General features: G+C 54.3%; 2 protein-coding genes across 4 annotated transcripts; one reads left to right on the top strand and one right to left on the bottom strand.

Annotated features, from left to right (window-relative positions):
* Positions 1–27,141: 27,141 nt before the first annotated feature.
* Positions 27,142–93,040, top strand: PSD (pleckstrin and Sec7 domain containing). The gene is made up of 16 exons (XM_077821719.1): positions 27,142–28,110; positions 28,252–28,354; positions 29,098–29,590; positions 36,489–36,932; positions 61,728–61,928; positions 63,533–63,613; positions 64,253–64,365; positions 65,129–65,187; positions 65,766–65,855; positions 85,258–85,301; positions 87,777–87,955; positions 89,312–89,382; positions 90,093–90,250; positions 90,879–91,023; positions 91,981–92,124; positions 92,801–93,040. Exons 1-16 carry the CDS (start codon positions 27,142–27,144, stop codon positions 93,038–93,040), a joined length of 3,534 nt encoding a protein of 1,177 aa, XP_077677845.1.
* A 2,224-nt stretch (positions 93,041–95,264) lies between these two features.
* On the bottom strand, positions 95,265–121,423 carry NFKB2 (nuclear factor kappa B subunit 2). Of its 3 annotated transcripts, none has more exons than XM_077821721.1 (23): positions 121,362–121,423; positions 107,701–107,764; positions 107,205–107,283; positions 106,572–106,612; positions 106,175–106,273; positions 105,641–105,792; positions 104,398–104,504; positions 103,802–103,960; positions 103,029–103,133; positions 102,181–102,266; positions 101,792–101,930; positions 101,495–101,614; positions 101,099–101,317; positions 100,736–100,877; positions 99,971–100,085; positions 99,316–99,523; positions 98,701–98,870; positions 98,126–98,228; positions 97,281–97,513; positions 96,319–96,388; positions 96,010–96,182; positions 95,819–95,930; positions 95,265–95,695 (listed from the first exon to the last, which is right to left on the bottom strand). In XM_077821721.1, exons 2-23 carry the CDS (start codon positions 107,719–107,721, stop codon positions 95,556–95,558), a joined length of 2,793 nt encoding a protein of 930 aa, XP_077677847.1. In that variant the 5' UTR covers positions 107,722–107,764; positions 121,362–121,423; the 3' UTR covers positions 95,265–95,555. The 3 variants fall into 3 exon arrangements, with proteins under 3 accessions (XP_077677847.1, XP_077677848.1, XP_077677846.1); XM_077821722.1 differs by lacking the exon at positions 121,362–121,423 and adding an exon at positions 109,762–109,811; XM_077821720.1 differs by lacking the exon at positions 121,362–121,423 and adding an exon at positions 109,515–109,555.
* Positions 121,424–122,179: the final 756 nt, after the last annotated feature.

Raw genomic sequence — 122,179 nt, forward strand, 5'->3', positions numbered from 1 at the left:
CCTTCTGCACTGGCCTGGTCGTTATCAAGAGGGAGCAGCCTGGTCCCAGGCTCCCCTGCAGGGGGAGAAGTGCCCCACTCAGCCCGCTGTTATTAGCTTCCTCCCTTCTGCAGAGCAGATGGAATACCTGTGAGGAGTGATGGCTGTGTCCTGAACAGCGCCCCAGGGAGGTGAGGAGGGAAGAGTGCTGCTTTCACCCCACAGGGACCCACATTCGGGCTTCTCCTGGGTGGGGTTAGTGTCAGGCTGAGCTTCCATTTCCATCACACCATTCACCCCAAGGGTTCCCACAGTGTTTCACTGCTGACCAAATCCCACTGGCTTACACTGCGCAGCTGTGGGCCAGAAACCCTGCAGGGAGAGCTGGGGCTGGGCTGGGAATCTCCCGCTATCCTGGCTCCACTCCAGATCCTTGGAGGGTTTGCTCCACAGTCCCTTGGACACAAGGGCTGCAGATGGAGGTTGCAGAGCAGAACTTGGGGGTGGCTCTCGGGTCCATGCAGAATTCTGCAATGACAACTGGGCAGGGTCACCCTGTGCAGATTATTCCTGCTGCTAACAACCAGCAGACTGTGGACTGAGATTAATATTGCCTCTGCAGCATGGACCTGTGCCAGCTTTGGAGGGGAGCTGGTCCTTGGCCAAGTACATACAGAAATCACTTCTTACATGTGCCCACTTCTGGGGTAGAACATGGTGACTTTTTAACAGCACATAGCAACACTGAACAAGAGTCCAGGGCAGGAAGTGACATGTGAAAATGACTAGGTTTGTTTGGGGACTTGGAAGAGGAAGAGTGTGGTTGTGGGATGATGACCCTATTCCGCCTCTCCGTTAATGTCTGTTTGCCTAGAGTATAGAGTACAGCAGGATCTGTGGAAGAGTCCACCAAAAGAGTGTATCTTCCCCATTTATCCCTAGCCACGGGCTGGGGGAGGTAACAGATAAGTGCCCATAAAAGAATTAGTTCACACAGCAGCAGCTTTTAAAATCTACAGCTCAGGTGTTTGGTGGGTTAGCTTGGTCCTGAGAGCAGCAGGGGTTACTCAGAGGCTGTGGCCAAGCTGTGCAGTCAGCTCTCTGCAGTATGGCAGCCCACTTGATGCCCTGGCTCTGGCAAGATGCTGGAGCTGCCAGGGTCTCTCGACTCCCATTGACTTCAGTAGGAGCTAGGGGCACTTGGCTTGTTGCATGTTCGGCCAGCAGCCTAAGCTAGACAGGCTACAAACTATCGCTAACGTAGGGGCTGCCAATAGACACAGAGTTAAGCTGTTCTCGGCTGTGGGAGCACAGCTCCAGAAGACTTCACTAGGGGTCATGCAGGTGTACCAGAGGCAGAATCTGGGCCACAGGGCCCTCCCCGTGCATTGAAAGCCCCCCGCCCCCAGAAAGAATAGTCCCATTTGGACCCCATTACAAATGGTCCCCTAGGGCATGAATAGCAGCTATGGCCTCCAGCACTGGGCTGCATCCTGGCGTGAATGTTTCATGACAAACTGGAGGGTGAAAGTAGCCTGGCCGTGGGAGAAGGTGGCTGCACTGGCAGCTGGATTAGGCCTGTTCAAGGGGGTGGGGCAGGCAGTTGTGTCCATGTTAGTGACAGGCTGTGCGAGGCGGGGAAGGGGTGCAGGGTGGAGCAGGAAAAGTGGGAGCGGGGGTTCATCCAAGGAGCGTGCTGCATTGGCAGGGCTGTGCGGAGCCTGGGAAATGGAGCAGAAGGGCGGCCCTGAGTTGTCTGAGGAGCCCACACCTGGAAGAGCACAGTGCTACAGGTGAGCAGAACAGCCTGAGAAGCCTCACATCTTATACATATGCATGAGGGTTTCAACCCTCCTTTCCTTATCTGAACTTCCACACCCCCGGGAACGTTGGCATGCCCTGTTTTTCAGAGGTTGTTCTCTTAGTTCCCCTCATTCTCATTAGCATCTACTCACAGCATTCAGAGTAGCAGCCGTGTTAGTCTGTATCCGCAAAAAGAAAAGGAGGACTTGCACCTTAGCGACTAACAAATTTATTTGAGCATAAGCTTTCGTGAGCTACAGCTCACTTCATCGGATGCATTCAGTGGAAAATACAGTGGGGAGATCTATATACATAGAGAACATGAAACAATGGGTGTTACCATACACACTGTAACCAGAGTGATCAGGTAAGGTGAGTTATTACCAGCAGGAGAGCAAGGGTGGGAGGGAATCTTTTGTAGTGATAATCAAGGTGGGCCATTTCCAGCAGTTGACAAGAACGTCTGAGGAACAGCATTGGGGGGCGAGGGGGGAAGAGGGGAATAAACATGGGGAAATAGTTTTACTTTGTGTAACGACCCATCCACTCCCAGTCTTTATTCAAGCCTAAGTTAATTGTATCCGGTTTGCAAATTAATTCCAATTCAGCAGTCTCTCGGAGTCTGTTTTTGAAGTTTTTTTGTTAAAGAATTGCCACTTTTAGGTCTGTAATCAAGTGACCTAAGAGATTGACGCGTTCTCCGACTGGTTTTTGAATGTTATAATTCTTGACATCTGATTTGTGTCCATTTATTCTTTTACGTAGAGACTGTCCAGTTTGACCAATGTACATGGCAGAGGGGCATTGCTGGCACATGAAGGCATATATCACATTGGTGGATGTGCAGGTGAACAAGCCTCTGATAGTGTGGCTGATGTGATTAGGCCCTGTGATGGTGTCCCCTGAATAGATATGTAGACACAGTTGGCAACGGGCTTTGTTGCAAGGATATGTTCCTGGGTTAGTGGTTCTGTTGTGTGGTGTGTGGTTGCTGGTGAGTACTTGCTTCAGGTTGGGGGGCTGTCTGTAAGCAAGGACTGGACTGTCTCCCAAGATCTGTGAGAGTGATGGGTCGTCCTTCAGGATAGGTTGTAGATCCTTGATGATGCGTTGGAGAGGTTTTAGTTGGGGGCTGAAGGTGATGGCTAGTGGCGTTCTGTTATTTTCTTTGTTGGGCCTGTCCTGTAATAGGTGACTTCTGGGTACTCTTCTGGCTCTGTCAATCTGTTTCATCACTTCAGCAGGTGAGTACTGTAGTTGTAAGAACGCTTGATAGAGATCTTGTAAGTGTTTGTCTCTGTCTGAGGGGTTGGAGCAAATGCGGTTGTATCGCAGAGCTTGGCTATAGACAGTGGATCGTGTGGTGTGGTCTGGATGAAAGCTGGAGGCATGTAGGTAGGCATAGCGGTCAGTAGGTTTCCGGTATAGGGTGGTGTTTATGTGACCATCACTTATTAGCACCGTAGTGTCCAGGAAGTGGATCTCTTGTGTGGACGAGTCTAGGCTGAGGATGATGGTGGGATGGAAATTGTTGAAATCATGGTGGAATTCCTCAAGGGCTTCTTTTCCATGGGTCCAGATGATGAAGATGTCATCAATGTAGCGCAAGTAGAGTAGGGGCATTAGGGGACTAGAGCTGAGGAAGCGTTGTTCTAAGTCAGCCATAAAAATGTTGGCATACTGTGGGGCCATGCAGGTACCCATAGCAGTGCCGCTGATTTGAAGGTATACATTGTCCCCAAATGTGAAATAGTTATGGGTGAGGACAAAGTCACAAAGTTCAGCCGTGACATTATCAGGGATACTGTTCCTGACGGCTTGTAGTCCATCTTTGTGTGGAATGTTGGTGTAGAGGGCTTCTACATCCATAGTGGCTAGGGTGGTGTTTTCAGGAAGATCACCAATGGATTGTAGTTACCTCAGGAAGTCAGTGGTGTCTCAAAGATAGCTGGGAGTGCTGGTAGCATAGGGCCTGAGGAGGGAGTCTGCATAGCCAGACAATCCTGCTGTCTGGGTGCCAATGCCTGAGATAACGGGGCATCTAGGATTTCCAGGTTTATGGATCTTGGGTAGTAGATAAAATATCCCAGGTCAGGGTTCCAGGGGAGTGTCTGTTCAGATTTGTTCTTGTGCTTTTTCAGGGAGTTTCTTGAGCAAATGCTGTAGTTTCTTTTGGTAACCCTCAGTGGGATCAGAGGGTAATGACTTGTAGAAAGTGGTGTTGGAGAGCTGCCGAGCAGCCTCTTGTTCATATTCCAACCTATTCATGATGACAACAGCACCTCCTTTGTCAGCCTTTTTGATTATGATGTCAGAGTTGTTTCTGAGGCTGTGGATGGCATTGTGTTCTGCACGGCTGAGGTTATGGGGCAAGTGATGCTGCTCTTCCACAATTTCAGCCCGTGCACGTCGGCGGAAGCACTCTATGTTGAAGTCCAGTCTGTTGTTTTGACCTTCAGGAGGAGTCCACCCAGAATCCTTCTTTTTGTAGTCTTGGTAAGAAGATCTCTGTGGGTTAGTATGTTGTTCAGAGGTGTGTTGGAAATATTCCTTGAGTCAGAGACATCAAAAATAGGATTCTAGGTCACCACAGAACTGTATCATGTTCGTGGGGGTGGAGGGGCAGAAGGAGAGGCCCCGAGATAGGACAGATTCTTCTGCTGGGCTAAGAGTATAGTTGGATAGATTAACAATATTGCTGGTTGGGTTAAGGGAACCTCTGGTGTGGCCCCTTGTGGCATGTAGTAGTTTAGATAGTTTAGTGTCCTTTTTCTTTTGTAGAGAAGCAAAGTGTGTGTTGTAAAAGGCTTGTCTAGTTTTTGTAAAGTCCAGCCATGAGGAAGTTTGTGTGGAAGGTTGTTTTTTTATGAGAGTATCCATTTTTGAGAGCTCATTCTTAATCTTTCCCTGTTTGCTGTAGAGGATGTTGATCAGGTGGTTCCACAGTTTCTTTGAGAGCATGTGGCACAAGCTGTCAGCATAGTCTGTGTGGTATGTAGATTGTAATGGATTTTTTACCTTCAGTCCTTTTGGTATGATGTCCATCTGTTTGCATTTGGAAAGGCAGATGATGTCTGTTTGTATCTGTACGAGTTTTTTCATGAAGTTGATAGATTTCCACTCCATACGGCTAAATTCAGTGCCTTGCATAATGACAGGTTTCAGAATAGCAGCCATGTTAGTCTGTATCCGCAAAAAGAAAAGGAGTACTTGTGGCACTTTAGAGACTAACAAATTTATTTGAGCATAAGCTTTCGTGAGCTACAGCTTACTTCATCGGATGCATTCAGTGGAAAACACAGTGGGGAGTTCAGCCACCAGGTTTGCCAAGACATTATCGGGGATGATGTTCCTGACAGCTTGTAGTCCATCTTTCTGTGGAATGTTGGTGTAGAGGGCTTCTACATCCATAGTGGCCAGGATGGTGTTTTCAGGAAGATCACCGATGGATTGTAGTTACCTCAGGAAGTCAGTGGTGTCTCAAAGATAGCTGGGAGTGCTGGTAGCATAGGGCCTGAGGAGGGAGTCTGCATAGCCAGACAATCCTGCTGTCTGGGTGCCAATGCCTGAGATAACGGGGCATCTAGGATTTCCAGGTTTATGGATCTTGGGTAGTAGATAAAATATCCCAGGTCAGGGTTCCAGGGGAGTGTCTGTGCAGATTTGTTCTTGTGCTTTTTCAGGGAGTTTCTTGAGCAAATGCTGTAGTTTCTTTTGGTAACCCTCAGTGGGATCAGTATACTATTTCCCTGTGTTTATCCCCCCCACCAGGACCAGCTCTGGGGAAGCAAAAAAAAAAAAAAAGCTGCCGAAGACGGAGCGGGGAGAGTCAAGCTGCAGCTGGCATGCCGCCGAAGAATCAAAGGTCCAGGAGCACTGTTGCTGCTCTGCCGGCAGCGCTCCTTCGGCAGCGCTCCTCCTGCCGCGCACACCCACGGGTGGTCTTGCGCACCCCACTTTGGAGACCACTGCCTTATATTTCCAGAACATCACCTATTGGCACATTCTTTGCAGTAATCTTGTAACCTTACTGGCACTGGGTTATTCTTAGGTCACCCACTCATGTCAATCATCCGTAAGCCTGAGGCCTAGTGTGGCTAAGGTAAAATCTTACAGCCTCAGCCAGTAGGCCTTCCATTACAGCCATGCTTTACTTACATACCTAATACACATTAATTTCTCCTAAATACTTGTTAATCTTATACTTCTGTAATCCTGTCTTGCTTCTACCTGTGCCTACAACTTAAAACTATTTATCACACATTGATTATATATGAAATAACATTAACAGAGGCATAGCATGCAAGTCACGGGAGGTGACAGTACCGCTCTACTCAGTGCTGGTTAGGCCTCCACTGGAGTACTGCTTCCAATTTTGGTCACCACCCGTATAGAAAGGATTTAGAGAAACTGGAAAGGATCCAGAGGCGAGCAACAAGGATAATCAAAGGGATGGAGTGCAAGCCATGTGAGCAAAGGCTGAAGGAACTGGGTATGGTTAGTTTGGAAAAGAGGAGATTAAGGGGAATGTGATAGGGGTCTTCAAATACTTTAAATGCTACCATAAAAAAGATGGAGAAAAGTTGTTCTCTCTTGCCACAGACGGCAGGACAAAAGGCAATGGATTCAAACTACAGCATAGTTGATTTAGACTGAATCTCAGGAAAACCTTCCTAACCATAACAACAGTAGGCCAGTGGAACAGACTGCCTAGGGAAGACATGGAAGCTCCTTCACTGGAGGTTTTCGAAAGCAGGCTGGGTAGCCATCTGTCTTGGATGGTTTAGACCAGGGGTCTCAAACACATGGCCTGTGGGGTTCTTTCATGTGGCCCGCGAAGCTCCCGCCCACACCCCCCTCCTCTGCCTACCCCGTGGCACCGTGAGCCCTGCACCGCTCCCTGAAATGGCCGGAACCACGTCCCTGCAGCCCCGGGGAGTGGGTCATGGGGGAGAAGGGTTGCTTCCTGGAGCGGAGCAGAGCGGCGCGGGGCCTGCCCTGGCCCTGGCGCGCGCTGCTGCCACTCTAGGTAAATGGCCCTGGGCCAGAGCCCACACCCCGAACCCTTCCTGCACCCCACACCCCAACTCTCTGCCTGCCCCCGGCTGCATCTCACACCCCTCCTGCACCCCAACCCCCTGCCCGGAGCCCCCTGCCACACCCTGCACCCCAAGCCCCTGCTGCACCCCTCGCCCCTCCTGCACCCCACACCCCAACTCCCTGCCCTGAGCCCCCTGCCGTACCCTGCACACCTCCTGCACTCCTGCCCTGAGCCCCCTGCCACACCCCTCACCCCTCCTGCACCCCACACCCCAACTCCCTGCCCTGAGCCCCCTGCCGTACCCTGCACACCTCCTGCACTCCTGCCCTGAGCCCCCTGCCACACCCCTCACCCCTCCTGCACCCCACACCCCAACTCCCTGCCCTGAGCCCCCTGCCGTACCCTGCACACCTCCTGCACCTCAACTCCCTGCCCTGAGCCCCCGCCACACCCCGCACCCTTCCTGCACCCCCGGGGTTGGAATGGGGGCAGGGAAGGGATGGGAAGAGGCGGGGGAGGGACAGGGCCTCATGGAAGGGGTGGAGTGGGGGCGGTGCCGGGGGCAGCAGCAGGGGGTGTCAGTGATGCGGCCCCTGGGCCAATGCACTAGTCCTCATGTGGCCCTCGTGGTCATTTGAGTTTGAGACCCTTGGTTTAGACCCAACAAATCCTGCATCTTAGCAATGGATTGGACTAGATGACCCTTGTGGTCCCTTCTAACCCTACGGTTCTAAGAGTTGACCACAACACTAGACAACACAACGATAAATGAATGATAAAATAAACTAATTGCTACAGAAGCTTCATCATCGAGGCATCGAATGTGCATGGTTAACTCTTCGTGAGTTCCCAGCTTTGTGGCCTGCCTTTCTTCATACCACCAGCCTGATACAAACAACCCACATATTGTAATATATACAGAGAACCCCCCAGCAAAGACTGGCCTTGCCTGCAACTGCAGTTGTCCCTGGAGTTTGTTCAAGTGGAGAAGGTTCCTTGCTCGCTCCCCTACCCAAGCTAGGGCTGAGGCCAGTCTGGCCTGTATGGTTCTGCTGAGACCACACATGAGCTACTGCTTTCATACCTGGGCAACTCAGTGTCAGAGTCACCACACTGCGGAGCAGAGAGTGGATAGTTATCCCTAGGGCTGGCCTTACCATGAGGCAAACTGAGGCAGCAGCCTCCGGTGTCAGACTGTGGGGGGGCGCCACTAGGACCCAGAGTGTAGAAAATTGTGTCTGATGCTGGTGCATATGTATTGTCTCTGCTCTAGACGCAAAGAGAGGGTGGAGTGCTGTGCTGGAGGAAGGAGGGCACAAGAGACATAACAGGCAGGCAGGAGAAAAGGTGAGAGGGAATAACGGAAAGCAGCAGGAACTGCAGGGAGAGAGAGGAGGAGGAGCCTCTTATGTACCTCTCTAGCACCCCCAGGGGCCTGGACTGATTAACACCGGCTTCTCTGGGAGCTTCCTGTTTCCTGCTGCTTCCCGGAACCCACTTGAGGAGAACAGGCAGTCAACTGAAATAGTAGGAGCCAGTTAGGCCCTTAAGATGCTGATATTTTCCCTCACTCAGGCCCTGCTAACAGCCAGCTCATTTGTCCCCTTCAACTGAGTGTTGAGAGCCCCTATAGCTGGCACAGAACAGCAGTCATGAGTGAAAGAAGAAAACACCCCTCTGAGGCAGCATTCAGAAAAAGAAAGCAAGCAAAGGAAGCTTTTCTATCTAAGCAGGAGGGAGCTCTCCTGAGATACACAGACACAAGTATTCACAGTGAGCCTTCCGGCCCCAGTGAGGATGTGAGTGGTGAGGAGATGCCTGATCTTCCAGTTAGTCAGAGTGCAGGTGACCTGGCAGCTACTGCAGCATCCATATCTCCATATCAAATGGATGTAACCATGCACATTCCTGAAGAAAAGTGTAGATCAGAGAAGCGTGTGGCAAAGGCGCAAGAAACAGCTGCTGCTGAGTTTAGTTCCTTAAGTCTAGATGATCCAGGACCGTGGACCCACTTGAGCAGTAGCCTGAGGGACTTCGTTGTACTGCATGGGCCACAGCAAGTGAAAAACTTCATGTTCCCCAAAGACAATGAAAATAGAAGTTTCCATCCAACACATTACTGGCGTGAAATCCCCAATGGTGACAAAGTGGAGAGGCCATGGCTTATGTACTCAAAACCCCAGAATGCTGCATACAGTTTTTGTTGCAGACTCTTCCAGTCTAATGTTCCAGCCACATTGGGTTCTACAGGAACAAAGGACTGGAAAAATCTGGCTAGAAATCTGGAATACCATGAGAAGGCAACAAATCACCAGAGAGCATTCCATAGCTGGAAAGAGCTTGAGATGAGACTAAGGTTAAAGGCCACCATAGATGATCAGCATCAAGAGAAGATTGCATCAGCGTCTCTTTACTGGCAAAATGTTCTGAAAAGGCTTATTGCCATTGTGAGAATGCTTGCTACCCAAAACCTAGCACTGTGTGACACTTCAAATCAGCTGTATGTGCCAAACAATGGAAACTTCCTTAAAATTGTGGAGCTGATGGCTGAGTTGGATGCTGTACTCCAGGAGCATCTAAACAGAGTCACCACCCAAGAAATGTACACACACCACTACCTTGGAAAAACAATTCAAAATGGGATCATACAGTTACTGACAACAAAAGTCAGACGGAAGATTGTGACAGATCTGAAGTCAGCAAGATATTACTCTGTTATTCTGGACTGCACACCTAACATCAGCCATATGGAACAAATGACTTTAATGGTGCGTTTTGTAACAACAACAGAACCTAGTGAAAATGTCCCTGCAATTGTGACTGTCAGAGAGCATTTTCTAGAATTTATTGACATTGATGATACTACAGGAGCTGGTATGACAAACGTGCTTCTTAAAAAGCTGGAAGATACGGGAACTGCGATAGCTGACATGAGAGGTCAGGGCTACGATAATGGTGCCAGCATGAGAGAAAAGAACAGAGGAGTGCAGACACGGATCCGAAAGTTAAACCCTCGAGCTTTTTTTGTCCCATGCAGTTCTCATTCATTGAACTTGGTGGTCAGTGATGCAGCATCAGCTTCTAGTGAGGCTGCTGAATTTTTAATGCAATTCAAAGCATCTATGTATTTTTCTCTGCATCAACTCATCAATGGCAAATTTTGAAGCAATATCTGGGAACGTCCTCTCTGACACTGAAACCACTGAGTGCCACATGATGGGAAAGTTGAGTGGAGGCAGTAAAGCCTATCAAACACCAAATTGGGAAAATAGATTATGCCATAGTTGCCATTATGGAGGATAATGCTATGACAGGAACTGTTCATGGGAGAACAGTGGCAGAGGGAAATGGAATCACCAGAAACCTACATAACTTCAAATTTCTGTGTGGCTTAGTGTTGTGGCATGACATACTGTTTGAAATAAATGTTGTAAGCAAGAGACTCCAAGGGGTTGACCTTGATATAGCTGGATCAATGGAACAACTGGACAAAGCAAAGTCATACCTACAGTCTTACCAGTCAGCTGAGGGATTTCAAAACGTTCTGAAGAGTGCACAGAAGTTGGCAGAAGAACTTCACACTGAAGCTATTTTCCCACCCATTCAAGAATACAAGAGTCACCGAAGAAGAAGGCATTTTGATTATGAGGCACGGGATAATCCCATAAGAGACCCCAAGCAACAATTCATAGTTGAAGTCTTTAACCAGGTGCTAGATTGTGCAATACAGTCATCTGAAGAACGTTTCATGAAGCTCAAGAAACACAGCAGTATATTTGGGATGTTGTATGATATTCCAAAACTCCTCGCTATACCTGAAGAAGACCTACACCAGCAATGCAGGTCACTAGAGACAGTGTTGACACATGATGACATGCATGATATTGATGCGAGTGATTTAGGTGATGAACTGATACATTTCAGCAGGATCAACTCCAAAGGCAGTTCTGGAATATATGTGCACAAATAAGATGACCACCCTCTTTCCAAATGCTTTTGTTGCTCTGCGCATACTTCTAACACTTCCTGTAACAGTTGCCAGTGAAGAACGCAGCTTCTCCAAGCTGAAGTTAATAAAAACACATCTACGCTCCACAATGACACACGAGATGCTGGTCAGCCTTGCAACCGTCTCAATAGAGCATGAGCTAGCCCAGACTGTGGACCTTCAGGAAGCAGTTCAAATCTTGCGACCAAGAAGGCACGGAAAGCACCACTTTGGTTATTCAAACAGATAAAAATGCCAGTCTTTCCTATGCAGACAAGAAAAGTTACATTTGCTGTTCAGGCGTTTGAAAGTTAAGTGTTACTTAAAATTTTTGAACAAGGCATTTTAAGTTGTTAGTTCTCCTTTATTGGGGTAGGTAGCAGAGCAGTACCATGAGAAGAATAGAACAGGAAGAAGGCAGAAATGACACCTTTCAATGTTTTGGCCCAAGCGAGGGGGCATGGGGGCATCATTTGAGCTCCCCACCTCAGATGCCAACATGTTGTGGGCCAGCCCTGGTTATCCCCTATATGACTCAGGTGAGACTGCACTTGGGATATTCTAGGCTCCTCAGTACTGGAAAGATATAGATAAATTGCGGAGAGTTCTGAAAAGAACAAACGTGCAACGGGGCTTAAGGGACTGGCTGAGAAAGAGAGAGAAGGGATTGCATGTGGTTTGGCAGAGCTATGAGTAAGAAGGACATGATAACCGTGTGTAAGGCCTGAAAGGGGCTGAATAACAAGGAGGAAGAGGATTCAGTTAGTGGAGGTGATTAGGGGAAACAGGACCGGCTCCAGGCACCAGCGTTCCAAGCAGGTGTTTGGGGCGGCAATCTGCAAGGGGCGGGAGTCCGTGTGCCATTAGGGCGTTTCCGCAGTGGCGGCAATTCTGCGGCAGCCTCTGGCTTCAGCCGCTCGCGGCGGCGACAATTCAGCAGCAGTTGCTATCTCTTCAGCCGCTCATGGCGGCGGCAATTCGGCACGCTCCTTGGGGCGATAAAAACGGTAGAGCCGGCCCTGAGGGGAAATGAGATTAAATTGAGCAAAGGAACGTTTTTAGCTGGCTATTACAGAGCGGCAACCACAGCTCTCTAGTTAAGGTTGTCACTGGCTTTTCTTTCTAAGCCACATTTTGATCCTCCTTCTTGGCGCCACTACCTTCCTCCAAGCAAATCTATTCTGCATGCCATTTCGGCTGCATGAAGGTTTAATCTGACTCACAAAACACAGCTGTTCACAAAGAGATGGCAGTTAGAAGACAGCACCCTTCCAACCAGAGCTAAACACAAAGGCTGAGGCCTGGATCTAGAACTTGATCTAAACCTCGTCAGAATTCAAAGGGGTTTGGCTCCAGTGGGCCAATTCAGCTCCTAAGAAGTAACTTCCATTGAGATCCAGGGTAGTTAGATGCCTAAATACCTTTGAAAATCTGAGCCTAAGTGTCTGAAGTTGGGCACTCAAAATTAGAAGCTACTTTTAAAAAAGCTGACCTTAAGTGACTTCCCAACATTACACTCAGGACAATGGCAGAGCCAAGAATAAAGCCTTGGAGTCCTGGAAATTATTATCAAATTGTTCAACAGCTGTATTACACAAAATATGGGCAAGGTGAAATAGGATCAGAGTTAAGGTTGTTTGGAAGTGTCTCGGGTTTGTTTGGGTTTTGGTTTTGGGGGGTTTATATTAAAGAGAATAAGCTTGATTTTTTCCCCGTTGCTTTGCTCCTTGTGTCAAGTGTATTGGTCACATGATGTGCAGAAGGTTTGGGGAAGGAGAAGTGCTGCTGGTTTGGAGGGTTTGACGTTGGGTGACCTTTCAGGGAGATGGCCTCTTTCAGAGGTGGATGAAAGGCTGAAGGCTGATGGTTCGGTGGTGGGTGGGCAGGCAGGAGCAGCACAGGAGGAGGCAGGGGGATAGATATGGGTGTCTCTGTCATGGCCCCTGAAGAAGAGGGAAATATAGTCAAGTAAGAGAAAAGAGAGAGGCAGCTACATCCCAGGGGGGCTGGGGTGGGGAGGGGTGTGCAGCGGAGATCCTCGGGCTAAGGGCAAAGGGATCCTTGGACTGGATCAGCCAGGGATGAAAGACTTTGTCCTCTCTTCCCCACTGTCTGCCAGAGGGATTTACCACCACCCCCTTCCCGTCTAAAAAAGGCCTGCCAGCGATGGAGAGTTTTATCCTGCTCCCATACACTCTGCTGGCCAGGGGAGGAGGGGATTTACTCCTGAAAATGAAGGAGCTGCCCAGGAGGGAGCAGGAAAGGGCATGAACTCCAGGGACAGTAATGATTGATGGAGGCAAATCCTGGTCAGTGTGTGTGTGGGGGGAGGGGGGATGTTGCTCGGGTGTCATACAGACTGGGGGCAGAGCTGGAACAGCAAGAAATTGGGGGAAAATCAATTTTGTTTTCCAGCTGGTTCTTTATTGGAGAACCTGAATGATTGAGAAGGGAACCTGCATTCCATTGTGTTTACAGTACTTACCCCGGGGTCCGGGAGAGAAGGGTCAGGCAAGCCAGCTCCATGTATGTTGTGTGAGTGTGTGCGTGCGCACACACACACACACACACACACACACACCCCTGCCACTCTCCTTTCTTTGTGTGTCTTGCAGCTTTGATCAGAGGGAGTGGGCCTGCACTTTCCCCTGATTTGAGTCATGGTACCACTCAACTCTTCCATTTGGTTAAGCTTGTCGCTCAGGCTCCACAGCAGATTAATGAAAAGCCCCTCCTTTCCCCCACCCTCCCTCCAGCTGGGAAGCAGCTGAAGGATTCAGGCTGTTGATCCTGGGGAAACCAGGCCTGCTAATTAGCCAAAGTCACCAGGGTTTGATGTGAGATCTGTGAGCACCGGGCAGTTCAGGGAGACGTGGTCCCAGACACAAGGGGGAGCTTTGATCCCCATACAGGAGGCTGGAGAAAAGGAGAGAAAATGGTGCATCACATATAGGCAGATGCATCTCAGCCTGTCACCTTCCTTACTCTCCATGCTTCCTGGGAGGTGAGGCCATGCCTGCCTTCCTAGGAGCCAGCTGGGCTAGGGGAAATGTGGGGCTCGGCTGAACTCAAGCAGAGGAGGCAATGGGAAGTGGAAGAGGAAGGCGTTCCTGACTTCCTTCTTAAAGGATTACCTAGGCACTGGCAGCCGGCTCTCCCCGGCCCCTCCCCCTGCACAGATTTAATATCGATTTCTGGGGTTGTGCAATAAAGCACAGTTTAATTAAGAATTGATCTGACTGGCCAGAGCCTCACGAGAAAGATTGTATTCTCCCCCTACACACTAATGCACTGACAGGGAGACACTCCGCAGGGGAATTATTCCTTACCAAAGAGAGACCTCCCTTCGCCCTCCAACCTCCAGGGACATATCCCAGTCCCCAGAGAGTGGCAAGAGACAGAGGTTTCAAGCTGCTAGGGACAGCAACTGATTGAGAGATAGACCCCGCTTTCAAGAGAGCAAAACATGACACCTTTATTCTAGAGAGAGCGACTGAGGGATCACCCCAGTCTAGAGAGGAAAAACCCTAGATCATCCCATGAGAGGGGGTCCAGGATGGGCCCCAGGTGGCACCATTTTCTACAAGAGAGAGGGAGAAATGGTCGCATCCTAGAGAGTGTACAATGTGAAAAACACCCTAATTTAAGCAAGCATCATGCATGGAACATGATCCCCATCAAGAGGCATTATAACAATTACGCACTAGGCCGATGTGTGTGCGAAGAGATAGATAAGTAAACCCTTCAGCAGGGATTGCATATGGATCCCTAATGTGCTGCCACCACCCCCATCATGCAGAATGTCATTAATACACCCAGCTGCCTGAAATACGTCCAGATTAGCAATCATTTTACATGCTGCATGATTGGTTCACGGCCTAGCCACAATCAGCACATGGAGACCCCCAAGCCAATTATGCCCTTCCCAATGCACTGGGATTTCCTTATGGGATTTCAAAACAGCCAGCTTAGCCTGATCCAGTAATCAGAATTGGCCATGAGGAAAAAGACCATATCTGGGCACTGTAGCCAACTTCTCTATGACCCCAACAGGAGGACCTCCCATTCTGGAGAGATCATTCCATGGCAGAACAAGACTAAGATCCTGGCCTCTAGAAAGAGTGAATCATTCAGTCCCAGGAAAAGACATGCTCAGGACCCCCATCATCCCGTTCGTTGACATCAATGGGTGCAAGTGGCTGGAAAACTTGGGCCCAAAACTTCCCTTTTCTCTGACAGACACTCAAGGTCCCATTCTAAAGACAGATTGTCTGGCTCCCTGAGGGTGGATGCAACAGAGAGCAAATCTGTTTCACAGAGATTGCAAGAGAGAAACTGTCCTTAGACAGCATTTGTGTGAAACAGAGAGAGAACCTGTTCCTTAACAAGTGGGAGTGCGAAACAGGCGCACACAGGAACCCGTACCCTGGAGTGTGTGTGAGACACCCAGAGAGATTGTTCCCTAGGGAGAGTGTGTGAGAGAGATGCACTGACACCCAGAGAGACCCTGTTTCCTAGGGAGTTTGTGTGTGAGAGAGACACCCAGAGAGACCCTATTCTCTAGGAAGAGTGTGTGTGAGAGACACTGAAACTGGGAAAGACCCTGTTCGGGGGGGGGGGGGGAGAGGAGGGAGGGAGGAGGAGGAGAGAGAGTGAGAGAGACTGTTCCCTGGAAGGGCGGGAGAGAGAGAGAGAGAGAGAGACCCTGTTCCCTAGGGAGTGTGTGTGTGAGAGAGAGACATTGACACCCTGAGGGACCCTGATCCCTAGGGACAGCGTGTGTCTGAGAGAGACACTGATACCCAGGGGACCCTGGTCCCTCGGGACAGTGTGTGTCTGAGAGAGACAATGACATCCAGAGGGACCTTCTTCCCTAGGGACAGTGTGTGTGTGAGCCACACACTGACACCCAGAGAGACCCTATTCCCTAGAGACAGTGTGTGTGTGAGCCAGACACTGACACCCGGAGGGACCCTGTTCCCTAGGGAGAGGCTGCCCCATGCACCAGCACAGAAGGATCCTTGTTTCCAGCCCCACCCGTTGCCCACCGAGCCCCTCCCCAGCCCAGCTCCTCGGCTGCTCCCAGCCCGCCGCTCACCGGGCCGGTGCCTGCCCACCCGGCCAATCCCCGCTGAGCGGCGCGGCGAGCCCGGAGCCGAGCCCCGATTGGCTGCCGGCGGTGTCGGGCCGCAGAGCGACAGCTGGGGCGGACGCGCCGGAGTGGCAGCGACGGGGGTCGCTCCGCTGGCAGAGCGCAGGACCGGCAGCGGGGAATCGCCGCCCGCGGCCCGGGCTGGCCAGGGGAGGGCGAACCACCCCGACACCCACCTGCGCCCGGGGGGAGCCGCCTCCGGGCTGGAAGGAGGATGCAGAAGCGAGCCCGGCTCGGGTAAGCAGGGGCCGTGCACTCCCCGCACCCGCCCGCCCGGGGCTGCGATCGGCCCGGCGGGGGAAGGTGCCGCGGCGGGGCAGGGCGGGCGGCGGGTTCGTGCTGTCAAGGCAGCCGGTGATTAGCCGGCACTAGGGGAGCGCCGGAGACGCGCGCAGCCTTGTCCGCCTTGCGCCGGCAGGGGCGATGCTGGAGCCCTGCAAGTTCGCACCCGGGGTGCCCGGGGAACAGGGGGGATGCCCCCCGCCCCTTTGCTTTTTCTTAAGCTGGGCTTTGTGCGTGAGCCTGCAGCGGAGGATCGGCTGCCGTGGTTACCGCATGGGGGGGCGCTGCCGGTTTGGGGGCCGGGGGTCAGATCCCTTCTGGCCCGGGCTATGGAGGACTCGGAGCGCTGAAGTTTGCCCTGTCCAGGCTGGGGTGTGCATCAGCGCCGCGCGTGTGTGTGTGCGGCACGTCCGCATTCGCCTCTGCATCGGCTGGGCGGCTGGGCATGCCGCTGAATCCAGATCCGGGGAGCCGAGAGGAGCTGCCTGCGGGCACTACGAGGGAGCTGGATGCTAACCCACGCGGGCGGCTCCCAGCTGCAGGGAATGGTGCAGGAGCCCTGGGCATAGGGAAGCTGACGCGGGGCTGCTCTCTCCGTCTCAACCATCTGCCAGCAACAGCAGGTGCTGCGGGGACAATGTAGGAGCACTGGCTTCGGAGACTCCCCCGCTACTCCAGTCCCCACCAGCAAGAGGCGCTGCAGGGAAAGGTATAGGGACACTTGCAGGGGGAGCGCACAACTACCCCAGTCCCAGTGTCTCCCAGCAGCATTCAGCAGGAGCGGTGAGGCTCCCTTTCTTCTTTTCGGTCAAGTACAATAATGAGCTGTTGATGGTTGTTGCCCAGTTCCCTCCCCGCGTGACTCCAGGGAGCTCTTGCCCTGATGCCTCTCGGGGAGAGGTGGGGTGTAGGGAAGGCAGTTTGTTTACAGTCTGTGTCCTGAATTCTCTGGGAACTTGCTCCCTGCTGAGCTGGATGGATGTCACTTCCACTCAGAGTTGATCCTTGGTGAGCTGAGAGGAGGCCAGGCAGAGGGTGAGGGAGGCCGGTGTGGCTGGCTGGAGGGATTGAGAGGACTGAGAGCCTTGTCTGGCTGAGCCTAGGGGGTGGGATGGCGGAGCGGGATTCAGGATGAGGGGAGTGGGAGGATCTAGCAGGAGCAGTTCTCAGCACAGTCTCTGCCCAGGATGGGAACTGGCATGCCCACCTCCATCCAACCTTGTGAAGAAATCAGACTTTAGGGGCAGGCATACCCAGTGCCTGCATGTCCTGCATCCTGCAGACATACCCCCAGCAGGTGCCTCTCAAAGCCCCATGCCACACCCACTCCCCAACTCCTTCAGAGGCTGGAACGCCCTTTAAAACTCCACTCCAAGCTCCCATCCCTGCCCCCTCAGAGCAGCCGCCTGCACACCCACTGCCTTCAGATATTCCCTCGCCTGGTGCCTCTAAAACCCCATGCTCTCCACCTTCTACGTCCCATAGCCAAGTACCACATTCCCTCTTATACATGAGGGCGCCCTGTCTTCTACACTGCACCTGTGTATCGCACCCCCCAGCACTCTTCTCCACCTCCCACGTTCTGTACCTCCACCCTGCACTTCTGTACGCACTCACCTGGTATCTGTGTTTCCACCTCCTGCATCCCATTCTGGAATATGAGCCTGGACTTGACAGAGCTGGGGTATGTGAGGGCAATCGCCTTGGAAGGGATGGGGTTTGGAGACTTTGGGGATTACAATTCTGTGGGTTGCACAAGTGTAGGGTTCAGAAGAATGTGATGGGGGATTAGGGGTCCCAGCCAGGAGTTGCAGCCTGAATGTGCTTAGAGCCTAAAGCACTTGAAATCAGTGACTCTGGACCAAATAGGGGGACTGGGAGCAAAGGGCCTGGCCATAATGGAGGCCTGGGACTCTTGGAAGCAGCTGCCATGGATTTCCTGGGCATAAAAGGCATGAGTAAAGGGTATAGATTTGGTGGGGGCCAAGAGCACTGGATGATCAAGGCTGTACACCTATTGCAACACTTGAGATAAAGGCAATGCATGTCTTGGGGGGTGATAGGACAGGATCTGCCATGGGCCTAGGATGCTGGGAATAAATGCCTTGGCTAGCACAGTGGCTTGAGGGTAATTGGCCTCCTCCTCGACAGGATGCGGCTCTAGCACTGATCAGTAAAGCTCCTGTGATCATGGGTGTTGGGGTCAGGATGAGCTGAGGCAATGGACATCTTGCTCAAGAGCTACAGCATGTTGGCAGGCCTTTCGGTAGTAGCAGGGTTTGCTGCAGACCTGGGCAGTGTACGCTAATCTCTTATTTCAAAACAAAACAAAACAAAACCTCTTTTGGGGAAAGAAAACCTTCCTGATGTGAGCCCAGGGTAAACTGATACGGTGGCATCTGCTTGAGTTTGCAAAGAGTTTGAAACAATAGCTCAGAGAGCAATGGGCAAACTGCCCTGTGCATCCTAGTGAGGGGTTAACTTTGAAACGTAATGGTGACAACTTAAATATCAACATTAACTACTTCATTGCTGTTCACCTTAGCGGAAACTTCCTGCTGCCCTCCACATGCACCCAAACCCCCCATCAACCCCCTGCCTAACTACTCAAACTTCCAGCTTCCCCCAGGGCAACCAGTATGATGTGCTCAGGCATTGCTGGAACTGAACTCTGCAGCGCATTGAAAATTCAGGTAAAATGAATTGCATATAATAACGGATGAAATCACACAAGGAATTCTGTCCTGATAGTATTATTTGCTTCCTTCTTTAATTCAGTCAAAGCCTTCAGACTTTAATTGTTCTGAAGCTGCCCAAGAAACTCCAGTCAGCCAGCCTGGAGTGCCTTGAATCCAGGAGCCTTGGATGTGGAGTTTCAGGTCCTTGCTGCTTGAGAACACTACAGTTGTTTAAAATTTGTGCAGAAGGAATTGAATTTGAGAACTAAGGTAGAGTGCAGGCGCTACCCAATGGGCCATAGGAGGCCAGAGCTGGCCTACTTCGGGATCCTCTACCCCTGCTTAAAGGAAAAGAACATCAAGGATTTGGGGCGTTTTGGCCCTTCATTAGGGTCCTTAATATGCCTTCCAATGTGAGCACTCTGTGCGCTTGTAACTGTGTTCTCTTTTCAATCCCCCCGCCTGTTTCAGAGTCATTTCCCTGTTTTGATGCACCTCGTGTTAGCAGGGCGTCCTGTACCTCCTTGGTGTGAGACTGTGTGGGATGCACACCGCCCGCGGGTCCCTGGGATCCCTTCTGAATTTCTGAAAACACCATCCTGTCTGTTGTGTGGCTATCCCTCCTGTCAGAAATCTCTGTCCACGAGTGCCCGCTGCCCACAGCCAGTGAGTAATATCCAAAGGCCAATTCTACAAGCTCTCATGGCTGGGGGGTAGTAAGGAACTGGGTATAGAATCAATCAGTTCTCTGTCAAGAAAGCAACTGTATTGTGCAAAGAAGGGGAAGCTTCCATCCGGCATCTTCTAGTAATCTTAGATGTTTCTAAGCCTACTGTTGTGTAATCTAAGCAGGTCTTCTTAAAAGCCCTTTAGAAAAGATACCTGCTTGTTCTCCATAGCTTGACTAGAAGTTCATAGGTTGGTGGGTTCTCTGTCTTCCCAATGTGTATTGGCCAGTTGCTGTGTCCTGAAGGTAATGTCCCAGGTTGTTTTGCTGTCTTCCATCACAGTATGCTGTGTCAGGTAGTGTCTGTAGGTAGCATTCCTGTATGCTGGTTTCTTTCTTTGTCTTTCTGGTGTGCATTGTATGCCTTTTGTTGCTCTGTGGCCTGTAGGTAATATCTCAGTAGTCTTTTAATGAGGCACGGGGTTCTTTTAAATGGGCTTTCGTTGTAGAATGAGCCATTTCCTCCCATTGTCCCTGTTTCCTTTATTATTTAACATATGACACTCGTGGTCCGTGTCCAACATATTTAAATCAGCAGGCCTGAGGGGGCCGGGAGAGTTGGAGAAGAGATGGATTATAGTAACAATGAGAGGGATGTGGATATCACCATGCATCCCCCAACACAATAAAATGGGTCCTTCCTAACCAATAAATCCACTTAACTGGAACGTTTCTAGGATGGAGGCAAACAACATAATGATCTGTACATTCAATAGAAAGGTGGTTGCTATTTATTGCAGTGTCCCTTTGAGCTAGAAGGATGTTGGTTCACAGCTTGACTGGGCAGTTTGAAAAGTCAATCGAATATGAGGGCTTGCTATTTCAGAATAACTGCATGGGTTGACAAGCCCATAGACTGCTCTTGTAGCTGACATTGGCAACACATTTTGTGAGCTTCCCAGGCATCTTCAGACCACAGAATTGAGTGAGTTAGATCTGATTTGTCCCCCAGCACCTCAGTGAAATTGGGTTCCTTATCTTGAGTCTCATCTAGATAGATGGGGGTCCACCAATTATCATGATTCCCTCCCTGGCAGCTTGTTCTATAGCTGAGCTCTGTGTAGAGTTACCATAGGCCCAGCTTGATTCCTTCTGTAACATCAGTGGAATTACCCCAGGGACAAACTGGATCCATAAACACGCTTGCTCGCTCACCAGAACTTTTCAGGTTCAGCTGGAGCCTATTACTTCTAGCCTAATATCTATTGCTCTGTTCATCTTGACTAGAGAGTAATTGGTCCCTGTCCCCTTTCTAATGTCTCCTCACTTCTATACATAGACAGTTCTTATGACTGGTCTCAGACGAAGCCTCCATGATCATTCTCTTGAGTAGGAGCAGAGAGATTATTTAACCTCTCTGTATTTAGCACTGGTGCGACCCATCCTGTGTCCAGTTCTGGTGTCCACAATTCAGGAAGGATGGTGAAAACTTGGGAGAGGATTCGGGGAAGAGCCATGGGAATGTTTAAGAATTAGAAAACTTGCCTTATAATGATCGACTCAAGGAGCTCAATCTGTTTGGTTTAATAGAAAGTTAAGGGGTGATTTGATTACAATCTAGAAGTATCTACATGGGGAGCAAATATTTAATAACAGGCTCTTCAACCTAGCAGAGAAAGGTCTAACATGATCCAATGGCTGGAAGTTGAAGCTAGACAAATTCAGACTGGAAATGAGGTGTAACTTTTTAACAGTGAGAGCAATTAACTGTTGGAACAACTTACCAAAGGTTGTGATGGATTCTTCATCACTGACAATGTCTAAATCAAGACTGGCTGTTTTACTAAAAGCTCTGCTCTAGGAACTATTTTGGGGAAGTTCTCTGGCCTGTGCTATACAGGAAGTCAGACTAGAAGATCACAATGGTCACTTCTGGTCTTAGACTCTTCAAAGCTATTGTAGAGCAGATAGTGCAGGCTGTCAGAACCTTCCAGCCTTAGGGAAAATGGCACCCTGGGTGAACTTGCATTTTGGTGTGCCTAGCCCTTGTGGGCATGGTGCTCCCCATTGCCCCTGGCCCCTATAGGCTCCCCAGGCTCCTCACCCTCCCTTCACCCCTAACTCCTATACTGTGCCCCCTTCACCCCTAATCCCTGCAGTCCCCTCCTGCACCCCATATCCCTACATCCCTTCACTCCTAACCCCTGCCCCCCTCCTGCGTCCTGGAGACTGGCTACACAGGTGGAGGGGGGGACACCCCAACATCAACCTTCCTTCCCCTCCCCCACCCCACCCCGCACAGCAGACAGGACACTCCCAGTCCAGAATGGCCGTGGGGGCTCCATGGGAAGAATGGGTGTGGGGGACAGGAGCAGTGGCGGCTGCACACAGCAGTGGAGTGGGGGGGGGGGAAGGGGCACCCCTGCTCCGGAATAGTCACTTGGATGGTCGTTCAACTTCTCCTCTGCGGCTTGGGTCCCTCTGCCCTCTCCAGACACTGCTGCTTGCCTGCCACCTCCACCAGCCCAGCTGGCTCTTGGCAGGTCAGGTGGGACTCAGGCAAACCCTTCACATGGCACCCTCTTTGGCGGGGTGCTCTGGGCCGCTGCCTGGACCGTCCACCCCAAAGGCCGGCCCTGGGGCTTTAGTACATGCAGGGGCCCAGAAATCTGCACTACCAGAATTTACCATCTGTGCCAAAAGGCAGCCTATTTTGAAATCTCTTTCAAACTCACGTATGCTCCACACACACACACCCCCACACCCCCGCCACACACACTCTCCTAACATGTTCTGGCCATTCAACATCAAGAAGTGTGGAAGAAACCCCCCAAAATGTGCTACAATGGGGAGTGCAGGTTAAGGCCTTCCATTGGCGAGTGCTGTTGTATTCATTTAGATGGACTATATGGGCTTAAGGTATTAATGTAACCCGGTCACTGTCCGTTCTGATTTGGGGTGGGATGTGGCAGCTGATAGGAAGGTTCTCTTGTCTTATAATACAGCTTCAGTGTATCTTGGAGGAATGTATTATATTTCCTCCTGTCTGTATCAGCCTTCAGGTTCTGTATCAGCCCACCCATCTCTTTTCATCAATGACAATGATTCACCAGACCCATGGCTTCTCTCCCTGTGCCACTGTCCTTAAGCAGGCTTTGGAATTTGGCGGCGTCTAGGAGTTCACATGATGGCCTCAGGTTCCCGGATCTCTTTTGTTGCCTGGGAACTGGCTTAGCAATGTGATGATCTGTCCAAGACAGCAGCTGGATTGTGATGGCCTCAGTATTGCCCTCTAGGCCAAAGATCAAGTCCAGGGTGTGGCTGGCTGTGCCGGTGGAACCCAGAGATGACCAAAGAGAGGCCTAGGGAGGCACGTGGGGAGTTGAGGTTTTGGGCTTCTCAGCATTCCTGCTAAAGTATCCCAGGATGACAAGCCCGGGGTATTTCATCACCGTTGCCAACAAGCCATCCATGAGCTGCTAGATAAATCCTTTAGTCCGTGCATAAAAATCTGTTTGCTTTGGCTCTGCTTTCTATTGTCAGACAAGTGAACTTGAATGAACTTGTCTTACCTGAGGGATCTCTCCTGGATTTGAAATTTGCAGAGAAGACTAATGGAGAGCCTCCTGCTGTCTTGTCCTGTCTGGGTCTGCGATGCACCAAGTATCCCGGGGAGATGAGGTGGGCTAGCACTGGGCTTGCAGTATCAGATATCACAAGCTATATTGGGTGTTTCATCTCTGAAGAGGTTGTGTATTGTCTGTTGGCAGCCCTTGCGCTGATCATCGTCGATTTAATTTGTGTTGCTTTGTGCTGCCTGTCCCTGCCCCGTGCCCAGGGAAAGGTCCTGTGCAGTGTGTCGGTGTGAGATGTCTGTAAGCTGGTTTCTTATATCTGCTTTGTTTCCTAGGAGAGTTCCTCCCAGTTTGGACTGCGATAGGTGAAGTAGTGGATTGTGCATGGGATTACCTGAATGGAGGGACACTTGTCTAGGTCACCAGATGCCTTGGGAAGGGCAAGCCTGTTGCATGCCATCAGGAACTGTGGCCTGGTTGAGTCCTAGAAATGGGTAGAGCCGGATCAGAGTCAGATCCTGGGGTAGTGGTGGGTGTGCTGGAAGCATGGTGGCATAACAACAACAGAAATAAGTGACAACAATAATAGACAGGCTCGAGACCAGCAGAAAGGGGAGATGTCAGCGGCATCAGGCATCCATTGCCTTGAAACAAGCTGCCTGTTTTGTCATGGTGCCCATCTTGCTCTTACCAACTTTGGAAGAGAGATGGAGAGGGGAGGAGAGCTCAGACTTTCCGGCTGTACCTCAGTCCTTACTGAATGCTAATTGGCTCCCTGCTCCGCAGGTGGTGGTGAATGCTGGAAGAGCAGGGCTGGGGCTTACGACTCCTTCCCTGTAAAGGATGCGGAGTCCTGTGGCAGTCTTGTTCCTGCACTGAAGGGAGGGGCTGGGAGAGAACTACTAACCTCCCTGGCCTATGCTCTCTGCCTGGGGTACTGGGACAGCATCCCACTGATGGCCTTGGGGGCAGATTCCCAGGGCCAAGTACACTGGCACTGAATGGGATGATCAAGCCACATGCCCACCTCTCTCTCTCTCTCTTTCACACTGTCTGTCTTTTTTCAGAGTAACAGCCGTGTTAGTCTGTATTCGCAAAAAGAAAAGGAGTACTTGTGGCACCTTAGAGACTAACCAATTTATTTGAGCATGAGCTTTCGTGAGCTACAGCTCACTTCATCAGATGCATACCGTGGAAACTGCAGCAGACTTTATATATACACAGAGAATATGAAACAATACCTCCTCCCACCCCACTGTCCTGCTGGTAATAGCTTATCTAAAGTAATCACCAGGTTAGGCCATTTCCAGCACAAATCCAGGTTTTCTCACCCTCCACCCCCCCACACAAATTCACTCTCCTGCTGGTGATAGCCCATCCAAAGTGACAACTCTTTACACATTGTGCATGATAATCAAGTTAGGCCATTTCCTACACAAATCCAGGTTCTCTCACTCCCTCACCCCCCTCCAAAAACCCACCCCCATACACACACAAACTCACTCTCCTGCTGGTAATAGCTCATCCAAACTGACCACTCTCCAAGTTTAAATCCAAGTTAAACCAGAACATCGGGGAGGGGGGAAAAAACAAGAGGAAATAGGCTACCTTGCATAATGACTTAGCCACTCCCAGTCTCTATTTAAGCCTAAATTAATAGTATCCAATTTGCAAATGAATTCCAATTCAGCAGTTTCTCCCTGGAGTCTGGATTTGAAGTTTTTTTGTTTTAAGATAGCGACCTTCATGTCTGTGATTGCGTGACCAGAGAGATTGAAGTGTTCTCCGACTGGTTTATGAATGTTATAATTCTTGACATCTGATTTGTGTCCATTTATTCTTTTACGTAGAGACTGTCCAGTTTGACCAATGTACATGGCAGAGGGGCATTGCTGGCACATGATGGCATAAATCACATTGGTGGATGTGCAGGTGAACGAGCCTCTGATAGTGTGGCTGATGTTATTAGGCCCTGTGATGGTGTCCCCTGAATAGATATGTGGGCACAATTGGCAACGGGCTTTGTTGCAAGGATAAGTTCCTGGGTTAGTGGTTCTGTTGTGTGGTATGTGGTTGTTGGTGAGTATTTGCTTCAGGTTGCGGGGCTGTCTGTAGGCAAGGACTGGCCTGTCTCCCAAGATTTGTGAGAGTGTTGGGTCATCCTTTAGGATAGGTTGTAGATCCTTAATAATGCGTTGGAGGGGTTTTAGTTGGGGGCTGAAGGTGACGGCTAGTGGCGTTCTGTTATTTTCTTTGTTAGGCCTGTCCTGTAGTAGGTAACTTCTGGGAACTCTTCTGGCTCTATCAATCTGTTTCTTTACTTCCGCAGGTGGGTATTGTAGTTGTAAGAAAGCTTGACAGAGATCTTGTAGGTGTTTGTCTCTGTCTGAGGGGTTGGAGCAAATGCGGTTGTATCGCAGAGCTTGGCTGTAGACGATGGATCGTGTGGTGTGGTCAGGGTGAAAGCTGGAGGCATGCAGGTAGGAATAGCGGTCAGTAGGTTTCCGGTATAGGGTGGTGTTTATGTGACCATTGTTTATTAGCACTGTAGTGTCCAGGAAGTGGATCTCTTGTGTGGACTGGACCAGGCTGAGGTTGGTGGTGGGATGGAAATTGTTGAAATCATGGTGGAATTCCTCAAGGGCTTCTTTTCCATGGGTCCAGATGATGAAGATGTCATCAATATAGCGCAAGTAGAGTAGGGGCTTTAGGGGACGAGAGCTGAGGAAGCGTTGTTCTAAATCAGCCATAAAAATGTTGGCATACTGCGGGGCCATGCGGGTACCCATAGCAGTGCCGCTGATCTGAAGGTATACATTGTCCCCAAATGTGAAATAGTTATGGGTGAGGACAAAGTCACAAAGTTCAGCAGGGCCAAATTCTCCTCTTGGGGCTGCTCACGCACACACACCCGTGCATGCACACGTCCTCTCTGCTTCTTTCAACTCTCCCTCAGATTTTCAGGGCTGCCCAGCTCTGTTGTGCATGCAGATGAGGTCATTGCTCACCTCGGTGGCTCTCTGCTCATGCAAGTCGTGCATTAGAATGAGACAGGCTCCTAGTTGCTGGGCTTAAAGTGTGCCTGGTCGAGAGGGGATACCCAGCAGGCAAAAGAAATGCCTACAACTCCAACCGTGTTGCTGAGGGGTGCAGATGTCAGCTTTGCCTGGGAAAAATCCCCTCTGATTGGCTGCTTCCCCCCGCCCCCCGGGGAAGAGCAGCCAATCGGGGCTCCTCCAGCAGGCAGATGGAACTCTGACCTTGGGAGCCGGCCACATTCTCACAGGAGTCCGGCCTCTCAAGGTGGCTCCGCTCCCAGCTTCCCCCTTGCTCCTGGGAGTAACCAGGTGATGCTTCTGCTGCTCCCGCCTTTCCTCTGCAACACCCAGCCTGCGGGAGTGGGAGAAGCAGCTTCCCTGCAGCTCCCCCAGGCCTGGGTGATGGGGAGAACAGCCCCAGAGATGCTGGAGGAGCAGAGATGGGGCTGGGAGGGCAGAACAGACTTGGGGCCAAAATTGATGGGGGCAGAGGGACAGTCAGGCAGGTGTGATGTTACTTTAATTTATAGAACAGGACAGATTCTCCCTCTTCCGCCCCCCACTTTTTTCAGGCCACTTCAAGCCCTGCCTCGTTATTCCATTTAGGTGGCCAGTTCTGAGACTGTAGCCCTGTTTTCTCTCTCTCTCGTCGTACTCCAGCTGAGCCAAATTCTGCCTTTATATACCAGTGCGATCCCTGTGAGGGGAGCCAGGGAGCCTTGGTGGCTTAGGATAGCGCTGGGCCTTGGTCCGGTCCATATCTCTCCCTTTCCTGTATCTCTGATTGTATTTTCGCCCTAACTTGCTGTTTTTTCCTTTGTTTCAGGGCCGCATAAGGATGCGTCGCCCTCTGGCGGAGCTCTCAGCTCACGGGTGTTGGAAAAGCTCCTCCTCCCTGCCCTGCCCCTTTTGGCTTCAAACCTGATTCCTCCCATGCGATGGCCCAGGCAGGGGGAGTCATGCGCTTCTGCCCCGAAGGAGACTGCACTGTGTCGCCCACGAAGTTCACCCGCAACCTGGATCGGAGGCCCTGGCTGCCCACCGCCAAGAGCATGGAGTCCTCTGCCTCCAGCCCGCACCGCTGCCTCACGCCCAATCTCAGCACGGGCAGGATCCATTTACTGCGCAAGAGCCTGGCTCCTGAGGCCTGGCGGTGTCAGCTGGGCATGTATAACAGCACCGGCTCCTTAATCCGCAAGGCACCAGAAGCTGGCCCCTTTGGCAATGGCAACTGCCCAAGCTCTGGGCGGGTGACAGCACCGTGCACCCCGCTGAGAAGCAGGCAAAACTCCTTGCTGTCCTCCCCGGGCAGCCGCAGCCCACTGGTGGCCCCGGCGCCCGAGGGACAGAGCTCCGTGGTGACGTTCCGCTTTATTGAAAAGGCCAGCGTGAAAACCCTCAATGGCCTCCCATCGGGCGAGCCCAGGAGGGAGAATGGGCCAAGCCCCCACGGCCTGAGCCGCAGTTTGGAGTTCGGGGAGACCGTCCACTGCGGTTCCAGCAAAGAGGGGAGCTCCTGCCCCACCATGCAAAGCCAGCCTTCCCCAGGCAGCAGGCAGGGCATAAGCGAGAGCCTGCGGCTGACAGCCCGGCCGCCCACATGTGGCTCTGTGAGCGGGCATCCTGGCAGCACATGCACCCCGCCAGCCCAGAACAGCCCATTCCAGGAGCACCTCAGGCGGAAGCTGAAGCTGGAGGTCTCTGCCTCGGATCCGTTCCTGGCCGGTAGCCGCTCTCCTGTGGGCAAGCAGCCCTCTCTGAGTACTGGCAACGGAAGGGCAGCAGGGCACCCCCATGCTCTGAACACCAACTGCCTCTTCAGCTCCCTCTCCAACGGGCTGGGGACACCATCTGAGCACATCTCGGCGCTCCTGCGCAACCCCTTGGGCATGGAGCCCCACGACCAGGTACTGCCCAGTGTGTCTCTGAGGGAGAGCCGGGCCTCACCTTCAGAGGCCACATACCTGCTTCCCCGCCCCTGTCCTTCCTCCCCGCCCCCACCCCACCCCCGGGAGGCTCCCAGCTGACATGCTCTTTCATTCCTGCAGGGGGGCTCATGGGCGTATTCCCGGGAGAGCTCAGCCCATGCCCAGCGCATTGCCAAGGCCAAGTGGGAATTCTTCTATGGCTCGTTGGACTCTCCGGGGACAGGTAACGGGTCCCTCACGATTAGGGGGTGGGGATGAGGGACAGCCTCGCCTTCTACTGCAACCGACATCTGCTTGCTAAATCCAGATCCAAATACTCTGGCTGGCCTTTTCTTTGTCCTGGTCCAACTGAACCCACCCCAGAACCAAGCCCTCCTTCCCCGAGCCTTATGTTTGGAAAGGCTGGATGCAAATTCTGTAGCTTGGGCCTATCTAATAAAATCCAGGCTCGAAATGGCCAGGCCCTCTTCCCTCTGAGGCTAGCAGCTCTGCTGCCATCCGAGTCTGTTTGTCCAAACCCCTAAGCTCCACTGTGGTGTCAGCGAATCCATCCGTGCTGACTCTGGGTGGCTGGATGCAGCTCTTGGTTTCCTGTTTGAGGAGGGCTTCAGGGTTAAAAACCCAGTTTGGGTAGGCCAGCATGGTATGGGCCCCACCTGTACAGTTTGGGATACATCTAGCCACCCCAAACCCTCAGACACACTGGCAGAGGTGAATCTCCTTTTGGACCCTGCCCCAGTACCTCCCTTCTTACCTTTGTTCCTCTGGATTCATACCTTCTCTGGGCCCAGTTATGCTCCCGCTCCATGCTGAACTCTGCTGGAGGTGGTCATACGTCACAGTTGCAAAATGGGTCCCTCTGCATTTCTCAGGTGCAGCTCCCTCGTTTGAAGTGTAAGCTGGGTTGCTCTTAGAACGAGGTTACAGCTGCTTGTATGTAAACGCTCTGGGATCTCTCTGTTCCAGGCACCTCCCCCCAGACACCTCTTGAGTCTCCGTCACTGGCAAAACCCCTGCAGAAGCCCAGCCACCAGCTGCCACCAGAACCAGAGAAGCCAATGGCGGAGCGCAGCTTGTGTCACATCGAGGTGGAAATAGAGATGGCTCCTGCAGGTAGTAAGAAGCCAGGATCCTGTGAAACCGGCATCATAAGGAGGACGGTGAAGTATTCAGAGACGGATCTGGACTCGGTGCCGCTGCGATGCTATCGCGAGACCAACATTGATGATATCCTGGCTGAGAAGGACGAAGGGGATTCGGCCATCGAGAGCCAGAAGGACAGCGAGAGCAATCCGAGTGTCACAGGAACCCTGGGGAGAAGGAACAGTGTGACAGAGGACCCCTTTCCCCAGCACAGGGGAGAGCAGGACGGAAAGTGTCTGAGGAACGGGATGCAGGGCGAAGAGATGGATGAGGATGACGAGGTGTTTGAGGCGACGAGGCAGGAGAACGGGGGCAGGTGAGGTTTGCTGAAGGGGAGTGAGATGGTGCATTGTGGTGGACTGCTCCATTCTCCATCATCTCTCAAGTACACTGCGGACAAGCACCCAAACCAGACACATGTGACCTGTACAATTTAGTGTATTTGTGTAGAGCATCCTCACATTGGGTTAGGGTCCTGTCCAGTACTACAAGCTAAGGAGGATTGGGCTGGCCAGCACTCATAAGAACAGCCATACTGGGTCAGACCAATGGTCTGTCTAGCCCAGTGTCCTGTCTTCCAACAGTGGCCAATGCCAGGTGCTTCAGAGGGAATGAATGGGACAGGGGAATTATTGAGTGATGCACTCAGGTGGGAAACTGCTAAAGAAAACCAATGATGCTGGTGAGTCAGCAGGAGGTGCTGTGCTGTGGGAACTGCTGGAGACATAGAACTAAGGTCACTTGGGGTGATCAGAGACCCTAAGGCCCTTCTAGCAAGTAAGGGTCAAATTCCAACCAAGATAACGACATTCTGCCTCCCTAAATTCCCCCCGAGCTTTTTCGGCTGGGCGCATAGGCGCTGACTCCGTGGGTGTTCCGGGGCTGGAGCACCCATGGGGAAAAATTGGTAGGTGCTCTGCATCCACTGGCAGCTCCCCAGCTCACTTCTGCCTCCGCTTCGCTTCGCCTCCTACCCTGAGCGTGCCGTTGGGTCCTGCTTTTCCCTTCTCCCTCCCAGCGCTTGCTCCACGAAACAGCTGTTTCATGCGGCAAGCCTGAGAGGGAGGGAGGAGAAGGAGGAACGTGGTGCCCTTGGGGGAGGAGGCGGGGCCAGGATGGGAATTTGGAGAGGGATCCAATAGGGGCAGGGAGGGGTGGAGTTGGGGCGGGGGCAGAGGGGGGCGCGAGCACCCACCAGCGCCGACAAAAGTTGGTGCCTGTGGCTGGGCTTTAGTGGCCTTCGCTACCTGTCCTAAACGGCCGCGTAGTGTTGCTGTGTGTTATCCAACAGCTGCCGTTCTCTACCCCAGAGGGGACTGCATTTCAGTAGTAGATGATTAACTTTCTATGCATAGCTAGGACATGAGATTGCTACGTTTTTTGGGATGGAGAAAGTTTTCTATACAAAGAGCAAGCCAGGTATAATTGTTTGCCTGCACGTATTACTTATTGACACAAAATGCTTTCTGAGGGGATGGCATGGGGTGAGAGCAAGGCGTGGAGAATAGTGTGAGTAGGGTAATGGTAGGATGAGGGAAGGGACAGGTGCGCTGGGATGAATGCCACACCAGGGGAGCATGGAGAGACAAATCATGAAGTGGCTAGAGCTTGGAGCCTGACCCAAAGGCCATTGAAGTCAGTGGGACACTTCTCATTGACCTGAATGGCCTTTGCATCAGGCCCTAGATCCACCTCTTGCTTCTTACAGGGACTATTCTCTATCTTGTGGCTAGTTTAATCTCTCCATCCTGTAAGGGCAGGTGACTGTGACATCACCCAGCCAGTTCGACACACAGATGGCTTTCAGCATTCAGGACTGACTTCCCCCCGTTCCCCAGCTGGGGAATGGGCCTCAGGCACAGCCAGCAGCTGCCCACTGCTGCGGCTGTGCTTATAAACATAAGGGCTGTGTCCATCTGAGTGTGATGTGTGAGATGATTCTCTCCTTTCCCTCCTGCCCCCGGGCCAAAGTGGAGCTTACCAAAATGAGGTTTCCACAAGAGTCTAGCTGGTGACTGCACATTGGGAGAGTATCCTGGGTGGAGCTGTTGGGGCCAGTGAAGATAGCCAGCCAGTTGTGGCCCACTTTGTCTCATCAGGAGCTATACATGCAGTGGCTTGCCGTGAGCCCCATGTGGTCAGCTGCGAGCGGCTCCAGGGTCCATGACTCCAGTTCCGACAAAGACTGAGGACTTGGAGACCTGTCCTACAGCAAACTGTAGGCTGCAACTTCGAGGTATTCTAGGGGGCTTCTGGGCTTGCCATTTCTGTGTCTCCGGTGAGGCAGCATTGTCACAGGTGGATCCCAGGAAGGAGCAAGCTGTCTGCTCCCCTTATCAAGGAATCATCTCCTTTCTGGTCACAGTAAGGGAGGACAGCCATTCTGCATGCACTGAGCAGCCCCCGGCAGAGGATGGCAGCCTCACTGTGCTGAACACCTGGCCAAGGGAGTCTGTGGTGCAGCTAGGGGATAGTTATCTCACAGGAAAATCCTAGGTGGAGCCAAGGCACTTGTAGTATTTGCTGCAAGGTGACTAGATGAGGAGAGCACTACACCCCTGCCAGGGATGAGCTCACCTAGTCTACCTTGTGGTGAAACTACAGTACCTTGTCTCACTGTGTCATCACAGCAGGCTGCTCACGTGTTAGTCATCGTGCAGTGAAAACACACCACAGCTGTCCCCTCTTCTTTCCAGCCCCAGCCCCACTCTGTTCCCTAGTGTTGAATGGCTCCTCTAGTGTGGTGGGAGCCAGAATGAACAGCTCCCCTGTTGGGCCAGTGTGGAATCGTACCACCCAGCTGAATTTTCGCTTGCATGGATAACTCAATCTATCACTCCTAGCATGTGGATATCACTGTACCGTGCTGATTGCCTTATTCTTCCATGGCCCTCCAGTAACGTACCACTACTGTAGGGTGTGACGGGCCTCCCAGTCAGAGAGGGGACCAAGACCTTGTCTGTTAAGAGATTCCAGTTGCCAGATCTGCTAGTGCAATGAGGCCTTGTCTGCACACAGAAGTTGTACTGCTTTAACTATACTGGAGTAGTTACAACCCCTCTATTCCCATGGCGGGAGAGGATTATCTCTACCGGTATAAGGCACGTTTATACTGGAATGAGAGCCCCCTTCTGATGGGGTGTACTGGGATAACCAGAGCAGTAATAAATAACCCCCATAGTCAGACAGGTACAAAAGCTGTACAGAGCATGCCGCAGCAGAGTTAAATTGCCCTGTCAAGCGGGTGAGAGGCGCACCAGGGTGTGACTGAGAGGAGCAATCTGAGATCCCTCTGGGCCTGCTTTGTAGAGCAGCATGTTTTGGAAGCTGCCACTATGGAAGTTATTAAGGGCTGGATTTGTAAAGGTCTCTTAGTCATCTAAAAATGCAGGTGGGCAGCTAGTGGGGTTTTCAAAATGCCTCTACCTTACCATTGGAAACAATGAGCATTAGGTACCTGGCTCTCTTAGAAACCCTACTAGACACCTACCTGCATCTCTTGGAGCCTTAAGAAATCTGGCCTTAGGCATTTGGAGTAGTTCTGCAAGGGAGAGTTAGGGTGGATGCTCCCCCAAACATCAGCGAGCACTGTGTGGTTACAATGATTGTCACAATAGAGGGGACTTTCCTTAGGGGACGACAAATGCCAGAGCCAGGAGCACATGGCTAACCAGGAGCAGGCTGGTCAGCAAAGGGGAAAGGAAAGCACAAGCTAACCAGAGAGGAAAAGTGACTGGAGAAAGGGCACCTTCTTACTCAGCCGATCTGCTCCCGGGGGATCTTCAGCTCTGCCGACTGTAATGACAAACCTGAGGCCTGGTCTCCACTGAAAGCTTATACAGGGATAGCTAGGTTGGTCAGGGGTGTGGCAACGTCACTATGTAGACAAAAACCCCAGTGTAGATGCAGCCCTGCCGACAAAGAGAGACCCGGAGTAACTAGCGATGCTGCTGCCGGAGCTACCATGACTTCACTGCTATTGTTATTTGAGCTAGCTAAATCAAAGCTAACCCTTCCGTGCTGCAGTCACACCTTTGCCTGCAATGCAGGCATGCTCGCAGTTAAAAGAGGGAGCTGGATTCTACTCCTCTGTGCCTCAGAATTGTTTGCTACGTTCCAATCAGTTGCACCTGTGCAAACCTCATGTGGGGTTGTACACGTGTCACCAAGCGCAGAATTTGGCCTGCAGAACCATCAGCATTATTGACCCAGCTTGACTCAGATCCCAGGTGAGTTTGCAGGCCTGGTAGTCAGTGGGGAAACCATCTTTTACTTGCACATGGAGCAGGTTTGCTCTGGAAATGACTAAGACCCAATACCCAGGGAGCCCCATAATGCCATGCCTCGCTTTAAGGACCGTAAATAACTACCGGGTGAGAGGCAAAGTCCTATGAATTAAAAACAGGTGCAAGCAATGATTCTGCAAAACACTTAAGCATGTGCTTAACTAGAAACATGATTACACTGGCTCCAAGGGGACTTAAGCATTTGCTTAAATGCTTTGCTGAATTAGAGCCCCAGTGATGGGAAACCGAGTCACAGGTGCCCAGATCCTAAAGGATATTTGGGTGCCTAACTTCCATTGAAATCTGTATGTGTGATGATCGGGGCCAGATTCTGGATACCTTACACCTTATTTTGCAAGTGACCCTTTTGATTTCTCTGGCCCATAATGATGGGGAGTGAATAGTCCAATGAGTTCACTCCTGTGTACTTTTATTAAAGATCTGCTAAAGGAAGAGGACAGCAAATTGATGAGACTTGCTTACAAAAAATAATTGCTAGGAACTTCAAACTACAGTAGAGTAGCAGAAATGAGCCAGAGGCCTGGTTTTTGTGGCAATACATATGTTCCTAATTAGCCTGGGATCAAGGGTCAGTTCCAGGTGTAGGTGCTAAATGGCAGAATTAACCAGCACTGTCTCTGGCAGGATGGGGCTGCGAGGGGTGAGGGGGTCCTCTTGTAGAAAAAAATCCGTTGACAGTGGTGTAGAGAAGAGCTGCAATAAAAGGTGAAGTAGGCCCTCGACTGTCTTAGCAGAGGAGCTGCATACAAAGCAGGAGGCAGTCCTGGGACTGTGTGCTGCCTCTGTGTCTGTAGTTGACTCCAGCTGGAGACTGTGCTGTCCCGGGAAGGGGGCGTGCAGAGACACAGCAGCTGGGGAAGGCCCCAGCTGGATGCTGCTGAAAGTGCTGGGGATGCTGAAACTGCAGCTCTCTCCCCTTGTGTAATTACACCTTGAAGTGGGTATAGTTGGGACAATCACAGCAATGAGAGTTTGCATCCTGCTAGTTCAGTGGGCCTGTATCTGTCAGTATGGACCACTAATGAGGCAGAAGCACAGGGAAGACCCTCCAGAAGCAGTGCTGCCCCTACTGTCCTTTACCTCCTTCCCCTCTCCCATGATCCCTTCCCTTTCTGGAAAGGATTCTCTGGGTCTCTTGCCCTAGCGCATGTGACTGGCACCTGGAAATGGTTTGTTTCCTGTCCTTGCTTCTGCGCAAGAGCCTGATTACAGTCTGTGCTCTGCTCCCATCTTCTCCCCCATGTCTTGCTGAGATGGTGCCCCTCTGCTCTGATCCCCAGCAGGGTGTGGGAACCATCCCCATCTAGCCCATCTGTTAATTCATAACCTGATGTCCCTGACCTCTGCTTTTCCAGTGAGAATCCGCCCAGCTCCCTTAACAGATATTTCTTCTGTCCTGGTGCCGTTGCTGCTGCCCTATGCTGCATCCCATTCACAGCAATAATCCTCGGCCTCTGGAACAGCACATGGGACTCCAGATGGACTCTAATGACAAATGATCCAGGCATTGTTAAGTTGATTTCATAGTACACTTCCTGAATTATAATGATAGGGAATTTACATTTCTATGGCATCTTTCTTCTTGGGGGAAACAAAGGCCTCCATAAAATATAACAGACTGATTTTTACCACGTAGAGCAGTCATTTCACCCACCGCTGAAACGCAGCCACCTATGGGGTGGAACATGGTCGACATTTGAGCATCCAAGTACCGCTGCACAACAGAAGTGGAGACTATCCTATCTAAGGTTGGGTTTCTCCATTCTTTACCTACTGCTTGCTTAGGCAACCCCCCCTGAAGTCATGGAGAGGTTGGCCTAGTGAGATTACCAGAGTTGTGTTTTGAGCAGGTTAATGAATTAATGACATTCAGTCAGTGAGACAGCAGGTATTTAGACAATGAGTTTTCCAAGTCTTCTGAATGAAAATGTGTTTGTGGTGTCCAATAACCTAGCAGTGGGATAGAACGCGTTCTGATTGGATAAATTTTCCTGTGCTCTAGCCAATTGGAAACCAGCATGGCCTAAAGTAATTTCCCTTTACTTTATTAAACTGATGGCAGCATATCAGCTGAGATTGGTTTTCGGATTCTGTTTGTACTTTTATGAGTAAAGTGGATTTGTGTTCATTTTGCTGGAAAGCTGCTTACTGCTCCATGCTCAATTTGATTGGCTAGCTGCAATCTATGTCATTTAACAGACCACACTGTCAGATCGTAATGACTTTTGATCACTTCTGATCTGGACTGGGTTCAAACCAGTGACCTAGGGGAGAAAGGCTTTGTATCCCATTACAGATCTGATCATGGGGTACAGGGCGTTACCTAGGGAGGTGGTAGAATCCCCTTCTTGGAAGTTTTTAAGGTCAGGCTTGACAAAGCCCTGGCTGGGATGATTTAGTTGGGATTGGTCCTGCTCTAGGCAGGGGGTTGGACTAGATGGCCTCCAGAGGTCCCTTCCAACTCTGTTATTCCATAGAATAATTCTAGGGCTGGGTCCTCAATGGGATCTGAACCCAGGACCTCTGTGTCTAAAAGAATGAGCCGTTACTGCCTGAGCCAATAGACCAAGTCTGGCTGCAGTAGTGGAGTCATTGGTCTTTGTGGATGAGCCCCTGGAGGGGAACAAAGTCTGTGCTGTATTAATTGGCACGTGCATCCAGAGCACCATCAGATTCCAATGTGGGTCACCGTGTGCAATGTCCTATCTGACTGGCCAGGCTTTTTCCCCGTAACCTGGTTCCCTAGTGGGTTATGGTCCTGTATCGGTTCCGAGGAGACGCTATCCTTCCCAGTTATCGGTCTCAGTAGCAGATGAATTTAGAACCAATGGGCTAGCAGAGGGCAAGGAGTGCGCCGTTCTATGCTCCTCACTGACCAGCTGTTCCTTCTCTCTCCCCTCCTGCCAGGATCGTGGACAGAGATGAACAGTGCCTGCTCAAGTCACCAGTGCCCTTCCTTCTGGGACACAGCCTCTCCAAGGATGGGATGGACTCTTTCAGCAAGCATTTTGAGAGCATCATGGAGTCCCATCGAGCCAAGGGGACATCCTACACCAGCCTAGATTCCATTGACGTCCTCTCCTCTCCAGCCCGTACCCATGGTACCTATTTCACCTTTGACCTCCCAACCCTCACCCCAGAAATACAGGACCAGATCCGAGACAGCGCCAAGCTGATTGAGCAGAATTTTGCCCCTCTGGCCCACCTGGAGCCAGATTCTGGAACCAGCTCTGCCACTGATGCCCCCTGGAGCGAGAGGGAAGAGGAGCGGGGGAGAAGGGGGAAGAATGGCTTTCACAGCCCCTGCCGCTCGGAGGACAGCTTTGGACTGCCCCTGGCCTCCATCATAAGGTGAGTGACCCAAGCTACCTCCATCAGAGTCGTTGAAGGCAGGATGTGTGTGCCCACCCGAAAGAGGCATGCGGTCTGCCTGGGTTAGTCAATTGACTTGAACTCAGGCCAGAGCATCCAGGAAAGGAGGCCATTCAGAATGCCGAACTCACGCTCGGAGGGAACGTCCAGGGGCTCAGGAAGAGGGATTCACAGGGTAAAACAACTCTGGTAAGACCCAGTGGTCTCCCTCCAAGCTACCCGGATGGACATGGTTCGTGGTGGGCTAGCACAGGCCCTGTACCGTTAGCTGGCTGGCCTTGAGAGGCCTTTGTGATGTCACTGCAGTTGTTTGTGTTCTGGCTGGGGGTGCTTGTGGTCTCCTCCCCCACTGCAGCATCACGAGATGGCCCTGATGCTGAGTTACACAGGGAACCAAGGCTATTCAAGCGGGGAAGCAGGAGGCCCGGGTCTGCTGGGACCTTCATCCGATTGGCCGCAATGATAGCCATCATTAAATGGTCCTGCAGGTATCATGGCAGAGAGGCCTATCCAAAGCCTGTGATAAGAACCAGAGCAAGAGCCCCCATCCCAGCTGCAGAGACCTCCTGCTACCACCACACCCCTCCCCGCTGACAAGCAACTGCCTGTCTGCTTAGCAGCCAGAATCTCACAATCCTGTGTTAGCATCTTCCTGGACTTGACCCCCACTCCCAGCCACCAAACCTCCCTGCACCCCCAAGTAGCCTCTTAGCATAATCCATTTCCCGCTTTTATGAGCATGTGTCATGAGAGGGTCAGGGCAGAGCTGGGCCAGCAGGAAATGGGGTGGGGAGGAAGTTATCCAGAGCTATTATGGATGAAGGAATCCACACTCCCTGGTTTCCCACACACTCCCTCTGGGGCTCAGGGAAGGACCCCATGAGCGGTGCTGTTGTGCAGTGGGCACTACGTAATGGTGACTGCGGTCAGTGACATGATCCCCAGCCCATCTGGGAGGAAAGGCAATGTCCGTTTATGGGCTGTTCTTGACCAGGTGTTGGTCCTGGTAGCCCAGGGGTTCTCCCCCAGAGCCCATCTTTTAGGAGATGGGGGAGCTAATTTGCTGGTAGTGTTTTCGTTTCAACTCGTGATGGCAGGCAACGAGAGGGCAGTTATTGGAGTCATAGCTTCCTGTTTTCCCCTTTATCAGTGTGTCAGAACATATCATTCAAGCACTGTACACATGTTGACTAACACAGCACCCAGTGTCAGTGTCATCCTCTTCACAGCTGGGAAACTAGGCACAGAGAAGAGCTGAGATTTACCCCCAAGATCGTGTGGTGAGTCGGTGTCAGAGCTGGCAGTTCCTGGCTCCCAAGCCTATGCTAAAGCCACACCACTCTTCTACCACCTCTCTCTTGTTGCGGTTAGTTTGTCTAAGTAAGTGCTGTTTGTTTTCCTAATGGCTACCAAGGGGGTGATGCCGCCACGTGCTGAATCAATTTCTGCGGTTTGCTCTGCACTGCCTGCTTCCAGCGTACAGACAGTGCACTCTGGGAAGCAAAGGTGGAGGCGTAAGGCAGGAATGGATTGCCTTTTGCAAAGATCCACCTCAGCATTTTGGGCAGCAATAGTCTGCTGTAGGGCTGTGTGGAGAGATGCTGGCTCTCAGCTGCTGGCCGGCATGGTATTCCTTTGGCCTATCAGTGCTCCGCTGGAGGGGCAAACGTCTGGAGAGCTCTTAGCGCTCTGCCTGTGTCTGCCACAGCTGCTTGAGAGCCCTCCGCAGGAAGCTGTTCACCCAGAGAGGTGGGGAGACCATTTGTGTTTTGTCCTGCAGCTTGTGCTGCCTGACCTGTTTCTCTCCAGTGTAACTACTCCCGCATGAGGACTTCCAGGGCCAATGGAGTTTCTCTGCATCCCTCTGGGATTCCCCCCTCCCACCCATCTGCTTCCTGCCTTCTTATCTCCAGGCAGTTTCTCCCAGTATTCCTGGGCTCTCTTCCACTTCCTGAGCTCTTCCTGGGCTGTCTGGCCTCTCCCCTGGAGTTTTTTCTTCCAGGGCTTGTCTATACTTAAAACACTGCTGTGGTGCTCAAAGCGTAGGTCAGTGGTTCTCAAACGATTGTACTGGCGGCCCCTTTCATATAGCAAGCCTCTGAGGGTGACCCCCCTTACAAAGTAAAAACACTTGTTTCTATATTTAACACCATTATAAATGCTGGAGGCAAAGCGGGGTTTGGGGTGGAGGCTGACAGCTCACGACCCCCTGAGGGGTCCCAACCCCCAGTTTGAGAACCCCTGGCGTAGGCAATCCATTGACTTAACGCCGTCTACACCGGGGCTCAGGTTGGCTTAACTGCGTCACTCAAGGGTGTGGATTTTTCAAACCCCTGTGCAATGTGGTTCTACCAACTTCATTTCCTAGTGTAGACCAGGTCTCAGCTACACGACTCTCAATTTTTCTCAGCAGCCCCAGGCTCTTACTTCTGTCTCCTCACCCAGAGATCCCTTCTCCTTGGGGACCCTCAGTGTTGTAGCAATGCCTTATGACAGGGCGTCTCGCTCTGGAGCTAGTGCCCTATGGCTCTGTTGCCAGCTTTGACACCAACCCCACATGGGGGAAGTTTCATTTTTCTAGTAACACTGGGCCAAATCTTCTTCCCACTGACCTCTACACAGCCTGCTCTTTTCAGGGGGGTCGCAGTGGGTGTAACCAAGAGTAGGAATGGATCTGCTGTCTCCATGTCTTGTCCTGCTTCTCGACTTAAAGGGCACCAGCTCCAAGCAGGAGAGTAAGAAACAAGAGGCCCAATGTAGGGATCTCAAGCTGTATGGAGGGGCCTGGGACAGTCACTTGGCAAAGTACTAAGCAGCCCGTGCAAGATCCCAAGCAGGATTGAGGCCTGTGCTGCAGGGACACAGCTAGGGAGGGGCAGAAGTACTGCCTGCTGACTTTTCACTGTATCCCAGATAGATCATGCTGAGTGAGGAGCCTGCCATATTTTCTGCCAGGGGAAGTGATGGTCAGCTGTGCCTGCTGGTAACCGGACGTCTGTCTGTCTGTCCCATGCTCCTCATTGTAAACAAGGCTCAGATGTCTATGGAAAACCATAAAGCACAGATGCTGTGCCCAAGCTGCACTTGGCCTGGCTCCAGGGGGAGGGGACGACTACGACTATCCTTGGAACCCCCAAATTCTGGTCCTTGGTGTAAGGTAAAGCAGCCCAAGGAGCAGCTAGAGCACAGGGGTACCCTGGCCCTCACCCTTTCCCCAGGGCCAGGAGCAGCTATGCAGACAGTACATCAGATGAGCAGTTACCCAGCTGCTATCCACCTTCGGAGAAGCACAGAGCATCTGGGGCTGAGGGCAATCTCTAGTCCATAATCAGCCCAGATTTAAGAGGTGAGTTGAATTTTACGATGGGTGCGTTGTACCCAGTTATCTTGCAGCCCAGGGCCGTTACAGCCATGATCCAACCCAGCAGAAAGGGGCGAGAGGAGAAGGGAGACAGGCAAGGAAGGCTGGGGGTAGGAATCTGGCAGGTAGAAGTGGCATAGCAGAGATTTTTGAAAGGGACTGGTAAGCAGCTGGGCAGAGGGAGTCTGATCTGATACTAGTCTCGGTGTCCCCCCACCCATGCAAACTTCTCCAGCCATTTTACCTTCAACGAGGACATAAGAGATTCTGAACATAGTTGCACTGACCCCATAGTTGTGTGACACCCCTGTTCTTTGGGTGTCACAGGGTCTGACATCTCAAGTGTCTGTGGCCTCAGTTTCCAAATTGCTTCCTAGGTCTTGACAGCTCCATCTCTACCTCCACTGTGGGGCTCTTGTGCAGATGCTGTCAGCACTTTGCTGCTCAATCACACACCCCTTCCAGAGCATATCATAGAAGATTAGGGTTGGAAGAGATCTCAGGAGGTCATCTTGTCCAACCCCCTGCTCAAAGCAGGACCAACCCCAACTAAATCCTCCCAGGCAGGGCTTTGTCAAGCCAGGCCTTAAAAACCTCTAAGGATAGAGATTCCACACCTCCCTAGGTAACCTATTCCAGTGCTTCACCACCCTCCTAGTGAAACAGTGTTTCCTAATATCCAACCTAGACCTCCCCCACTGCAACTTGAGACCATTGCTCCTTGTTCTGTCATCTGCCACCACTGGGAACAGCCGAGCTCCATCCTCTTTGGAACCCCCCTTCAGGTAGTTGAAAGCTGCTATCAAATCCCCCCTCACTCTTCTCTTCTGCAGACTAAACAAGCCCAGTTCCCTCAGTCTCTCCTCGTAAGTCAAGAGCCCCAGCCCCTTTATCATTTTCATTGCCCTCCGCTGGACTCTCTCCAATTTGTCCACATCCTTTCTGTAGTGGTGGGCCCAAAACTGGATGCAATACTCCAGATGTGGCCTCACCGGTGCCAAATAGAGGGAAATAATCACTTGCCTCGATCTGCTGACAATGCTCCTACTAATACAGCCCAATCTGCCATTGGCCCTCTTGGCAACAAGGGCACACTGCTGACTCATATCCAGCTTCTCATCCACTGTAATCCCTATGTCCTTTTCTCCAGAACTGCTGATTAGCCAGTCGGTACCCAGCCTGTAGCAGTGTATGGGATTCTTCCGTCCTAAGTGGAGGACTCTGCACTTGTCCTTGTTGAACCTCATCAGATTTCTTTTGGCCCAGTCCTCCAATTTGTCTAGGTCACTCTGACCCCTATCCCTACCCTCCAGCATATCTACCTCTTCCTCCAGTTTATGTCCTCTGCGAACTTGCTGAGAGTTTAATCCATCCCATCATCCAGATCATTAATAAAGATGTTGAACAAAACCGGCCCCAAGACCGATCCCTGGGGCAGTCCGCTTGATACCAGCTGCCAACTAGACATTGAGCCCAACAATCTAGCCAGCTTTCTATCCACCTTATAGTCATTCATCCAATCCATATTTTTTTTAACTTGCTAGTAAGAATAATGTGAGAGACCATATCAAAATCTTTGCTAAAGTCAAGATATATCACGTCCACCACTTTCCCCATATCTACAGAGCCAGTTATCTCATCATAGAAGGCAATCAGGTTGGTCAGGCATGACTTGCCCTTGGTGAATCCATGTTGACTGTTCCTGATCACCTTCCTCTCCTCAAAGTGCTTCAAAATGGTTTCCTTGAGAACCTGCTCCATGATTTTTCCAGGGACTGAGGTGAGGCTGACTGGTCTGTAGTTCCCTGAGTCCTCCTCCTTCCCTTTTTTAAAGATTCGCACTATATTTGCCTTTTCCAATCATCCAGGACCTCCCCCGATCTCCACGAGTTTTCAAAGATAATGGCCAATTGCTCTGCAATCACATCAGCCAATTCCCTCAGCATCCTCGGATGCATTAGATCTGGACCCATGGACTTGTGCATGTCCAACTTTTCTAAATAGTCCTTAACCTGTTTTCACCACTGAGGGCTGCTCATCTCCTCCCCATGCTGTGCTGCCCAGTGCAGCAGTCTGGGAGCTGACCTTGTCTGTGAAGACCAAGGCAAAAAAAAGCATTGAGTAGTTCAGCTTTTTCCACATAATCTGTCACTAGGTTGCCTCCCCCATTCATTAAGGGTCCCACACTTTCCCTGACTTTTTTCTTGTTGCTAACATATCTGTAGAAACCCTTCTTGTTACCTCTCACATCCCTGCATGCTCAAGCAATATTTTTATACTCCTCCCTAGTCATCTGTCCATGTTTCCACTTCTTGTAAGCTTCCTTTTTGTGTTTAAGCTCACCGAAGATTTCACTGTTAAACCAAGCTGGATAAAGTCCAATGGAAAGCTTTGTCAAAGAGGAGGCTCTTGCAGGGTGCCCTGACTCCAAATTAGTCTGTCTTCCTCTCCAAACTTCTTCCACAGCCAAACCCCTTTGACCAAGAGCAATTTGACTCCGGTTCTCACATGCCTCTTCCTGGGCTTAATGAGCTGCTTTTCCTAGAGAATCACTTCATTTCTGGTGGGTCATGAATGGAGATATGGTTGCAGATATAGCTGGGACCTGGTGTCTTGCCAGCCTTGAAAATCAGGAGTAGGACCTTGAACTGGGAGCCAGTGCGGGGAGTGGAATGCAGGAATGAGGGGGCAGCCCATCCTGTTGAGGATCCTGCTGCTGCATTCTGCATGGGCTGGAGCCTCCACAGTGGCCGCCTACCAACCCAGGTACAGTTAGTTACACTAACCCAACACCTGGATGGATCGCTGTTGCTAAGTGTTTCTCTGGGAGGAAGGGGCAGCACTTCTGAGCAAGCTGGAGGTAGAAAAAAGGCTTTTTCCATCGCTGACGTTATCTTGTTTTCTAGGCCACATGCCAAGTTGAACAGGACCCCAAAGCTTCCAGCCACTTTAACGAATGGGGGCAGATGCCCACAGTGGTAGGGGAGGAGAATTCCTGGACCAGTTCTTCCGTCTTTTTCCCCTTCGGTCTTACCCCCATTGGCTTTGAGCCAGCTGCTTTTCATCTAAATGCTGATCTTTGGGCATGGCGATACCCTTGAGATGCTGTTGGCTGCATCTTTGGAAAAGATGATGTGCAACTGTGCATCATCCAGGTTTTGCTGGCAGCAGTGTCTTTGGCATCTCACTGCCTCTTTACATGGTCTCACATAGCTATTGAAAAGAATCAGGGTCAAGATAAATCCCGGTAGGATTCTGTGCTGAGGGCTCTATGGGAAGAGAAGTAGTTATCTATTACTTCTCTTTGGGTCCTCTTGGAGAGGAATGACTGTAACCATCACAGTGCCGCATCTACACCAGCTGTGTCATGTTAACAGCTCTGCAGTACATTGTGATCGGCTGTGTCGTAAGCTGAAGAGGCCAAGTACCATGAGCATTGAGATGTAACCTCTGTCCGTTGCCCGTGGAAGATAATTGTTTGTGCCACTAGGCTTGTCTCCGTGCTGTGTCTTGGCCTGAAGCCCACTGGCCAAGCATCTAGGATGTTGATAGGTTCCCCGTGTTGGAGCTTGTTTTCCACCACTTCCCCAGTGATTTTGCCCAGGAATGGGAGGCTGCACCCAGAACAACAGTGGGAGAATTCTTCTGCCTCAAGCTTTCAGAATTGGACTAATGCATTTTTCAGGGAATTTGTAAGCCTGGCTACCCTGCAGACAACATTGATAATTTCTGTTAGCAGTGGACACAGCTGCTGAAAGCCAGGGAAGAACGACTAAGAAGGGCATACACCAATCCATAGGGTGTGGCTTGAGTATCCCAAATAAGTGCTTTATCATGTGTGATGGAGTGGCTAATGCCATCCAGTTAGATTTAATTGTACTGCCTCAATGAGTTCCTCCCTTACCCAGCTGTTGTATTCTGACGTTGGAGGAGAGCTGCTTGCAGTGGCTGGTGCTTGGATCCAGTGTGGATTAGCTCTGCAGGCCATGAGTTGGCAGCTTCTGTGCCGATGGAACAGTGGGTTCTCTCTGCTCCCATTACTATCTTTAGGCTGTTGGTGGATGGATTTGTAGTGTGGTTAGTGCAAATAATGTTCCAGTGTCTGCCTGTTTGGGTCACTGGCCTTGATCTGTGAACCAGGGTGATTTTCAGGGCTTGACCCAAGACTTGAAAAGTGGTAGTCATTAGATGATCTACCAGCACCTCACCAAGCTGGGAGCCTTGCCTGGACAGTGTAAACTGGTAACGTAGCAAATTCTGCTGCAGCATTCAAGCCTCTGGGCCTTTTCCAGTGTCCTGGTGAGTTATAAAACCCTTTGGACATCAAGACATTTTGATCTCAGGTGATCCACAAGGAGAAGAGATGAGCCTAAGCCAAAACCCTTCATGCAAACAGCCCTGAACTCTGGGACAATCCTGTTTCCAATCTGGATCCAGCCTCTGAGGGTCAGATCTGTTTCTAAGTAACTGTAGTTGCTTGGGAGCTTGTTTGGAGGGCAAGTTACTGCATGGCAAGTTAGGTGTGAATCCACAGTGCACCAACTTGCCACAAGCTGGCGCGCTGTAGAGTCACACTCTGGCTTGCTGCACAGTAACTTCCCCAAGCCCTTGATTTCCTTTCCCCCTTCAGCCTGGCACTGAACGAACTTGCTGTCCTGTTCTCCCTCTTCTCCCGTAGGTGGCGCTTCATGTTTGTAAATGTGCAGCCAGACAGCCACCCTCCAGATTACAGAGTGAGGTGCTGGTCTCCTCTGCTCATCAGGTAGCCGCATGCCTCCCTTCTGTACGAGGTGGTTAAGTGCCAGGGGGCCTGGGCCTCTTCCCCTTCCCCAGCAGAGGATCCAGTTAATGAGAGTTCTCTCCTGGCCAGGGTTCAGGGTAGAGGGGTTGGTTCTTCCTCCTGCGTGTGTGGAGGCAGTTCCACCCCTGCATAGGCACAGAGTGCTACACAGCGTCCCTGCCCCATGGAGCTAGGGTGGGGGATGTAGCAGGCTTGGCGAGGTGTGTGAGGGAGAGCAGATTCCCCTCTGCCTGCAATGTGTGGACCATTACAGGTTCTCGCCCTGTCCAAGGCAGGAGACAAGGGCATCCATACCCCTTCCGCCTCTGGGCTAAGGGGCTGTGGGGCGCTCCCAGTTATAGGGTGTCTCTCCCCTCTCGGGGGGGGGCAGGATACAGAGTGTCAGTCCACACAGTGGAGTGTGGGGGGCAGGGTACAGGGAGTCCCTCTCTGGGCTGGGGTGGGGGACAGGGGACAGTGTGCCTCATCCCATCCTTGCAGCTGGGGAGCTGGTTGTGGGGAGGATGCTCCAGTTGGATGGAGCTGCTTGCCAAGGGCAGACAAGACGTTGTGCTGGAGAGATGGAGAGACTGGAGCTGTGGCTGCCATGGCAACAGGAGGGGGGGAGGGGATGAGCAAGGCAGTGTTAGCCAGAATTTGCAATTAGTGATCAAGATCCCAGGGCTTTGCAGAGCCTCCTGGTGTGATGGGGAGTCTGGGAACCCAGGGTCCTGGCTGAGTGACGATAATACCATACGTACGTTCCATATGCAGGGGCTGGAGATCCCTGGGGACTGAACCCACATAGACATAAACAGCATGCCACGTAAAGGATGCGTTGAGTCCCAAACCCCACAGTTCAGTGCTGTATTGCAGGGGCTCTGGTTCGCTACCTCCAGTGCCATGCCTCTGATGCTGGGCTCAGGCCACAGACAGGGCTCTGCTTGACCGTCCCAGGGGCCCGTTGTTCTGGATTGCTTTCCTTAATGACACTGAGGGGAAGGGAGAGCTGGCACTAATCACGCTAATTGTATAACGACACCACAGAAGGAGGCGATGCAGCCACGCGCCAGAGGGACCTTGCAAATTTGGGGCATTGGCTGAAGCGAGAGGAGGCCGGATGTGAAGAAGGGCAGGCAGGAGAGCATGCTGGGGAAGCAGCAGCTGTGCAGGGAGAGGGGAGTCAGATGCTGGGTGATGGGCAGAGTTCTAGAAGCCTGGCTAGGGAGAAATCAGCCGTGGACAGAGAGCTGGGAGAGAGTGGTCATGGAGATTCCCCTGGGCTGGGCCAGGCTGGGCTTCTCTTGGCAGGAGGCTGGTGGATGGCTATGGACACTATGCTATGGCCCTGGTAAGAGGGCCAGTGAGCTCCCACTACCAATGCAGAGGAGGACACAGCCTTTGCTAGTGCATGGGGGCATGCAAACAGCATGCCCAAGAAGGGCGAGGGTCGTGGGAGTAAATTCGGTCGTGTGCATGCATTGAGGTCCCTTTAAATATTGGGACAGTTAGGGGACCAGACCTCTCCCTCCCAGAAGTCCAGTGCAGGACTATTTTCTCCAGGGCACTCGCGGGGCAGGCTGGTTAGCTGGCTCCGTGGGACTCTGTGCCCAGTGCAGGGCTCTCAGCACTAAGAGAGAGAGATGCAAGCCACTGCAGCGATGGAAAGGGCCATGGGCGAGAGGATGCCTGAAAAGGCAGGGGGTTGGAGGGTGAAGAGCTGGGGAACAGAGTGGGTGGCGTGACAGGAGGGAACGGGAAGAAGGTGAAGCAGGGAGGGGGTTGGCATGGGGAGTGGAGGGTGATAAGACAGGCACACGGGAGCAGGAGGGGGCTGGGGTGAGAAGCAGTGGGAGAGTTTGAGGATGGGGGTTTGGCAACAATGTTTGCAGGAGGGTGGAACAGGGCGGGAGCTGCTGAGAGGGGCATGGGGATGGGAGGAGAAGAACGTTGGAGGAGGGTGACAGGATATAGGTGTTAGGATGGTTGGAGCTGGGTGGCAGGATACTGGGTGTCTGGGTGCAGTGGGTGGTTGGAGGAGGGTGGGATGATGGGGTTAGTAAAGGCAGAGTGATAGGTCGGGGGTGGCTGGAGGATAGATAAAGGATGAGAGGATGATGTGAAGGTGGGTCAGGGGTGGTTGGAGTAGGGGGATGATGGGGTGGTAGGAGGAGAGTGAGGTGATGGGTGCAGGGGGTGGTTATGGGAGGAGGGGTGCAGGGGAGGACGGGGACATGGTCACACTGCTGCCACCTGCTAGTCTAATGAGCGGCATGCTGGGGCCTAGGGGCCAAGACTCTCCCTGGTGTGGGGCCGGACCCTGCCCAGGGTGTGTAGCGGGTGGAGGTGCTGCAGCCCGTCTCCCAAGCGAGGAATCGACTGTACCACTGTGCGGAATTGGGTGAGGGGGGAGTTGGCTTCTCAGAAGTAGGAGGCAGGTTGTACCAATTGCTGCTCCCTGACGCGGGCTTGGAATCTCCTGGCAGAAGAGGCTGGCTGTGGCATGTGGAGAATCGGGGGTGCAAGCCCTCAGTGGTCCAGGACCCCGATCTCATCCGTTGGCTCCGTGCTTGTACTGGAGCAGGGTTTGCAGACTCAGCGGGGCCCCCTCTGCGCGAAGACGGTCATCAGCTGCCATCCTCAGCTCTGCTCATGCTCTGACTAGGGTGTATCTGATTTAGGGCAGAAAATGTTGTCTTGAGTTTGGAGGACGGAGAAGGCCCCCCACCCCGTGGGAAAGTCTCCAGGCTATGAAACCTGCGAGGAGCTGAGGAGAGCAGCTTCCTGCCAGCTCCTGCAGCCCAGCTACTCTGGAGGGACTCGGGGAGCAGAGGCTTGTGGCTGCATAAAGGGCCTGCACTCGGCTACTGGATCCCAGCACGCAGTTCCAGTCACTGGGATATTTCTAGGTCGAGAGCTGAAGGGCAGCGGGAACTTTCTCAGCAGTGTTGCGGGCTGGAGGCGGCAAGGTCAGAGAATGGCAATAGGATTCCTCAGGAGAGAGCGAGCGTGTGATTCAGGCTGTCACAACAGGGTGTGTCTGTGAGTGCACATGTGTGTGACAGACACCTCTAGAAGGGGGAGAGATAGTGACACACACAACAGACACATACTTGGGGACAGGGAGGGTTAGTGACACACAGTCACAGACAGGAGCGCTCAGACATATGTGCGGGGATGGACACACTTAGATGTTTGTGTGCACAGAGAGGTGTGTGCACGCTCTGACCCCTCCACAGAGATGCTTGTAGTCACACATGGAGAGACTGTGACACCCAGAATGGACACGCTCAGCAGTAAGGACATCGCCACCCCCGGGCACACAGGGCTAGACAGAGAAAAGTGTACAAGGAGAGACACCCAGGAGGGTGAGGCGGGCTGAATGAGCTGTATGCACAGGGAGACCAAGCAAGGAGCTCACGTGGCAAGAGCTAGACATGCACAGAACAAAAAAGACCCCTCCCCCCCAACCAGAGTGAGTGAGCTGGGGGTGTGGGGAGCAGAGAGCATGAGAGAAGCCCAGATGGCCACACACACAGGGAAGGAGAGGAGACGGGGTGATCTGGAGGCTACATGGGAGAAGATGGGGAAAGGAGGGAGCCAGCAGGCCTAGGCATAGGCAAAGGGTGGGGGTGGAGGGGCGCCGGGATCCCGGGAGGGCAACAAAGGGGTGGAGGCTGAGGGCCGTGTGTACAGGCTGGAGGGGGAGCATTAGACAGGGCTGCTGGAGCACAGGAGAGCCGGGCTGGAATCAGGGTGCCGCCCTAGGAGCAGGGAACCACGGCAACGCCCTGGCACCAAGCTCTGGCCTAGCTGGGCTCTGACCTAGGCCTTAGGGCAGAACCCACCATGGTAAGAGCTCTTGGAGAGCCTGGACTAGCTAGCTGGGGCCGGTGGGCGGGGACTAGCTCCCAGTCTAGGCTAATCTAAACTCCATTCAGGGACTGGGCTACTGGGCTGGGCTCTGGCTTGGGGGAGATGAAAGGCTGGGCTTAGAGCCATGCTCCCTCTTGGCAGGGGCGGGTTGGCACGGCCTCTGCCGCTGCACTAGCACACAGGTGTGGCTAGTCATGCTGGAGAGCCCCATCCCTACCAAGGGCTGAGGACCTGGTCTCCCCCCGCCATTGGCTCTTACTGTCAGGCTGGCTGTTGATCGTAAAGCTCAGAACTGAAGAATTGCTTCGGTCAGCTGGGATCAGTGCCAGAGACCCCAGCTGGGAGGGAGTCCCTAGCATCTTTAACTTCTATTTCCTCCACTTCCCCATGGGTCACACTCCACCCCTTGCTGTACCAGGCCCCAAGCTCTGAGATCCAGATGTCACTGGATTCAGACGCCCCCTGCCACAGGGTCCACGTCTCTCAGATTCTCCACCAAAGCTATCTGGTGAGTACACCAACTCTAAGGCCCCTGGCGCCTAGCTGCCCTGTGAACTGTTCTGCGGGGGAACACCGATCCTCATGGCAGCTCCCATTATTCACAGGGGGCATCTCTGCACACGTCTGACAAGAGCTTGCTGTACCATGGGAGGCGGGGGCTGGGCCAGGGAGCTAGCTTGATTGCAGCATGAGCCCACTCTACCTAACCTATGACCAATGCATGAGAGCAATGAGCCCCTGTCCCCAGAGTCAGACCCCAGCACTGACCCCATGCCAGCCATATTCCAACACGGGGAACAGCCCTGCAGGATTGGGCGATGGAGAGGGAGTCTCAAATGGGGGCATGGCTTGGGAAGAGGAGGTCTGGAGTGTTGTCAGCATTTCTGAACCGCCCTCCACTGACATCCTGCTGAGAAATGGCATTGTGTGTGACCAGGGTGACTTGGGAGCACCAGTCGAACGCCAGGAATGTTGGCTGAGCCATGCCCAGGAGAACATCTCCCTTCAACTGTGCCTGGTGAGAAGAGGTTGGGTAGGTCAACATGAGCGGCTCTGTGCTGGAAGGAGGGTCGCAGAGGGAGGCCCGCAAGGCTGCATCCCAGCTGGGGGAAGCGCCCGTTTCCTGAGCCAATGCCGCTCTGCTGTCTCCCCACTTAGCAGGACGTAGAGCAGAGCAGAAGGCTGCCTGGCCGGCTGAGAACGCTTGGCAGGAGGAGCTGCTGGTGGCAGCGAGTTGGATACAGCCCCGAGGCTATGTGAAAGTGCTACACTCTGCCAGCTTGGCAGCGTGGTGCTGCCTTTCTGGTGGGCCCCGTACCACCAGCACATGCAGGAGGCGCTCATGCAGCTCGTTCCTATCGGTTCTTGCAAGACTCGACCGCCTGCATGTGCACGTGCCTCCGACATGTGCCCTGTGCCTGGCTCCTTGCATGAGCCACTCCAACATGGAACTTCTGCTGCATGCTCTGCCCCAGGGGTTCTAAAACTGGGGGTTGGGACCCCTCAGGGGGATCGCGAGGTTATTACATGGCGGGTTGCGAGCTGTCAACCACCACTCCAAACCCCGCTTTGCCTCCAGCATTTCTAATGGTGTTAAATATATTAAAAAGTGTTTGTAATTTATAAGGGGGGGGGGGGTCGTACTCAGAGGCTTGCTGTGTGAAAGGGGTCACCAGTAAAAAAGTTTGAGAGCCACTGCTCTACCCCTTCCTGGGGTGGGCGCTCAGCATGGGCCTCTATCCTACCCCCTGACACGTTCTACGAGGTCATCTGGCCTGAATGTGATTGTGGTATCTCCTCTCGGTGTGAGCCTCCAGGCCTGCTCCCCTACCCACATGGGAGCCCCCATGGAACTCTCCACCCCCTGCTGCATGCATGCTTAGTGTGAATCTGCAGGTCCATGGTGTGTGCACCTTTAGGGTTGTGTTGTTGTATGGTGTCACGGACTCACAGGATTCCTGCTCTCTCTCAGCTCCCTACGGTCCCTGGGAGGAACCCCCTTCAGTGCGACAGCCTTTCTCAGGGGTCCACTCTCTCTCAGGGGTTAAGCCCCTGGATTAGAGCCTCCATCAGCACACAGAGTGCCCTCTAGCACTGCTTGGTCCAGACTTCCTTGTCCGGCTTGCCCTTCTTACACAGCTCTGTGATGGAAGCCACAGTGGGGTACAAACCTCCAGTAGTACCCTGCCATCCCATTAGGGACCTGGGCCTGTTTTCTGGTGTGAGGAATGGGCCAATCTCTGATCCCCTCCTCCTTGGCAGGCTCTGCCTTTAGACAGCCTCTTCCCACCTAGTGGCCCAGGTATGACACCTCTGCCATCCCCACCTTATCCTTTTTGTCCTCTGTAGTCGTCCAGCATCCTGGAGGTGTCTCAGCCCCCTCTTTGTCTGGAACACATCGTCCTCCCAGGTTGGCCTGAAGACCCAGATATTATTTATGCTCACCCAGGCACAGTCCTCCACCCCCCTCAGTAACTGATTCCCCAGGCACTGGGAGGTGGCAAGTGCTGCCTTGAGGTTGACAGGTAGGACCAGGAGCCCAAAGAGTCCCATAGGGGTAATGGGAGCAGATTCCAACCCGGCATCTGGGTCCAAACGTACTGGCCAGTAGCCTTTGGTGATATCCCTGGTAGTGAGGTAACTTCTCCTCCCAACTTGATTAGGAACTTGTTAGCCCTAGGCATGGGGCAGACATCAGACACAGTGACAGCACTGAGCTTCTGATACATAGTCTACACGAAGTCTGATTGATCCATCCTTCTTGGGGACCAGCACCACAGGAGAGGCCCAGGGCTGGTGGGTAGCTGGATCACCCCTAGGACCAACATGTCACTGATCTCTCTTCAGGTCCTGGGCTTTTTTCCCCATGACTGTGAATGGGGAACACCTGGTGGGTATGTTATTTTTGTCTCCCCTCCCCTCCCCTCCCCATGGACAGCTTTTAGTGAAACCTAGGCCAGCTGGAGAGCAGCTGCTGGTAGGGACACAGGCCCCTGCTCCCTGCCTGTTGGGCCAGGGTTAGCTGGTCTGAGAAGGGGATTGATTCCAGCGGGAGGCTGGCTCCTGTCTCAGGGAAGAGATCCACCAGGGGATTTCCCCCCCACCTTCTCGTTCCTCTGCCCACACACAACCAGCACCAACCACTCCCTGTCAACATGTGGCTTCTTTGTGTTAACTTGGTACACTCATCCGATTGGGCCGCACCAGTACATGACTCACCTCATTCAGCTGGTTCATGATTTCACAGGCCTGTCCCAGTTCCAGGCACCCTTTGCACTGAGCCGAGACTCCTCTCCTGGTCCCTGGTGCCACAGGAGCCAGCACACTGCCGTACCGGCCCTTCTGCTTTCCTTGGCCCCTGGCTAGATTCTTCCTGGCCAAGCCCATAGGCTCAGTGAGCTTTCCCTGGAATGTACTCCACCAGCACCACCCATTTCCCATTCCCATTTCCCTCCCATTTGTCTCTCAAGTCCCGGGGTCCCCTCACTTTTCTTCTGTTCACCAACTCAAAAGAGTGTCCCCCTGTGAATTTCTGGGGCAGTGAGAGTTTTGTAGCCCCCTTGCCTGGTGCACTGGCCCCTCTAATGTTTAGAGGGAGGGACATGGTACTTCTGGTAAACCACCAGCGGCCCCCTGATCCCACAAGGTTCAGATTTCCTGGTACCAGATCCCTTTTCTTACAGGGCTCTTTCCCTGCAGTTCTTCCCCCAGGGTCTTGCAACACTGGGGCCCATAAGGACCCTCAGCTTTTTCAAGGAGGAGTTCTTCTGTTGCTCGGTCTGGAGTTCAGCTGCTGGGTTTGGGCCAAGCCCTTGTTGGCTATGTCTCAGTTTCCACACCTCTTGGTCTCCACCCTGTTCCTGGTAACTCACCTCCCCCCTTTGGAGGTTCCACACCCCCTGCTGGGTAGATTGCTGGTGCCAGACTAAGCACCCCACTCGCCTGTAGCCACAGCCAAGACCCAAGGCGCTGTCTGGCCAGGTCTCCAATCCATTCCCCATCAGCACCTCCGCAGGTGTGGATCATGCACCCCAACCTCTTTGGGGCCCACTTTGGGCACCCCATTTCAGATGTATCTACATGATCTTAACTGGGGGTCTGATCACCCCCTTCAGGGTTAGGTATGCATTGGGCACAACTGGATCTGGGTCCACCACCTTGGCTGTCGTCACTTTAGCCCCCGTCTAGGCAACGAGCCCACTGCTTTGGTTACAGCATCAGAGCCAGCTTGAGCCGCCTCTCCCCAGTGCAGGACCAGCCAGTCACACTCAACTCCAGGGATCTGGCTGCAGATAGGCAGGTAACCCACACCTTGTAGATCTTTCTTGTGCTACTAACCAGGGAGAACATCCCCTCCTCCTCGCCAGCCGCGCCATTCACATGATCACTGGCTCCTGCCCTCTCCGCCTTCCTATCTCTGGGTTCAGCTCTTTGACTGTTACAAGGTCTGGAACCTGTCTTAAAGAGACTCAGTCACCCAAGAGTATGTCAAAGTTGATGTGCTGAAAGACGCCAGCTATCAGCCCCCCGACCCCATCCTTCCTCTGTCTGCACAGGAATCTGAGCCATAGACAGGGTGAATGGCTTTATATTTGGGACCTTCAGCCAAGTTATACAGTCCCTCAGCATCTGGTGGAGTTGCACCACACTAACAAGAATTCTTGGTCCCAGAATGTCTCCACCCTGTGAATATGTCCCAGTTGATCACCACTTTCTGTTCCCACCAGGGATCAGAGGTGCCTGAGCCCAGGGGTGTCTAACAAGACCTATCTGCTGGACTTGGGGTGGAAGCCTCTCTGTGACTCTTCCCTGACCAGCTCTGCCCACAGGAGCTGGTGGGTGACTGCTTCCTCCGAAGGGATAGAGCTGTGGAATAGACACATAGCTCGCTCTCTGAGCCTGTTTTACAGGTTGTCTTCCCTTTGCCATGTTAACCGTTTGAGGGCTTCTCTTGAGCCAAGATTTCCTTTATTTTTAGACACTGCACCACTTTGTGTCCTTTTGCCTGCAGTAATTACATCCCAGGTCCCATGGGGGGGGTCTGCCTACTCTGGCATTTGTGGGCACCCCTGCATCATCTTCCTAAAGTCCCACCTCTTAGAGGTCTCTGAGTGACTCCCCTTCTGAGTCTCCGACTTGAATCTCCCCCCACTCATTTGCTAGCGTACCTGGTCCAGTAACCACATTTTAAAGTCTGGATGGCAGATGTTAGACAGTTGCTCCAATCCCACCAGATTATACACGTCTTAGTGGGGATATTTTCCGAGTGGGGTGGTGACCTCCTTGTAGGTGATGTCTGGGATCTTGCATAATCCCGGAAATATTTTCTACATGCATCAGGGTTCAATTCAAACTTAAGCAGTCATGCCTGTTTGAACCATTTTTAGTTCCCGGATTCTGAACATCTTTATGGCCTCAGGGCCAAGCAGGGTGGGGTTAGAGAGCAGAGCTCATCCATAGGATCAACTGAGTTTGAATCAAAAACCTTCTCACAGGCAGTGAGATTGGCATCGAAACCCCTCCCCCATTACACTGGGGCACACTTTGGAATCTAGGCTTCCTAGTGAACTGGGATCTTGGGGTCCTTCCCCACGTATCCCATCGCAAGTCCTCTTTGCCTGCTTCTCCTCCAACTCCAGTTCCTGTTTCCGCTGCTCCAAGCCGTTTGCTAACCTGCTAGCCTCCACTCCTCCAGCTCCTGCACTCTCAGCTCCAGTTTCCATCTCTTTACCTCCACTGGAGGGAACCCAGGTTGGGATGTCCCGCTCCTGACTGGGGAACCAGGTCTGGTGGACCCACTGCTGCTGCCCCGACTGCCCTCTCCCCCCCCCGGCTACTCCCAGGCTCTCCAGGTGTCCGGAGAGCCCCACTGGGATCTGGCCCTTGCTCTTTGGACTGGTCACTCTCTACCAGCTGGCAATCAGCTGCTCCTGGGTGAGCCTCCCCACACTCAGCCCTCTCTCCCTGCACCGACCTGCAAGGTCCCTTTCAGGGAGCTGGTTCTAGGCCCTTTCCTTGCTTGTTCCTTCAATTCCTCTTGTTTTATCGCTGGCAGCCACTCACTGCAAAGCCCCTCTGCTCTCAGCCAACTGTCTACAGGGTGCATCCACCAACCGCCCTCTGCTACCAAGTTGTCATGGACTCACAGGACTCCTGCTCTCTCTCAGCTCCCTACGGTCCCTGGGAGGAACCCCCTTCAGTGTGACAGCCCTTCTCACAGGTCCACTCTCTCTCAGGGGTTAAGCTATAAGCCCCTCCATCTCCTGGAACTGCACCTCTCTGAGCCTCCAGCACGCCTGTCTCTCCCCGTGGGCCCCATCAGGGAGTTCACTCACTCTGGACTCCCAGGGCCTCCACTCCCGGAAGGAATAATGTAACCCTGATCTCTAGACTGGAGTGACTCTCAGCCAGTGTAAAACAGAAGAGTTTATTGAGCGTCTGAACACAGCGTAGGAAACTCTCAGGGCCTCAGGCCTGGCCTCCCTCAGCACAGTACATCTAAGTCTCCCTTGCATCCAGGTGGGCTCTGGCTGCTCTCTCGCCCCAGTCAAGAAGCCCTCTCCTTCCAGCGATCATCCTATATCACCGGCCATAAGAATTCATGCAAAACACTAAGAAAATCCCCCACTTCATCAAATCTGGACAATACAATGTGACTCCCAGCCCAGGTGCCAGGAGCCTCACCCAGCTGCCCTGGCCCTGCTCATCCTCCAGTGAAACGTCCTGAACATCCTTCAGCCAGTTTAAATGGGCCAGATCCTTCTCTTTCACTCTGCGTGTGTGTGTGTGTGTGTGTGTGAGAGAGAGAGAGATTCCACTCCAGTCAATGGGATCTTTGTGCACACAGTGGCTGGAGGATTGGGTCCTTAATACCGACTGAGCGCTAGGTGGTTGGAAAAAGCCTGGAGATGAACTCCCTTCTGTCCTGTGATGGGACCGGGACAGTCCTTTGCCTTTGGGGAACCCGTACCCCAGTTCCAAGTTGATGTGCCCAGAACCAGGAGTGCGGAGTTCTCTGAAAACACCACTCCAACCTAATGTTGCTTGCTCTGTATTTATCTGGCTGACCACCTTTCTTCTTCCGAGACTCAAGCACATTGTGGCTGTACAGAACTATGCTGAGGCTGTCCCAAACACACCCAGCAACTGAGAACCTCATTCTTTCTGATAGGAAGGGGCAGGGCTTCAATCAGTCTGAGTGGGGCATGTTCTGGTGTGGACAGAAAGCACAATGTGAATTCATGCCAGGGATGGGAATTTTAGCACGAACAAGGGAATTGATTGGTGCCTTTATACCAGTATGAAGCACTCACTGGTGGCAAGACAGAGGGCTGCTTCAGAAGCCAAATATTGTAAGGGGTGTCTAGATTTGGGATGGGGAGCTGTAGTAGAAAGCACCAATTACTAACCAAGGCTGGCTTGACAGAGAATGCTATGGCAACGAGGAAAGGGAGGCAGAAGGTGCTTAGCAACTAGAAGGGGCTGACAGCAGGATTTTGAGAGGGACAGTTGACAAATGGCAGCTGGAGTGTTGAATGACTGACTGGGAAAATAATAGAATGAATGTTCCCCTTTGTTCATGTAGTGACTTCGAAGCGCACAGCTGTACGGCATGTGGGGGGACAGCCAACTCCATGCAGGCAACACCCACACCCCGGACAAACAGATAAAATCCCACAGGGTGTGAGCCATTGCCAGTTATTACAATGAGAACAGGAAGTGGCACAACGGGAATCTGTTCCCCAGGCGCAGGCTGTAACAGGCAAGAGGAGAGAGTACAATGTGAATGTTTTCCCCATGACTACAGGGATAGGAGGTGGCATGAAAAGATTCCTTGACCCCTGGTGACAGTTGTAGTGAGTTCAGGAAGTAGCATTACATGAATTGGGTCCCACAAGAACAGTTGTAAAAAGAACAGGAAGTGGCGTTGTACAACTGGTATCCTGGGAACTGACCTGTTAGTGAAATGGTGAGGGGTTGTGGCAGGTCAGTCTTGAGATGCAGCAGCAGAGCTGAGAATACAATCCCAGACTGGAATAGCAGTGTGCTCTGAGGAGCGTGGGACCAGAGCTCCTGGTCGGGATGGAGGGGTGTCATGCAAGCTGTGTGGATGCCAAACTGGAATATTGAGGGAGTTTCAGGTCAGTCTGTAGACGACTCACAGAAGATGCTTGTACAGTACTAGATTGAATATTGATTTATTTTTTAAATGTAGGCCAATCTTCTGGATAAGGTTTTATGTTAGACTTACATTGAACTAAATAGTTCTTCAAGCCAAACAGAAATGCTGCTTTAGAAAGTGCAGTTTGAAAAACTGCCTTGAAATGTTTTAGCTCATTTGCAGGGAAAATGGAGTCACCTTGGTTATGACACTCACATCCATGCACATTTTGTTCTGGTTGCCACTGATTGAAAGACTTGGTTGTTGGTTTTCTTCCTTGAAAGCACTTTTGTTTAAAAATCAGAGTGACTTTGACTTGGTGAGGGATGGATTTTAGCTTGTCAACAGTATAGCCAAACTTGAGGACTAAAGAATCAAGGCTGCTGCTTCCAACTTAAAGATAGTATAGTAGCTCTGCCATAAGAAAAAAAAAAGTTAATTTCAAAGCCTGGAGCATGAATCAGCTCATTTTTATCTTAAAATGTTAAGTGCCAGATAGATTATCTTCTGCCCTAGGTTCTGCTGATTTAGAGCCTGAAATCAGGATTGCAGGCTGGAGATGGTAGATTTCAGATACTACACAGCTTTCAGGAGTGCGCTATCTAATCCACGCATGCCAGTTTAAAGAGGCAAAGAGGAACCCCACCTATCAGTCAGAAGCAGATGGGAGAAAACTGGAGAGAGATGTGGACTGTGAGAGAGAAAGAGAGAAATTATTGTAAAGATCAATGCAAGATTTTGCCTTCAGCTATAGCCAGAAAATCAATCTGGAGAAGGCAGTTGAGAGGTCACTTTGAGAGGCCCAACAGAACTCATAACCCCTCTGAGTTGGGCTTGAAATGTCCCCTCTTATTTGGAGCACAGTGGAGATGTTGGTCATTAACAGAATGGAACAGCAGCATCACCTTGGCAGTGGGTGGACAGAATCTGAAAGGGAGAGGTGGGTTTTCAGTCGACTCTGGACGGAAAGCACAAAAAGGGCCTTCAGCCAGGTACAAGTTGGAACGTGATTTGCTAGCTGCTTGTAGATGCCACCTTAAAGAGTCAGGCTATGCTTGCTGTTAGGATCAGTTAAGACTTGGCTCCCTGGAGTCAAGTGACATGTTTGTGACATGGCTGGCTATGGGTTATCCGGCTACAAGAAATGGCTTTTTTGTGCCCCCTACTCCAACCCAGGAATTTGCTCCCAACAGCAATAGTGGGACAGTGTGCGTAAGGGTTGGAAAGCTGGCCGACAGTAGATGAGACTGGGGTTGAAAACAAACTCTAATCTATGATATCCATATTGTAGTGCCATGCAATCATTGATGTATTTATCCCCACACCACTCCTGAAAGGGAAGGAAATGCTATTATCTCCATTTTACAAATGGGGAAACTGAGGCACACTTACTCAGCCAGGTTCACACAGGGAGTCTGTGGCAGAGCAAGCAATAGACCCTGGGTGTGTCAAAACACAGGCTAGTGCCCTAGCACTGGGCCATACTTCGTGTGTTGGTCTTATTGTAATCACAGGCACGTAACGGACAAAATTCAGTGGGAGTTACACCTACTTACACCAGAGCTGAATTTGGCCCCCTGACTCAAAGATCAAGACTAAGAACCATGTTCAAAAACTAAGCTGGGGAGTTGGGGAAAATGGAAGCAAATGGTTTCAGAAGCAGATAAATCCTCCTCTAAATCTCCTTCCACCCGGCTGGACTCGGGAGAGCTCTCTGCCATCCTCTACACTTGACCCCTGTGTGGAGCATGCTTGGCTGGCTTCCAGAATTCCACACATGCAGTGTGCACTCGAACCGTGTGGAACGGAGAGGAGTCTGTGTCCTTAGTGGATGAAGCAGGCTCTGCAGGAGATCTGATTCTGTAACTGGCTCAGGAGAGGAGGCCTCTTAAAAGTCAATTAGAGGACCGTAAAAATAAATCAGACTAAGACATCATGGGGCTGCCAGAAAATCTGGGCGAGGTCAGTGTTGCTGAATGTTTTCTGTTGAAGGGATTCTGGATGCTTTTGATTGGGAGAACTTCTCTGTCTCTGGGTCAGTCTGATCTGAAGGCTAACCCTAGAATAACTCTTCTAACATGTCACTCTAAGGCCTCAAGGAGTGAAGTAGTACAGGAAGCGGAATACACAGGATTGGGCACTGAACTGCAGGTTAGGAGACCTGGGCTCTATTCTCTGTTTGCCCCTCTGTGCCTTGGTTTGCCCTTCTGTAACGTGGGGATAATAGTATCGCCGTTCCTTTGTAAAGTGCTTTGAGATCAATGGATGAGAAGTGCTAAGTAAAGAAGTCAGCATACTGGTTTGGATTATAAAACTACTGCTTTCCTAGGAATGCAGGCAGTTTGTTCCAGTTAATATATCCATTAAGGCATTTACATTCGTGGGTGTCGCACACTGGACGAAGATCCTGCAATCAGCCCATTGCATATGTTGGACACATGCTTTGTGGGACCCAGAGAATGCATGGCACTATGTTGCATGCCTTTAGTATGCAGGCAGGAGTGGGGAGGGGAGGATGTAGGCTAAGGAGCATTCGATGGCTGTGCAAGGAGCTGATGGCTCTGTTCTGTGTGTGTAAGTGTATGAAGGGGCCTGTCTAAACCCCTGGTACCTGTGAGAATTCACTGGCCCATAGTCTTTTGGCTGGGGACAGTATTTCCATAAACCATAAAGAATTTCACAGATGAAATAGCACTGGCAATTATGAGGAATACGATTAAGAGCTAGATTGTGCCTTTAGGGCACCTGCCTGCATTGGAGAGGGCAAAGAGGGACTTTGCAATGCCAGCAGCTCCTGCAGGAAGGCCCAGAACCCGCATGGGTGCTGGGGGACTGCACACAGCACTAGCAGCTTCCCTGATTGGTGCATACAGGGTTTCCCCTGGGCCTTCTACACTGAGTCTAGGATTGGGCCTGCCCCCTGCAGAAGAACGCTTCGGGTGAGGAGGGTGGCTGCTCACAGAGCTTGGCACCATCTAACCCAGTGGTTCTCAAACTTCTGTACTGGCGACCCCTTTCACATAGCAAGCCTCTGAGTGCAACCCCCCTTATAAATTAAAAACAGTTTTAAATATATTTAACACCATTATAAATGCTGGAGGCAAAGCGGGGTTTGAGGTGGAGGCTGAGAGCTTGTGACCCCCATATAATAACCTTGTGACCCCCTGAGGGGTCCCGACCCCCATTTTGAGAACCACTGATCTAACCCAAGAGTCAAGTTTGTACAGTGTTATGGATAGTCCCAAACTTACCCTGGGGTGGCACCATTAAAGTACCTGCTGATGTATCCACTGGGGTGCTTATATTGGTCCCAGAAAAGCTATGACCTCACCCACTTTGTCTCTCTAATCGCCTGGGACTGACAGGACTACAACAACACTGCACAGCTATAGGAGCTAGGTATTACTCACCAGGCCAGCACTCAGGGGTTAAGCTGAGCTCAAGGCCATGGGACTGTGATCCAGTCAGTCCAGCAGGGAGTCTCCAGAGTTCTTCCAGCTTGGATCCTATCTCTGGGCCAGTGGTGGCCATAAACCAATGCAATTTCCATGCTCCCTGCGGGGTGCTGCACCCAGCCACAGCTCTCCAGCCACCAGCCAAGCAGCACCCCCAGTTCCCCATTCAAGGGCCTGACTCCACTTCAGCACCGCCAGCCCGTGGCAGAGTGTGAATTTCCTCCCTCCTCTGAAAGCTGGGTTTCAGCTCCACAGGGCTGGAGACAGCTGAGTCAGCACAGCAAGGAGAAACCTGCTCTGCACTAGTGGAGAAGAGGCTGGAGGGGCCTTTCAGAACCAGGGGCAAGCCCTGGACTGGCATCTCTGGAGAGAGCTTGTTCTGCAGAGGAGTCATCCTCCCGCCCAGTCTCCCACAGTGTGCTGGATTCGTTTTTCTGTTGAGCCTGCCGCTGGTCCTCTCCACTGACCATGCTGCTGGGAAACCTTGTGCACCTGCTTAGATCTGCACTCATGAGCTAGGTGAACCTTAGAGAGTCTGTCCAGGGAATCTGTGAACATTTGGCTCTGGGGGGTCTAAAAGGATTTAAAATTGTCCAGCTTGTCCCCGTCTGATGCAGAGGATGGGAAGGAGCAAGCAGGTGTATTGAGAAAGAGAGGAGAGGGCACCATGGGGGGTGGATCCCGGTGGCAAGATTTGCTGGCTTCTTTCAGAGCGGGGGATGTGTCAGACACCACACAACTGGAAAGCAGGGTATATACGCAGGGCAAGTCTTCAATTATATCCCTTTCCCTAAAGGTTCTGGCCCCTCGGCCCAACGGCAGGAGACAGCCTGGAGGGGTCAGATGATGGGTCACTGAGGGTTACAGGTCTGCCTCCAAACTCTAGGTTGGGCATCAAACAAAACCAAAGTGGGGAACACCCAGATCCCACCCCTCGTACTTCCAGCCAGTACTGCGGCCTAGTAGCAGTATCTAGAGCTGAAGCCTCCTGGGATGTCTTTCCTCAGAGAGCTGTGGAGATCCAGGTAGCGAGCTGCAGAAAGGATGGTGAACCTGGGGTCAGGAGCCCAGGTGCCTTAGCAGGATGCAGTGGAAAAAGCTTTGTTGCAAGACTTACCCGAGGCTTCTGTTTTTGTTGCAGTGACCATCCTCTGAGTCAGCTGGTCTCGGACTCAGACTCCGAGATGGACAGCACGGAGCAGCTAGCGCTGGGCAGCACAGACACGCTGTCCAACGGGCACAAGGCCGACCTCGAGGCTGCCAAGCGCCTGGCAAAGAGGCTCTACAACCTGGATGGATTCAAAAAAGCAGACGTGGCTCGCCATTTGGGGAAGAAGTACGTGTGGGTATTATGAGGAGAGGCTGTTCATCCAGGGTGCTGCTCAGTCACTGAGGAGACAGAGCAGCCTGCTGCATGCATAGGTGCTCCACAGGGGCATAGGAGCATGCAGAGAATGGTAGGAAAGAGACAGCCAGACCCAAGGACAGACTGCCCTTAGCAGGAGCTCATGGGAGCGCTCCGCACGACCCACATCTAAAAGGCCACGTATGCCCAAAATTCATCCCACATGCACCATTTACACCAAGTATTACTGCATTCAGGCTCCAGGGAGAACTCAGAATATTGCCCTCTGGAGATCAGTGCGAAACACCTCAAACCTGGCGACTGTATTGGGTGTGTCCACCCCCATCACACTGTCCACTGTCCTATCTCATGTCCCCTGGTGTGATACTAAGTCAGAGGTGGGCAAACTATGGCCCGCGGGCCACATCCGGCCTTTGGGACTGTCCTGCCCAGCCCCTGACTCCTGGCCTGGGAGGCTCGCCCCCGGCCCCTCCCCCGCAGCCTCAGCTCACTGCGCGGCTGGCGCAATGCTTGGGGCGGCAGAGCAGCGAGCTCCTGGGGCAGCGCAGCTGCAGAGCCTGGCCTGACCCGGTGCTCTGTGCTGCACGGCTGCCTGTCCTGGTGCAGTCGTGCCACCACCCACCGGTGCTCCAGGCAGTGTGGTAAGGAGGCAGGGAGTGGGGGGGTTGGATAGAGGGCAGGGGACTTCGGGGGTGGTGGTCAGGGGGCGGGGGTGTGGATAGGGGTTGGGGCAGTCAGAGGGCAGGGAACAGGGTGGTTGAATGGGGGCAAGGGTCCCTGGGGGGCAGTCAGGAAGGAGGGGGGGGGTTGGATGGGGCGGTGGTCAGGGGCAGGGGTTCCAGGGACAGTCAGGGGACAGGGAGAAGGGGTGGTTGGATGTGGCACGGGTCCCAGGGGGGCCGTCAGGAAGGAGGGGGGGTTGGATGAGGCAGCGGGGGGAAGTCAGGGGCAGGAGGTCCGGGGGCAGTCAAGGAGAAGGGGTGGTTGGATGGGACAGGGGTCCCGGGGCGGGGGGGGGCAGTCAGGAAGGAGAGGGGAGTTAGATGGGGCGGCAGGGGGCAGTTAGGGGCGGGGGATCCTGGGGCGGTCAGGGGACAGAGAGCGGGGGGTGGATGGGGCAGGGATCCCCGGGGGGCTGTCAGGGAACAGGGGGGTTGGATGGGGCAGGAGTCCCGGGGGGGGCTGTCGGGGCGAGAAGTGGGGGGGGTCGGATGGGGGCGGGGGCCAGGCCATGCCTGGCTGTTTGGGGAGGCACAGCCTCCCCTAACTGGCCCTCCATACAATTTCAGAAACCCAGTGCAGCCCTCAGGCCAAAAAGTTTGCCCTCCCCTGTACTAAGTGCTTTAAAATCGCTGGATGATTACCTGTTCTGTTCATTCCCTCTGAAGTCCCTGGCATTGGCCACTGTCAGAAGACAGGACACTGGGCTAAATGGATCTTTGGTCTGACCCAGTATAGCTGTTCTTATGTTCTTAAAATTTCCTCTGTTCCTCCCCCTCCATCTCCATCCCTCTCTCTCTCTCTCTACACTGGTCTGTCACAGTGGTCTGGTCTATTCAACTCTCTCCCCTCTCTTTCAGTAATGAGTTCAGTAAGATGGTGGCTGGGGAATATCTGAAATTCTTCGTGTTCACTGGGATGAGTCTGGACCAGGCTCTCAGGTCAGAATCTTTCATGGGGCCACACATGTTTTTAGGAGCCGTTCATCATCAGAATCTATGTGCACCCCAGCAACACGGGCCATCTGCAGTTAAGAGCAAAAGGTCCCCCACACACACAGGCTGGCCCTAGACCCAGCACCAAAAGACGGTTGTAAAGCCGTTCACATCTCAAGAAGACTTCTCCTCTTACCCAAGAAATGTAATTTTTCCCAAGGACCATCTCCAACATGGGAACCCATCACGTGGGCTGGTGTCTAAGAACATGGGAGGACATACCAAACCTTACATTCTAGTGGAGGGAGATGTCATGGATTCTGGACACCGTCCAGCCACAGCTGAGTTTCCACAATCTCAGTCTCCGAGCACAGACAGTTCTGGGATGGGTTCAGCCGCTGTTCCCATGCAGACTGTCCTACCTGATGTAGAGTTCTGGGATGTGCACATGGGACCGTCTGATCACGTGTTCGGTGGGGAATCCTCCAAGTGGATGAAATAACAATGTAGGAGTTCTGGGCTCCCTGTTGTACGCACTGGTGTTTTTCCTGTCTGTTACAAAAAGGACAATTCTCCTGCTCCTTGACAGGGTGGGGCGGGGCAGGTGGTGTTTGGTTTGATGCATGTCCCACTCTTATTCTTCAGGTCCTTTCTGAAGGAGCTGGCCCTGATGGGGGAGACTCAGGAGAGAGAGCGAGTCCTGGCTCATTTTTCACAACGCTATTATCAGTGCAACCCCAATGCTGTCTCCTCTGAGGGTGAGCTACCATATGGCTGTGGCTGCGTGTGTGTTTGTAAACCTGGGTGCAGATTCCCTGACCAAAACTAGGTTAAGCTGGAGTTAAGGCAGAGAGCACATGCCAGTACCTGACAGATAAATAAATCACAGGGGATGTTGTAATTATTCCCAAACTAAGTGTTGTAAACCCAGGAAATTCAGAGATAAGGCTTCACTGAAAGCCAGACTTGTTATGGCCTAGACATGCACAGTTTGGACACTCGCCACCTGTAACTGTAGTAGATCAGCACCAGGAGAGAGAAAGGAGCTACTCTTAAGTGTAACTGTGTGCTTGGATGTCTGAGTCCCGTGACTCAGAATGGCAGGGACTTTCAAAGTGAAATAGCCAGGGCAACCGGATGCTCTAGTGGCCACTAGCAGTTGCCCAGATCTCTCTATTTCATCTGGACTTTTTACATCCTTGTTTCTTTCTTGACTTAATTCACCACCGCATGCCTGCATGTCCTCACCTTGAATCAACCTTGAGTCAGCTCCATGTGCATGGGGATTTAGGGCTTGCTGGGTGCCGGATGCCATGTCAAAGCTTACACAGGGTTCTGTAGCATTAATTCTGGCTTCACTGCTCTTCTATTGTGTGGTCCCAGCCCCAAAGCAGCTGTGCAAAATCCCATCAAGTGCAGTTGCTTTGGGGCCGGGACCACACAATAGAATTAAATGGAACTTCAGCCTGCACAGCTGATCTGAGTGGTGCTCTGATCACCTTTCTTGTGCTTGTGCTGCAGACGGAGTCCACACGCTGACCTGTGCCCTGATGCTCTTAAACACAGACCTCCATGGGCATGTGAGTACCTGCTAGCTCCAGCACCCTGCATGCTCTGCTCCTCCACTAGGCGTCTTCTCATCTGGGAGGGAGCAAAGTGTCCATTGTCTGACTGCGTGTTAGCAGAAGGCACCTGGGGTATGTGGGAGCCAGCCCGTTAGCTGTGTGGGGGTGTCAAGAGGACGGGAAGGAGAAGCAACAAAGAGTGGAGAAGGCGTGATGAGCGGGTAGAAAAGGTTGCAGGAGAGAGAAGGGCATTGGCAAAGCAGCAGCAAGCTGAGACGGGGCTGAGGAGAAGAGAGGAGTGGGAAGGAGAGGTAAGGAAGACAAGGGAGGAGAGTGAGGGGGATGGGAAGGGAATCACTGAGTGGCCTTGGGGCTTTGAATTTTGACAGGAATGGCTTTTTAAAGCTCCCTAGCCCTTAGGAAAGGGGGCCAGGTTCTCCACATCTCCAAGTGGCCTTTCATGAGATCCAGGCAGTGCTGCTCTGTAATGCTTGGCTGTCCTACCGCCAGGGTGCAGGGGGGCTCTCCGACCAGCCGCTGCTCCCACTCCCCAAAGGTAACCAGCCACATTTCTCTGCCCCTGTCACCACCAGAACATAGGGAAGAGAATGTCCTGCTCTGACTTCATTGGGAACCTGGAAGGCCTCAACGGAGGGAGTGATTTCCCCAGGGAGCTGCTCAAGGTAACTCAGATCGGTCTCCCCAGCTGAGCCAGGCCAGCTAGCGTTCAGGCTGGGATCCCTCTTAGAAAACTGCTTTTGTGCCACTTCCTAGTAAGGGATTCCCCCGGCACCTGGCTGGCTCACTCAGGCGTTGTCTGGGGCACTGAGTGGGGTGCAGTCTTGCACCCAGAGCAGACTGCATAGGCAGCATTACCCTGGGCAGCAGCTTTCTCTAGAGCAGGTGTTTGCTAGGAGGGGCAATTTGTTGTCCTGAACTATGGCTGTAAATTCGTGCAAAGCAAATTTATTTTCATGTGCCATGGCCTGGCATCCACTAGAGAAACTAACCCCCGTACAGCCTCTTGCACATTTGTAGGATGCTCTGCATCCACACACAATGCCCCAGGGGTCAGAAAACCAGAAAAATAAACAGCGTCTCAGCAGATTGAATAACTGAGCAAAGCTTAGCTGGTCCAGACTGAAGCTGAACCGGTTTAGTGCCTGTGTGGATGCAGATAAGCTCAAAGTCCTGGGAGCGTCCCCAGGAAACCAGTGGCCCCGCATGGTGCCCCAGAATGCATTGCTTCTGGAAGCTGAGCCAGGAATTGTGGGATAGATACCCAGAAGGCATTACAACTGAAGAGGATTAGGACACCACTAGTGTTGATGTGGAGCAAAACTGACCCCAACTCAGCATGGCTAATGCGAAGGCAGCGACCGGCACATGCTGCAACTGGTTCAAGCTGCTAGCATAGGCTGAGGCCCATTGCTTGGGTGGAACCCTCTCCCTGGCCGTGTGCCGAGGCAGAGCGCTGCGAATGCACCATCCCTAGCAGCCAGCGAGCTCTGCTCCTTTGGACAGTCCTCCCGTCCCCTTCATCTACACTCCATCCAACCTCCTTTGGGGTGTGTCCTTTCCAGCTCCACTGTGTTATCCTGACCCAGAACAACCTTCCCCTCGGGCCAAGGAGAGCCGGGTGGAGCTACCCCCAGATTTCCCACTTCCCCTGCACAGGCCCACTGTGTTGTACCTCCCCGTCCTGCCCCTGGAGCCAGGAATCCAGCTAGAGTCCTGCCTGCTGTGTTGGCCCAGCGTGTCTCTGTCTGTTAGGGCTGTTCCAGAGGTGACTTGGTAAAGGCTGCTGTGCCCAGCTGTCTCGGAATGGGAGTGTGGGGATCAGGGTTCCAACAGCTGTTGGCCCACATGAACATGGGAGGGTGGGGTGGGGAGTGCACACACTCTCCCGGCCCATGGAGTGTGACAGGTATGGCTTCCCCTCACTGCTAGCTTGGCTGAGCTCTGCTGTCCTCCCTTTTGTGGATCCAAACCAAGCTCAGCTCCCTGGGGCCCTCCGTCTGCCCAAGAGAGCGCGACCACGAGGAGCAGCGACGGGGTGCCACTAACACTGTGCGCAGCAGCACAGGGAGGGCAGGATTGTCTAGTGGTTAAAGCAGAGGCAAGGCAGCCAGGAGTTCCCAGCACTTACTTGCTACGTGACATACGGAGAGTCCCTGCCTCTCTGTGATTCAGTTTCCCCATCTAAAACATAGAGACACTGAGCAGGGCGCCGTGAGGCTGAATCTGGGGACGGTTGTGAAGCACCTTGACGCTGACAGGTGGGAGGTGCCAGAGGAGGGCAGCGGCATTAGCGGTAGCAAGCCGCCAGGCAGAGCCTGCCGTGGTGCCGGTGGCAGTGATGCCAGGCTGCAGCCTGCCTTCCCCCCCGCAGGAGGTGGTGGGGAAGGGAGAGGTGGCAGCAGTTTGAGGGTGACTGCACCAGGCCATTATAGGGCGATGGTGACAGCAACTCAAGATGGCTTCTGCAGGGCTGACTCATGGTGTGGAAGGAAGCTGGCTGCCTCCACCTAGGAGCGTTCGCCCCGACTCCACAGGGAGTCACTTAGCTCTCGTGACTAAGCTGTTGTGTGGGAAAGAACAGCCTCCCCCCACTCTCCCATCCTGGGCCCTGAGCCACCAGCACTGCACTGGCCCTGCCCCTTGCGGGCTGTCTCCACTGAGCTTGGCTCCTCACCGGGCCCTGGATGTGTCTGGGATGCTGCCGTGGCTTATGCTGCAACCAGGATTGAGCCCAAGGAACCAAACCAAGCCACAAGGCACCTGCATCTCTGAGTGGCTGCTCCTCAGCCCCGGTAGCACGGTGCAGGAGTGTGCACCCCACGCTGTGTGGCTCCAGTCCTTGGGACGACGTGCCCTACGGCTGCTCCTGACATACAGCTCAGCCTTCCTCTAACTGCCTCTCCTGTGCAAGCGATCCGAGTACGTGAATGTCACAGTAACTGGCGCAGGCGGGGGCCAACACATCAGCCCACGTGTATGCTGTTGAAGTCCTTGTGTCTGCCAGCTGCACTGGGCAGCGTAAGCCTGCTGAAAGCCTTACAGTCCCCATAGGGCTAGCAGGAGCCAGGATGACCTTGTGACTAACACATGAGCCTGAGAAGCAGGAGGCCTGGATTCTATGCCATTAAGGCAGGGTGGGACCCCCCCATGTCCCTGTGCCTCAGTTTCCCCATTGGTAAAATAGGGGTTATGATAGTGACCTGTGCAATGCTTTGAGAGTGGCAGCTGCAAAGCTCCAGGGAAGCAGGACAGGCTGATGCTGCAGTGTTCCAGGGGCACTAGTACAGGTAGATAGATTGGTGAAGAGTTAATAATGGGGAGGAAATCTAGTTGATTCTCCCCGGTTCTGTTTTTGGCCCTTCCTGGATTGCTCGGTGGTTCGAAACTGCACGTGCATGGCTCCCAGCCCGCTGATCCCATGGCTTGTGGGATTTGGGGTACTGTGTAGCTGGCACAGGGCATGCTCTGCAAACATTGTGCTGGACAATACTCAAGACTCCTATGGGTCACCCCAGGACTGCATGGTCCCCTATCTCCACCCTCGCAGTCCAACTGCCTCATTCTTGTGGTGTGTATCTGGGGGCCAGGCAGGGATGTTTACCCAGGCTTGCTCTGCACTGTAACCCGAGCCTCAGCCAGCTCCATCAATTACCCCACTGGTAATCAGGCATGACTCCATTCATGTCCAGGAAGTTACACAGGTGTAAACTGCCCCAAGTTAGATCATAGGCCAATTTTGTCTTAAAATTGTAACATTAGAGAGAAGCCTCTTTTGGCATCTCAGTAGATTCTGAGCCGTCCCTCCCATGAACACAGAACTCGCTAAGCAGATACCGGAAATAACAGCCTTGGCAAACGCAGCTGATTTGTATCAGGGGAAAAAAAATGTGAAACACCAAGATTTCAGAGGCACAAGTGAGCTGGGATGCAGGGCCAGTGAAAGGTGCACTGATCTCACGGGGCTACAGCCAGTGTGACAGCTAGCCAGAGAGCCCAAGGGGTGAGAGCAGCAGGTTTGCTAACAGCAGGGAACATCTACTCTCAGCACAATTTCCAAGCCCTGGACTCCTGCCCAGGATGGGCGGTGTGTATGGCTCTGGGGGTGAATATCCAATCTGGGAACAGTTGCAAAGTCTGGGGTCCCTCAGCAACGCCCCCCCCCCCCCCCCCAGATCATGACAATAGGCATGGAAATAGTAAATGCTAAGCCACCATGTTAAGGCAAGATGCAAACAGCTTTTAACTCCTTGCGAGCCAGGATCTTGGTTTGCAATGTGATCTGAGGCACCAGACCATGCTCCAAGGACAGGTATGGCTTTTCTCTAGCTGGCTGTGGTGCGAAAACAGCTGGGATGCAGCATTCGGGTCCGGGCAATAGCAGAAACAATGGCTGGGCATTAAAAAGGGATGCTGATTTATAGCAGGTAAGGATTTGGCCCAGAGGATCTAGCCCTTTCCCCTGCTGAGCTAAGACCTCGATATGTAACTGACCGGTAGGGAGGTTCATCACTGATGAAAAGCGACTGTTTCCACCACAGCTAAAGGGCCCTAGACAAGTTGCTTTTAAATAAAGAGGTATTAAAAAGCAGATCTCACCACAGTCAGACCATGCTTCTGCCACTTTTCTCCAGCCCCTCACTTGGGAACAGGGAGCAGATGTTTGAAATGAAGTGCATGGGAGTTCAGTCAGGCACTAGCAGGGATAGCAGGAAGAGCTCACAGTACTGCTGCCCCCACCTCCCCGCTGCGTCACAACCCATGGACCAGCAAAGGTGCTCGCTTCCTGTGGGTAGTAGGAGACTGGCAGGCAGAAGTGTGGGGTGAGAGGAGAGCACAGCGCTTGAGGGCAGTGGAGAAGAAATCCTGGAGAGTGCCAGAGAGCTGGGAGGCGAGTTGTGGTGATGGGAAGGAGTGGAGAAGGGGCATACGTGGGACATTCCACTCCACAAACCAGCGGAGGCTCCCTGGGACGCCAGTCCCCTACAGACCCCTGCAAGCGTGTGGGGGTTTGTTGGGCTGCCACCACTGTATGCCCTAGCAGGCCCCTTTGAGCCCCTTGCAATTCCCCCAGCTCATTGAGAGCGTTGTTAGCCTGGTAGCTCCCAACTAGCCTACATATGCTCATCAGCTCTCTGACATGCTGGCGGAGGGCTGTCTGGAGACCAAGGAGCCTAGTTAGCCTTGACACACAGCTGCCTGTCTAATTATAGCTCACCAGGAATACACAGGGTTTGCAGAGGAGGGGAGGGGCTAGCTGACCTCTGAGGAGCTTTTCTGAAGCTTGCTAAGGTATTGGCAGCGGGTCCTGACACGCCCCTAACGTCTGCAGGGAGAGGGCATTGGGGAAGGCCCTCAGAAGATCCTCTGATCCAACACCAGGGAGTTGGTGCAGTGGTGCTCTGCTCCACTTCCTAAGATAGCTACTGTTGGCTCCCTTCACATGGGCCTCTGGAGGTCCACAGAGCAAGGTGGGGGTGCTGCTCCCCCTTACCTCAGGAGCCCCTATTCCCCTCATTGCCTCCTTCCCTTGGAAGGGATCCCTTTTCTTCTGTACACGTCCTCGTTATTTGTAGGGCAGTAGTTAGGTGCTGTACACACATACATGTACATCATGATGATCCCTGCACCTGAGTATAAGAGGAGAGAGATCAGGTGGAGCCAGCCACATGGGGAGAAGCACATGGTAACAGTGAGCTGTAATCAGCATGGCAAGCAGCAATTACCGGCTGTAGTCTGTGGGAGTGGGGCTTCTTTCTTGCAGACCGCAGGGAAGTCAGCAAGAAGTGGGAGAACGGCCTCCTCAAGCTCCACGCAGGCCACACTCCCATCTTAAAACTGACATAAAAACTAAGGAAATTCACAGACAAAAACTTCGTTAAGGTGAAGGTTGAGCATATGTAACAGTAACTTCAGAGATGGAGAGCCATACACAAATGTATGACAACTGTTAGGCAAGAAATGAAAAATCAAGTTTAAACTTACAAGAAACCCAAACATTTGAAAGCATGGAAAGTCACAGTTCAGGGACACAAAACTACCTTAACTCTGCCCCCTTTTGGATCCCCGGAGAAAATAAACTCAGACTGTGCTATCCATATAAGAGGACACAAGTATATAACCACATAAACTCAAATGCTTTACTCTCAACCATAGCAGTCTATGGTTGTGCCAACTCCAGCCTCCTTTACTGACACAGACACCACCAAAAACTCCTACTTGACCAATTCCTGCTTGGGCAATCAGTAAGCCTTCAGTCCCCACTCCTCTTCCTCATGGGACTGGGCCTTTTGTTGCTGTGGGCCATTCACTGATATGAGGAGCATTGACCACAGCCAGCCTAGCCACAATGGAGACATGAAACCAGTGATAAGCCAATATGCTGTGGTGCCCATTTTTAATACCCCACTTTCTCAAAAGTTAAGCCATAGACTTCAGACTCCTTAGAAAAGAGTCCTTGATCCCAAACCAACACAGCTTACAAAGTAACAACAAAAGGAACAAAGCCAGGATGATGGAATTGCTAGAATTGGTCTAAATCTGATTGTGGGTTTGATCTGCTGGTGGTGGTGGCCCGTGATGTACAAGATGTCAGATTACCTGATCTGGTGGGGCTGTCTGGCCTCAACCTCAGTGAGCTCAACCCTGCTTTTCCATGCTATGAAATGTTTGGGTTTCCTGGTGTTTGACTTTAGCCTTGAAGTCCCTGAGTCTCCAGAAGCTATTAGTCCTTGAACAAAACAGTCTGAGATGGATTTGCTTCTCAAGTTACTGATCTGCTCGCTCAGCCTTAAATTCCCCTTTCCCAAAGCCTTTGCCTGTGGTGTGAGTGAGCCAAACCACACCCCAGGACTCCAAAGTGAGTTGCAGCATTGTTTGGTAATTGTATGAATGACCCTTTGCATGGCCATAATTCCTGCCATCTGCACTCAAAGCACCTTAAAAAAATTAATGAAGTCTCATGAGCCACTCGCATCTCCTGTGGGGGAGGCAAGGAGCATCACTGTGCAACTCAGGAACAGAAGCATAGGAAGGTAAAGTGCCTGAAGTCGCATAGAAAGTGATTGAGGAGGTGGGAAGTAAACCCTGATTCCCAGAGCTGAGCCTTAACCACAAAACCCTTTCCCCTCCCTCTCGCTAATCCCACTAGCATACTCTCTTCTGCAGTCCATGAGGACCCCTGCATCTTTGCCCGCTGAGGATCCATGTGCCCAAAGCCCCATCAGTGGATAATGCTTACTTTTGCCAGGTGCTCAATGACTTCTGCAGTCAAGTGCTGCCCGGTTCCCCCGGTCTCCTGCAGTCTTCTCTGGTGTTCACTATGCCAAACATGTCTCGTTGGGAAATTCCCCCTTCTTGCTGGTCCCCTCCTCACCGACATGGATTACATAACACTCACCCTCATACAGACTCCCTGGAGACCAGCTCTTAGCATCTCTGCACAAGGAGAAGCTGCTCTTTATTACATCTATTTCCTATCTCTTCACCAGTGGTTCAGCCAGCCCGTCAATGTACCCCTTGCCTCTTGGTTGTTAGTTTTCTTTACCATGGGAGGAAGGGTGGTTGTGTGGTCTACTGTGCCAAGTACCTCTTCTGTACAACTGAGGTGGGGAGTTCTTTGTAGCTAGATAGAAGGCTGGCAGCTGCTCTGAAGTGTGCCCAGCTGGCTATGGCCCCATGGGGCCATCTGCCTGCTGGGGATTGGTGGAGTGCAGAAATGCCCTGGCCATGCTCCTGTCCCAGGCACGCCCCCTACGCTGGGCAGATTCCCTGCTCCCTTTGCGTGCAGGCAGCTGGACGCAGACCCGAGCCCAGTCACCTTGGCTACATGCGCGCAGCGCACACTGAAATCAATGGCACCGGCCTGCATGATACCGATGGCGAAATGTGGTCTTTAGGCCCTCTGTGCTTCAGTTTCCTCATCTGCAATGTGCAGCTGAAAAGCTCTACCTCCCAGGGCATGTTCATGGTAACGTGTTTGTAACCTCGGCTATAGGAGCGCTGGCTCCTGCACAGAAACATGGCAGAAGCCTTTCGCTAATTGAGGGACACAACTGGTGCAGCCATTTGCAGTGTTTTGTTCACTGTTCCTAAGGTCTCCAATGGGTTAGGGGGTGCTGCTTGGGCCCCGTTGGACTGGGCTCATGTATTTTGGATTCCCTGTCCTGCTCTGGCTGTCAGCTCTAACCTGAAGCTCCCCAGCATAGAATTCCCAAGAACCTGTATAATCCCTTCAGCATTACAGGTGTCCTAATGGGTGATCAGAGCCATTCCTTGATCCCTCCAGTCTGGTTAAGTCAGTTCTCATAATGGATCCAAAGGGGCCCAGGAGCCTGTCATATGCCCCCAGTGCAAGTTGCTTAGAGCAGAACAGAGACATGACAAGTTCCAGCTCCTAATATTGTGCCTGCATGTAGGGGTTCTGCCAAAACAGCTGGATCCCCAAGCACTTTGAAATGAGATACTCTCCTGCTTGCTGTATTTCTCTCTCTATATAAAATGAATCACTTTACCCATCACTGAATTGCAGCCCCTCTGGGGTGGAATGTGGCAGCTGTTTAACCACAACAACAGTTTAGAGGAGGAAGTAAAGCAGAGTACCATAGCCAATGAAAACTGCAGGGGGGATTGAAGGAGCCAGAACGTGTTTGCTCAAATATATAGTTGACCAAGAAATAGAGCCTAGTGCCATGGGAGTTAGGCACCCAAATACCTTTGAGGACCTAGGCTCAGCGACAAGGGCTTCAGTCTTATGTCTCACCTGGAAGCCAGCCAGCAGTAGTGTAGCTGAAGCACTGATTTAGTGCTGACTCAAAAGAACACTCCCGCCCCCCACTAAATCACCCACCGCACCTTCAGGGAGCAGCCTTCGTCATCCCTAGGCTTGTCCTGACCCCACTGGGCTTTTGAGATTGAAGCCTATGGTAGCGTGGCCTGCAGGTAGAGAGAAGAGAACTTAAGGAGGCTGGTTGTTGCTCAGTAAGCTTGTTTAGCAGTGCAGGCTAGGTGCAGAAGCTGTGTGCTCCATGGTGGAACTCCAATTATCCTCCTTGGAGGTACAGAAATGTGACCCACATGGTATGAGACCCGGGGCTATGGTCGGTGCTGGCTAGACTACAGACCACCCTTCTAGATGTGATCAGAATGTTTTCACCTGTGGCCCTTGTGAGCAAAGGCCAGTACTGATCTCAGCGATGACAGGAGTTGACACCATGTATCTGTACAATATAAAGGTCAAGGCGAGTGACTGAACCCTGGGAAGGGAGGCATGATGCTTGCGTTGAGTTGGAATGTTATGCCCTTTTTTGGTCAATATATTTTAGTGCCTAGATATCGCAGTGACTGGTGGTATACAAAAAGTATGGCTTGACGTGCCCTGTATAGTATTGCATAAGTGCTCCGGCCAGGACATCCAAGTGACTAGCGCCTGGTTTTCAGAAGGCAAGTGCTCAGCAGATGCCCTTTTAAAGCATCTCAAGTTGAGACTGGCAAAAATCCCTAGTTACATCTGCCAACCTGGGTCTCCCCATCTCTTCCTTATCCCATCTGTCAAGGTTCCTCCCCCACTCTGAACTCTAGGGTACAGATGTGGGGACCTGCATGAAAAACCTCCTAAGCTTATCTTTACCAGCTTAGGTCAAAACTTCCCCAAGGTACAAAGTATTCCACCCGTGGTCCTTGGAATGGCCGCTACCACCACCAAACTAATACTGGTTACTGGGGAAGAGCTGTTTGGACGCGTCTTTCCCCCCAAAATACTTCCCAAAACCCTGCACCCCACTTCCTGGACAAGGTTTGGTAAAAAGCCTCACCAATTTGCCTAGGTGACTACAGACCCAGACCCTTGGATCTTAAGAAACATGAACAATCCTCCCAACACTTGCACCCCCCCTTTCCTGGGAAATGTTGGATAAAAAGCCTCACCAATTTGCATAGGTGACCACAGACCCAAACCCTTGGATCTGAGAAAAATGAAAAAGCATTCAGTTTTTTACAAGAAGACTTTTAATAGAAAATAGAAGTAAATAGAAATAAAGAAATCCCCCCTGTAAAATCAGGATGGTAGATATCTTACAGGGTGATTAGATTCAAAAACATAGAGAACCCCTCTAGGCAAAATCTTAAGTTACAAAAAAGATACACAGACAGAAATAGTTATTCTATTCAGCACAATTCTTTTCTCAGCCATTTAAAGAAATCATAATCTAACACATACCTAGCTAGATTACTTACTAAAAGCTCTAAGACTCCATTCCTGGTCTATCCCTGGCAAAGACCAGCATACAGACAGACACAGACCCTTTGTTTCTCTCCCTCCTCCCAGCTTTTGAAAGTATCTTGTCTCCTCATTGGTCATTTTGGTCAGGTGCCAGCGAGGTTACCTTTAGCTTCTTAACCCTTTACAGGTGAGAGGAGCTTTCCCCTGGCCAGGAGGAATTTCAAAGGGGTTTACCCTTCCCCTTATATTTATGACACCATCCCTCCCTCTGGGTGAGAAGGGATGTACTCCATAGCCTTCGCCAGTGCCTGGCCAACCCCCCTTACCCATGGAAGTTAAGGAGGGATTTTCAAAGGCGCCTTGGGGAGTTAACGGCTTAACTCCTGTTGAAATTCCTTGGGAGTTGGGTGGCACGCTCCCTTTGAGAATCCTAGTGATTGGACCCACTGTGGCCACTGCCATGGTCAGTGCACCAGGTGCCATCTTTGGCAGCAAATGCTGGCAAATCTGTGTGTGGAGCAGCAGTGTGAGAAGAGCAGCAGGGCCAGCTGAACCGAGCAGCCATGGCAGGGGCAGCCTGAAGTGCCTGGCTGCTGCTGGCTCGAGCTCATCGCCAGCCACCAATGCATCATGTCCAAGCCCTTGGGTACACAAGGCCCTGCCCATATGTCTCAAGAGCGGAGCTGACCTTTAAGAGCAGAGCGTGTCAGTGTCATGGATAATGGCCCTGCCTCTGATGGCGTCTTCTCTCTGAAGCGGCACTGTCAAGCTTGGACAGCATGATGACAATCCTCGCCGGCTCTGATCACGGGGGGTGAGTCCCAGGCTTGCTGAATGCCCTCCCTGCAGAGAGACTCCCAGAAAGAGGAGACATTACTCCACATGGAAGACCCTGTGAAAATTCCAGGCCTCCAATCACAGGGTTTCAGGCCAGGACTTGGACACCAGCCGCACCGCTCTGAGAAAGGACATCCCCATTTCTAGAGTCATTCATCCCAAAGGATATGGTGCTTTCCAGCTTGGTGAGCGCCTCTCCCACCCTTGCTGTGCAGCCACTTCTGGTGTGCAGCACCTCCCTGACTTGTGCCATCTGGCTTCACCAGGGGGCCTGGCCTTGTAGCCTAACCAGACCTGTCCCATTCCCTCCAGCTTTTCCCTGCCCTCCTGCTCTCCAGCCCCATCGCCTCCTTTGTTCACACATCCTCTCCCTCACCCTTTACCCCTTTTCTGCCACCGCTCCTGGCTTCTAGCCTCCTTCCTCTCCTCCAGCCCCTCACCACCCTCAGTACTTTGGGGGGTGCCCTCACCCCCCCCCCCCAGTTCCTGACCCCTCCATCTCTTCCACCCTCCTCTCCCTCAGCCCATTCCTTCCTCTCCCCCATCACTCTCGCCCCCAACTCGCCTCACCCCCCGCTCCCCGTATCTGCCCTCTCCCTTCTCATTTCTCAGAAGCTCCCCCATTGCCCGTCTCCTCTCTCCACCCTGCTGGCTGGCTGCGCTCCCCTTTCCCCGCTGCCGGGCCCCCTCCATCGCTCGCTCCCTGCGTCCCTGAGCGTGCCGGGCCCCCCCCTCCATCCCAGCGCCTGGCCGGGGAGCCATTGGCTGGCTGCTGCGAGGGGAATTGCGCTCCCCTGCCAGCCGAGCGCCCTCGCCATTGCGCGCACGGCCTGCGGCTGCGGCACGGAGCGCGCTCCTTGGCGGCGCGCAGCCAGGGCCGCTTCAACAGGCTGCCGGCGAGCCCAGCCCCGCGCCGGCCGGCTGCCCGGGGGCCATCGCGGCCGGCAGGATGATCGGCGTGAACAGCATCAACAGCAGCGCCGGGCGCATGCGGTCCCGCTCCATGTGCTCCGTGCGCTACGGCCGGAATTACCGGGGCGTGGAGACCTTCTGCTACGGCTGGCCCCAGCGCTCCCGCACGCTCAAGCCCGTGCTCTACACCGACCTGGTGGTCAGCCGCCTGCAGAGCCGCAGGAAGAAGAAACCGGTAAGGGCTGGGGGCACCGCCGCCGCCGGCTCCCGGGGGAGAGTTCGGGCTGCGGTGGGGGCCGCCGTCGGGCGGGAGTTGGCGGAGGGGGCCCGCTCCCCACCCGGGGCAGAGAAAGCTTGAACCCCCTTGAAATGGCAGCTTAGACTCGTCTGTGACCCCCCAGCCTTTCCCCGGGAGAAAGGAGCGCACGCTTCGGGTCCTGTGTGCGCCCCCCCGGTCCATCACAGCCACACACCCATCACCGTGCGCTCGCACCCTGCGCGTCCGGACAGCCCCCTGCGCTCAGCCCCAGCCGGCTACACAGCGGGGTGTGCGCAGGGCAGGCAGCTAGAAGCCAAGAGCGCACTCCCCTCCCTCCCTCCACGCACCCACCCTTGCTCGGTGGAAGAGGAAAACAGGGTTTTAACGATCCCCAGACTTGACAGCAGAGCCCAGCCTGCCGCGCTGGAGCCGCTCTAACCTAGGGGCAGTTCTGTTCCACCACCAGATGAAAGCTCCAGTCTTCATTAAATCTGAGACGGGCCTCTTGGGACTCGCCTTTCTTTTCAACTCCCTTCCCGGTGGCTGCAGTTAGAAGCAGAAAGGCTAAGGGGGCACTTCAAAACCTGCCCGCCCATGTTCTGTGGAGACGGGGGTTTGGGATCCAGGCCTGGCCTCCTGGCAGTGCCAGTCCCATGGCTCTATGTAACGACAGCGTGACATTGCACCACTGTGTGCAGCCTCATGCTGGCTTGACAACCACCTTTTCTTTAAAACACCCTGCAAGCAGGATCAGGGCCAGGGTACGCAGGACTGTCCCTGCAGTCTTAGTCTTAGATCCAGGTGCGTCATGCCAATCAGGACCCCCGCATGGCAGGAAGAATGGGGAGAGAGCCCACCATGGGCTCAACAGGACTGGGGGGTTCAGGTTCCTGTGCAACTTGCAATTTGGTCTGGAAAGGTGGGTGGGTTTCCTTAGCCCGCTAGGTGAAGAGAGGGAGATTTGGGGCCAGGTGCTTGCCTGGTGTAAGTCGGTATTGATTTCAGTGGTGCAACCCTGATTTACACCTGCTTTGGATGTGCTCCTTTGAGTTTAGTCCTGGTCTCTGGTAGAGGCGCATGCTGGGTGAGGAGGAGCAAAGAGGCACTGCCCCTTGCCAAAGCAGGGGGAGAAGCCTTCCTACAGAGCGGCAGCCTCAGGAGAAGACCCCCCAGAATAGTGCCAAGCTGGGCCCAGGGAGGGGAAGAAGATGGGGAGATCCCACCATGAGCACGGCCTGGCAATGACACATCCCGTCATAGCACAACACAGCATTGGGGCAGGCTGCATCCACGTCACGTTGTGACACACTGAGATGTAACCACGCACTAGGGCCACCTGGCTCAGAAATCCTCCGCTCTTTGCCTCCTACACGCTGCTGATGTTACAGCCTGCAGTATCAAGGTACTAGAAGGGGAAGGGTCCTGGGAGCATTGGGATGGGGATGCAATTCCTAGCCCTCTTCAAAAGCTGACGCTGGTATGACAGCTAGCATTGCAGCCACTGCAGGTTGGGAGCTATGGACACCACAGGGCATGTGTGTGTGTGTGTGTGTGTGGCAGGATGGGGCCATGCATGCTGTCCCAAGCCACATTCACACACATCTGCTGCATATGTGTGTACCCATGTATGTTCACATGGGGTGGAGGAGGAGTGTACTTCCCTCACTGAGATGTCAGTAGCATGGGGAGCAGAAGGGAAACAAGAGCTTGGAATAGGGTTGGTGGTTCCCCAGCTGCTGCAGAGGAGAGCCAGGATTTCTCACAACTGCAGAGCAGCACTGTATAGCACGTGCAAGGCCTCCCGGTGAACATGAGTAAGGGAATGGACTGGAGGTGGAATGAGGGGTGTAGGGAAGAGACTTGACAGACAAGGGCAGGTAGAGATGAGAGAGTCATTTCCCCCCCCCCCCGGCCCCAAATCTCTGCACAGAGGGTGGCTCACACTGAACCAATACTGAAGTTGTCTTCAGCTTAGCCAAGCCAAGGACAGAATGCAAAGGGCTCTTGGTGGCTTAGGGAGGCACCTTGCAATGTAGCTCATGGCTAAGCTCAGGTCCTTGTGAAGGTGGAGATGGGAAAAGCGCAGGGTTGAGCTCTCATGGTGAGATGCCCCCGGGCACAGAGACAAAGAGGAATCTCTGCAGGGAGGACACTTTTCCTGTACAAAATAGCCCATGGGCTGTGACTGTCTGGGATGGTGATGGTCCCATAGGGCTCTGGCACAAACAGGCTCAGAGACCTGTGACCTACCCCTAGTGGCATGTTCCTGATCTCAGACACATCACACTAAGCCATAGGCTATTTGAGCCTTCTCCGAGTAGGAGACCTGTGTAACCAATCTCCGAGGCCTGGGAAGGGGTTAATTCTCTCTTTCAGATGCATTGATTAATGCTCTAGCCAAGTGTCTGGTGAAAAGATTGAAGCCCTGGTTTCAGTGCCCCGCTCTGCCTCTGCCCTGTGGTGGGACCAGTTCCCTGTCTGTAAAATGTACAGTGCACTGAGATCTGTGGCTGTGAGAGCTGCGTAGGAACTCTCTGTTCCTGCACATGGATGGCTTTACCCTAGGCCACTTGCAGCAGAAAATCTTCCCACAGTTGCGGGCCAGTGATAGCAATAGGAAGAAGTGGGGTAGGGGGTGGGCAGGACAGGACAGCCAGCTTCTCTCCCTGCATGTGTATGTGTGTCAGGGCAAGAGCTGTCCCCCTCACAGCCCACATTCCCCCTCTGCTTGCTGCTGCAGTGAGCTCATACCCTATACTGATGTCACAAGTCCCTGTAGCCAGAGGGCACAGATTTATCCATCTGTGCAGGGGCAGGGTGAAGAGGAATGTCTGATTGCTTTCGCCACCTGATTGGCTGCAGGAGTCAACAGGCTGATACTCAAGCACAGTAGCTGCTCAGTGTGGTCCCCACCTGCAGCTATGCTTGGTCTCCTCCTTGCTGTCTCTTGTGCAGTCTCATAGAATATCAAGGTTGGAAGGGACCTCAGGAGGTCATCTAGTCCAACCCCCTGCTCAAAGCAGGACCAATCCCCAATTTTTGCCCCAGATCCCTAAATGGCCCCCTCAAGGATTGAACTCACAACCCTGGGTTTAGCAGTCCAATGCTCAAACCACTGAGCTATCCCTCTCCTTGAGCCGATAACCAGCAGTGCCCTGTTTATACGCACAGCAGCATGTCCTCTCTCCCTCTCGTCACACGCACCCCTTCCATCCAGGGCACAAAGCAAAGCAGAATTCAGCCTTGGCTGTGATTAATAGCACCTGCCAGGAGGCAAGAACCTTGAGGCCCCAACCTGTTAAAGGGCCAGCACCACCAAAAACTTCCTTTTGTGGAGGAGTTTAGAGCTAGACTGACAGCCCCTGGGGACTAGAGCCCTCAGTCTATCCCCAGAACAGGTAAAGCCTGGATAGCAGCAAGGCAAGTTTCACTCCTGCCATCTCGTCCCTGAAGAACCATGTCCCACCCCAAGCATGGGCTGGGGATTCAGTCTCCCTGTCCTCTGCTGAGACAGCCAACAAGGGGAGTTAGGAGTGATTTTTGAAGCCCCAGCAATGGGCTCAGCCCTGCCCAAATCCTTGCTCGAAAGAATGTACAGACAGGCAGCAGGACACACCAGGAGAGCAGGGAAACTGGGACACCAGTTGTGGTCCACCACGAATCTTTGGGGTTGGACTGTGACCCCCAGATTCATTTCCTACTGGACACCAGGCAGCTATCAGCTGGGAGCAGCTTTTATTCTAGTAATGGCAGGATTTCAGTGGAGGTGAAAAACTCTATATTCCGGTCCCGGTGTCCCAAGCACTCCTGTTTGTTAATGTTCCCTAACTGCATGGGACAGCGAAACTGTATGCCTTTCCATCCTCTCTCCATGCAGAGCTCCTAGTCTTCTCCAGCCCAGTTCACCATGCTGACGCTCCCCCCCCTCCCCCCCCACGCATGCACTTTTTCTGGCTCAGCAGCTCCTTGTGATGCATGCAGTGTATGTAACAGAGCCGTTCCTTCTGAATCCATAAAGCTGTTAGTCCTTTAAAGTGTTCCCAGACTGTCCTGGAGCCCCGACGGTTGCACAGTTCAGCTCTGGTGGGCTGTTCTCCAGAGCTGTGCAGATGCCCATCTTGTTCTGAGTTTTCAGGGCGCAGCTGTTGCTCTGCTGCTTCTCTTGGAGCAGAAGTCCTCTCCTCAGCCCTTTAGAGGGCTGTGGTTAGAGCATCCCCAGTCATCTCCAAAACACTTCAAATCTCCAGCTGGATGAATTTACCCAGAATTCTTCCTGGTTAGTTGATATGTATCTCACTTCCTTCATCACTTGAGGCCCATGCAATCTCTCAGCATTGCTCTGCCATCAACCGCCTGAGTTCGGATTCCACTCCCTCTCAGAGCACCTTTCTGGCCCATGTTACAATTCCCTACGTCTTGTATGGAGCTGTGCAGGCACTTGCTGTACTCCTGGTCTCCTTCTTGTGCTTTTTCCAAATCTCTTTGTTGTTTCTCTCCAGGGTTTTTAGCATCTCCCAGCTCAATACTGCAACACTGCACAAGGAGCCTTTCCCCTCCTTACCTATGGCAGATTCATTGCCATCAGCTCCTCTCCTTAGATAGCTAGGTCTGCTTCTTCCCTCCATGACTGGATTCTCCTCCTTGAGTCTGGCTCTGCATCGTTGTCCTTTAGTTGTCTTGCTGCCGAAATTCCAGCAGATGGCTGCTTAATGTACCTCAGCTTCTCAATCCCTTGATAATAACCAGATCTGAACTTCTCTAGAGCGCTGTGGGTGGTTGGACCCAGGTCCATCTGAACATGATCCTAGTCTCTTTTCAGGGAATGCCTTTCCTACTGAGGCTGGGTTCAATTCTCTGCCTACATAGAGCTTCTCTCAGAGGTGCGATGGGGGTGGCTTCTTACCTCATCCAAAAAAAAATCAAACCTACATTGATTTCACCAGCAAATCCATTGGTCAGTAAATTATGGACCTCAAGCCTGGGCCTTCTTAGATGAACTTCTGTGAGCTCAGTGCACCTTGCTTGGGCAGAGCTGGCTTTGGCCTGGCCCCGCAAGGATGCCATTGGAGACCGATCCCCAGACAAGTATTCCAGGTTCCTTCCCATGGTGGTGCAGCTCTGTCAGAAAGAGGCACTGTTCTCCTTCCACATTATAAATGGCTGGCTGAATGGTGTCTGATGTTCAGGCTGTGTGAAGATGGGCTGGAAGGACACTTATGTACTTTTCTATAGAGCCATTCAGCACCAAGGATCCCAACCAGTAGCCCAGACCCTGAAATCCATACTCAGATTTTACATAGTCCAGATGCTGGCTGAATTGGGGGCTTGTACCTGAGTAAAAGCTGAAGGAGGACTTGAGGCTTTGGCCCTGTATAAAAGAATCTCTCTGTATATGAAGTGTGTCTTTCCCAGTGAAATGCAGACACTAACACGCATTCTTCATCAGCAAAGCTCCCGAAGAGTTGGGGCCAGAAGTGAAGTTTAGGGAGCAGTTTAGGGAGGCAGAATGTTAGCTACCCAGACTGGAATTTGGCCCCAACATTCCCATCCATATTGCTTAGAAAATGCACTCGGATCTTTAACACACAAATCTGAACAACAGCATCATGGTGCCTTCCCCAACACCATTCAGGAGCATTGATTCACTGCTGACTCAGGGAGTGGGGGTGAATTGTCCCTCCCCCCTGGCCTGCCACAACTTGGTGAGCTCCCAAAGTCCTGCCAAGGCCCCACCAGGCTCAGGGCAGGAGTTGGGAAGCTGTCACAGCCCAAGTAGGTATTACGGCACAGCCCAAAATCTGTGGGTAGGGGTACCAGAAAAGGTTAACACCCCAGGGAAGCCCATCCTACAGGACCTGCAAGGCCAGGAGGAGCCTTTGCTTGCCCTGAGTGCTGTTGTGTTTCCCCTCTAACTGTCATGAGAGCCATAATTTGTATTACAGTAGCACCCGGGAACCCCCATCACAGCCCAGAATCCCATTGTGCTGTGTGTTAAAGCACAGAACAGAGAGACAGTCCCTGCCCCAAAGAGGCTCCAAAGGACCTCCCTTGCTATGTGCCTAGGGTTTGAGTGATGTCAAACCTTCCCCCCACCCCCAGCAGACTAGGATCCCCAAAAGCTGGCTATTGCCGACTGTACTGATTTACAGCCTGCGTACGACACGGCGGTGCTGGGGCTGTGATACATAGGAGCTATTCACCCAGGTGAGCACCATTGTGCATGAGGGCAGTGTGCACTATGCTGGCCGTGTGCACATCTGAGTGCCCAAGCTGGGTATTTAGGGAGGCCTGGCTAATGACTGGGGTTGGCCACAGTGCTTGCAGGACAGGGATTGGGTCTTTTCTGTTTGTACAGTGCCTAGCACAACGGGGGTTCCATTGTGCAGGGATTGGGGCCTCGGGGTGCTGCCACGATATCAATGTCCTGTACGGCTACTTGCATAGGTCTGCCCAGAAACGTGCATGCAAATGTGAGCCCCGAACCTCTGGGCCAGCGAGTTTTCAGAAGAACGCAAGCCACGAGAAGGAGGGAAAGCCCAGTGGAGTCAGCCTTGGCACATCTGTAGTGGTTTTCATCTTCAAAGCGCTTGCAAAACATTAATTAGACCTCACCGCCACCCTCCCAAGTAGGTCAGTGCACCATAGTACAGATGGGGATGTGCAGGGGAAGTGACTTGTCCATGGCTACACAGTGAGTCAGCGGCAAAATCTGGCATGGCACCCAGGCGTGATCAGTAGGTGCTACCCTAGCAGTAACATGGGCAGTGCAGCCAAGGAGAAGGTACCTAGTCCCCTGAAACTCGTGTGTGTGTGTGACTCTGCCACTGCTCACGGAGCACTAGGGACACAGCTGCAGCACACCCCACTCTGGTTAGGGGCCAAGCAGTGGGTGTGGCTTACAAAAAGGAGGTGTGTCCAGTGTGCATGATCCATCCCTGTAGTGCACTGTAGCTTCCCCCTGCTTCTGAGCCTGCCGCATGTACCTCTTCTTTCCATTCTCTGCCCCGCAGCTCTTTGCCAGGCCCCTTCCCAGAGGGATTCAGGCGGCTTCACTAGCTGCATTTTCCCCAGAGATTTTGTTTACTCCTGATCCCATGTTGCCTACCCCTGTGTGTAACCCCTTTATTAGAACACCCTGTGGTGTGGAGAATGTGTGTGGCGGGGGTGGAGGCATTACAGAACCTCAGCTCACGGCCATTTTCTCCTCCCCGCCTCGCGGCTGCTGGATTTGTTCAATGTGCAGTTTTCCCTGCTGTCCAGTAGGAGGTGCTGGGGTGCAGGCTGCCCCCAGCTGCCCCATTCTGTTTGTATCCTCTGCCTGTCCAATGGCAGCTGCCTTCCTTTTCCTAGCCTTTCACAGCTCACCCTCGCTGCCGCATGGGATTTCTGCCCACTCCTCGCTCAGCCTGGCCCCGCTTGTCCCTTTACTGGTCCCCAGCTGTCACAGAGATGTCCAGGGCCTCTCCAGCACTCCCTCAGTCATAGCCCTGCTTCTGGCCTGAGCCTCAGAGTCGCCCATCCCTCCTTACACCCCCCGCACCGGTTCCAGGCAGGGAGCTTCCCACCCCAGCTCCCTGCTTCCTATCGGCCCGTCCCAGTGTGCCATGGGCACAGTCCTCTCCCGCATATTCGGGAGGTGAATGCAGCTGCTTTGGCTTGTGAAGAAAACACACAACTCTCTTGTCCTCACCCGTCCCCCTTCTGGCCTCAGGGAGGCACCCACACCTACCCCTGACTGCCCCACCCCTGTGGGTGCCAGTGTGGAGGGAGTGACAGGCCCCACTCAGGGTAGCATAGCAAGCATTGGCCCCCACTGACCGTTGTTCTCTTGTCTCCCCAGGCTTTGTACAGCTCCATCAAGAATGAGAAGTTGCAGTGGGCCATGTGAGTAGCGCCCCGGCCATGGGCCAGCCTCTCTCACTGGCTAGATGGGGCTTGGGGGGCTCTGGCCCGAGAGCTCCATGCAGCGCGGACACATGGCCCCCGTTAGATGAATCCTTCAGACGCTAGTTTCTCTCCTCCTCATTGCTTTGCTCATAGGATCCAAACCATCCCCACCTCTCCCTGCGGGCCAGGCCAGCCAGGAGGGTGGCAGGTGTGACCTAGAGGGCAGATTGCCTCCAAGAGGGGCCAGAGCCCAGCAAAGTCCATGAGAAGTTGCCGCGTGATCTCTCCGGGCTCTGGCTCCAGCCTAGGTGAGGAAGAGTGCAGCTACTGCATGTGCTGGAGAGCTCACTGCCCAGGAACAGGAGTGATGTACAGAGGGGCCTGATAGGGCAGCAAAAAGCAGTGGGGGGGAATTGAACATAGACTAGACTCGGGCTGTCCAAAGGCGGGAAAGGAAGGGTCCCAGCTTTTCACCCAGCTGGAAGCTGTATAGCAAAGCAAGTCAGACTAGGCCCAGCTAACAGCTGGAAGGACGAGCTCAGGGACTGGGAGACCCAGGAAGGCCCAAAGAGGGAAATAACCTGGGCAGGATCTGGGCAGGCCTGAGGTGTGGAGTAGGAGCTCTGCAGGCAGCAGCATTAGGGAGTAGCTGAGGCAGGATTTACACAGCTATAACCAGGGTGGTGGAATAGCCCCACCCAGGGAGGCAGGTGTAGCTTGGAGGTAGGCTAGGCGGATTGTGAGCCGACCTAGCCAGCAGTTGGGGTGCAGTGGGATTCCCCCTGCCTGGATCTACACTGGGTCACTCATAGCAGAGAGTAGTCCAGACTGTTGGACCAGGCCAGGAGGGACAAAGCCTGTATAAGATGAGAGCCATTGATGGTCTGCTTGGGCATAACAGGGGAAAGAGGGCTCTTCCAGGCTAAGTGGGGGAGTAGCCCTGGCCAGGTCTGCACAGTGTAGATGAGGGGTAGACTAGGGAGCAAGATTTTCAGAGCTGCCAGCCTGGGGAGTCTGTGCACCTGCAGAACTGGCCTGTTCCTAAGGACTTGAGGAGGTCTGCAGGGGGAGCTCTGGAGGGACTTGGAGTGGGGGGACTCCTGGGCAGAGCCAGTTCCCAAGGCCCTCCCCTCTTGCCCAGTCTGCCTGCAACCTGGCCCTGGCTGTGGCCCAGCCCCTTACCTGGTGCCTGGAAGAGGCCAGGGTGGAGAAGAACCACAGTGGGGCAGGGAGCAGCAGGGGAATGAGCTGGGAGAGCCTCGCTGGGCAGGGTCTGCTCGGGCTGGGGCTATAGAATTGGGGGAGGAGAAAGAAGTCATGGCTATGACAGGGAAGTGGCCCCCTTTCCCAGGGCTGGGAGGGGCTCAGGGTAGGGTCCTAGTGCCTAGCCAGCCAGTTCAATGGAGGGGCCATGCCCCCCGCCCACAGCTGCCGTCCCCATAACTGGCAGCAGTCGCGTCGCGGGGAGCTCACGTAATCCCGACTCTGAGCCGATGCAGCTGCCATGGAGACGGCCAGCAGCTGCGGAGGGGTTTAATTAGCAGCGCTGTGTTTGTGAGGAAGAGGGGAGGTGGCAGAGTGGGGCTCCCACATTTTTGCACTGGGAGAGCGGCACCAAGGAGTCCAGAGCCCAGCAGGGAGCATGATTCACAGGCTGCGAGCATGTGAGCAAGGGCCCACCTCCCTCGCCAGCTGGCTGTCGGCTGCCTTCCGCATGCAGCGTGCCCGCCTCCCACCCGCATATGCACTCCCCTTCCTGCCCCTCTCCCCCACCCCCCAGCCCACAGGGCTGAAGGGATCTGCAGGGCTGGCTCGTGATGTCCTACAGCCCCTCCCAATGCCTGTGGCTAGGTTCCTAACTGGGTGCCCGTCCCTCTGGAGCCCAACGTCTCCTCAACCAAGCGCACAGTGGGCTGGGGCTCTGCGTTGCCCCCTGCTCCCCTGAGGGTGTCAGAGCCAAGGCTGGAGTTTCTCTCTGGAGCTTTGTCCACTCCTTACTGTCAGAGGGGGATGTGAGCCAGTCACCACAGGCCAAGATGGCCTCCTGCGGTGCCAGGCACCAGGGCACTGGCCCTTCCCTGCGCAGCAGACCCCAGCCTGGCCCCGTTGCCTGCACGTTCTCCTGTTTTAGCCAAAGTTGAGCACTGGCTACCAAGGAGCCTTCCAGGCACCTCCCCTCCATGGGGCAGGCAGGGGGCTCCCGTGCCCAGCTCGAGACTGACCTAATCAAGCCCCTAACCTCGGAGAGACGTGGTGCAAGAACCACCAGCCTGGCAGAGCAGTGAAGGGGCCTAGGGCACGGCTCCCAGGGGCATGGAGGGGGCTGTTGGTGTCTCTCTTGAGGTGATTTGAATGGGAGCACTCCCACCGCGTGGGCTCCACCCCACCCCATTTGGCATGGCCTGGCTAGAGGGCTGGGTGGTGTGTTGGCTGGCCCTGGTGCCACTAACCCCTGCAACGTTTGCCCCACAGTGATGAGGAGGAGCTGAGGAAGTCGCTCTCTGAGCTGGCCGACCCCAACCCCAAATCCATCAAGCGCATCAGCAGCTGCAGTAACCCCTTCCTGGACTTCTCTCAGGACCCCAGCATCGCCACCTACAAGTACGGCCTGCTGGTGCGCAAGAGCCATGCGGACTCCGACTGCAAGAAGAGTAGGTGTCTGGGGGAGGGACTGGGGTGTGCTAAGGGCAGAGCCAGTTCGCAATGGGGAGCCACTCCCTTGCAGTCACTAGGGTCGCAGTGGGACGAGTGATGCAGTGCCACTCCACGCCCTCGTGGCAAAGGGGCTTCGGTCGGGACAAGGCCTGGCTCAGAACCAGCTCACGCCCTGACCCCTCTTCATTCCCCTCCCACCGTTTAGTGGGTCCATTTTAAAAACTACTTTTGTGCAAAATTACAGCGGAACTTTCAAACACGCAAGCCAGGCCCTCCAAATCTCTGCTTCCCGCAGCACCATTGTCTGCAGCTCCCGCACTCGCCCACGTGCCGTGCTCCTGGGGGACAGGGGCCTTTCAGTTAGTAAAGACTCCGTTTGGTTTTCATTTTTGTCCCTGTGCTTCCAGCTTCTCAGCTGAGCACACCCCAGACACCCGCAGCGGGAACCCCCACAGAGATTAAAGCAGGGTCGGAGCTAACCCCACCTTCAGCAAGAGCAGCTGTGGTATCTGTACTGGGAGGAGCAGACCTGAGGGCCTGACCTGCGGCAGGTGTTGGGGCTGCATGGCTCTCTTCCATTGGGAGATAGCATTAGTGCGCCGCACGCCGACGTCATCTCCACCTGGGGGTAGGGGGAATGGAAGCTAGGTGCAGGGCCGGTTGCAGGAGAGACCTTTCCCCCGCCCTGCCTTAGCTGTGTGCGGAAGGAAACAGGGGTAGGGAAGAGAGCTCAGCTCTCCCCCCATCAACAGGACCTTGCTGTTCCTCTGTCTAAGGTGCTAATCAGGCCTGGACCCCTGGGGGTGGGGGGAGGAAGCAGCCAGAGACCCCGTTCTGGGTTGAGACTGGTTGCAGGCTGCTCGCTTGTTACAATGATAATTAAATCTAGTTGGGGGATGGGGGGGGGCAGCAAAGGGAGCCGCCCAGTTCTGCGGCGACAGAGGAGTATGCTACCTTCCCACTGCCAAATCCTCCCTAATCCCAGGCCAGTTGATGCCTCCTTGATCTGATTAGAAGCTGGCTGTATTTGCTGCATCTGCTGCTGGGCGTAGCAGCGCCTGGCAGGAAATGCTGCCTGCCTCTGCTTCCTCTGAGCGGCTAGCACCGTGGTTAAACACAGCAAAGAGAGCACTGAACCGTGCCCTGGCTGCCTGGCAGCAGCCTCTGGCCCCAGGGGGCAGCACACAGGATCCTCCCTCCACAGCAGCCAGCTGCTGACTCTCACGGAGGGCACAGCTCAGGTGTGCTGCCCGTCCCCTGGGTGGGCTGACGTTCACGCTGGCAGAGCTTGCTGTGCCACTTCACGCTTGGGACTGACTTTCCCCTGACTCTGCTTCTCTCTCCCTTGCCAGCCCCCAGAGGGAAGAGAGGCTGGAAGACTTTCCACGCCATCCTGAAGGGAATGATCCTCTACCTGCAGAAGGTAGGGTGTAGCGAGACCGCTGCCCGCCTGGCCACCCCAGGACAGGGCTTGAACTCAGGCCAGGCAGCTAAATCACAGGGAGGCAGTCTGGACTTCTGCCCCTGCTCTCACTACCCTGGTGGGTTGGGGGACCCTGCTGCAGAGATAGATCAGGTGGAGGGATCCTTGCTGCTGTCTGGAGCATGGCATCCATTTAAGCACCATGACACCGTGCACTAGCCGTGAGCCTTTGGCCCAGGGCAGGGTGAGGCATCCCTGGCCAAGGCAGCAGCGCTGCTTCCCCAAGGCAGTTGTTAGAACTGTGGCCCTTGCAGCGTAGGACGGCATTACGGCAGGGTCTTGGCAGAGGAGTGACACGCCAGCCTCCAAGCTGGCCTCCTGCCTGAGACTGCAGCCTTTATTTGCAGCAGCAGTGCCCCCCACGGGGCTAGCAGCATAAGGAATGGCCTCCCATAGGCCATTCATACATGCAGTCCTCTCCGTCCCCCCCCCCCCGGGAATACGTGGACACAGCCAGCTCATGGCGGGTTGGTATGCACCACCCTGGGAGTAGCCCTGATGCCTAGCACTGCTGCGCCTGGTGATGGTGAGCTCCTAGGAGGAGTGGCAAGGGCCACTATAGCTCCCCCTGTCCTGCTAGAGCAGGACCCTAGCACCAAGGCAGGCTGTGAGAAGCAGGACTCATTTGTAACCGGAGCCTGGCCTTGCAGGAGGAATATAAGCCCGGGAAGCCCCTGGCAGAGGAGGAGCTGAAGAACGCCATCAGCATTCACCACGCGCTAGCCACGCGGGCATCTGACTACAGCAAGAGACCGAACGTCTTCTACCTCAGGACAGCCGAGTGGCGGGTCTTCCTGTTCCAGGCCCAGTGAGTACAGGGTGACCAGATGTCTCAATTTGATATTTGGGGCTGTGTCTTATATAGGCATTACCCCACCCCCACCCCCACCCCAACCCGATTTTTCACATTTCCTGTGTGGTCACCCTAAGTGAGTAACCTGGGCCAACGCGGGAGCTCCTGGCTGCACAGGCCAGGCAGGCAGTACTGAGGGGCACCAGCTAGAGACATCACACTGGGCAAGTGTTACCAGTCTAGCACCACCCCCAGGGCTGGGAGCGGGCCTGTGGGGCCAAGGGCAGCATTACGCTTTTCAGTCCCGCAACTGCTTCTCCTGGAAGAAAAGGTGAAGTGAGGAGAGCCAGCACTCCTTTGCCATGCCCCCCCTCACCACTGCACTGTAAGGAGCGCCCCTGCCACTTGGCCATCACTCAAGCATCGATAGAAGCCAGCTGCTAGCTGGGGTTATGTGCACCGTCTGCCGTTACCATGGTCCATGGGCAGATGCTGGCCTAGGAGGCCCATTTCTCTGTTCCAGTAGGGCACTTCCTCTGTTCCCAGGGCTCCAGCCTTGAGGCTGGCACCATCCCTGGAAGGGGGCGGGTAGGGAGGGTGCAACTTTGGACCCATGGCTTAGTGCTTTGGCATTTCCCCACAGGAATACAGAACAGATGCACTCCTGGATCACACGCATCAACGTGGTGGCAGCCATGTTCTCTGCTCCCCCGTTCCCCGCGGCCATCGGGTCCCAGAAGAAGTTCAGCCGGCCCCTGCTGCCCAGCTCTACCACCAGGCTGTCCCAGGTAACAGGGTACAAGCCAGCTCACTGTGTTAGCGGTGGGGGTTGCAGGAGCAGCACTAAGGGCTAGCTAGGACTGGGGTTGCTGAATGTTTAATTGTCTGTGGCCAGGACGAGCAGGGAGGTGATATCATTTGAGTTAATCAAAGCCGGAGAAGACAGAGGAGCTGCAGAGGGGTCAACACACACTAGGGAAACACGCAGCACAATGGCAGGTGAAATTCAACATTGCCATGCCAAACAGTGCACTGTGGAGGGGTAAGGTAGAAGGGAATAAGTTGGAGCAGCTGTGCAAATTAACGGTCAGCTCGGGAAAGGGATCAGGCTGTGCCTGGGGACAGCTCAGTGAAGACCTCTGCTCAGTGCACTGCTGTGCTCAAAGCCTGGGCCTCTTCGTACAGACAATATTAATGCCATGCCACAGAGCAACGGCCCAGTCTCCTGCAGGGAACGGGAGGGGCTTAGAGAAGGAGCAGGGGCCTGGATGCTCTCCAAGGGAAAGCATGGGATTGTGGCTGAAGGAGAGAGGGCTGCAGGGATCCTGATTAGTTGGCCTAGCGCAGGGTAGAGCAGGAGCTTCTGCTCCGCCCAGCTCATAACACAGGGACACTGGATGAAATCAAAAGGTGGGCAATTCAGCCCAGGCCCAGGCTACTAAAAGAACCTAGTTTTGGAAGGGAGCCAAACCTTCATGGCAGGAGCTGGACTGGTGGGGGTTGGGCGAAGTATTCCCTGGGGCAGGTTATCCCCTAAGTGCCCCCTGCAGGGGTCTGCTACCAGACACTGTCAGAGACAGGAATTGGGCCTGGCTGGGCCCTTAGGCTAATCCAGCATGCCAGTCACCGCAGCCAAGTGGTACAGTGCCCAGCTGCAGTCCCAGCCAAGAGCGACATGGGTGGGTGGGTGCTGCGAGCAGGGCCTGCTCGGGAAGGGGCACTAACACAGTCCTGCTGGGCCCCAGGAGGAGCAGGTGAAGAGCCACGAGTCCAAGTTCAAGGCTATGTCGGCAGAGCTGGTGGAGCATCGCTCCTCGTTGCCCGAGAAGAAGGTGAAGGGCAAGGAGTATGAGGAACTGAAGCAGAAGGAGGAGTACCTGGAGTTCGAGGTGAGCTGGGCGCCCACCTGCTGGGGGGGGGCGCCCACCTGCTGGGGGGGGGCGCCCACCTGCTGGGGGGGGGCGCCCACCTGCTGGGGGGGGTGGCGCCCACCTGCTGGGGGGGGTGGCGCCCACCTGCTGGGGGGGGGCGCCCTCTGCCCTTCCGCTAGCAGTGGCCCTGCTCCCTGGCTCTGCCTGTCGTCCCTGCTCCCGCCAGCTCCACATCAGCACTCCCAGTTGCTGATCAGAGGCTGCTGAGACATCTCACTGCCTGGTGGTATCATCAGGCTGAACAATGGGAACAGCTCAGGGAATGTGCCATGGGGCTGCTCTACAGCCCTCCTCCCTTCCCTGCTCACAGACCCAGCTGCCAGCTAGCACCATCCAACCCCACCCCCCACCTCTGCCCTGGCTGCCAGTCCCCCCAAAGGGGGAGAATTGGCTCAGCACAAGCAACACTAAGACTCGTGGGCACCTATTGCTGGCACCCCGCCCCCGGGATCAGTGAGGCAGCAGTAAGGGCGCAGTTCCATTGCATTTTCAATCCAGTATGAAATGCTGAGGAGAAGCACATTGCTGCTTCGCCCACTGAGGCAGGGGAGAGCCAACTCCAGGTCCCGGCCGCAAGGCTGCACTCAGTGCTTTATGCCCTGCGCCTCTCACCCTCTCCTCTGCTTGCCCGCAGAAAACACGCTATGGCACCTATGCCATGCTGCTGCGCGCCAAGCTGAAAGCCGGCTCCGAGGACCTGGCGGCCTTCGAGGCCACGCTGTTCGACGCAGCCATCAGCGAGGAGGACAGCCTCAAAAAATCCCGCTCCAGCCCCTCCCTCAACCTGGAGCCACCTAGTACGGGCACCAAGGTCAAGCGCAACATCTCGGAGCGCAGCAGCCGCCATCCTGCCAACAACCTGCAGAAATCCTAGACGGGCAGCGCCTTGCCAGCCAGCCCCGGGGGCAGCCGGGCCCTTGCCAACGAGAATCTGCATGACTTCATCCTTCGTGGGCACAAGCCATGGGGCTGACAGCTCTCACCCAGCCACCAGCACCAGCCCATGCCAGCTCAGCATGGAACCAGAGCCCTCCACCGACTCCATTGGAAACACATGCCGTGCGGTGCCGTCTCCAGCCCCTGGCCACCGGGCTCACACTACAGGACTTAACCCCCCCACCCCCAATTCCCTGGGAACTGGGTGCAAGTTTCCAGAGTGGGGAAATAACCAAAAACCAACCACTGAGCTAAATTCTTCAGTGTAAAAAGCAAAGCAGCGCTCTCTCCTGCTCAGGCCCCCCACCACGGTTTCTACGACAGACAGACTCGGGGAGACAACCCAAGTGGGGCCCTTTTATACAGCCTCACTGCAGCCCTGGCCACCCTAGGGGCCAGTTTCTTTAAAGCTGCCAGATGGGCAGAGCCCTGGCCGCTCCCTGTGATGCCCTCCCCCCCATCTGCTGGTTTCTTACGGTTTTGAACGTTTTTGTGATACAGTTTTGCACTTTTTAGTACTTGACTGAGCTGACTTACAGGGAGTTTTTGGGGGGTAATTTTGATGCTTTTTTGGGAACTGTAAAAACAACCCCCAAGCTCTCCAAGGCATTTGTTTCCTAGAGCTGCTGCAGGTTTTCTGTGACTGCGGGGGGTGGAGGCCCAGCCCCACCCGCAGCTGCTAGCCTAGCACTAGTTTTCTGTGTTGCACAGAGGAGCTGCCTAGTTCTGCACAGCCCCACTCGCGCCACTGGACTGGCTTGTGCCCCTTAGGCAGCAGCTGGCACCTGCCCTCCCACCCTGAGGTGGTGTTGCCCCAGGGCACAGGAAACAACCACCAGCCAAGTCCAGCGTTCCAGCTCTGGATGCAGCTGTACGGTGCAGGGTAGGAAGAGGCTAAGCAAGCCTTGACTCAGCCATGAAGCCATAACGAGGGGCCAGGGTGGTGTCTCGTGAGCACGCAGTGCCCCTTCGGCTCATCATAGTGCAGATCACTGTGGACAGGCGACACGGGTGGCTTTCCCCGTTGCCTAGCTGGCCTAGCTCGGGGCATGGTGAGGTGAGGAGGGAAGAGCAGGGTTATTTTGAGAGCTGGAATTCAACCTGCGCCTGCTGGCCATGTCCCCTGAAGGCTCCTCTCTGCCCTCTGCTGGAGGGGCTATGCTAGCCCTGCCCCTCTACCTCCCACCTGAAAGGGCTCAGAGGCTGCAGCTCTGGAGCTGGTGCCCATGAATGTCACACCCAGGCCCTGCCTCTCACAAGCCTCTTCCAGCATTAAAGGTCCTTGTCCATCCCTGACAACTGGAGGAATAGCAAGAGGGGAAGGGCTGGGACAGTCTAGGAACAAAGCCGGAGCTAAAGAGGAGCTTTGTCCCCAGCTTGTTGTGGTTACTGGAGGCTCCTCTCCCTTGCGGGGAGCAGCATGAGCTCTAGCCCAGGAGCTCGCCTGCCCAGGCTGCAGCCAACCATCCCAGCAGCATGCCTGGGGCTGGGGGCACGGGGATCCTGTCCCCAACAGGGGGCTGGATCAATGCATGGTCAGCTGCAGCTCAGGGCTGAGCTACAGCACAAGGGTGCAGGCTCAGCCAGTGGGAAATCCAGGGGCCAACAGGACTGCACCTACCCAGGGACCTTGGTCAATGGCGGCAGGACAGCCATGCCCCCTGGCTGCCCTTCGCCCCGACTGCGAATGTGTCTCTTTTTATTCTGCTCTTTCGAGTCTATTGCAAAAAATCTTTGTACAGCTTCTTCCATCAGTTACTGAAGTAAAACCTGCTCTTAAGCTGCTGGGTTGGAGTCAGTTCTTCCACTGAGCCAAGGGCTGCCAGGCCCAGGAGCAGCTGATCTATCTCCCTGTCAGACAAGTCTCCAATCCCCCCTCATGCAGAGAAACACTGTGACTTGGCCTGGGTCACAGGGTCAGTGGCAGGAGTGGTACTGGAACCCTGCCTTCCACCCCCATGCTATGATGGTGCAGGCAGTCCATGGGCAGGCCCCTATCGCCACAACCAGTGGGGAAACTGAGGCGGGGCAAAGTAGCGGACAACTGTGCTTAAAGGAAGGGGGACCAAAGGACACAGGTAGGGCTGATGTGACCCTAAAAGCACACACGCCCTAGCTCCCAGTGCAGGGGGGTAGGTGTTCTCAGGACCCTGGAGCCATAGTGAAAACATTCTAGGAGTCACACCCTTTATTCACCTAAACCAAGAAACCTGATGAGGGATCTTTAAATAAGAGCAGAGAGGGGGCTGGGTTCTGCACAGCAGGGCCTGCCAGGCTGCGGCCAGCCCTACCAGAGGAGAGTCGAAGAGGCATGGGCAGCCCATTCTGGGGCCAAGAGGCACTTGTATTCAATCCGTGGGCAGTGCGGGGGCTCCGAGCCTGCCGCAGCTCTTTCCCTCCAAAGTGTCAGTCACAGCCGGGCTACCCCGGGACCAGAGGGAGGCACCGGCAGGTCAATGCACCTGCTGCTGCTGGCTGTGAGGGGGCTCACCAAGCAGCTCAGCAGAGGGCAGCGGGTGCAACTTCTGCGGTGGGGCCGGCGGCTGCTCCTCCTCCACTGACTCGCTCCCATAGGCACTGTCCTCCTTGAGCTCTGCAAAGAAAAGAGCCAGCATGGTAACAAGGGCAGTCGGGCCCCTCCTGAGCGGCAGCCCTAGGGAGAGGTCTGAGACACTAGGTGTGCGCTGCTGGCCCCCGGGCCTGCCCCAGCCCTTACCTGTGCTTTGCAGCTTGTCAGCCGTCTCTGCTTTGCGAAGCATCCTCACTCCCTCGCTGAGCCCCATGGAGTCCAGTGCCTCCATCAAGCCCCCCAGGCTGCCGCCAGCGAGCTTGGGAGAGAAGGCAGTGAGAGTGGGCTCGGCAAGGGGGCCAAGGAGAGGAGAGGGGTTCCCCGCAGGGGGGACTCACCTCATAACTGAGCAGGAGGCTCCCGCTGGGGGAGGCTGTGTCCTTGTACGTCTCCACCAGACTGCGCAGGCCCAGTCTCTGGGCCAGCTCAGTCCAGTCCGAGCCGCTGCGGTCCTGGTTCAGTAACTGCTCCAGGCCCTGCAGGGTGTTGCTGTCGAGTGACAGGGTGGTCCCTGGATGGGGAGAAACACGTGAGCCCATCGATGGGCCCAGCCCCGCCCAGACACCGCGCTGCCATCCCAGCATGCTCAACCCCCAGAAGGGAGGGGTGTGACTAGGGGAAACCCAGCAAGGGAGGGGGCTGCTCACCTGGCCTGGGGGCAGCAGGCTGCTCCGACTCCGGGCCCTGCAGCGAGGCATGCAGCAAGATCTGCCGCACCTGGGAGAGATGCATACAAGACTCCTGAGCTGTGTCCCGGAAGCATCCCCACAGCCTGTTCCCCCCCCATTCCCTCACTGGGCTCACAAGCGCAGGCTGAGCTCCCCCAGCAGAGTGGGGCTCCCAGCACTCCCCAGAGAAGATGCAGGGAGTGGGAGCACTAGTGTGGGGGGAGAGCAGGGGCAGGGAGCGAGCCCACACGCTGCTGCTCTGCTGGCCCCCGACAGCACCACAGGCCCAGGAGAAGGTCCTGGGACCCCACCCTGCCAGAGCTGCAGGTTCAAGGGGCTGCAGTGCAGAGGAGCCTGGAGGGCAAACACTCCTCTCCCCACTCCCAGCTCTGCCACCAGCCCCCTACCCGAGGCTTCCATGTGGACCAAGGGCTGAGCAGGGCCCCCAGGTGGCCTGGGCAACAGGAACACCCACTACTGCACAGAATGCAGGTGCAGCCTTCAGGGTGGGAAGCAGCCATTGACAGGGGGGCCAGCATTCCTGCACCGGCCCTTACAGAGCCCAACACCCACCTTGGAACCTGGCACTGGCCTCGCCAGAACTCTGGTCAGACCAGCCCCCAGAGCCATACGCCCCTCAGACCCGTGTCTATCATCTCATAGAGAGCCCCACATCCCAGGAGTGTCTCTGGGACCCCACCTCACACAACACCGCGGTGCCAATGCCTGCCACGGAAGAGCGAAACATTTGTCCTTTAGCTTCTTTTGATGGGATTCAGCAGCTGGAGGGATGGCAGAGCTGCCAGACTTACGTGCCCAGCCAGCACTCTGGGACCCACTGCTCCCTCGCAGGGCAGCTCCCTCCCCAAAGCCAACCCACAAAGGGAGACCCATGCTCTTGGGACTCCAGTTCCCCTGGTTTAACCTCTGATGCTCTGTACCTTGTGGCTCCTGGTTAAGTCAAGCGGTGTGTGTCTCCGCCGCTGCCTTGCGCCCCGAGGGCCAGGCTCCCTGCTTCTGTGCTCAGCAGCGGTGCTGGTATCTGTGCGCTCTGTGTCCGAATCTCCCAGCTCCATGTCTGCCTCCTGCTCCTCAGGCCCACTGTCCGTGTCGCTGCTGGCTTCAGACGAGGACGACCTCACCGGCTCATCGTTCTCACAGAGGACATCCCCTCCTGGAGACGGGGGTGCGGTCAGAGCCCAGACAGCATGGTACCCAGAAGAGGATTTGGCCCCTCCCACCTGCCCAGGCCACGGCTGGCTCAGATCCCAGTGCCCACACCTCCTTCAAGTCGCCCGTCTCCACTGTGGGGCTGGGACTCAGTCCAGGGATGGTCGTTCACACGCCCTCCCCAGTGCCCCCATTAGGCAGCCTAGCTTTTCAGGCCTCGGCTTCCATTTCACATCCCTCTCCTTGGGCCAGGATTTGGGGCAACTGGCCTGGCCCAGCATATGCAGCGGAAGGATCTCACAGCATCACTTCAGATCTCATTCGCCCCAGAGGTCACCCCCAGCCCAGCCAACAGAGCGCCCTCTGCTGGAGTTACCACTTCTGTCTGTACCTCAGCTGGCCTCCATCTGCCACCTCCCACTGGCTGGGCCAGTACCACAAGCAGAGAGCCCACCCATTAGCCCTCCTCTGGAAGCAGTGGGTTGGTGGGAGGGCCAGACACTGCGGCATCAGGGAAGAGCCTGCCTCATTATGCTGCAAAGCACCCAGCACAGCTCCAGCAGGCAGCAGCAAGGGCTGCTGTGATTGCCAGTGCAGGGGAGCAGAGAGGAGCTACCTGCTTTGATGAGCATTTTGGTGAGGGTGGGGGAGCCCAGGCCTGCAGCCAGGTGCAGAGGGGTGTTTCCAGCAAACGTCCGAGCATTGACATCCGCTCCCAGCTAGAGAGAAATGCAAGAGCCAATGAGGAACAGGCAGCAGCACCGCACCGAGAACAGTCGCAGCCCCTGCATGCCGGGCGCAGCGCCATGGGGGAACACTGGTTGGTCTAGCGCAGCCATGTGCTCTCTGGGCAGCAGAGAGCCCGGGGACAGGTACAAGCCCTGCCCCGCACAGAAGGGCCAGGCAATCACGCCGCACAGGCAGGCCTGCTGGCACGCCAGCCTATGTGCTGAAACCACATACAAGCTCCAAGGGCAACCAACCGAGCCAGCACAAGACAGTCGGGGGCACTTCTGAACCCGCTGCCCAATCCCACACCAACACCATGGGCCCCCCTGCAGCCCAACCGAGGAAGCTGCCATTCTCATCCCAAGAGCCCAGCCTCCAGGCAGACCAGAGCTGGGAACCTTGACCCCATCCCCCACACACACTCCCGGACACCCTGGAGCTAGAGGGCTCCCTGCCCTGTACCTTCTTAACCAGGTGGCCAGCCACGTTGAGGTTCTCCATCTCCACGGCCAGGTGCAGGGGCGTCCGGCCACCTTGCCGCTCCACGGCATTCACGTCTGCTCCCATCCTCACCAGCAAGTCCAGGCAGGCCAGGCTCTTCACCCTCACAGCCAGGTGCACGGGGAGCAAGCCTGGAACGGGGAGCAAGCTTTAGCACCAGCAGGGGGCTGTCACCCCCTCAACTTGCCCCACAAGGAGGACGTGTTCCCCCAGCAGGGCAAGCTTCCCCCAGCCCTGCCCTGCCCCAGAGGGAGTTCGGCCTCTGGCCCACGCTGGCAAGGGCCTTTCGCGATGCAGACATGTGGCCATTGCCAAGGGCTCGGAGATTCATGTACCAGGACAAGCAACTTCTGTGAGGTGGGGGTGGGCTGCAGGGACCCTCCCTATCTCATTTCACACAGGCCACTAAGCCTGGATTTGAACCAGTGACCTACAGGATCCAGGCCAGCTTTGGGGCTTCTGGCCCCTTCTTGGAAGTCCAGCCCACCAGGAGGCAGAGCCCTGCTGAGAGCCAGTCTGCCCTTTGCTCAGTATCATCCCATCCCGAGCTCTCCCCTCCCCGGGGTCCCCTCTCACCATGATAATTGGGTGTGCTGAGTAGACAGGGGCCGGAGGAGTCCAGGTGCCCCAGCAACGTCTTCAGCATGGCCTCATCGCCTGTCTGGAGTGCCAGGTGCAGCAGCGAGTTGCCGTAGCGATCCAGCAGGGTGGGGTCTGCCTGGGCCTGCAGCAGTAACCTCACCACCTGGTGCTGCTTGGTGATAACTGCCAGGTGCAAGGGAGTCTGGGAGGAGAACAGCTAGCTCAACAGGGGGCCAAGAGCAGCGGGATACTCTCGAGCCGACAGCCCCACTGCCTTTGCTCTCACAGCAGGAGCCCCCAGCCTGCCCACCACACTGACACGTTCCACACCGACAACGCAGCCTGATCTCCCTCCGGCAAGCGGGGGGTGCTTCAGCCCAACCTGGGATACGCGGTTTACAGACCAAAGAGCCTGCCTCCCCCGGGGGACACACCCAGAGGCAGCCAGCTTGAAAGAACGGGGCTCCCGGCATTGGCAAGCCAGGCCTCTGGCAGTATCTGCCATGGCCTGGGGAGCTTGGGGTCATGCTCTGCGAGCAGAGGGATGGGAAGAGGATGGCTCCAGCTAGAGGGTCACAACAGCCCTTCATCATCCATGGAATGGCAGGAATCCTGGGAGATGCCTCGGGAGCAGATGGGGTCACTGTACCTGCTGCAAATGGTTGGCCACATTGATGATCTGCTGGTTGGGGATGCTGAGGATGACCTGGATCAGCTGCTCGATCACAGTCGTCTGCTCATGGATGATGGCAAGATGCAAAGGCCTGTGGGCAGGGAGGGAATGGCGAGCTCAGAGCAGCATCTCAGCGGCCACTCACTGTGGTGAGCCGGCACTGTGCTGCCCAGCTGGGCTGCATGCCCCCTCCCCAGGCCCCATGCATGCCCCAGCCCCAAACTCCCTTCCCATTGTTCCTCCATGCTGGCCGTCCCAGCAGATCCCTGCTCCCAGTGACCATCAATCAGTGTGAGGCTGCACAGGTCCTGCACCCTATGGAGCCCTAAGCCACCATCTGTGGCCCTACCCAGCTCCAGGGGGGAAATGAATTCCACATGACCTGGTCCCACGCCCTGCATGGAAGGAGCTTTGGCTTCCTGAGCCAAAAAGGGAGCTGGCTCAAGGCTACGGAGCAATGTGGAGGCGCCAGAGAGACACGTCTTCTCCTGGGGAAGAGGGAGCTAGCTGGTTTGGCCTAGACTCCACGTGCCAGAGCAGGGCTCTGTAGAGTCCTGGCCAGAGCTGGATCTGCCCATCCCCAAGGAGGAGGGTCCATTGGGGAGTCTCCAGAGACAGAGTGGAAAGGATCGTGCAAAAGCTGTAAGGGCACAGGCCCAGCACAAGCCCCCACACAATACCAGAGCCCTCCACAGCTGGTGCTGTCCTCAAGCCCCTCACCCCCGTTCCCTGAGGACTCACGTGTCTCCGTTCTCATCCTGGGAGGCAGCCAGGTGCCGCTGCACGGCCAGCAGCATGCGTGGGTCAGCAGTGACTGAATAGTCCAGCAGGGCATGGGCGCTACGCTGAGCCAGAGCCAGCATCCTCATGCTGCAGAGCTGGGCTGGAAAGCAAAGCCGGTAGTCGGCCCCTGGACAGACAGCTCAGGGACCAGCAAGAGCCACCCACCTAACTGGAATTGCCAGTCCTCCATTCTGCCAACAGCCTGTGAACACCTCTTCCCCCCCACCGCCTCCCCCGCAACACACACAGAGTGCCTTAGACCCCTCTTTCAACCTATCCCAAGGATCAGCCCTTCCCTCGCCATCTCCCCACCCACCATACCATGGTGATGCAGCTCCTGCCAGTGGCTGTCCTCTGGAGGGCAGGGCTGCTTCCCAGTCTCCGCAGGCAGGTGCTTGCCATTCCCCTCCTCTTCCTCTTCCATCTTGGTGGCCCTGGTCATCTGCACCCCACCTTGGTAGCCGCCCACAGGGTGGGGGCCAGATGAGTAGATGTTGTTGTAAGTCAGCCCCGAGGAGTATGGATAGTTTAGATTTCCACCTGTAGACCAAGAAGGAAAGACCTGTGACAAAGGCAGGATCTGGGGGAATGCCAGCCCCCCCATACTGCTGCTGTTGGCTCTGAGGCAGCTCAGGAGGGTTGGGGTCTCCCAGGCCAGCCTGGGATGAGTAATTTGCCCTGCCATAACTCCCCACAGCAGGGAACAGCTCAACTCACCTCCACCAGAGCCAAAGCCACTGCTTCCCCCGCCGGCCCCTCCCATGTGTGAGCCCCCACCAAAGTGCTGGGGGAACTGAGGCAGCACCTTCTTCCGCTTCCTCTCCACCTCCTCCTTATCTGCAGGCAAGACACATGGGGGAGGATCAGAGCCAGGAACAAGCCCGACCTGTGCTAGGACAGCACTTCCCTGGCAGCTGCAAGCTCCTCCCCGGGGCTCAGTGCAAGCAGACAGTGGCTCCAAGCCCAGCCAAGTCAACCTGGAGAGCCGCCCCCCCCAAACCAAGCACCACTCACCTTCCACCACTGGGTAGTAGGTGAACTGCTTGGAGTCGCTCACGTCCCCCCCACGCTTCCGCTTCAGCTGCAGGAAGACAGTGACGGGGCGTTCGATCTTGGGCTTGTGGTAGGGCGGCGTGCGGAAGACGATGGCGTACTGCAGGCAACCCAGGAGAGGGAGTTATGCACTAGTGCCACCTCCACAGCCCCACCCTCCCCACGGCAACCTCAGCAGTACAGCCTGGCCACCCCCAGGATCCCACCACCCTGGCAATCATGCATCTCCAGCCCAGCAGGCAGAACGAAGTGCCAGCCGCCGCAAAACCCTCATGCCACTCAGGTGGCACAAGGCCCTTCCCCAACTCTCCACGCAGACAGCAGCCCTGCCCCCATCCTGCCCACTGCACCTGCTTGTGAACATCCGTAGGGGAGAAGTCCCCGAAGGCCTGCCAGCCGTTCTCATCATCCTCGTAGAACCGCACCTCGATGTCATCTGCGGGGGTGGGGGGGAAGGGGGACAGTTACCATGGGGGCTCCGGCAGCGCCCAGCCGGCCTGACTCCTCCCACATAGCTCAAGGACCCTGCTTCCTCCTCCTCTCCCACAGCTGCCTTAGAACCAGAGCAGCTCAGTATTCCCAGCCACTATCCTTATCCTCCTCTGTCTCCCCAGGTGCAAGGCACCACATGGCCCTGACCCCAACCACCACCCCAGAGCAGCCTGGTCTAGGAGGCAAGCTTCGGCAAGGATGAACAAAAATGGCTCCAAGTAACTGCAGGCCTTGGAGACAGCGTGCTCACAGGGGAACGGGGCAGAGGTAGGCCCGTCGTGGGGTTATGTTAAATAACTATATGGTTCAGATGGGCTCTCACCTCACAACCCAATCCATCTCAGGCTGCACCCCCTACTCCCTGGCAGGCCGGGCCAGAAACACATGCATCTTCCCCCACTGCCTCTGCCTCCGCCTCCGGGTTCTCTCAGCTCACCCACCCCGCCACCAACCTGGTCATCGACCCAAGACTCAGCCTGCTGTCCAGCCAGTCTGGCTCCACAAAAGGCTCAGCCAGACGGGAAAGAGGGAGTTCCTCAGAGCATCCTTCCAAAACACGGGGTGCTGAGAGAGCCCGAGACCACACACAATAACTCGCTCCCAACCTCCAGAAGGAGCAGCACATAAGCACGCCCAGGTGGGTTTTGGGTGTGGGGGGGGCAGAATGACAGCAAAGAACCCAACTGGCTGCTGGAAGGCTCCTTACCTTTCTGAACTTTATCGCACAGCAAGTAGACCTCGTCCCCTCCCCGCACCGAGCCAGCCGTCTTATCCATCCGTGAGATCTTCAGGTTGGAAGCCCCAGGTGACTCTGTGGAGAGGAAAGCGTTTAGAGCTCAGCAAACGCACTGCCCAGTCCTAGGGATGCACGGCAGTAATGCAGTGGGGAGGGGTGGGAACGGGGAGAAAGTGTCAGGGAAATCTCCAGAGAGTCAAACATGAGTCATGGCAAAGTTCCTGATCTGTGACTCATCCACCATCCTCCCTTCCCCCCAGCATGCCACACAGGGAGCAGCTCCTTGCTCCCATCAGGGGTGCTGGGGAGAACAAGCACTCACTTGCCACAATTGAGCCCACCCACTGGCAACACAGCCCAAGGGAAACACCCCTTAGCTCAAATTAGTGGGTTCAAGGGAAATGCCCCACCAAGCTGCCAAATGAGGATTCCCAACAAGGACACTCAATGGGCAAGTTCAGGGTCCAGCAAAGACGTGCCCTGAGGAGGTCCCCAGCCTGAGTATAGCTCCCTGCTTATCCTGGTAAGGCTAGGGAGGGGGCACCAGCCACATTTCCTGCTGGCCACTTCCTGCACTGTGAGAGGGGAGCTGGGTTGAGCAGAGCCCACGATCAGTTCTGGGCCATTGGAGTTCCAGGTACACACAAAGCATCTTTCCCTCCAGGAGGCGCTGGGCATGTTAAATCCGCTGCGTCTTGGAGCAGCGGCAGGTGCCATTGGGTCTGGCCAGTGCCAGCACTTACTGCTGTCGTGAATCGGGTCTGAGATGACAGGGTTGAGGGGCAGCGTGAAGTTCCCATTGCTGTCACGGAGGTAGGCAGTGAAACGGAGGCGCACGATGCTCAGGTCCATCACCTTCTTCAGCTCCTTTGCCTCCACCTCAATCTCACGCAGCTCAGACTCTGCATGAGAGAGGGAGCAGAAATCTGGGTTACAGACCGCCTGGCAACAGGAAAGGACTCTGGCTCAGAGCCCCCAGAGCCCTCCCTCCCCCACACCAGTACACAGCCTACACCAATGCATCCCTCCTGCATGCTGTATCAGCCCACCCCCGAGTCTGTGCAGCTCCCCTGCAGACTGTGCAAGGGGTCAGGCCCACTCCAGATCCTCAGAGTCACTAGATCCTCTACAACCCATTTCTTGGTCCCCCGACCTTGATTCCCTGGCCCTTCCCTCCTTGCAACATATGCCAGACCCATGTCCCCTGCAGCCTTCCTCTCCTCTCCCCTCCCCCTGCTGCAATTCCCTGCAGCCTGTCCTGCACCTCTCAGTCCTACTGGGCACCCTTCCTTGCTGCCTGTGCCCAGAGCACCTGGCTCCACCATGGAAGAGCCCTCACCGGTCAGTGCCTGATTTCTATTGCGTATCTTCTGCTGCTTCAGCTTATCCTTCATGATCTCCATCATGTTCTTCTTGGTCACGTGGAGCACCCCAAGGTTGTTGAATCTGAGAGAGAGGAGCCCAAGGGACAATCAGAGAGTAAACACAGGAGAGTGGGGAGGAGCAGCCTGCCCACCAGCTATAGCACGAGGGAGGAGAGGTGGATGCTAGCCACTGAAACAAAGCTAAAGAAGACAAAGGGAGGTAAAGCACTGGGTAGCCAGTGGGTTCAGGGTAAGATGGGAGATTAGGGAGCAAGGAGGTGGCTATTTAAGGGAGCCTCGATGCAGAAGACATCCAAAGCAGTTGGGAAAGGGTCAGTCTGACGCCAGTGTACAGACAGTGGCATTCTAGGGAAAGGCCAGACAGTCAGTAGCTTTACCTGGTGTGGAGATTAGACATGCAGGTCTGCGAGTGAGGTCATACTCCTGGCAAGTATGAGGACACAGCACTGATTTGGGAGGGATGCAGATCGAGTCAGACAAAGGCATCTGAATCTAACCCACACTAGCCTGCCGCAGGTCTAACAGTCCATGTCCAGTCCACTAATGTGCTTTGATCTCGTCCTGATTCAAAGAGGAGCAGATCAAAGCACTCTAAGAAACCGTTAACATGTGTCAACAGGGCGCAGGCTAGGGCAGGTAGACTGTAGACAAGCCATGAACTGGATTTTTAATGAAAGCTACTAGGGCTAGAGACCAAGAAGCTTAATATCCAGGAGAACCACACATATAGCCCCTGCCTCGGCCCAGCTGTGAGGAAAGACAGCTACAGCCAGCTATGAGCTCTACCTGCCTCGGCAATGACACAAGGTTTGCCAGGTAGTTTCATGCGACGGATTAGCGGATAAGCCCTTTCCACGTGGGCTAGGCATTTGTGAAGGTGGATAAGGCACTGCCTAGAAAGCAGAGGGCTGGGGCTCAAGGGCTGCCTAGTGCAAAGCATGAGAAGTGAAGTCCATGGAATATGCTACTGTCGCTGCTAGCCATCAGGACACCTGCAGAGGATGGCAAGCTAAGAGCCAGAGAAGATCCCACGGGGATGGAGTGGTGCTGAGGACAGCTGTTCTATCTGCTCAGCACAACAGCTTAACAGAGACAATCAGAGTAACACTGACACCACTCGGTACCCACTCAGTCGCAGACAGGCTTCTGGCCAGGTGCTCGAGCAAGCCTTCCCTAGCCTTAGGCACCAGTACGTACTGTGCCGTCATGTCCTTAGGTCCCACGGTCACGATGCAATTGCCAGCCTCGTTGCACTGCTTCCCCACCAGGCTGTGAGCATGCACTCGTGGAGGGTCGCTGTGGGTCACCAAGTCCACCTCGATCCGTGCCACGCCTCCGTAGTTGCAGATCTGATGGGAGAAGGGGGATGAGAGAAGGTCAGAGCGTTCCTCCCCGGCAGGCGTGTTGCACAGGCCTGCAACCTCCATCCCCCTCCCCATGGCATTCTATCGCTGGGGTCACCGCCCCGCTTTGTTGCAGCACTGCCTCTGCTGACAGCTCCCCCGGGGTCACACTCCCCCTCAACCTCTTGCAAGCCCCTCGGGGAAGGAACAAGTCCTGTTCTCAGCACCACGAACATACAGGGCTTTCTTAATATCTCCACAGAGACTCACACGCCTCCTCAAAGCCCCAGAGCAGTCACCTCTGCACATGCAGACAAGATGCTGCGGGTAACCCCAGGTACCCACGGCCACGCAGAGCAGCACCATCTCCTACTCGCATGACACTCACCTTGACAGTGGGGTAAGTCTTGCGTCCCTTCTCACTGGATGCTCCGGGCAACCCACCATGTGAGGGGCCTTCACAGCCGTACCGGAACCGGAACCCGCGCTGCAGAACCAGAACACCAGGTCACTGCACAGCAGAGCCGCGCAGCCAAATAGCCCCAACACACTGGGCAATCAGGGGAAAAAACCCACATTTCATGCTACAGACAGTCGAGTTACCAACCTAATACACACATTACTGATCACTGGGGGGGATGGCATGAGAGCACTGGCCAGGGAAACTCACAGCTACTCCTACCCCAGGTTCTTCTAGCAGGAGGCACTGTGGGGAATAAGTGAGGAGATGCTGCCTGTGGGGAGCTCACAGCTACCCAGTGAGAGATGGTCCACAGAGTCCTCACCTGTTTGGGCTGCTCGATGATGATGAGATACGGACCTTCGGCTGGAAAAGAGAAAGGAAAGACACCAAGTGAAGAATGCGTCTGCATGTGGGTGCCAATGGTTTAAAACCCAACGGTGGCTGAGGGGGAGGCAGGGTCAATGCTGGAGGTCAGTTCACCTGTGCCCTGTGGCAGAGCCAGGGAGGGGTCCCACAGCAGCTGTGGGGTAACATTGTTTCTGGAAGCAGCATTAATGGGGGGTAAGAGCCGTGCTGAGGAGGAAAGGAGACAGACCAGGCCTCCCCACTCACAAGAGCCCTAAGATCACATAGGGAGGGATGGGGACCCCCAGGAACTGACTGCAGGCCAACCCCATGCGTGAGACTGCAGCCAGGCACGTACAGCAGGCTCCCCACAGTTGAGTGGGGAATTCCTGCCACTCCAAGCAGAATTCACTCCCTGCCACTCTGACCCAGGATCCTGGTCAGCTTGAGAAACGATGTGACGTGAGCCAGCTCCTCGGGAATTCCCCTCTCCCTGGGCTCCTTGCGCTCTGTGTCTGTGGGTGAGGCGCCTGGAATGAGGCAGCTCCCTCACACTCACACACACACACACCCACCGCCACCCTGAGCGAGCGCTGGGCCAGGACCTTACCCGTCTCCATCAGCGGTTCCTTCTGCTCCATCATGTGGGAGCTGAACTGGAAGTCGTCATAGTCGATCCCATCCAGGCACTTTATGGAGAAGGAGAGGGGGAGAGCGGAGAGTGAGATCCTGCTGGCACCTGGGATGCAGGGAGGAGGGTGCACTCCCACACGGCAGACCAAGAGGGGGGACCCCCTCCCTTGAGCCAGGCACTGAAGTGCCACCCCCAACCCAGATGCAGCCCCTTTGGGGGCCACACCCCAACACCCACCCCAGAGCCAGCCCAAGCGAGCCCCCCCCCCTCCCCCCCCGGCCAAGCCCCAGAGCCAGCCCAAGCGAGACCCTCCCCCAAACCAGAGCCAGCCCAAGCGAGCTCCCCGCCCCCGGCCAAGCCCCAGCCCCCCACCCCAGAGCGGGCCCAGGCGAGACCGTCTCCCGAGCCCCCTCCCCCAACCCAGAGCGGGCCCGAGCGGGACCCCCCGGGCCGAGAGGCGGCCGGGACTCACCGCGTTGTAGGGCTCGTCCATGGCGGAGCCGGGCTGCACTGCGGGACCGGGACCTGGGCCGGGCCTGCGAGAGAGGCGAGCGCTGAGAGGAGCGGAGCGGGGCGGGGCGGGGGGAGCGGAGCGGGGCGGGGGGGGGGGCAGGAAAGTTGGGGCCGCGCCGCCCGGAAAGTCCCTAGAAACCCAGCCCGGGGCTGGAAATGACGGGCCCGCGCGTCACCGGCCCGGCCCGCCCCCGCCCCGCGGGGCCACTCCCCCGGCCCGAGCCCGGTAACTCCCCGTATCCCGGCCCGACTCCCGCTAACTCCCCCCGCCCCGCGGGGCCGCTCCCCGGTACCCGGCTGCCCCAAGCAGACCCTCAGCACCCCCTGGACTCCCCACTGCCCAGTCCCTGGGGCCACTACCCCGGGCACTCCCGGCCCCCCAGCCAGGCCCCTTCGTCCTGTTCCCACTAAGTCCCCCTGCCCCCCGAGCAGACTCCTGGACTCCCCCCGCTGCCTGTCCCTAGCTCTGGCACTTCCCAGCACCCCACAAACTCCTGCCGCTCCCAGCCACCTCCCCCAACCCAGATCCTGCCCGCCTCCTCCCCCCCCCCCGGCACCCTGCCACCTCCCCCAACCCAGATCCTGCCCGCCTCCTCCCCCCCCCCGGCACCCTGCCACCTCCCCCAACCCAGATCCTGCCCGCCTCCTCCCCCCCCCCGGCACCCTGCCACCTCCCCCAACCCAGATCCTGCCCGCCTCCTCCCCCCCCCCGGCACCCTGCCACCTCCCCCAACCCAGATCCTGCCCGCCTCCTCCCCCCCCCCCCCGGCACCCTGCCACCTCCCCCACCCAGATCCTGCCCGCCTCCCCCCCCCCCCCCGGCACCCTGCCACCTCCCCCAACCCAGATCCTGCCCGCCTCCTCCCCCCCCCCCCGGCACCCTGCCACCTCCCCCACCCCAGATCCTGCCCGCCTCCTCCCCCCCCCCCCGGCACCCTGCCACCTCCCCCAACCCAGATCCTGCCCGCCTCCTCCCCCCCCCCCGGCACCCTGCCACCTCCCCCAACCCAGATCCTGCCCGCCTCCTCCCCCCCCCCCCGGCACCCTGCCACCTCCCCCAACCCAGATCCTGCCCGCCTCCTCCCCCCCCCCCCCGGCACCCTGCCACCTCCCCCACCCCAGATCCTGCCCGCCTCCTCCCCCCCCCCCCGGCACCCTGCCACCTCCCCCAACCCAGATCCTGCCCGCCTCCTCCCCCCCCCCCGGCACCCTGCCACCTCCCCCAACCCAGATCCTGCCTGCCTCCTCCCCCCCCCCCCGGCACCCTGCCACCTCCCCCAACCCAGATCCTCCCCCTCCCCCCCCTGGCACCCTGCCACCTCCCCCAACCCAGATCCTGCCTCCCGCCCCCCGGCACTCTGCCAACTCTCCACTGCCTGCCCTGAGAGGCAACTCTCCAGTACCTCCCGAACTCCCCACAGCCACCCCACTAACTTCCCCCACTCCTCAGCCAGAAAGGCTCCCTCCACACCCCCTATACACACATGCACCCAGACTCCCCCCAGCCTTTCTACACACACCACCCAACTCCTCCTCCATCATACACACTAACCCCTGCACACACTGCCCTAAAACTTCCCCCCCACACACAAAAATGCACCATTCCCTGACTCCCTCCCACTCCCTGCCCTATTCACAACATGCTGCAACTCATCCCTCCAGTTACCCTCACCCCACATACACACCGAACGCCACCCCACTGTTTACACTAATCACACACTGACTCCCCTCCACACACAGTCTGAGCCCCTGCATGTGCACACCCCCCCCTACCTTAGTCGTGTACTAGTCCGGAACATCGACTCCTCTGCACACATCCCAAAGTCTGTGAACACCTACACACACACACAGTCTGAGCCCCTCCACACACACACACACACCCCTTAGTCAGGTGCCAGTCCAAAGGAGTAGCCAGCTTGCCACAATGCTGCCAGGCTGGCTGTGTGACCCCAGGGGGCGGTGCTGGGGAGAGCTATGCAAACCATTTCCTATCCTTCTGAAACACAGAGGGAGTTTTCACCTCGAGCGGCAAGAGATTCACAATCAGTCAGTCAGTCACTCCAAGGGCTCTGCAGAGACACAGAGATGGGGTTGGCCCTGACCTAGGCTGGAAACTCCAGCAACCTGCCTGCTTTCCCCACTGCCAACTCTCGCTTCTGCTCTGAGTAGCTATCCCAGCACCAGGCTCTGCCGGAGAGCCCAGCAAAGATTCCATGGCCCTTTCTATCGCGTCATGGGTTTGCCCCTGCCCCCTCCACCTAAGTCCCCTCTTCTCTCCTGCTGGTGTGCAGCATGCTACGTTCCAGCTGGAGGGCCCCTCCACCCCAGAGGTGGCTGCATTTCAGAGGTGGCGAGATTGTCAAGTGTTTTGGGATCCTTGGCGATGAAAGGCAACAGGGATAACACCTTCTTATGCCCAGCTCCACAGGTCCGTTCCCCATGAATTGCCCCTCCAAAGACACAGAAGCCTTCACAAGGTAACACAACACAAGACTGCTAAGAACACATCTCAGACCAGCCCTATGTACATGCAACTGACCTTGAGCTCAGGGGGCAGGGTGCAGCTCAAATCCTCCCCCTCCTCCCTGAGACCTGCTGTCAATAGCTTCATATGGATAGAACACCCTCTGTGCTCAGAGCTAACTGGCACTGCTCCCCCCTCCCCAAAAAGCGGCCTTGCTCCAAAGCCACCTGCCCGTGGCCCCATCCTTTGCACCACTGCCACTGTCCCCCCTCACCCCACTCTAAGCACTGAGACAGTGCACCACAGCCAGTCCTCTTCCAAGCCAGGTCCTGGTTGTCCTCCCCACCCCTTCAGACACGACCCCCTTAACAGCTCCTGCTTCCGGACAGTCGGAGTCGAGACACTCAGAACTGGTCACATCTAAACCAGCCATGGAGGAGGGGGTGTTAATGGCAAGTCAGGGCTGCTGAAGAGTGCAGGGCTGGAAACAGAGGGTCTCGGTCTAAGTCTAGAATAGGTACAGCCGGGGCAGCAGCGGGGCAAACTTCCCCCACACCCTGTGCCAGTGACTCTCCCCTCCGTATGCAGGGTGAGGAAAGAGTTGGTCTCCATGGCGAGCTTGGCCCTTGGCTTCTGCTGCCACTGCCAGCGACGGAGCTCAAGTCCTGCCCACGGGACAGACACCATCAGAGATGTGAATGGCCAGGAAGTGGTACTGCAGATGTGGGCCAGGATCAAAGTGGAGCCCCCAGCACCATCTAGTCCTTTTCCAGATTGGTTTCTCCCCACCATTCAGTGATAGGGGCATGTTTCTGATTCTTCAGCGCTCTCATACCATGAATTTCTGAATCACTGGCTGCTGGCAGGTCCCACTCTGGGGATTTTGGGTGCGTGGGGGAAAGTGAGGGGAAGGAAGGGGATTGCACAGTCAGTGACTCATTTTCTTCAGAAGTCAAAGGGAGGATGAACTTTTCAAGGAGATTTTCCCTCTGCTCAAGGTCTAACCACAGGCTGCCCTGAATGCATGGCCAAAGTGGGGCCCTGTAGCTGCACTTTCACTCCCGAGTCTACGAGCCTTGTCAAACTCTTCCACAGCCCAACCAGCCAGCCTTGTCGCATGGAAGCACTACAAAGAGATGCTGTTCATGGGGAGGGGACCTCTGTAGAAACCTCTGGGGATGCAGTTAGGAGTCTGAGAAGGATCAGGGCTATTTGGCTGCAGGAAGATTCCAGCATCACAAAGCAAGCCTGGGACTCAGCGGCTGCTCAACAGAAGATTACGGGTGCCACAGAGCACGGGGTAGCATATTATGGCCACCCCCTCACCTTGCTCTGAAATTGGGGGAGACAATCTCCAGCAAGTCAGATCTAGGCCAGCCCATCACAACAGGCTTGGCTGCCTGATCCATAGGCTGATAGGCTGTCTGCACTGTATGGAAATTAAAGGACCGCTGCAATTTTTCATAAAGGATAGTGGGTGGGTTGCACCAATGTCCTTGGGGAAAATGGATTTCCCCCATCCGTTGTTTTATTCTACGGAGATTCTCCTGAGTGCCTTCCAGCAGTGCACTGAGTGACGTACTAACATCTGTCACGCAGTTGTGTGCCATGGAATATTCTTTTGGAATATTTTATCATCTACACACATGTATTGCTCCATATTAGAGAAGGCAGGTCAAAGAAATGCACCTGGCTCTTGGAGCAGAAGGCGGTGGTGGTGGGGGGGGTCTGGGATGGTCCTTAGATCCCGGGGGAGTTCATTCCACAGTCTTGGGCCAGCCTTGGAAAAAGTCTGGCTCCTGCCCAGACAAGCTTTACCCTTATCATAGAGAGTTCCACTTTGCCAGAGGAGCCAGGTTGTCAACCACGATCTTCATCTGGCATTTTATGCTCTTTTAGATACCCTGGGCCCAGGCCATGGTGCTCCTTGAAGATAAGGCCAGAGACCTTAATTTGCTATTCTACAGAAAGCAAGGGTAGGGCTGCGCTACACGCTAGAAATGGTTGGATTTCAGTGATGCAGCCTGTGTAAGCACTTTGGGTTCCTTCAGGATGAAAGAGACTACAAAACCAGAAGACGATACGCAGCCTGGAGCAGCATCCTTTTCCATCTGGTGCCTGATGTGCCATCTCCTGTCCTTGATCCCCTGGTCTCTGCTTCCCAGACATACACTATCTAGTTACTTCCCTTTGTAAGCAATTTTCCTCCCCATCCACCTGCAAAGTGACAATTTACCTCTGGTAAGATACACATTTTGAGGCTGGGGTGAGCTCCTAGGCATGGAGAATACAGAGAGCCAGGAGTCCAGCTACTGAGTTCTGGGTGTGATACAGGTGCCGAGAGCTACAACATCAAACTTGCCAGAAGAATTTCATTTCCCTGGCCTATTTTGCACGGATAGAGCAAGCGCCTGGAGCCCCTTGGGAGAGCTGGCAGGGCAACTGAGAGCCTGACAGCCACATAGCGCCCTCTGCAGGATAGCACAGCAACTGCTGCTCTGACTGTCCAAAACCAAACACACAGCTCCAATTAAGGGCCTGCCAGTGCCAAGTAAAGCTGATTAACTGTTTCACACTTGCAGCTCCTATGAATATGACCCTGTATTCCAGGTAATATTTTTGCAGCCGCTTCTCAACATGCTGACTCATACAGTTTATCATCCTCCAGGAGGGAGCGGAATGCATCCCATGCACGAGATGTATACCGTAAGAGCGCCCAGAGGCTACAGGGATGGATGTTTCAGAGACGCAGACACAGGGGATGATGCACAGTCCCAGATCCATTGCTGAAGTACCTGACGTATGCGTAGAACTAGCTATTCCTCTCCTATCTGTGCATCTTACCCCTCCTATGGGGCCTCCTCACCATTTATCTTTACTGGATATCTTAACAGTGATCTCAGCTCATGTCTTATTTATCAGCATCCTGCTGTATTTTCAACCTATCCTACACAGATTCACCTGGCCAACCCTCTACTCTGTCCTCCAAAGAGTTCATGCAATAACTAACAGCAAGTACAGGAGCAGCAAAGACCCAACAGGATCCCACTTGGACACCAAGAACGACTGCGTTCAATGTTTTTCATGGTAAAGGGAAAGCTACTTATTTTATAGTAACTGGAGTTCTCTCGGATGTGTGCTCCCCATGGGTATTCACTGCAGTACTCACTGAGGACGAGGGTGCGAAGACCGCTGTGCCAAACATCCCAGGAATGAAGTTTCCTAACTTAGAATCATAGAATTGTAGGACTAGAAGGGACCTGGAGAGGTCATCTAGTCTAGTCCCCTGCATAGGGGAACTTCCCGGGTGGCATGAGGTTTCCGGTAGAATACCGGCAGATGGACGGACTGATTCAGGTGGAATTCAGAGAGAACCTTTGTGATGAACTTGGGATATACCCTTAGGGACACTTTATCCATATGGAATACCATACAGGGTCCATCATAGAATTGCAGGACTGGAAGGGACCACAAGAGGTCTTCTAGTCCAGTCCCCTGCATGCAAGGCAGGACTAAGTATTATAGACCATCCCTGACAGGTGTTTGTCTAACCTGCTCTTAAAAATCTCCAATGACGGAGATTCCACAACTTCCCTAGGCCAATGGTTCTCAAAATTTTTTTTGGTGGACCACTTGAAAATTGCTGAGGCTCTCAGCGGACCACTTAATGATCTTTCCAAATGTTGTTTGTACCGTTAGCTAACTATTGTAAAGCGCTTTGGATAAAAGTGCTATATAAAAAAAACTTAATAATAATGAGCTTTTTTTGTTCAACAAATAAAAGCACACAACTCATATTTTCATATCAGTAGTCTTACCTTTCTAATGCGATGGATGTGTCCTCTCTCCCCCACCACAGCAGCCCCCGAGCTGGGGCTGGGAAGGAGTGGGGGGGGGTCTCTCCCTCTCTCCCCTGCCGTGGCAGCCCCCGAGCTGGGACTGGGAAGGATGGCCATCTCTCCCCAGCAGCCGCAGCCCTGAAGCTGGGGAAAGTTGCCTCTTTCTCTGGCCACCACAGCCCTGCACGTCCTAAATTCCCCCCATCCCCTCTTCTCACCCCACTGCCCCCTCCAACCTACTCCCTATTCCCACCAAGGCCACCACCTCACCTTACGTCTTCTCCAGGGTCCAGACACCTAATTAGTGGAGCCACGCCTACACTAATTAGGTGGATGGCACTTCATTCTCTTGTGTGCAGCCACCCAGGTGTGCACCTCAGAGGGAACTATCCGCGGACCACCTGAATGGAGCTCGTGGACTACTGGTGGTCCACGGACCACAGTTTGAGAACCTCTGTCCTAGGCAATTTATTCCAGTGCTTAACTACCCTGACAGGAAGTTTTTCCCAATGTCCAACCTAAACCCTCCTTGCTGCAATTTAAGCCCATTGCTTCTTGTCCTCTCCTCAGAGGTTCAAGAGAACAATTTTTCTCCCTCCTCCTTGTAACAACTTTTTATGTACTTGAAAACTATTATCATGTCCCCCCTCAGTCTTCTCTTCTCCACACTAAACCCACCTAATTTTTTCAAACTTCCCTCACAGGTCATGTTTTCTAGACCTTTCATCATTTTTGTTGCTCTTTTCTGGACTTTCTCCAATTTGTCCACATCTTTCCTGAAATGTGACGCCCAGAACTGGACCCAATACTCCAGCTGAGGCCTAATCAGTGTGGAGTGGAGTGGAAGAATTACTTCTCGTGTCTTGCTTACAACACTCCCACTAATACATCCCAGAATGAGGTTTGCTTTTTTTGCAACAGTGTTACACTGTTGATTCATATTTAGCTTGTGATCCACTATAACCCCCAGATCCCTTTCTGCAGTACTCCTTCCTAGGCAGTCATTTCCCATTTCCCGCTCTACGGAAAATTGTGCAACTGATTGTTCCTTCCTAAGTGGAGTACTTTGCATTTGTCCTTATTGAATTTCATCCTATTTACTTCAGACCATTTCTTCAGATTATTTTGAATTTTAATCCTATCCTCCAAAGCGCTTGCAACCCATCCCAGCTTGGTATAGTCCTCAAACTTTATAAGTGTATTCTCTATGCCATTATCTAAATCACTGATTAACATATTGAACAGAACCGAACCCTGAACTGATCCCTGCAGGACCCACTCGTTATGCCCTTCCAGCTTGACTGTGAATCACTGATAACTACTCTCTGGGACCGGTTTTCCAATCAGTTATGCACCCACCTTATAGTAGCTCCATCTAGGTTGTATTTCCCTACTTTGTTTATGAGAAGGTCTATGCGAGATAACATCAAAAGTCTTACTAAAGTCAAGATATACCACATCTACTGCTGCACCCCATCCACAAGGCTTATTACCCTGTCAAAGAAAATTATCAGGTTGGTTTGACACAATTTGTTCTTGATAAATCCATGCTAACTTGGATCTGTTACTTATCACCTTAGTATCATCTAGGTGTTTGCAAATTGATTGCTTGATTATTTGCTCCATTATCTTTCCGGGTACAGAAGTTAAGCTGGTCTGTAATTCCCCAGGTTGTCCTTATTCCCCTTTTTATGGATTGGCACTATATTCGGCCTTTTCCAGTCTTTTGGAATCTCACCCATCTTCCATGTCCTTTCAAAGGCAATCGCTAATGCTTCAGATATCTCCTCAGTCAGCTCCTTGAATATTCTAGGATGCATTTCATCCGGCCCTGGTAACTTGAAGACATCTAACTTACCTAAGTAATTTTTAACTTGTTCTTTCCCTACAAACAAGTTCATATGAACTGCAAGCTCCCCTGCTCTCCTAGTGATTGCCATTGGGAAGGCTACTTTCAGGGATAGATAGAGAAGGGACCAGGAGGCCAATGGCTCAAATGGCAGATTCATAAGAGCCAGCAGCACTAGGTTAACGTCCCAGTTAGGAGCTAATGCCAATACTGAAGGGAAGGTTCTGACAAGACCTCTCAGAAATCTCATGGTTGTAGGATGGGAGAATATCGAGCAGTTGTCTATGGGAGCGTGGAAAGCATTGATTGCTGCCAGGTGCACATGCTATGAGCGAATGGGTAAACCCAAAGATTTCAAGGAGAGGAGATAACTTAAGAAGGTAGAAATGTAAGTGTTCCGTGGAGCTTTGTGCAGTGCTGGTACCAGCTTGATAATCTCTTCCATGAGAAAACACTATGCCATGAAGTGGACAGCTTTCTGCCATTACTGAGGCTGGATTGGACTTCCTCCAAGCACTCTCTATGCTCGTCATCCATCCAAACACTAGGCTGGGATGAGGCACAAATGCTAGAGAAGCTGCAGACAGTTGTTGGAGTTCCATCTTGAGCCATGAGCGGCAGAAAGAACTGGAGAGGTAGGCGGTCCACAGCATCCCTTATGCCCTCGGTTCAGCGCATAAGAAGGTGCGGGGCACAAACACAGCTAGTGATCACGCTTCCAGTCGTGGATGCATGGAGCGCATGTGCAACCCTATCGTGAATACCCATAGGGACCACCACTCAAAGAAGAATATTGTTTTACTATGAAAGTGTGGCAAGGAGAGATCCCCTGACCTGACAAAAAGGAGATGAAAGCCCTCAACTGCAGAGCAGTCAAACCCTCCCCTCACCATAGGAGCACGTAAGGGGACTTGATTACAGCCAACATTCACTGTGCCTAAAGCATTCCCTAAATTCTCCATCCATTCACAGACGGAAGTTACATTTGTTCTGACAAATCCATGCTGCCTACTTTTTAATCCTCCAATTATTTTACTTATAAATCACCAGCTTTGTTCATTGACTTATTAAAACAGTTTGTTCCATTATCTGTTCTCCCTACTACCATCATCCTCCCTGAATTTCTCTGACCACTGGCTCTAGGATTGCCTTTCCCCCATCCCCGGAACTTCACCCACCCTCCACGTGTTCACAAGTCACCAGTGGAGTCAGTACTACTTGAGCCCGTCCCTGCGGCCCTCCAGGGCGACTCCATCCGGGCCTGCCGACTGGCATGCATTCATAGGGACCGGGGACAGTACCTTTGCTATGAGTGCTTAGCCAGCAGACAGCTCTCTCCAGATTCAAGGCATGTTACAAACAGAGAATCAACTTGCAACCCTCCTGTGGAATCGGGCAGTACTAAACCCTTTCAGTGAGCAGGGAAGTCAAGGCCTTGAGTTGCCTGAGGCCACAGAGGAGCAGGTGTTAAAGCCAGGCTGAGAATGCAGGCTCCTAGCACCACGCTCAGTCTACACCCCTCTCTCATATCAGCCTGCTTCTTCCTTGGTTTCTCCCCTGTCCTTCTCGCTCTCAGGGCTTGTCTACACTACCGCGCGGCGTCGATCTAAGATACGCAACTTCAGCTATGTGAATAGCGTAGCTGAAGTCCACGTACTTAGATCTACTTACCGCGGTGTCTTCACTGCGGTAAGTTGACAGCTGATGCTCTCCCGTTGACTCCGCTTGCGCTTCTCGTTCTGGTGGAGTACTGGAGTCCACGGGAGACCACTCAGCAGTCGATTTATCGCGTCTATACTAGACACGATAAATCGAACCCCACTGGATCGATCGCTGCCCGCCAATCCAGCAGCTAGTATAGACAAGCAGTCAGTGCATTAAGCTCTAACACAGGGGTGGGCAAACTATGGCCTGGGGGCCACATCTGGCTCTTCAGACATTTTAATCTGGCCCTCGAGCTCCCACCAGGGAGCAGGGTCGTGGGCCAATGGGAGCTGCAGACAGGGCAGCGTGCAGAGCCACCTGGCCGTGCCTCCACATAGGAGCTGGAGGAGGGACAGGCTGCTGCTTCTGGGAGCTGTTTGAGGTAATAGCTGCCCAGATCCTGCAGCCCTGACCCCCTCCCATGCCCCAACTCCCTGCCCCAGCCCTAATCCCCCTCCTGCCCTCCAAACCCCTGGGTCCCAGCCCTGAGCATTCCACCCCAACCCTCATCCCCAGCCCCACCCCAGAGCCTGCACCCCCCCAGCCAGAGCCCTCACCCCCTCCTGCATCCCAACCCACAGTTTCGTGAGCATTCACGGCCCGCCATACAATTTCCATACCCAGATGTGTCCCTCAGGCCAAAAAGTTTGCCCACCCCTGCTCTAGTAGCTTGTCCAGTGAAGGCTGCAGCATGTTGCTATTAGGAATTTCCTCCTTTGCCCTGTTGTCTAGGGAGTCTGTCAAACCTCTGGCACAGGCCTCACTTGTAACCATTAGTGAACCCCAACCCACTGCTCCTGGGCAGAATCACAGCCCCCTTCTCTGCCCAGCCTCCCAGTGCAGTAACGCCCCAGCTTTTTCACAACCCCCCAGGAACAGATGCATGGTCATTTACCCCTCCTCAGTGTAGTCATAGACCACTCTCTCCCCCGATGGATGCAGTATACTAACCAAGGCCATTGCACAAGGTCCATCTCCCCGAAACACCACCAGGGGTGGGGATCCACAAGGGGTTATTCCCTCATGGGCAGTGGCTGTTCTTCAGTGGAGCTTGCACAGCTCTTCGGGCATAAAGGGCCCTAGAGAAGGGAGAGCATTGAGCTGGTTCCCTCAGCTCTTCCTACTTCAGCTCTGCCTCTCGGCTAATCCCTATGGCACGTGGGTGATGCATTCACTCCAAGCCCACCCACCCACATGTATGATCACCAGGCTTTGCCACCCTCAGCCATGCCATCCATGGAATTTATCACAGCTCTCCCTGCCCCATCCAGGGCAACTCCTTCATTTCCCTAGATCCAGCATCCGGCCAAGTTACCACATGTCCCGGATTCTCCAGGACTGTTCCATGTTCAGGTCGGCCACAGGATATCCCAATCCCAAATTTCAGCCACTCTTCATGAGGGGATTGCTGGGCTGCTATTCAGGAATCTGGGGATGTTTCTCCCTACCAGCTACCAAGGGCACTGCTGGTCCCTCCCCAACAAGTGTGGTTCCAGAAGCGTCACTTGAAGAGAAGGGTAGACATTCTACCCCTTTCCAGCAAGGAGAGAAACTTCTCGCCTCAAAAATCCAGGGCAAGTCACGGGCTCAGATTCTTCCCCCTTGCAAACCACAAGCTCAGAGACCTGAGAAGCAGTCTGGCACCCCAGGCTATACTTTCAACTGTTACAACACGGGATCAGACACAAAACATAGGACCATAATTAAAGCCATGTACCAATCCACCAGACGCAGGACTAGAGACAGACACCAGGTGCCTTGAAACCAGGAGAGAGATGGGAATGGAACCCCTCAAACCTTCTCAAGCGAATCCACCTGTGGCCTCCGCAAGCTCTTCTCAATCCCAAATGCAAGCCTGCCACTGAAAGACTCAAAGATAAACTGCCTTCTAGACACCCTGCCTTGTCACCCTGGCTCACCCAGGAGGGCCTGACAAGGGATCCAAGACATGCCCCAGACCTAGGATGACAAAGGACCTTCAAGTCCATTGAGATGAAAATGTTAGGAACTTCCAGAGCAAGGCCAAAAGCCTCCACTACCAAACGAAGTTCTACTTCACCAGCTCAAACCCAGACCAGATGACGAACACCTCCCAGTGAGGCAGGACAAAGCACAGTGAGCCTTCCTGCCCATAGGAGATCAATAGACCCCTACAATCAGCCCTAGAAAGACTTTGTAATTCACCCCATTCCACTCCTGGACCTAACCTTGATAGCAACTGACTGGATAGGACTAATGCTCACCTCTACATGTGAAATTCTGCAATTCCTCTGCACACAGGAATGCTTCCAGTGAGGGCAGAACTAGGGTTAGCTTGTCAGCACACACAAAAGGGGTCCTCCACTTCTGGTGCAATTGCAACCAAAGCAGCACATGCACCCAACCCCCTCCCCCCCCCACACACACGCACACACAGCACAAAAGGGTGCTGGCAAAACCCTGGGGAGCACAAGCCTGCCTTTGCTGCCTTCCCTGCAGAGCCAGCACAGCTACAGGAGGGAGAACTGTGCACTCTTCCTTGTGCATCATTAGCAGAGCTGAGTGCTAAACTCCAGTTAGTTAGACTTGTGCTTGTCCATCGAGACCAACAGGGATCCACAGCTTTACCCACATATCCTTTTCATACAGGAGCTGAAAAGATCCCAGCGTGGTTCTCAGAGCCCGGGCTGAGTCTGCAGGGCCAGCAGATAGAAAACCATTCTTTCTACTTGTGAATTGACCTCATTTGGCCTGGAATCGCTAACAGAATCAATGCAGGACCCCACAATGGCATCTCACCAGACACTGTGCAGAGCAATGTCAACACTATCAACCTCCAGCACAATGGAGCTGGCAACCCCACTCACGGTCAGACCTGACACAGAACCCTAGACAAAATCAAGTCAGACCTAAGATTCCCAAGGAAACAAAACTCTACACTGTACTGCTGGGCCCGCAATCTAGTCTGTCCCAGGCACTAACCAGAGGTTAACACTAGCCAATACTTTAGCACACTAGAAAATAGAAGACACAGGCAGACCTTCAGCAAATACAGACTCAGTGAACAGAGGAAGAGGCACAAAGACCAGTGCAAAATGGGAGAGCGAGGAAAGAGATGAAGACAGAGAAATGCTTCTTACTCTGACACAGAGCATGTGGAGAGAGGGGACTCTGGGAGGAAGCAAATTTAGCTAGAACACGGAACACACACAAGCATGACACAGTGAAAGGCAAGGCCGCCAATTAACTGGCCAGGAACGAGATAACAACAAAAGGGATTTGTTACACGCTTGGACAATAACTGGAAATGAAGGAAAGAATCCAAAAGTAATCTGTGCCCCTCCCCAACGTGCCAAACTAGTCAACTGACCCCCCAAATACCCTCACCCCTATCCCCGATGCCAAGCCAGCATCCTGATCCACTCCCACACCCCACCCTGACCCCCAACAACTCCTCCACATACAACCCCTGCCCCAGATGCTAGGCCAGCACCCTGATCCACCCCACCCTGACCCCTAGTACCCCCACCCTCCATATGCAGGCACCAGTCCAGCACCAGGATCCACCCCCACCCTGACCCCTAGACACAGGCACCTGCTCCCGGTGCCAAACCAACACCCTGATCCACGCCCTCCCCCGCCATGCAGGTGCCAAACCAGCACCCTGATCTTCTCCCACACTCCACCCTGACCCCCCAACAACCTCTCCCCACACACCTGCCCCAGGCACCAGTCCAGCACCCTAACCCCCTGCCCGGAGCCAGATCCAAGGCCCGCAAACTCACCCTGCGGCTCCTCGCTCCCGCTGGCCCAGGAAAGTCCCGTCTCTGACCCCGCCTCCCGGGGATTCCGGAGCCCGGCCTCCTGCGCCACGGGACCAGCCGGGGCGGAGCCTCCCCGGTCCCGGTCCCACTCGCGTTCCGGGGTGCGCGGGCCCCACCAGCCCAGGGACCCGGCGCAGCCCCCTTGGGAGGCCGGTCGGAGCAGAGCTGCAGCCGAGCTGGGGGGCCGAGCAGGGGGGCCGAGCAGGGAAGCAGGGAGCCCGAGGGCAGGCGCTCCCCTCCCCTTGCTGCAGGGCTGCCAGGAGCTGCTTTCACGGGGCGGTGCCACTCTGGGCTTGGACTCCTGCAGTCTGAGCAAATTGCCCCGGCCTGAACTTTGCCCCTTTCCGGCAAAGAAGGGAAATTCTCCTCTCCCTGTACGGCTCAGGTGGGCCACCGACCCCCAGCGGGCTGGGGTGGATGCACCAGCCAGGTGTCCTCGGGGGAGGGGGGAGCAAACCTGGCGATGCCCCACCAACCCCGGCAGGACCTGAGTTCCACCCTTCCCCCGGGCATATAGGGAGCAGAACTGCAGCGTCCTCCCCAGGTCGCAGAGTGCCCCAGAGACCACCGCCTGGGAAGGAAGCTGAGGCCTCAGCAGAAGGATCCTGCAGCGCACAGGCCACACCCTAATAGACTGTCACCCAAACATTGATCAAACAACATCCCTGGGGCAACACCAAAGAAAGGAACGAGGAGCACTTGGGGCATCTGAGAGATGAACATATTTATTAGGGCATAAGCTTTCCTGGGCTAAAACCCACTTCATCAGACGCATGCAG

This window comes from Eretmochelys imbricata, chromosome 7 (assembly GCF_965152235.1).
Source record: "Eretmochelys imbricata isolate rEreImb1 chromosome 7, rEreImb1.hap1, whole genome shotgun sequence".
Classification (NCBI taxonomy): Eukaryota; Metazoa; Chordata; order Testudines; family Cheloniidae; genus Eretmochelys; species Eretmochelys imbricata.

Coding starts and splice junctions, on each gene's coding strand:
- NFKB2 (XM_077821720.1), bottom strand. CDS start 109,540: ATGTTCCGGACTAGTACACGACTAAG. Junction 102,267..103,028: donor GTGCGATAAAGTTCAGAAAG/GTAAGGAGCCTT, acceptor CCACCCCCGCAG/ATGACATCGAGGTGCGGTTC. Junction 100,086..100,735: donor CAGGATGAGAACGGAGACAC/GTGAGTCCTCAG, acceptor CCCTGCCCACAG/GCCTTTGCATCTTGCCATCA.
- PSD (XM_077821719.1), top strand. CDS start 27,142: ATGGCCCAGGCAGGGGGAGTCATGCGCTTCTGCCCCGAAGGAGACTGC. Junction 63,614..64,252: donor AGTCTGGACCAGGCTCTCAG/GTCAGAATCTTT, acceptor CTTATTCTTCAG/GTCCTTTCTGAAGGAGCTGG. Junction 92,125..92,800: donor AGGAGTACCTGGAGTTCGAG/GTGAGCTGGGCG, acceptor GCTTGCCCGCAG/AAAACACGCTATGGCACCTA.